Source organism: Solanum lycopersicum, chromosome 11, assembly GCF_036512215.1.
Source record: "Solanum lycopersicum chromosome 11, SLM_r2.1".
Classification (NCBI taxonomy): Eukaryota; Viridiplantae; Streptophyta; class Magnoliopsida; order Solanales; family Solanaceae; genus Solanum; species Solanum lycopersicum.
The window spans coordinates 3,803,091-3,947,269 of NC_090810.1; the positions used below are offsets into that span (position 1 = coordinate 3,803,091).

The following is a 144,179-nucleotide window of genomic DNA, read 5'->3' on the forward strand; positions in this document are numbered from 1 at the left end:
TTTTTATTAGAGTTTTGATTAAATTCGAATCACGTATTGCAGGACCTATTCGAAAATAGTACTCTCAAAAAAAAATTATACCCAAAATTCAAATTCGAACATCTAATCAAGAGTGAAACACTCCCACACATAAATCACCGCGTACCAATGATCCCTAAGTCTTATACTTAATAAATGATAATAATTGTGATCCCTTAGTCTATACTTCAAATGATAATAATTGGAGATTTTTTTGTTCATACAAGTACAAAGTGACAGCAAGAGCTTAGTTTTTATTTTTTAATTTGATATTCAATATATATATTATTAAAGTTCGACGAAATTTAAGTTTATATTAAAAAATAAAATCGCTTATATAAAATGATATGATCTCAATATTTAATTAACTATGAAAAAGTATTTATCGATCCGCGACCAAGTGTGACAGCAAGAGCCTAGTTAAGACACAGCCAACATATTTTCCCCTTTTGCTCTCTCTATTTGCTAGTCTCTGCTTACTTTTCTTCTTCCATTTTCTGCTAATTTTTACACAGAAAATTTTCTTTGAAAAGAAAAAGAAAATGGCAAGTGGGGGTGGGTATGGTGATGCAAGTCAGAAAATAGACTATGTTTTTAAGGTTGTTTTGATAGGTGATTCAGCTGTGGGAAAATCTCAAATACTAGCTCGTTTTGCAAGAAATGAGTTTAGTCTTGATTCTAAAGCTACAATTGGTGTTGAATTCCAGACAAGAACACTTGTTATTCAGCATAAGTCTGTTAAAGCTCAGATCTGGGATACTGCTGGCCAAGAAAGGTAAATGGGGTTTTGTTTTTTTTTGCTAAAGATTGAACCTTTTTTTAGTTTTGATTGTTTTGATGTAAGTGTTGTTAAAGTTTACAACTTTTTGATGTTGGAAATGATTGAGGAAATGGGTGTTTAAAGAAGAAAGTTGGGATGGTTTTTGCTTAAAAAAATTTGATCTTTTTAGTTTTCTTGTTTTGCTGTAAGTATTGTTGAAGTTTACAACTTTTTGATGTTGGAAATGAATTGAGGAGATGGGTGATGAAAGAAAAAAAGTTGTGATGGTTCTTTGCTAAAAAAAGTTGAACCTTTTTAGTTTTGTTGCAAGTGTTGTTAAAGTTTACAACTTTTTGATGATTAGAGATGTATGAGAAGATGGGTGTTAAAGAAAAGAAGTTGTTTTGATCTACAAATATTAGTGTCATATAAAGTGCAAGAAAGGGAATACATTTCTTTTTCACTTGTAATGGTTCTTTTTAGTTCTCTAGTTTTGAAGCATTGTTAAAGTCACAACTTTTGATCTGCAGAAATTAGTGCATTAAATTGAGAAGTAATGAATTGTAGTTGTATAATGCTGTTTTCTTCACTTTGATCTGCCTTTTCTTGTTCTTTTGCTTTGTGTTTGAAGCTGCTGATATCATATAAGATATTTAGTGATGTGTTTTGCATATTAGCAAAACTGTGTAGTGAACTATGTATTTGCTGTGAATTTTCGTTGAATCATCCGAGGAAAAGCTTGATATTGGTGTATTCGTAAGTTTGAAGTCATATACATGTTGCTCAGAGATTCAGAATTGTTTATCTTACTGTAGGACTGCATGAATTTTCCCCTCCATACTAAAGGATTTACACCACTATGAGTTTCGATATTCACCATCGTTGTCGCTTTCAACCAAACAATGAAACAGTCTTGTATTAGAGGAGAAATTAGTGATGTCTATCACTGTTACATTACTTAAGCTGAAATAGAGGTTCCAAGCAGTTCCTGTTAAATATTTTTGTCTTTCGATAAACGAGTGCATTGGAGCACGGTTTTGAACTTGATTTGGCAAGTTTGCACTTAAATACCTAACTTTTTGCTATCGTTGGGTCTGAACCGATGATGTGCTCTAACCAACACGGGCAGCAATTCTTTGCTCCTTGGTTTGCCTAAGACATTCCAAAAATCCCATTTAGATCCGAGTCTTAACAGCTTATATGTCACTCAATCATTGGTTTGGTTTGTTGTCATGAACAGATATAGAGCTGTCACGAGTGCGTACTACAGGGGAGCTGTCGGAGCTCTGTTGGTTTACGACATAACAAAACGTCAGACCTTTGATCACATCCCACGCTGGCTTGAAGAATTACGTGCACATGCTGACAAGAACATCGTTATTATGCTGATCGGAAACAAAACCGATCTTGAAGATCAACGAGCTGTTCCCACCGAGGATGCTAAAGAATTTGCACAAAAAGAAGGATTGTTCTTCTTAGAGACATCTGCAATGGAGGCCACAAACATCGAGGACGCCTTCTTAACTGTTTTGACAGAGATCTTCAACATTGTGAACAAGAAGAATCTCGCCGCTGGTGATGATCAAGCAAATGGTAATCCTGCTTCATTAACTGGGAAGAAAATTCTTGTACCTGGTCCTGCACAAGTTATCCCAGAAAAGAAGGCATGCTGTAGTTCTTAAGATATTGGAATTTTTCTCAGTAGCCAGAAAAAAAAGAAGAGGATTTTGAGATATTGGGATTTGGAGTTTTCTTTTTCATTCTTTGGGTGTTGTTAGATTTCAAAATTCATCTCATAGTGATATTCTTGAAAGTCTTTTTGTTTATATATGTATGATGTTATTTTTGTACTGTTTTAATGAAAGGAAATAGTTATATGGTTTGCACTAAAGAGAGTTGCAGCTGAATTCATGAATCTTTTTACTGATAATATTATATCTACTGATTTTATTTGACTCGAAAATCTATCGGAAACAATCTCTCTATGTCATAAAGTGATAGTGGCAAAGGTTACGTACACACCATTCTCACTGGTATTTTTTATAGCAAAGTGTTTACATACATCTATATAGTAACTTTTTAAATGTAAGGGATTGGTTTCGAACTAGAAAGTTCTCAAATAAAAATACCGCTAGACATTCTGTTTATTTATATAATTTCGTCTTTTAGAAAAAAATAGAGGACAGAATATACAAGATCTCTGGTGTACCTAACAGAGAATCTATATACAGCAATGACAAAAAGGACAGCAAAGACTTTAGATCCATACATGTGAAAGATTGTCCATAAAGGTGTATTTATAAAGAGATGAAAGTTGATTGCATCAGTGGGACCAATATGTTCCCAATATCAAAAGATCAAACAAAATACTCGGTATAATCTCACAAAGTGAGATCTGAGGAAGATCGAGCAAACGCAAACATCAAATAGAAAGGTTGTTTCTGAAACACACTCCGCAAAAAGCGGAAATGAAATTTAGGCTCAATGGTCACAACTATGGTGTACTTGAATAATTCAACATGATAAAAATCTAAATTACACTAAGAATTATCATTGTAGATATATTGAATAAACTTGAGTAATCTACAAAGAAGCAAGTACTAAATTCACTATCATGTTACACCTATAACAACCTCCAAAATTGTTTTAGTGTTATAATAGGAGTGTTTCTCATGGTTGTTTTGTGTTTTTTGTAACTTCATCTTCCACTGCTTCAACTATTTCATCTGCCTTGTTAGTTGATGGCTTGATTTCTGGTGAGGACGCTTTTGTTTCCTCCTCCACACCCATTGACATCCTTTCAAGAAGTTCTTGGCAATCGAGAGCAGTGACCATTACTGAGATATTAGCCCTGCCTCTCCAGCATCCTATGGCGATAGTTGATGGATCCGCTTGAGCCTCTGACAGCGTCTTATTTTCTGCAAGAAACGATCAACCAAAACTAAATAGAAGCAAAGCAACGAGCACTCTTTCTAGGAAATGTGGAGGCGTTTGGCCAGTATTTGGATGAAGTTCAAAAAAGAGAACTTGAAATTGAAGTTCATTGAGAGCATTTGGAAGTTAATGTTTGGACATGAAAAAAGTTCGATATTTTTGCACAAAAACTAAGATTTCACTTGAAATGCTGAAATTTAGTATTTGTGAGATCATGGACAAACACTAGAACTAACCTTTGTTCAGAACTACCACACAACAACCCATCAACAGCTGTGAGGCCTTTTCACCAAATTCAGCATCCACAAAATCACCCAATTTAATGCTCTTGTACTGCAGAAGATGCTTGAAGTCTGTAGGAGATGCGTATAATATTTGTTTTGTTATATGTGGCAGCATCAATGGCAATCCTTCAGACGATATGCGGAATATACATGGTGCAGATGCACCATCTTTTGATGTTTGGCGCTCCTGCAATGTGGATAGAACCAAAGCAAAAAAGTCAGCTAAATGGTGCAATAGGCAGGAGGATACGAGAAAAGAAAGACCCTGCCTCTATCTTTTCGCACCTTATCTTACTTCATCTTTTTAAGAAGAAAATAAAAACACGAGGTGGGTGGGGGTTGCCACTTCTGCTATTTCGCCTATCCCAACTAGTCCTGGACTGAGGCATAGTTACTGTCGGTGCAATTTTTACTATTATGAAACAAGCTATACGAAGAGAAGTTACGTGCCGAATTTGACAAAAAAAATCTAAAGTGTCAAATATGATAAAATACCCATGCAGAGAAGTTATGTGTCAAATTGGAGAAAACTCGCACGAAGAGATATGAAGTGTCAAATTCAGATAGACTTACAAACATCTTGAGCCCAACTGAAGCTATTTTAAGCTGCTGACCAGCTAGAAAATTGAGATGCAAAACTTCCTTCACAGACTTTGACACATAATAAATTCTCTTGACATGGTTCATATCACTATTCCTGGTAATCAAATGTCCTTCGAATAGAAAGGATTCCTTGATACCGTAGAAATCCTTTATCTTACTCACAACGGCCTCCTCCTTGTAAAATATAACCGGATCAACCCCTCTCCACTTGCCTTGCATTTGTAACTTTCTTTTCCCTCTCCCAGTCTCGGGCTCAGCTCTTGTATCAGTTGAAGGTTGAGTTTCCTCTTTCTCGGTTTTCTCCAATATTTCACTGGGCTCAGTATCCAATGCAGTTTCATCTGTTCCATTGCCAGCCCCATCCATAGTCACATCTTCGCTAACAACGGAATCTACTGGCTTAACATCCTCGGTATCTTCATCTTCTTTGACCTTAGTTGTTACACTTTCATCTTGAATATCAGCATCATCCATAGTCACTTCTTGGGTACCAACAGAATCCACTGGCTTAACATCCTCTACATTCACGTCTTCTTTGACCTTAGTAGTTAAACTTTCCGCTTGAATAACATCACTGGATTTTGGCTTCCCTCGCGAAGACACAGGTTTCTTCTGCTGAAAGGCTGCAGCTGCAGAAACAATCAAATGTCAAATGATTCAATTTTCTGAGTAATGTACTAATTAACAGACAGTAAAACTTTAAACTCACCCGGCAAAGGAGAGAGCTTTTGAAATACGGAAACAAAGAAGGCTCCACTATTCTGATCATGCGGCACTATCCTCATACAACGTTCCAGAGGTAGAGTTGAAACTTCTTTATCCGAGATCGTAGCTGCAGTTGCTGGATCTTCCAACACCTCAATGCCATTAGCATTATTTCCATTATCAGACAATTGGTCTCTAGTTGCATCATCATTCTTCTCAGATACATCCAGATAGGTTTTGCCAGAGGGGAACATTCCTGGAACAATTGCATTTCTACGACCCTCAGGAACATCTTTATAAGAAGTCCACCACGCTCCTTTATCTCGAACCTGTGCATACAGATGAGCAAAAAACAATCAAATCATGCAGTATAAATCAACGGATCTTGTCTAGAACAACTGAAATTGAAATGTTTTAAGAACGTAATTTAATCTTTGTTATGCTCCTGGTCACACTATTAAAAGATCGATAGAGCTTATAAATACAGACAAGATCATTGAAAAGTTGTCGAGACAACTAAATGTTGTGATCACCTCCAAGCATTCCTGGAATCAGTACAACATCATAGTGCAGAATTCTCATTGTCTCTATCTGTTTGACACTCTTTCCTTTTTGTCCTTCCAAAAGATTGACATAATTCTATATTCAAAAACTAATTCCGTAATTTTTACACGCACTGTCACATTGACATGGCCTGTTCTAGGGTCCACTGGAAAATAGCTTGGTACTAGGAACACTTCTGGTATTTTATGTATTATAAGACTGTCATCAGTCTTTTGTATTTTTCTTAAACACCATGTTCAGTCAAACACCACCAAGCAAATTGGGATGGCAGGACTATGTAACTTTATATTCCACCCATAGAAGAAAAAAATAACACAGAGCTGTGTGAAACACACACAAAATATTCTTATGTTCTTAAAAATAATTTCACAAGATATCAAAGTTCCTGAGGTCATATTGATTTACTCCCCAAATTTACTCACCAGATATAGACTATTATTTGAGACTGATAGCATCATGAACTATATAAACAACAAAATCCCACAATCACGTGACATAAGAAACTGAAAAAAGAGATCATTTTGTGGATATACATCAAACACCACTATATCTCCTTTCGCACATAATGGATTATAATGGACATGGCCCCCTGGTCCGCGACATAACATGGGGAAAAAAAAAGATGAAGGTTAAGGATGAACTTTTTTACCACACCTTCCATTTTTTAAGACCTGGTCTGCGAATAAGTTGTGGAACCTCACTAGACACGTCAACAAGTTCAACGGACTCCCCACATCTCCGTAAGATCTGCAACATCAAAAGACAATTTGGTTGGAGGCACAACAAGTCTTAAAGTGCTTGCGAAATTAGAAGACAACACACATACATAATTACATATATGAGTGTGTGCATGTATGTAATGTATGTCTAAGTTCTGTTTCTCAGGAAAAATTATACTGATTAATAATCAGCCATGCATAGTGTCACATGAAGCAAGAAAACATGCTGCAATGGTTGCAATACTTGGTACAAAATATTCAATTACCATGTTAAGAAGCTTTGCTGTAGTTTTTTAATCATGTTAGAAATTTGTGTGTCAGTAGAAAATGTGGAGAACTACTAGTAAACCTTAATTATTGAATATTGGATTGAGAAGTGCCTCAATGGAGTGACATCAAACAGGATTATAGAACATACTCTCACTGGCTTGGAATTGCGGCATAGTTGTTGAATAAAAGAGTAATATAAGCAAGGGAATGTTGATTGATATGCCAGCAATTTTATCCTTCAAAAAAAACAAGGGAAGAATAAATATGCCAGCATTTTTTTAAATGAGTTACCTCAGCAACCACGGCCTCATTCTCTATGGGATTCATTGAGCAAGTCGAATAAACCATCCTTCCACCTACTTTAAGCAAAGACAATCCTGCAATATATGTTTTAAAACAATCATGTATCTACAGAAGGCAACTCAGAATGGTAAAAAGATCGCATAGCATTGTATAAGGCTTATATACAGAAATTATAATTATGCCTCAGTCCCAAACAAATTAGGATCAGTCGGTTATACGAAACCTCACTGACCATGTTACTCCATTAAATTCATGTCAGGCCAACATTATACAAAATAAAGGTAAATAGTGGCGAGTATTAGAAGTAATAAAAATAAAAGTGCTAGAAGTAAGACAAAAACGAATAATTGATAAAGTAGTTACTTAGAACTAAGAAAAACAAGAAGAAATTGAAAAATGCAGTGACGTAAAATTGTCTCTGAATGAGAGAGAGAGAGAGAGAGAGAGCAAGGAACCTCGCATTGCTATCTGAATCTGTAGCCCATGGAGACCGTTACCATTTCCAGCATTCCTGTATGATGCAAATACAGGAGGGAGAAGGTAGACATCAGAAACCATCATATGCACTAAAATGAGAGTGATACTGACTACAATAGTATGTAATAACTACCATTTCCTCCATATATCAGGAGCCTTGCGCAGAGTGCCATCGCCACTGCATGGAACATCACACAAGACACGATCAAATTGAAGTTGATTAATATCCAATTCCCTCACTGTTGGCGTCTCAGAACCATTTGCAAAATTTCTATCTAAACGACAGCTCGGGAAGTGCTGCGCTTCATGGTTTGTGACGATCAAGTTGGCAGTAGACATCCTCTTTGTTTGGTGAATAAGAAGGTTACACCTTTGGACATCAACATCATTTGCTATGACCTATATAAAGAGTTATTCCAAAAAGAACCAAGACGATGTCACAAAAGTGCAGACAGTTCACATGAAAACAAAGAAGCTGCATAGACATCCATGACGTGAAGAGAGAGATAAGGAAGGAAGAAAACCATTCCACTAGGTAATGTCCCTGGTTCAGCTAAGTGGTGTATCATCTCAAGCAACTGAAATGTTTTCGAACCGGGAGCGGCGCACACTGCATGATTATAGTCAAGATACAGAAAGCTTTCAGAATAAGTATGTGAAAATAGCCTAATTATAAGATATATGCAATTGTAATTTAGAATCCATAGAAAATAACTTACTGTCAAGAGCAAAATGATCAGGACGTACATCCAGGAACAGGGGAGGAACCTAAATCAAGCAGACACGGGATGAAGTCAATAAAAGGAGAACCATCAAACAAACCAGTGATGGTAAAGTCCAACAGGGAACATAGAGAGACGAAGGTCAACTTGACAAACCATGCTAACAGCCTCCTGTCTCGTAATGTTTCCAATTTCATTTTGTAGCTTCAAGAACTCATGGAACCTGAAAATTTATAAAAATAATCTCAAATTATTTAAGAAACAACCAGAAGTTGTCTTCAATTATAGGTCCAGTCGTTTTTTTATCAGAAACAATAAGGTCAGTATGCACTATGCAGTTCAAACATAAAAGCAAAATGTGCAAGCTTTATTAATTTCAATGTGGTTCTTCTTCAACTATATCTATGAAATAATAAGCAAAATTAATCTTGATGGCAACCTAAGATGCCATAGGTGCTGTGAACAATGAGTTATGAAAATTCCGTACTCCATCCATCCTAATTTCTTTGAGCTACTTTCTGTTTAAGTCCATCCCAAAATATTGACCTCTTCATTTTATTTTATTTTATAACCGAAAAATCTCAGAGGGCCAACGGAGCCCCATACGTAAATCAGTGGATGATGAGAACACCCCTCTTTCTGAAACAGGGTTCAAACCTGTGAGCTCATGAAAAACTACATGGCAGAACAGCAGTAAATAAGTAACTTGGTTGAAGAATAAACAGTACAGAAACTTCGATGACTAAGCGGAACAATGAGTATTTTCAGATCCATTTAGCAAGACAACGAAGTGTATGGAAGTAGAGAGCTAAGCACCAATTTTAGCAGTTAGCACTTCACAATAATCATTTTGAGAAAGCCATGAGCTACTCTGTCACATACCTATAAATGATCTTTCACTACACAATAGTTAATCGAGTCTACAGAAAGTTAAAACACAGTTACAGAAAGTGCATTACTAACCTCTCAAGTATTTGGTTTTTCCTCAACTGATTACGTGAAAAATTAGATTGCCAAGCAAGATTCTCTGGATACCAAGGTAATGGTTTTATTCCCTCGATCTCACTCCCATCTACACCCTGAATCATACTTGAAATATAGAAACAGTAAGGCATTGAATGATAATACTCTAAATACTGCATATGTAAAGCAGAAAGCCATAAATGAAAGGAAAACATAATTCAGTTGATCAACCTCTGCCTGAAGAGATTTCATAAAATCATTCTCCAACTTGGTCCGAATATCCACATAGCATTGGGCACTGCAATATTAACAAAATGGGAAGTTCAATATAATTTAATTCTATCAGAAATAGCTTTCTTCTTAGAGTTATAATATCTTCTGATAGAGTTAGGCTACAACAAACAAGTTTACTTAGTCTTTACATACTACTTGGAACTTGAAGCAGGAGGATTTGCTACATCTAACCCTTTATTTTAAATCAATGTGTTATATTTTTAGATTCAAAAGAAGAACCTCACAACGTATTCAGAAAAGATGACATTAGATTATTACGGGTACATGCTAATAGCAGCACATAACCCTTCTGAACAAGGTGCACTTGTCATGCAAGCGTGATAAGAGGAACAATTACACCCACTGCCAAATTTATATTATATTGCTAAAAGCCACTGTACCATCAGAAGCACAGGAATTGAAGCTTCACAGATTGTGCAATTGGAGATTGCAAAAACTTTGCATATGAAAGAGAAATGCTCAAAGTTCAAAACTTTATCAACATTTTTCTCACAATTTTTGTAACATTTAGCATACTTAGCTTCTCTTCGAACAAAAAACACAACAATCCAATCGTGTTCAAATCCAGTCAATTATAAAGCCATAAAGACAAACAAAAGGAAATAACAAACATTCATTAAGCTATACTTCAACTATAGTCAATCATGCTCAAATCCAATCAATTCTAAAGCCATAAAGACAAACAAAAGGAAATAATATTCATTGAGCTATACTTCAACTATAGTCCTTACATTACCATCTAGATAGCAAAAGCAAATTAAGCTAGTGTTTTGCTCTAGACTCCGGAAATATTAAAAATTTATTCTTCATATATTTCAAGTTCCCAAAGACTTCCACTCACAAATCTTCACGTAAATTACATGTTCAAACACAACTTCAAATTCCAAAAACCACAACTTCAACAAATCAAATATTCAAGTTTCAACTTCAAAATATACGACCAGACGGGAGCTACGATTCAAATGGGGCAAATTAAAACTCAAAACAGGATAAACATAAACCTGGAGTTGATCCTGAAAGCAGCCGGCAATGGAGTTCTAAGAAACCCAATAAAAGTATCCCATTCTTCAGTTGGCAATATTCCTTGCTCCTACAAACAAAAAATTACTCAAACCTCATCACTCAACTAAACATATAAGCAAACAACCACATCCCAAAGAGCTCAAAAGACATTCTTTTTTCAAAATCACTCAAACCCCATCATTCAACTAAACGCATATATACACATCCAAAATAGCCCAAAAGACATCCTTTTTTCAAAATTACTCAAACCCCATCACTCAACTAAACATATAAGCAAATACACACACCTCAAATAGCCCAAAAGAAAAATTCTTTTTTGCAAAATTACTCAAACCCCATTACTTAACTAAACATATAAGCAAACAACCACATCCCAAAGAGCTCAAAAGACATTCTTTTTTCAAAATCACTCAAACCCCATCATTCAACTAAACGCATATATACACATCCAAAATAGCCCAAAAGACATCCTTTTTTCAAAATTACTCAAACCCCATCACTCAACTAAACATATAAGCAAATACACACACCTCAAATAGCCCAAAAGAAAAATTCTTTTTTGCAAAATTACTCAAACCCCATTACTTAACTAAACATATAAGCAAATACCCACATCCCAAATACCAAAAAAGACAACTTTTTTTATTTTTACCTTATAATAATCATCAAATGCAAGATTTTGGGTGGCAAAAGGTTCCCAATGGCGATGTTCTTTGTTGCCATCATTAGTAGTAGTAACACTGTCTTGTTTCTCCCCTGAATCATCATGTTTGCTACGTTTCCATACATTTTCTCTGCTCTGTCGAAAGTGTTTTCTTTGAGTTCGAGATCTTCCTCTGCCACCCATTTTTCTTCTTTCTTCCTCTTCTTCTTCAGGCTGCTGCAAATTCGAAGAGAAAGAGGGAAACTGGAGATGTTTTTGGCAGAACTGAAGAAAACTTGGGCTGCTAAAATTACTGGGCTTTTAGCCCACTTGTTTTGGACTCTCAGTCCAATGTGTATTTGGGCCCAAAAAAAAGTCTTAAGCCGCTTAGGCAAACATGTGATATGTATTGTTAAGTAAAAATTTCACAAATTTCATAGTGTTAACAAGAGTTTAACATATCTTTACTTTTTCTCAAATTATAAACATTTTGAATACATCACTCGACGTACTGATACATTGTGTTTCGATATATTATCTTTGTTAATACAAGACTTATCCAGATATATTGTATCCCGGTATATTATCTTTATTGATACAGAACTTACTTGTCCCAATGCACGACTCAAATTTCCAATACATTATCGGTGTTGATATAAGACACACATGTCTTGATACATTGCGTTCTGATACATCGCATTAGAGTGATGTATCTGGGAATGGGAGAGAGAAAGGGGGGAAATAGAGATTTTTGAAATTTTTTTAAATGGTGAGAATTTTTAGAGAATATGGTAGAACAAGTCGTGTATTTACGTGACTATTTTTAATACTACATTATAGTTTGAAAGAATTACAATTTGTCCTTGCACTTAGAGTATTGCATCTGTTTTCTCTATCCTCTCTATATATCTATATCTCCGCTTCTCTCTCTCCATGTCCCTTCTCTTTCTCGTCTCCGCTTCTCTCTCTGCCTGCCCCTTCTCTTTCTCGTCTCCGCTTCTCTCTCTGCCTACCCCTTCTCTTTCTCGTCTCCTCTCTCTCAATACAAATGTTAACAATCAATTATACAAATACAAATTAATAGTGTCAACGATTCAGATCCTTTTCAATGATACAAAATACAAGTGCATATGTATTCGCTAATACAAATGATAACAATCAATTATACAAATACAAATGTTAAACTAGATACAACATTGATACAAATTGTATTTGTTAATACAATTGTATTTATTGATATGTATACATATACGAATTATATATATATATATAATTATTCAGCAAATAATAAATACAATTCGTCTCTCTACTCTCTTTGTTGTCTCTCTCGCTCGACTCCCTCCTCGGCCTTTCATTTTCTTTCCTTTTAACGTGTAATTACAGGTCATAATTAGGCAAATTATAGCTATTTTATCTAAATATATTTCTAGCATTTACTAAAAAAAAATTCAAAAAAAAAACTCTTTTATAATACATATACATTAAAACTAGTCTTTTAGAACATTACACTTTTGCTTCTAATTATTGGTCCAAATGACTCTAAATTTAGTATTCAAATCTTGTAAAATTCAATAGCAATAATTTTTGATTAGATTCAACTTAAATATTCATAAATCAATAGATCCATTTTGTCTTCTACAAACAAGCTCATTTAACCTAATTATATTGTTCTTTCAATCAAAATCATCACAATTAAACTATAAATCTTCACTATCTTTTTAATTGTGCATAATGAGAAGAATGAGAAGGGAAAATGAGAAGAAAGAGAAATTTTGTCTATTTCTATATATTTGATCAACTATATAAATGAGATTTAAAAAATACGGTCAATTTTTAAGAGATAAAATTCACAAATTGTCATTTTTCAATCATGTAGTTGAAATATAGTTACTGTCACAAAGTTTGAAACTCTACGATTGAAATTTCGAAACTTTAAAAAATAATTCTTACCTTAAAGTTTCACGTCTCAAATTGAAAATTCCATAACAATAACTATTTTCAATCCCATACCTAAAAATAACAATTTCTATTTACCTTAATTTATCGATTAATCATAATAAATCATTATATTTCATAAAAATATCACATGCAAATAAAATTCTAATCCATACATTGGACCATTTTTTGGTGGGGGCAATAATCTCTTTTGACATTCTAAATAGGAAAAAAAGTATATCATCCTTTCCAAAGACAAATTTTTTAGATCCAATTATATAGAGTTGTTTGTTCCCCATTTTCCTTACAATATGGTCCAATTGTATATAGAGTCCCCTACATAGGGTGAATTATCAATCCTTACATAAACTTATTTTTTGGGAAATGTGTCACTCAATAGGTGGTTATATTTCCACAAAATTCCACAAAGACCATAAAGTACTAGTGATGGACATGTGTGATCCAATTTGTGTCAAGTATATGGTTATATATTGAGTATAATTTATACTTGTGTAGATTTCTTATGTTTTCATTATTTTAAGTATAATGGTGGGGGCTCCTATGAAAGAAAATGATAGGATGACAAGTTTAAAATCTTTAAATATGACATTTGTTTAATTGGCGGGATTGTTTGATCATTAATTAAAGATTCAGATTCGAATTTTGAATATGGAAAAAAAATTTAAAAGCATCACTCCCGAATGAGTACTGTAGTGCATGATTCAAATTTAATAAGATTCTAATGTAGATTTTGAATACGGAATGAAAAATTAGAAAAAGAAAAACATATTTTAGTCGAACACATGAATCGTGGTAAAGTATTTCAACACTTCCAATACAAATTTTGGAGAAGAGTTTACATAATCTCAAAGTGTTCCTTACATAAATAAGATAACTATATAATATATGTCATCTTCTTAAATTATACATGTCAGACTCAACTAGAATAAAGTTGCAGTTTTATGGCTTATTGAGAGACAATTGCGGGTAATTAAAAGAGATGATATATTTTAAGTAATAATCATCTACGTATATAATAGATGTTTGAGAACACGTGGAGAAGCTTTTTTCAAATTCTGAGTCGAAAATATCTAAAAATAAACATTTCGTCGTATGTTGAAATAATTAACTACTAAAATATGTCATAATTCAAACGTCTAAATATATAAAGACAAATTTTAAAAGTTTGATGTACTTTGATTTATGATTTAGAAATAGCATTTTTTTTTATAATTATTTTGCCAATGTTGTGTTAAACGAATTTTGTACGTAAAGGGGTAATGTTTGGTCAATTATTTATTTCTTTTATACAACACAAAGATGTGTCACAATTCACAAAATGGTGTAAAATGACAGAGAGGGGGACCTCTTGTTGTTTGGCTATTTTCTTCTTATGTACATTAATTTTATATTTGACATATTTAGGGCAACAAATACCCTTTAATTTGGATCATTATATATATTTAATCAGTAATTTCAATTTAAATCGTGAGATTAAAAAATTTCTAATATCTATAAAGTGTTTCTATTTTAATATATTAAATAATATTTTATAAATATCAAACACTGAACGACCAAAAAAAGACTAAAAAAATAACACTTATTCAAAGTTGATGTTTATTTGGGCTGTGGTGGAAGAACTTTATTTTTTTTTTGTTTTGTAGGAGTGAGAAAGACATATGGATAAAAGCTTAATAGTAAATTGATAGTTATTTATTCACGATATTGATAATATTGTATTATCAAATTATTTGAAAAATATTTAATATGAAACTACCTATATAATAATATATAAGTAGAATTGGTTATGAGAAAATTAAAGTAATGGTACCATTTATACTAAAGTATAAAGTTTGAATTATCATTTTCTTTTATATTAAATTAAAATATATTTAAAATTTGTAATTAGCATATTATGATTTAATATTGAAAGTGAAAAATGTTAAGTCAAAAGAAAAAAAAATTAAGATATCCAAAAATTTTACCCTTTTAAAAATTAATTAATTACATTTTTTTGATTTATTTATTATTATTTGACTTTTTTTAAATTTAAATTCATATTATGACTGATATTTAGTTGTTATCTTTACGTATATGATTTTATTCTTTTCATACTTACAACTTTTGATTATTAAGATATGCTATTTGAATTTTAATTGATTGTGGAAAAACAGTGGTCGTTAAAAACTTGAAAAAATATATAATTTTTTCATAATGATATTGTTATGATTAAAGTCTTAAGAAGAATGTATATGCTGTGTTTTTCTCTTTTATGTTTTTATTTGTTTTTCCTCTATTACATTAAAATATCATATTCATTTGATGTTTTTTTTTTTCACTCTTTTAAGAATTTATTTATAACTATTATATTTTATCATTCATTAAATGCATTTTTTTAATAAAGATTTTTATCTATACAAGCGAAAAAATATATATATTTAAAGCTAAGCATTAAGAAATACTTACTTTTTTTTGTCACATTCGATTTGTGTTCAATTTTTTCGTGTCATAATATGCCCAACTATAAATATTAAGTCACATCTAATTTGTCTTACCATTTAGTTAATTACACTTATATCAAATGATTCTAATTCAAACATTGCAAAATTTTGTTAATTATGTGTGCACAAAGTTTTAATTGTTTTTCTCCTAGACTACAAGAATTGTTTGGTTTGAAGACAAGTTATACTGAAAATTAAAATTATTCATGCTGAAATTTATTATAGTGGTATTATATTTTATTAGTTGTTCGATTCATTGTATTAATAATAATACAAGCAATGAAAACTGATGTATTTTTCTATCAAATGATGACTCACATCATTTGTAAGTCTTGTTTTGGGAGTGTCACCGCTGCCTCCACAAGGTACATCTCGCATCTATGAGCCTATATGAAATTTTTCCCTAGTAGCGAGAATATCAATTGGCGGTTGGGTGGGCGGTGGAGGGTTACAAGTTCGATAAAAATATTTTTTTGTAAAGATTTTAGTAGGTGTTTGGTTACGATTTGGTTGAGATTAGAAATAACAATTATTTGGAAGGGTATTTTTGAAATTAAAACTTTTAATTTTAGAAGTTTATTTTGAGTGAAAACTTGAAAATACTCCAATAATATATTTTTCATACTTAAAATTATGTATTACACTTGACAAAGAAATACTTATTCGAAATACTCTCAAAATATGAAATATTTCAAATATTCAATATATTAACAAATAACTCTATTAGATAAACGATAAGAAATTACTTTGTATTTTTCCGCCGCCCCTTAAATATAAGGAAAACAAATAATACTTGATAAGTACCCGTTTGTCCAAAAATATACATAGATTTGTATGTTTTTAAGCGTGTCGCATCATTTTACGGATCTATAAAAAGTTACATGAAACACACGTGCAAACACGTGTTCGTAAACTAGTTACCATCTATACAAGCGAAGAAAAAATGATATATTTTTCCTATCAATATAATGACTCACATCATTTGTAAGTCTTGCTTTGGGAGTGCCGCTGCTACCTCCACAAAATTTATCTTGCATCTATGAGCCGCTATAACTATATGAGTTTTTGCCCTTGTAGCGAGAATACCAATTGGAGGTTGGGTGGGTAGCGGTGAGTTATAAATTCGAAAAAAATATTTTAGTGTTAAAATTTTAACAGGTGTTTGGCTACGATTTGGTGGAGATTCGAAAAATAAAAATTATTTTGAAGGGTATTTTTGAGATTAAAAGTTTTAAGTAAGAAGTTGTTTTTGAGTGAAAACTTAAAAATACTCATAAAATATATTTTTCATTCTTAAAATTATGTATTTCAAACTTGACAAACAAATAATTATTTGAAATACTCTCGAAATACTAAATATTTCAAATATTCGATATATTAACAAACAACTAGACGACAAGAAATTATGTTGTGTTTGTTTCGCCGCCCCTTAAATATAAGGAAAACAAATAGTACTTGATTAGTACCCCAATGTCCAAAAATAAGTATACATAGATTTGTATGTTTTGACGTGTGTCGCATCAATTTACGGATATATAAAAAGTTACATGGGACATCGTGCAAAATCTGTGTCCGTAAACTAGTTACCATCTATACAAGCGAAGAATAAATGATGTATTTTTCCTATCAAAATGATGACTCTAATCATTTGAAAGTCTTGCTTTGGGAGTGCTGCCGCTGTCTCCACAAGGTACATTTCGCATCTATGAGCTGCTATAACTATATGAGTTTTTTCTCTAGTAGCGGAAATATCGATTGAAGGTTGGGTGGGCGACTGAGGGTTATAAATTCGAAAAAAATATTTTCTTGTCAAAATTTTAGTAGGTGTTTGGTTACAATTTGGTGGAGATTCGAAGAAAAAAAATTTGTTTAGAAGGGTATTTTTGAGATGAAAAGTTTTATAGTAAGAACTTTTTTTGAGTGAAAACTTGAAAATAATCCTAAAATATATTTTTCATACCTAAAGGCTAAAATTATGTATTTCAAACTTGATAAATAAATACTTATTTGAAATACTTCCAAAATATTAAGTATTTCAAATATTCAATTTATTAACAAACAACTCTTTTGATAAACGACAAGAAGTTTTTGCTTTTTTGCGTCGCCCCTTAAATCTAAGGTACATCTTGTATCTATGAGCCATTATAACTATATAAGTTTTTGCCTTAGTAGTTAGAATATCAATTGAGGTTTGGTGAGCGACGAAGGGTTATAAGTTTGATAAAAATATTTTCTGTTTAAAATTTTAGTAGGTATTTGGTTATAATTTGGTTGAGATTTGAAAAATAAAAATTATTTTGAAGGGTATTTTTGAGATTAAACGTTTTAAAGTAAGAAGTTTTATTTGAGGGAAAACTTGAAAATATCCCTAAAATTTATTTTCATACATAAAATTATGTATTTCAAACTTGATAAACAAATAATTATTTGAAATACTCCCATAGTATTAAGTATTTAAAATATTCAATTTATTAACAAACAACTCCATTAGATAGACGACAAGAAATTAATTTGTGTTTTTTTTTCGCCGCCCCTTAAATATAAGGAAAACAAATAGTACTTGATTAGTACCCCTATGTCCAAAAATAAGTAATACATAGATTTGTATGTTTTGCACGTGTGTCGCATCAATTTACGGATACATAAAAAGTTACATGGGACACACGTGCAAAACACGTGTCCGTTAACTAGTTACCATCTATACAAACGAATAAAAAATGATGTATAAATGATGACTCACATCATTTGCAAGTCTTGCTTTAGGAGTGCCACCGCTGGCTCCACAAGGTACATCTCAAATCTATAAGCCACTATAACTATATGAGCTTTTCCCCTAGTAGCGAGAATATCGATTGGGGATTTGGTGGGCGGTGGAGGGTTATAAGTTTGATAAAAATACTTTTCTATTAAAATTTTAGTAGGTGTTTGATCACGATTTGATTGAGATTCGAAAAATAAAAATTATTTGAAAGGTTATATTTTGGATTAAAAGAGTTAATTTTAGAAGTTTTTTTTGAGTGAAAACTTGAAAATACTCCTAAAATATATTTTTCATACTTAAAATTATGTATTACAAACAGGACAAACAAATACTTATTTGAAATACTCTCAAAATTTTAAGTATGTCAAATATTCGATTTATTAACAAACAACTCTATAGATAAACGATAAGAAATTACTTTGTATTTTTTTTTGCCGCTCCTTAAGTATAAGGAAAACAAATAGTACTTGATTAGTAACCCTTTATCCAAAAATAAGTATACATAGATATGCATATTCTGTACGTGTGTCACATCATTTTACAAATCTATAAAAAGTTACATGGAACACACGTGTAGAAAATGTGTCCGTAAACTAGTTACCATTTATACAAGTGAAGAAAAAATGATGTATTTTCTCTATCAAAATGATGGCTCACATCACTTGTAAGTCTTGCTTTGGGAGTGCCGCAGCTGCCTCCACAAGGTACATCTCGCATCTATGAGCCGCTATAACTATATGACTTTTTGCCCTAGCAGCAAGAATATCGATTGATAAAATTTTAATAGGTATTTGGTTATGATTTTGTAGAGATTTGAAAAATAAAAATTATTTTGAAGGGTATTTTAGAAATTAAAATTTTTAAAGTAAGCATTTTTTGTGTGTGTGAAAACTTGAAAATAATCATAAAGTATATTTTTTCATACTTAAAATTATGTATTTCAAACTTGATAAACAAATACTTATTTGAAATACTCTCAAAATATTAAGTATTTCAAATATTCGATTTATTAACAAACAACTCTATTAGATAAATGACAAGAAATCACTTTGTATTTTTCGCCTCCCCCTCGATTATAAGGAAAACAAATAGTACTTGATTAGTATCCATTTGTCCCAAAATAAGTATACATAGATTTGTATGTTTTACATGTGTATCGCATCATTTTACGGCTTTATGAAAAATTTCATAGGACACGCGAGACACACGTGCAAAACACGTGTCCGTAAACTAGTTACGATCTATACAAGCTAGAAAAAAAGGATGTATTTTTCCTATCAAAATGATGGCTCAAATCATTTGTAAGTCTTGCTTTAGGAGTGGCGATGTTACCTCCACAAGCCACTATAATTATATGAATTCTTGACCTAGTAGCGAGAATATCAATCGGAGGTTAGGTGGGTGACAGAGGATTATAAGTTCAATAAAAATATTTTCTGATTAAAATTTTAGTAGGTGTTTGGTTACGATTTGGTTGAGATTCAAAAATAAAAATTATTTTGAAGGGTATTTTTGAGATTAAAAGTTGTAAAGTTAGAAGTTTTCTTTTTACTGAAAACTTGAAATACTTCTAGAATATAATTTTCATACTTAAAATTATGTATCTCAAACTTGATAAACAAATACTTCTTTGATATACTCCCAAAATATTAAATATTTCAAATATTCGATTTATTAACAAACAACTCTATTAGATAAATGATAAGAAATCACTTTGTATTTTTCGCCTCGCCCACGATTATAAGGAAAACAAATAGTACTTGATTAGTACCCATTTGTCCCAAAATAAGTATACATAGATTTGTATATATAAAGGTATCCTTAAGAAATGACTGGTGTGAAATCTTTTCTCGCGATGATCGATATCTACTATGCATTTTTGTTGAGTCACATTCAATTTACATTTAATTGTCAATGTTGAGTCACGTTTAATTTGTAATTATTTTTCATCTATCATCCCACAATACGTCCAAATATCAATATTAAATTCAAAAAGTGTTAATTGTTTTTCTCCCTAGACTAGGGTTTGTTTGGTCTGATGACAAATTACGGTGAAAACCACAAATTACTAATGTTGAAATTCATTTATATTATATTTTATTGATCGCTTGATTTATTAAATTAAAAATAACATGTATTGCACAATTTTTAAGAAGAATTTGTTTGTTTTACAAAAAAAAAATCCCATTCCATCTTATTTAGTAGAAAAACGATTTGAGGACCTCATGGATATTTTCGTCATTTTATCTCAAAATAATTAATCTCTATACTATTATTATCACTTTCTCGCAAAGTAATATATTCAGATACTAATCACTACCTTGGTATAACTATTCCCAAAATCAATAAATAAACATGAAATAAAAGGATGTTGAATTTTTGTTTAAGAACAATCTAGATTCAATCCTCGAAAATGAAAAATTCTTCACAAGGAGCGTATCCAATTTGAGTCAATAAATTTAATCTCGATTCTATTATTTTCACCTTCTCATAAAGTATATGTTCAGATACTTGTTACTAATCTTAACATAACTTTTTGCAAAATCAATAAATAAACAGAAAATAAATAAAAAAATTAAATTTTACTCCAGAATCGTCTAGATTTAGTCCTCAAAAATAATGAAATCTTGACCAAAAACATATTCAATTATAGTCAATAAATTTAAATTAATCAATCAATAAACTTCCATTCGAGCAATTCAAATAAAAAGAAAAATACATCACCTATTCTACTACCAATGCAACAAGTAGGTCCAATTGATTGAAATTATCAGAAAATAAATGACAAAAATGATTATGAAAATTATACATAAGACCATGACCCTACCCCACCCCCTAACCCCACCCAACCCAAAACAAACTCTTCACAATTGGCCACTTTGTCTCAACCAAAAAATCCCCTATATAATGCTGACAACACATCCAAATTAGGATTTTCTCTCTTTAAGAACCCACCCATCTCTCTCAAAAGCAAAAAAAAAAAAAAAACACTAGTTTTTTCTAGAGAACAAAAAAAAAAAAAACAAGAATCAAGAATGGGTTACACCCTTTTGTTCTTCTTCATTCTTCTCCAAAGTTTGAATCTTTTTGCTATTTCTACAACATTAAAACCCTATTTTTACTCCAGAACTTGCCCAAAAGCTGAATTTATAGTCAAAGAAGTTATGAAAAAAGCTATGAAAAGAGAAACAAGAAGCATAGCTTCTGTCATGAGATTGCAATTTCATGATTGTTTTGTTAATGTAAGAATTTCAAGAACCCCATTTACCCCCCCACCCTCACCCCACCCCTTTCCCCCCATAAAGATTGGTTCTTTTTGGTTGATGTTTTGTGTTCTTGAATTTATGCCATAAAAATTGGTTCTTTTTTGGTTAATGTTTTGAGTTCTTGATTTTTTTCGCCATAAAGATTGGTTCTTTTTGGTTAATGTTTTGTGTTCTGATTTTTTTGCCATAAAGATTGGTTCTTTTTGGTTAATGTTTGTGTTCTTGATTTTTTCCCCATAAAGATTGATTCTTTTTGGCTAATGTTTTGTGTTGTTTGATTTTTTTTAGGGATGTGATGCTTCTTTGTTGTTGGATGATACACCAAACATGCTTGGTGAAAAGTTAGCTTTATCTAATATAAATTCATTGAGGTCTTATGAAGTTGTTGATGAAATTAAAGAGGCTTTGGAGCAAGCTTGTCCTGGCGTTGTTTCTTGTGCTGATCTTTTAATCATTGCTGCTAGAGATGCTGTTGTTCTGGTAATTTTTTTTTTAGTCTTTTATCTTTTTACTTTCATTTCTTAAAAAGGAAAAAGATCATTGTTTTTTTTATTACTTTTTTGTGTGGGGTAGTGTGGTAGTGGGGTAGGGGAGGCAGGGACAAATGGAGGAGGGGGGGTTCATCACTTTGGGAGTGTTGCCGTCGCCTTCACAAGGTACATTTGGCGTCTATAAGCGGCGAAAGTATGAGTTTGCCCTAGTAGTGATATCGAGTGGGGGTGGGGGTGGGGCGGAGTGGGAGCGGCGAAGCGTTACAAATTTGATATAAACATTTTCCCATTAAATTTTAGTAGGTTTTTGGTATTGATTCGGTTGAGATATGAAAAGTTAAAATTATTTTGAAGGGTATTTTTGAAATAAAAAAATTTTAAATTAGAAAGTTTCTTTTTCGAGTGAAAACTTGTAAATACTCCCAAAATATATTTTCCATACTTAAAATTATGTATATTCAAGCTTGATAAAGAAATAATTATTTGAAATCATCTTTAAAAATCAAGTATTTCAAGTATTCAATTTATTCATGAAGAAACAACTCTGTTTAGATTATCGATAAAAATCACTTCGTATTTTTCGTCGCCCCTCATGTATAAAGAAAACAAATGGTATTTGATTAGTCCCTCGTCCCAAAATAAGTTGTTAATTTATTCATAAACATACAACTTTGTTTAGATTATCGATAAGAAATCACTTTGTATTTTCTGCCGCCCCTCGAACGTAAAGAAACCAAATGGTATTTGATTAGTCTCCCATCCCAAAATAAGTTGTTAATTTATTCATGAAAAAACAACTCTGTTTAGATTATCGATAAGAAATCACTTCGTATTATCAGCCGCTCCTCGAAGGTAAAGAAAACAAATGGTATTTGATTAGCCCCCTCCCCCCTCCCAAAATAAGTTGTTTTTATAATAATAATTCAAGACTGAAATAAGCAATAGTTTCCAATTATACCCTTGCATCAATTCTTAAGAAATATCTACTAATAAATATTGCACAACTTAGTCAAACTATCTATTATATTTACTTGTTTTTCGTGATGAGTGTGAAATAAGCTAAAACAACTACTGTTATTTGTTTTCTATCTTTTTACTCTATTAGAGTGGAGGTCCATATTGGGAAGTAAAGTTGGGAAGACTAGACAGTTTAACAGCAAGCCAAGAAGACTCAAACCAAATCATGCCAAGTCCAAGATCAAATGCAACCTATCTCATTGATCTTTTTAGTAGATTCAATCTTTCAGTCCAAGATCTTGTATCCCTCTCTGGCTCTCATTCCATTGGCAAAGGAAGATGTTTCTCCATTGTGTTTAGGCTATACAATCAGTCCGGCTCGGGGCGTCCTGACCCCTCCATTGAACCACCATTTAGAGAAAAGCTAGACAAACTTTGTCCACTTGGTGGCGATGGGAATGTGACCGGAGATTTAGATGCAACGCCTGAGCTGTTTGACAATCAGTATTTCAAAGATTTGATGAACGGGAGAGGGTTTCTGAATTCTGATGAAACGCTTTTTACTAACTCTATAACGAGGGAGTATGTTGAGGAGTATAGTGTTGATCAAGAAAGGTTTTTTAATGATTTCGCCGAAGGAATGGTTAAGATGGGTGATCTACAGTCGGGGCGTCCTGGTGAGATAAGACGCGATTGTAGGGTGGTTAATAGCTATAGACCTGGTGTTGCAGTCTTGTTTGAGACTTCAAACAAAAAAGGGTAAAAAATTAGGACTTTGCTTTTGTTATTAATGGTAATGATAGTATAGCAAGTTGACTTGTTTCTATGTATGTTTGATGGTTTGGCTAGTGGGATGCCTTAAAAAGATATATTGTAACATTATTAGAAATGAGAAAAATAGCCCAATCACTTATTAATGTGTTACTTTTTTTTTTTTTGGGCCATGTTAACAATATTCTAATTGAAAAAAAATATAGAATTTAAATGAAACGAACATGAAAAGTGAAAATTTATATTTTTCACTTTAGACTTAAGCTTGGAATTGAGACGTAGAGTTATTATAAATTATCATCGATATGAAAGAACATAGCAATATATAATATCTAAACGCGTAATTATTTATTTATAATATCAGTTTCAATGCTTAAAAGTTCTTGGTACCATCGGAATCATGGAAAACCTGTTTACCTAAAGAGCTTTAGATCAACATAAGCTATACAAAATCCAAATTCAGTGCAAATACTATATGTGGACCAAGTTATTTTTATTTATCGGAATCTAGTTTGTTCGGCATAAATTTAGAGAATTTTTGTTGCGCTTAATATAAATTTACAGACATTTATGTGAATGATTTGTGCTAAAAAAGGCTTAGAACTGTATTGGGCCTTTTGGGCCAATTGATCATAATGGGCCTTCTAATAGGATGGACCTCAATAAAAAGCCTTTTTTTTGTGTGTGTGGGGTGCGGTGAATACTAACATGGTTATACAAAGGTACTGATTAATTAGTCATTATAATTATTTTTTTTACTTAATTGATGATTACGTTGAGTGGAGTTTTGAAATTGTATAACTTATATGTATAATGTAATTTAGTACCATAAAATTTGTATATATGTTTTTAAAGTTTGAGATATTTGTATAACTTACTATCATTATTTTAATTTTTTTTTCAAAAAGTACAAAAACAATATGATTATGTCATCAACTCTACTATTATATAATTAGTTTATTAATATTAATTTAAGTCCCTATCACTAAGCGTTGAGGATGTTGTTATAAAGGTCAACACACATTCATAATGTTGTTTAATGTTTAATTATCTTATGTGTTGCATGATTGATGTGAAAATTTCCCATTTTCTAATGTCTTCCATGACTAGAGTGGCAAAAAGGGGTCGGGTCGAATATAAATGGATTAAAAATAAGATGAAATAAAAAGGAATGTAATATTTTGTCTGTCTATATTTAATATTTATTAAAAAAAATAAGTTAATTGATGGGAATAACATGATCATAAATAAACACAAATATAAAACTGAAAAATTAAAAAATAACAAGTGAACAAATGAGTATTGTTATATGAATGACTTACGCATTCTTCTGAATTATATGTAAGAAATTAATTTTTGAAAAATAGTAAAAATACATCAGAACAATCATTTTTTTTTTATCAAAAACATACCTCCAATGAATTTCATGAAAAAAAAATCATATTAATCATCTAAATATTTATTCTTTAGCGAATTTATAAATAATATCTATCTTTGATCAATTATCATTACAATAAAAATAACTTTTGACGGTAATAAATATGCACATTAACAAAAAGCGCTAAAATCTTTATCAACATTAGTTAATTGTCATTAGATCCAATGTTACTATAGATTTTAAAGATATTTATAAAAAGAAGTGCTAAATACATCTAAAAGAATATATTTCGTAATAATTAATCTATTATATGATTAAATATCCAATCTTACATTTAATAGGTCAGATTAGATGGTTACTTGTTCTATTTAGTTAGCCCTATCCATTAACATTATTATGGGAAACTTCAAGATCTAGCAAGCCAAAGATTCAATAATTAAAGACAACTATTATAGCACAAAATTGTTACTAACTTATATACAAGTGGGACACACATATCAATTATTGGGAGGATACATAAGAATTAATATAAGCAGCACAAAAACATTATCCTGTTTTTTTTCCCCCCCAAAAATATATACCATGGAAACCTTGTAACCAATTTAAAAAAAAAGAAAGTTAGGATTAGATATATAAATCTTTGGATATTAACAAAACAAATCATCTATGCAATTTTATTGGCATAATATACTTGTGGTTTAAAACACAAGTACAACTTGTAGTGTTTATATACAGTTATAAGAATGTTATATACATTATAATAAAAATGATCATCAGCGAGAATTAATTTTTAATTGTCGTTAAATATATATTTTTAGCGGTAATTGACAGTCTTTGTATGTGTCTCTAAAGTCTTTAACGATATTGGTTCTAATGGCACTTAATTATTGCCGGTAAAAACTTTAACACTTTTTATTAATGCTAATATTTAATGCCGCTAAAATTAATGAGAAGGTTCATATATGATGAATATTTCTATATTGTATAATCTTATAAAGACCTTCAGCTTCTTGTCAAAATTAGATAATTTCTTAACCATTATATATAAGAGATTAAGTAAAAGGAAAAATATCATTTAATCATGGTTTAACTTTGACTTTGACCTTCATGACACAATATAAAGTAACACTCATCATAAATAACCTTTAATGCACATACTAAAGCTTCCATTATACACCATAAAATTCAAAAAACAATCAAACCACATCAAATCTACACATGTAACACTCATAATACAAAGATTAAAAAAAAAAAAAAAACCCCTTCGCTCATCTCTATCTCATAATCTACATTAATCTCTTGCCATATGTAAAACCTGATAAAAGATCTGATCACATCGAGTCTATTGTACACATGCAACACTCATAATGCACAAACGAATTCCCCACTGGTCTCTATCTCATCATCAGTATCATCATCAATATCTGAATCATCATCTTCAAAATCAATGCTACTACTTCCATTGACAAATAAATCACAACCTTTGGGCCCTTCTCCTGGCTTTTTTGCCTCTTGAATTATAGCCAACACTTCATCAATACTTTGAGTTGGTTCATTTTCTTCTTTCATTTGTAAACTTGCATCCTCTCCTTCCATATATTCTATAGGCAAATCCTTTAGAAACCAAGGTTGTTTTTTAATCTCTTCAATAGTTATTCTCTACATATACACAAAAAATATACAATAATTACTTAATCATCAATAAAAACAACAAAAAATATACAAATTTGAAGTGAAAAATACCTTGCTAGGGTCAGCTACAAATATTTGAGATAAAAGAAGCTTACACTCCTTTGAAACTCGAACGTAATAAGGGATTGAATACTGAACGCTTAATATCCTCTGTCATGAATCAAAATTTTACGTATGTTATACTGAGTAACATTCAATGACCATACATGAAATTCACGCGTTTTTTTTTATTTATAAAAATGAATCATAACTTACTGTTAAAGTTTTCCTGAAATTTCTTGGATCTTCAGGATCTTCAAAAGGATAAGCACCAACAAGCATCACATACAATGTTACCCCACAAGACCAAACATCTGCTAGCTTTTACATCCAAAATAATGACATTTAAACCATGAAGTTCAAGTCAAACAAATAGTTAGATGCAAATGAACGAATTTAAGTTATACATACTGACAATATACGATCAAAATTATTACTCAGATCGTTATAATTGTACCTTCCCATCATACTCTTTTCTCGATAGGACTTCTGGGGCGATATAGGCCGGTGTTCCAACAGTAGATTTAGGTTGAGAATGCAAGAGCGATGACTAAACAATGAATTATACGTACAACAATGAGAAACTATTTTGATGAAAAAAACAATCAAATTTCAACATAGAGTAGAGTTTCAAGATCATTGCCTTTGAGTAGCCAAAATCGCATATTTTAAGACGCGGTTTTGAGCTACCATCTAAGAGCGTGTTTTCGAGCTTGAGATCTCTATGACAAATTTGCTGCATTCAAAAAAAAATAAATATTTGGACATCACAATGCATGTCATAGAACATGAGTATCATATAAGAGTTTGAGAAGCATCCCGCGTTAGTAGAGCTCAGAAAAGAACCGCAAATAAATTAATTTAAATGAAGTAATAGGTTTCAATTTTACCATTGAGTGACAGTAACTGACTCCTGATATTAGTTGTTGAAAGAAAAATCTTGCCTGAAAAATATAACAAAAAAAAGAGGACAGATAACATGAAAAAAGAGCTCAAAATAGTAAAATTGAATTATATATTTGATAAAACAATTTGGGACTTTTAAGCAAAAAAATTATGATTTAATAAACGAAATTATGCTTAGTTTCGGTAAAAGGAAGGATGTAACACGAGAACTTAATTCCTAAGGAGTCTCCCATTTTAGTACTACTCTCGTCCAAACATGATTAGTTTCAGAGTTCTGATGAGATTCGATGTGATAGTGTTTGATATAATCACATATTTATTCGAAATTCTAAAAGATGGATCAAAATTTAAAAATAGATGTGCGTATCTCAAACTTCCAAGAAGAAGAAGAACTAATTTGAGTGTTTATCTATGTTACACTCAGACTCCTCAAAAATGCTATAGGGTGCGTGTCAAACCCTCAAAAATGGGGCAACATTTTTGGATAATCCGACCAACGTATTTTTTTTTTTGTGTGTGTTACCTCATCTTCACTGAATCTACCAGCATTGCATATTCTTTCAAAAAGCTCTCCACCAGCAGCATATTCCATCACTATAGCTAGATGAGTTGGGGTAAGAAATACCTACACAATAATGAACAACATGCTTTAAAACTTGGTCCATCGAACGTGTTGAAAACATAATTAAGTAAATAAATGTGTGGTGCGCTCTTTTTTTTAGTTTAAGCTTTTAAACGAGACGTTGACAAAGATAATTAATACATCATTAGTTACCTCTTTGAATCTAATGATATTGGGATGCCTCAAGGACCTATGATTCATGATTTCTCTCTGAACATGTTCATCAATCTGCACTCATACAACACCAAAATAAATCAAAGGAAAAATAGCAAAAATTAATCTTGTCAATTAACTTACTCAAAAAATTTCGAGTTCTAGATATGAAAAAAAATCCTGGTAGGGAACGCTTTCCCTTTTAACAGGCCTTACACAACGCGAATCAGGCTTAGTTAGACCCCCAAAGTGGATACCAAACTCCAACAACAATAACAAAATATCCAGTCTAATTCACCAAGTGAGGTCCGTGGAAGGTAGAATACACCCAGACCTTTACCCTACCTTTTATGGAGTGGAGCTAGTTCTGACAGACCGTCAGCTCAAAATAAAAGTATTCTACGCGAGATTGTAAGAAAATAAGACGGTAATATAAAAACACAAAACAACCAAAGCAACAAATAGTAATACACGTTAAAAGATAAAGAAACTACACGATAACTAAATAATACTCTACTAGAAGGAGAAGATGAGGCAAGCACTCTACTTCTACCACACAACGAGCAATAACATTCAGCTACTTACTAATCTTCTACCCTAATTCTCGACCTCAGATGCGGAGCGCCGAAAAGGAAAAAAAAAAAAAATAAAGCAACACAAACCTTTTTTCCTCTCTCAATATACTTGACAGCATAAAGCTCATTTGTCAACTTATCTTTGACTAACTTAGCTACACCAAAATTGCCAGAACCAATATCTTTCAAAACTTCATACCTTTCCATTATATTAATAAAAAAAATGTATAAATTTGAGTATTTTGAAAACAAAAAAATTAATACATGTATGGCACTATTTATAATAATAACTAAAGTGAATTGTTGATCAATAGTCCTACTTGACAAGAACAAACACTAGAGAATGGTAGACACGTGGCACTGTTCCAATGGATTGAATTTTTAGTGTAATTTTAAGATATATTGAACCTACCAACGTGGTATATTTAAATGCCTAAAACTAAAAAGAGAAGACTAACATAAAAAAGATGACAAAAGATCAATGATGGCTCAGGATTTTTTTAGTAAAAAGAATGTAATTTTCTGACGAAGAAAGGTTTTGGACGTGTGATTGTCCGAGTCTTATAAAGAGATTGTAATTTCAATGTAGGATGACATCCATTCATAGTTCGATCTTATTGAGCATGACTTTGATACCATGTTGAATTAGATTTGAAGCTTAATTCAGGTTCGAAAAATTAGCTCAAGGGGAAGAGATGTCTGAACCGTTATAATGATCTCAAAATTCTTTTCATTCACATATGTGAGACATTTTATTCATCAAGATGAACCTCTTCTGCCTTTTAACTCCGTCCATATAAAAAAAATGATGAGATTCTTCTTTCATTTTCTCTGTCGACTTTAATATTAATGGTTTAGTGGAAAAATCAATATATAATCATTAATATTACAATAAAGAGTTAGTCTGAACCCATAATTTTAAAATATGAATTCAAAAAAATCTTAAAAGTAAAATCTATAAATTTTAAATTCTGAATTCCGTTTTCGTGTGACCGGGGAGCTACGTTAGTGATACAAATATTGTGAATTCTTTGCAAAATTGTGAACGAAAATCTTTAAATTCTAAAGCCAACGTGATATTTCTAAACTTATATTATATGTTTCTACTTTTTACTTTAATCAATGAAACTAAAAAATCATAACTTTATATGTGACGTAAATCTGAATTATTCAAATCCGAAATTTGAGACCCTTACTAGCCTTGCAACTTCACAACCCCCCCCCCCCCCCCCTAAACCCCCTTTATAAAGTTTAGACAAATCATGAGCAAGTTATCAGCCATATAAAGTGCAAGAAAGTTGGTGAGATAAGAGAAACCATATCCTTACAATTTTATTCCCTCCTTTGTCACCATTGGAGTATTCCCTACTTATCAAATTTAATTCAGAAAATATTTTCAAATTTTTTTTTATGTTTATTTGATTAGAATATACTTTTTTTTAAAAAAAAATTAGTTGATTAAAAATGAAAAGAAAGTTATATTTTTTAATACAAATTTCATAAGCGACATTTCAAATTTATTATCTCTTTCTCGTCTATTCAACATTCTCACCCCTTGACCATTCCAATATATCCCACCCCCATAATGTGTTTGCTTTTCCTGCTTTCTTTTCAAATACAAAAAAATATTATCTTTTCACATATATATATATATATGTTATTTAAATTTTATGATATAATATTACCGAATCAATTGATATATAATCATTTTATTTGATATAATTGCATTATTTCCTTATATTTATTCCCAATTTGTCCTTATTTATATAATAATTCTATATTGCCACTTGATAATTTGCCTCATATACTACTTTTTCTTTATAAATTATATTATTCTTCAAAATTCTAGTGCATCACATTATAAAGCTACAAAATATAATTTTTTTTTATTAAAATTAACAAATATATATATGTTTGAATGTGGAGCATAATATAATATAAAATACCTAAACAAGCTGTAAAGGTAGTAAAGATTAGACGTTAACTGATAAAGCCAAATATGCATTAATAATCATAAACAACTGGCAAATCATTAGATTGACAAAAACTTTCATTAAATTAGGAACCAAATGTCAAAAGGACAAAGACAATACATACACCATTAATAATGTATTTATTGAAGCATTTTCTCACACGCATATATGTCTATTTTGAGATTATAAAAGGTGTATTTTTTTTTTGGAAGAGGAAAATGTTTTTCGTTAAAGATATTTAAAAATTTGGTTACTTTTTTTATATTTAATAAGTAAGCAAAGAAATATTATTTGAGACGAAACAAGTGGGGTTTTGGAGATCGTGATTTGGGATGCCAAGTGATGATCAACTAAAATTACTTTGTTGGGTTTTAAAAAGTGTGAATGTACTTTATGAGAAATTGTGATTTTTATGCTTAGTTGTGACCTTTTCGAAAGATTGTGATCATTCCGTTAGAGCAGAAATAAGAACGTTTTCACACAATCCTTTTTAAAACTAGTATGCTAAGTGTAGTTGTCCGCCGACACCGTGGTTATAGATATTGATACACCAATGAGTAAAATCGAGAATATGTTCCATGAACCTCAGATATTTGAGAGAAATAATCACCGAACATACGATAAGCTCGATTTTCTTGTTAGAGAAGAACTATTTTATACGTATATTGTTTCTAATTTGTTTCTTACTACTACTAAAACTACTACGCTAAGTGTACTCGTTCGCTGACACCGTGGTTATAGATAGCAATACACCAGTGAATAATATCCTAAGAGAATATGTTTCATAAACCTCAAATACTTGAGAAAAATAATCACCGAACATTCGATAGGCTCGATTTTCTTGTTAAAGAAGAACTATTTGTACGTAATATTGTTTCTAATTTATTTCTTATTCTAAATTGTCTACTGCTTTTAATTTTTTAGTTTTACAAAATACTCTTTAAACTTTATTATTTTCTACCAAATCCTTCAATATTTTTATTCTAAGTATCTTAAAAATACAGAATGAATAACGTATTTATCGGATGAACGTACTAGGCTTCATGTATCTCCGCCGTATTCAATTATCTCATTCATACTAGCTCAGATTTAATAAAAGAAGCATATAATATACATTCTGATTGCAAATATTCAAGTTGATCTAACCATGTTTGTATACAGCCTGTAGTCAAATGAATCAATTGTCAAATTTACCAGCCACGTTGGGCTCAAAGTCAGCTTAATATTATAGCACAAATGAATAAAAAAAATAGTAACTTGGCATAAAATACTTCTTAACTTTGCAAATTGCAATAATCTAAACACAAATTTCAAAGTTTAACTGCATATATAAATTGATCACCAAAGTCCATTAATCATACCATAATCTTGCATAAATTTGTTAAAGAAACTAGCGATAGTGTTATACTTAGCGCGAAAAAGATGGCAGAGAGTGCTGTTGCCTTCCTGTTACATAAACTTTCAGCTTTACTTCATTCTGGACAAAAGTTTCTTCAAAATTTTCAAGATGAAATAGTGTATATCAGAGATGCATTTGAGAAAATGAAGGCTTTTTCAAGAGTAGCCGATGCAAACGAAGACGAAGAAGATGATGAGTTACAGTTATGGATCAAGCAAGTACAAGATCTTGCACATGATGTTCAAGACATTCTTGAGAAACATGTTGTCACATGCAGTAATTTTCAAGAAAAGGGAACATGGACATGGAAGAAACCTCATCATTCTTCTTTAATGTCTGAGAAGAAGTTTGAAGCTCAAAATGATAACCTTTCGATGTCGTTGGAAGGTATCAAGGCCCGAGTCATCATCGTTTCTGCAGGACACAAAGCATTTCTTCAGAAATATGGTGTTATAACAAGTGATATATTGTGTAGTAGCAGTCATGAAGACGTACCTCTTGACGATGATGTTGATCTTGTTGGCATTGAAGGTTGCAAATCAGTGCTTCTCGATTGGCTACTTTCGGATGATCCAGAATGGAAACTGTATTGTGTAATTGGAACTAGAGGTATAGGGAAAACTACCCTGGTCAAGAAAGTCTATGATGATGCTTCAGTGAAGAAGCATTTCAATTGTGTAATGTGGATTGAGGTTTCAAGGTTTTCTACTGTTAAGGAGCTATTAAGGAGTATGATTACCCCAGAAAATGACCAATCTCGTCGAGCAATTGACGCCATGGATTCCGACATGTTGGCAGAGTTCATTCAAGATGTCCTTGAGTCATCAAGGTACTTTGTTGTCCTTGATGATGTCCCTGGTGTTCGCTCGTGGAGGGCTCTCAAAGGCTTGTTTCCTATTGAAAACTGTGGCAGTAGGGTCATCATCACGTCGCGTAATACTGATATACATACCATCTGTTTAGAACCTGGTTATCATAATCATTTCTATAAAATGAACCCTTTGTCTGAAGAAAAATCTTGGATTCTTTTCTGCAGAAAGGCATTCTCAGGCAGCCTACTCTGTCCTCCATCTTTGGTGCAAGTCTCCAAAGATATCATAGAAAAATGCAACGGTTTGCCAATGGCGATCTTGGTGATTGCTGGTGTACTCGCTACTAAACGGAACAGAACAGAGGCGTGGGAGATGTTTTATAACAGCCTTGCCGACAAGCTACAAGGTAGTTATAGCAAAGACGAGCATATAGAAAGGCTACTCAATCTATGTTATCAAGATCTGCCTTTCTATCTCAAGTCTTGTTTCACTTATCTGAGCATAATTCCAAAATATTATGTCATCGATAAGATGAGACTGATTCGGCTGTTGGCAGCACAAGGATTTATCCTTGAAAGAGAAGAGAAAGCAGTAGCACAAGTTGCTGATAGCTATCTCAACGAACTCGCAAACAGAAGCTTGATCCAAGTTGCTGAAAGGTACTCAGATGGAAGATTAGACTCCTTCACCATCCATAACTTGTGGTATGAAATCATTCTTTCTAAATCACCAGAAAGGGTCACAACAACTATAGCTAATGGCGAGGAAACTACAACGAAGCCTCCCAAAATAAGACATCTTGTAATCCATGATCAGTTGGCTAGTGATATACAAGACATTGATCAGTTTAAGCATCTTCACTCTCTAATAACCCTCGGGTCAACGGATTCCGTCTCTAATTCATTCTTGCAGAAGCTGTTATCAGGAAGTTTTAAGCTACTCAAGGTGTTAGACTTGACAGAAGCCCGGCTGACGAAAATCCCTGAAGAAGTCTTTGAATTGTTTCATCTCAAGTTTCTGAACTTGAGGAGTACTAAGATAAAACACCTGCCAGGATCAATAGGGAAGCTGGAGAGCCTTGAGTTTTTGGACCTAAGGGATACATTGGTAGAAAAATTACCTGTTGAGATACTAAACCTTCAACACCTTTGCCATATCTTCATTTATCGACGTGGTGCTGGGTTTTTTCATGGTTTCAAAGCTCCTAAGAAGATAGGGACCCTGGTGTCCTTAGAAGCGGTGAATCTTATCAATGCCACTACAACCACAGTGATCGAATTGGGAAAGTTAACAAGACTAAGAATGTTATTCATCGCGAGGCTGAGAAGAAAACATGGGAGGGATTTTTGTTCTTCCCTTGACAAGTTGATAGATCTTCAGCAATTAACTATCTCATCTTATGGGGTAAGTGATATTATTGATTTGCACTATCCCCTTTCTTCTACACACTCATCCCTTCGAACATTAACCTTCGAAGGTCGTTTAGAGAGGTTTCCACAATGGATGACCACTCTTCAAGCCTTATCCACTGTTACTCTAAAATGGAGCAATTTTATGGACAATGCACTAGACATTCTTCAAGATTTGCCCAGCCTTATGAACCTCATGCTAGACCGAGCCTACGAAGGCGAAGAATTGAGGTTTAGGGCGGGTGGATTCAAGAAACTGAAGAAACTATGTATTTGGCACTCTACAAAACTGAGACAAATGAAAGTGGAAGAGGGTGCAATGCCTTTTCTTGAAGAGCTTCAACTGCGCAACTGCCGATTAATGGAGGAGTTGCCCTTTGGGATTGAGCATTTGAGGAAGCTTCAGTATCTTTCACTTGAAAAAATTTCTGAAAAGTTGTTGGTAACAGTGCAACTTAAGAGCAGTCAAAGTGGGGATTACTGGAAAATTGCTCATGTTCCCAGAGTATATGTAGAAGACGAGTAGAAAAGATGAAAGGCAGATAGGAATAAGATGTGCAACAGAAGATAAACAGTGTCCTATTGATCAAGTACCATATTTTCTAAGCTTATTTGTAGTTCAACATATGTATTTACCATGTAATAATCCGAGTAATTTTACTCTTGCTATTTAGAAGAACACAAAATATGTAGCAGAATGCATGGGAGCAGGCAAAAGGGGCCGTTAACAGATCGTAAAGAAGTGGTACATAAACATCAAATATATACAAGATTCGTGTTTGCACAGCGTACTAGTATTTTGTCACACCAGGAATCAAGGGAGTATTCCACTGTCCACCCTTCTGATTGACCTTATATAAACTTGCACTATTGAAACTACTGCTTTGCCTTCTTTTTTCCCCTTACGTTAGCCAAACTCTCTAAACTCAAAACAAGATCAGTTCAAAGTTCAAAGCCAGGGAACCTGGAATTCTTCGGTGCAAGTAAGTCGAACAAGAAACAAGCAACACCACCTAATCCTTGGAAAAGGGAGTAGGAATGATCTGCTTCATTGTGTTCCCTTTCGTTCATGATCGTTCTTGCATTTTGATACAAGCAGCTTGCAAAAGCTTTTGCTCTTTCTTCGTATATACTCTCCCCAGTTAGCCGATACAGGGAGAGGAAGGCATAGGCATTTCCAGATGCTCCATCTGCAAGTCCCACTTTCTCGACCAACCCACTTTTCCACACTACCTCTCCACCTTCTATTGCAGCATCACGAAACTCCCTATCATCTGACAGTACCTGCAGCAGAAGAGAAAAAAAAAGTCATTGTCCATCCCTCATTCCTCACTAATTTGATCACCAAGTTGTAACTATGATACTCTTTCTTGTTGCCCGTTTCCCGGCCTTCAGTGTGGTCATAGTAGTAGAATCAGAAATTCTAGCAAAATGATTCAGAAAAATGCAAGAGTACCACGCTTCACATTCAAATTTGCAACCTAAAACATTTTTAATCGCCTTTATATGGATGACTCTGCCCTTTATGCTAGGAATTCAATAGTTATAGGTACACATATCGTCCACAGAATAATTTTCTGACAAGGAAATTTAATTAAGACCCCTTTGCTTCCATCCAGCTCTGTCCCTGGCTCTAGAAGCCCAACAGATGGGGATGCGTCTCCGGCTTTTCAAATAAGAACCTTAATAGAAACCCAATATTGGTTCGCAGAAGTCCGGAAAATCCCAGATTGAACACACGAACAGGGAATAAGAATATGCTTAACATTTTTGTAGTTGATTTCTTATTTTTTTTGAATGTCACTGATTATAAGTACGGGGTATACCTAGAAAGCTCATTGCCTCAATCTAACAGGTACTAACCTTAGATACTTTGCACATGGTAATGGTAATGCCTGTGGCACCATGGGACCATTGAACCAGCTTGTCTCTTGGATTCCCTTCACTGACAGGATAATTACCACTGTGGGGAAACCTGTTGCTCATCATGTACCTTAAGGTTTCCTTAACATCTTCAATATCTTCTTGAGAGAGCGGAAAATGAAGTAACACGTGCAGAATACCAGCAAGGCCGTGAGCTGCACCCCAATACCTTGTCCCGTGCCATCTATACATCAGAGGGCAGGCGGAGTTATCAGATGCGCCTGCTCTCCCTCCTGCTAGTATTGCTTCAACCACAGGCATAAGACTATCATCTGGTACTGACTCCACTCCCAAGTACTTCCTGATAAACAAAGCTGCCCATAAGAAGCCAGCTCGTCCATAAAGGAGGTCATATGACATTCCAAAACCTCCATCTTCAGGTCCAACAGGAAGGGCTCTCTCTTGTGCTACCTGAAAGTAATAAATAATACAGATTTAAATGTAGCTTGGAGTGGGGGCTGAACCAAGCAACTTCTACAATAGCAGAGAAGCATCTGGACGTAGATGATGTAGAGGGCTAAAGCAATGATAACAACATAATGAGATACATTTTTGCATTAGATGCTGAAGCAATCACCATTACATTATGTGGTTCCACATGGAAGAACAAACCAGTGCTAATGCTGTGGATTCTCCAGTGCATTTGATTTGCAAGCTTATAACTAATCACACAAGTATATCTCTAGAAAATATTTTCTTCCTCACCAGGTCAAATGTTTACCCTAAGCAATTAGGAAGAACAAGTATTATCCATTTTATGCCATCCTTAGAATTTGTGAAATCCTCTACAAGTACGACTTGGTCATGTTGGCCGTTATCTAGTACAAGTCATTTGTACGAAACGATCTTCTAAGCTAACAGTTTCTAACCCCCGCTCAAAATAAAATGAATGGCTGAAGAGAACAACCAGTTATGACCAGACAATGTTAGTTCCAATCATCTCCAATCGGAAATTACCAATCCAATAAACATAAAAAAAAAAAAGTGTCTCCTACCATTCAGGTTTACTTGACAAATTATTCATCACAACTAGGATAAAGTTTCAGTGCAACAGAGTTATAACTCTTCATATTGTCATTTTCAGTTCATCCCTCTATGGCAAGGGAAACCTTCAGGAGTGTCCCAAATATCCCACCTACATGGTCCACCTATCTAAAGGACGTAGAGTATTCTCTGATGAACATGACATCCCGAAGTTGACCAAAAATGATCTATTGCTGATACTAAGTAATAATCTAAAGTTCAGAAAAATAAAGAAACACAGATAAAGTTTATTTGGATGTTAGGCCTCTAATTATGTTGATCCGCCTTCGAACAGTAGCTTCCCAAAATTTCCAGTAAAATGCTAGTGAAGCAACTCATATGAAGTCAATTAATACAATAATAGGATTGTGTTTGGTACCTCAAGGAAATGGTTCAAATACAAGTCACGTTTGTGTTGGTCCCCACAATAGCTGGCAGCAACAGCACCAAGTGCATAGACCCCTCCTCTTCCACACAGAAAAGTCACATGTCTGGTCCCCAAAAAGTACAAAGATAAGAAACATTTGAACGATTCGATATATGATTACCCAAAAATAAAGACTTAGTAAAAGAATTCTACACACTAAAATCATACCTTCAATCAAACTCACAACTAGATTTGATTCCAAGATGATTTTATAGTCACATAAATATCAGATTAATTTTAGACCACAAGTTTAAAACGTTTTTCTTTCTTCTTTCAGCGACCAATAGCATGAATTGAGACGGGGACAGGGGAGAGTTCCACAAAGGTGTAGACCTGATTGCTCCACGTTACACATCTCATTTAGTAGTCGCACAAATATCCAGATTTATATTAGACCATAAGCTAAAAATGCTTTTCTTTCTTCTTAAACTTCGCGACCAGTAGGGGGACGGAGGGAGAGGTCCACAATAGTGTAGACTTGATTGCCCCACGTTACACATCCCACACTTCAATATTTTAGCATGTGTCTTTTGGAGATGTCTTAAGGTATATGGCATCTGATTCAAGTTCTGGGGAGCGACGGCGACAGCTCTTGCAAAGACCAAAATCTAGCATGATATTATCCAAGATGTGATTCTTTTGTCTGTACAAGATTATAACTTAACCCAGTTGTTCCCTTTACAATTGTCCTCCGTGACCACAAAAATAAACTTTACTAATCAAAGAACAAGTCAGAATTCAATTTTTGACAAAGAAAGCAGAAGCACTTTCTCATTTCATTAATACTTTCTCATTTCATTAATACATGCTTGGACCAGCACAGAGAAACACACTAAAATACAAAACTAAAAAAACAAGGAATGGAAGTACTTTTTTTCCTAGCATGCTTTGTCACTATCCCGTCACCATTAATAAGTCTGAAAAATCAGAAGAAACTTTGTATCCCACCTTCCCAAATATTTCATAGTACTATTCCCTTAAATCATATTTGTTGGAATTTTTGCTAGAAATGCATGAATTTCAGCCAGACTCACTTTAGACACTGCATACCTAAAGCTATTACAGAGTAATTAAACGTGCATTTTTTTAATATAAAACATAAGGTATAACTTTAATGGGTATATGTTTATCTCCCTATTATATTCTCCAATTAGTTGGCCCTACACCAACTCTTGACGTAGTCTTATAGTTTAAAAGATATTTCTTTATTCCATAGCACCAAACAAACGTTCTTAAGTAGTTAATTACTCATTCAATTGAGTATTAGGAATAAGTTGATTTAAAAAAATTAGAAGAGGAAAAAGTAAGAACCTCGTGAATGTGCGTGCAAGGTCGGCACACGAGTCAACTATCTCCGAGCACAATTCCAAGTCCTTCCGATCACCGGTGGACTCGTACGACCTCAAACAGGTAAACGCCGTCCCTAGCAAACCTGTATACATCGTTGGATCTGTGACACTGCTGGCACTCCTTCCGTTCTCTTTCCATGTCATTTCTACTACCTGAATTCATCACAGAATCACACAAAATTCAAGCATTCAGTTGCCAAGATCTCTGCGCACTACGCAAATTTACACCACAAAATAACCGTTTCCCGGCGTTTTTCGACAGGAAAATGGATATATACAGTAGTTCTCACGAACTTTTCCGTACTACAACAATATCCGGCGGATTTTCCGGCAAAAAAATGAGAAAATCTCCGATCTCCTTTATTTTAGTTCAGTTTCCACGAAATTACAATTTCTCAATTTTCATAGCTGAGAAAAAAAATCCGCTACACGAATTTAGCAAAATACAGCCGATCTCAATTCTCAAACTCAAACACATTAGCTCAAATGATTTAAAAAAACACAGTTACCAGTAAATTATAAATCCTTCAATTAGCAACAAATTATCATCTATTAATTACTCTTCTAGCAACACATTAGGAACAAAATTCGGAATATATTTTTTTTCCTGTACGAAAATATTGCAAAAACTTGAATAATTAGCAACAAATCATCAACAAAAAAAAAATCGTACAAATTACTCTAGTTAGCTATAACATTTTAAACTAAATCTAGTTTTTTCTTCTAGTGATACTACAAAAACTTGATCAACGAGCAACAGATAATCAAAACATTCAATCAATACGAAGCAACCACAATTTTCAACTGACCTGATCTTTGAGAGAGATTGCAGCTTGCAGAAAAGTTTCAGAAGTGTGAGGGACACTGTGAACCGCCGGATGAAGATGCTGATCAGAATCAAGCCGTTCATTTCCATCATCACTGTTGTTTTGCTGTGAAGCAGTAAATTGCACTACTGATGAAGACATATTCCTGAAAATGGAACTGAAATTTGTTAATTATTATTACTGTTCTTCAAATTATATTCTGTTACGTGGATACCTTTTTTTATAGTGGTGAATAGCGTGATATATGCGATTGTAGGCGAGAAAAGGGGGTACACGGTGATGCGGTGGACACGTGCCACGTAATCAGAGGGATAATAATGAGTAATCAAATTATGAGATTGTGGGTCCCATCCATAATGACGAAACGATACACGCGTTCTTAACTTGACCTCAATTAACACTTATACACTTATACTTTGATTATGTATAAATCGATATTTAAATTTATATAAAAATTAAAAAAATAGACATATTTATCCTACGTAGCATTCATTTATATATACTATACTTATATAGTATGTGTATTTATCTGTAATTTATATAAAATTTAAAAGATATATATTTATCAAATTAAAAAAAGATATTTATATTTTATCAATTTTTATAATAATGATAATAATATATATTTTATACGAACGTAATTTTTCATTAAAAGAATGGGAATAATTTTATTTGTATGTCTCCACTCCTGCACTGTCTGTGTGAGTGACAGATAGAAGGTAAGGATGACACTATGCTACCTGTGTGACATGAAATGAGAAACCTCATGGATAAGAAACAAACTTTGAATGTCACCGTTTATTTGTTTCAATTTATGTGATAAATTATAAACTGTTTCAATTTATGTGATAAATTATAAACGTAAAATAAAGCATTAAAGCATTAATTGTACTTGTGTTATTGGATAATCAAATGCAGAGTGAATTATTATTGAAAATATTTAAATAATAAACCTGTTATGCCCTTCTATTCCGATTTTTCTAGACCTTCTATTCCGATTTTTCTAGAGTTTTCCATAATATAGCAAAAATAATGATGAGCGATATATTAATGTATTGGATATGATAAAGTTGTGGGGGCTATTTTCGTAAATGAGAATTTGAGGGTACAATTCTGAAATTAGGCATGTGAGAAAAGTAAGGGTAGGTGGGATATTTTATTTTGTGTCTATTAATGCAACGATTCTGTTTGGATTATGTTTTTATAGATCATGAATTTCACGTGATTAAATTGGAAAGCTATAATATGATATTTTATATATTTGTATTTGTATGATAAAAATAATTTTGCATAATGGTTAAAGGTGAAAATAACACACTGCAAAACTCATTCAAGAGCAACACCTTCAACATAATTTTTTCATATTAAAATTTAAATCTGAAACTTTAAAACGAAAAATGAAATAATCTATTACTGAATCATAATCCATATTAATATGATTATGTACCTACCATATTGTTACTCATTATTTCTTTCATAAAAAAATATAAAGAAGGATGAATACCAAATCATGTGTTGAAATCTCTTAACCTCGAATCAAACATGATTTTTTTTACCTAATTATATATGGATTAATTTATACAAAAAGGTTCTCTATGTGTGAACCGTACAATGTTACAAAATCGAACGTGATGAGATTACTGCAATTTATTATAATTATTTATTCTAACTATGGTTAAGCTTTATCAATATTTTCAACGTGTTACTTGTTATCTTAATATATTGTTATAATTTGAAAATTTTATATTAGGTTAACAAATGAATCAAGTTGGTAATTCACACATATGGGCATAAGGTTTCTCCTTTTATTTTCGTTTGTTATTCACATTAAATCCGATTAATTCTAAATCTATATCGACATGCACATAATTTAATTTTAAATTTTTTAATTAAATATGAAAAAGAATTTATTATTCTATCACAATCTTGTTGGTATCGACATAAAGATTGTTCTTATATCTTTACCTTGAAATATATCTATATTATATTGTTAAAAGCTGCGTCTATTCTTATAGAACCTACTACTCTCTTCATTCACATTTATTTTTCACATTTAGCTTATCGAAAATCAAAGTGCATGGACTTTGACCAATGGTTTAAAATATTTGTTCATATTGACTCTCGTAAGTCAAAATGTGGCAAGTAAAAGTGAGCTGACGACAAAACATATCGAAATTCCGTTAACCAAGAGCTCAATCATGTTCAAAATAGTAACAGGAACTTGAGGAAATCAAGAGTAAAAAACTGCAGCTAAATTCTAAATATTGCATTGTGTCACAACAGACCAACTTATAGTCCCAGGTGAAAATAGTCTCCAGAACATACACCACTTGTGGCAGAAACTTCAGTTCTTGGCCCTAACAGAGTTGTTTTCCTTGATCCGAGCTCGGGTATCCAGCTTGACAAAACGTTTGAGGTCATCGTAAGGGAGAGACTCGAGATTTTTCCTTCTCAGTTCACTAAGTGCCGGGCGTTTATCCAGGAGGTGCCAAAGCCAATCAGGGTATTCTGAGTCGGGCAACACTTTTGGATCGGCTCCATCTTTGAGAATATTCGCCCCGACTACTGTACTGGCCTTGACTTCCTTGCTAATTGTTGATGCCTTTGGACCATCTCCAGCTGCACCACCTTTTCCTCCCTTCTTTTTACCACCAACAGCAAATGTTCTGCAGCCTCCTATTTGAATAGCCTCGTGAAAGTTAACGTTTCTCAATGATCTGATGTAAGTTAATGCCATAATCCTTGCCCCTGCAGCATCAACCAGTATAAATCGTGTGAAATAATTTCTTGTGCAGCGTTACTAACTCAACATTTGTCAAATTCAACAAAACACCCTAATGAATAGGGAAGGACCAAAACAAACTCAATAATAGCTCAAGAGAACGCTTGCATTTATAAAAGGGGCCAAAACACTGACAAGATTGACCACTTAACAGTTTAATGCAACCAAAAACACAGCCAGAGGAATGTATTGATATTTAAATATATCTGAGTCAGTACAGAGAAAGAATATACGATAATAAGCACAGTAGAACTTTCAAGACGCTTCTAATCCTTGCTTGCTCCAACAAAATCCTCAGTGTCTTCCATGGAAAAATTTACCTAATCTAATACTCAACAATGTCCAGATTTAGTCCATAGCGCTAAGCAATTTCTTGACCATAAAGACTATATACACTGTTGCACTAAATGCACTAGTTATAGCCTGACGTGTTATAACTTATAAGGCCTTCATGAGGACCTTGATTGAAAGAGTTGTTAGGAGTAAATTGCTCATGTATCAAAGACCATGTAAATCACTAGTGATTTTCTTCACAGAAAACCTTAGGTTCTGTTTGGTTGCGAAGATCTTTCGGTTCTCATATTTATGTTTTTACCACAAAAAGAGAGGGAAAAGTAAAAGCCCTACTTGGAATCCCTCTTGAGAATACAACTATGCCTTAATTCTAATCTCGGTGAGCTAGACTATATGAGTTCTCACTTTTCATGTCGCTCCATTTAAGTACTGTAGCATGAGAAATTCTACACATGTTCTGACATATAAATTTCTAACAACCTAAAAGACTCTTGATTGTTAGAAATTTATATGTCAGAACAGCAACAAACATCTCAAGAGTACAATGATGACGATGACAACAGCAACAAACATCTCAAGTAACCTTAGGTTCTATTTGCTTGCAAAGATCTTCTGTTCTCGTGTTTATATCTTCACCTACATAAAGAAGAGAGGGAAAAGTAAAAGCTGAAGTAAACACCCCACTTGGATTCTCGTGAGAATAGAATAACTACGCCTCAATCCCCGTCTAGTTAGGCTCGATTATGGAATTCTCACATTTACGCTCCATTTAAACCCGTCTCAATCCAATATTTGAAGGTTTAGGTTTCCTACTATTAGAAGTTTCCAATGACACAAATATCTAAAAGGACCAAAACACTTGTATTGGACAACCAGTAAACATGTACCAACTTAACTAAAACTTAATCCTTCCAAATAATAGTGATGGAAAGTTATCAGTTAAAATACTCCACAACAATATACAAACCAGGGGCTGCATTTTCAAGAAAATATTAGGCATACCCAGACCACCTTTTCTGTTACCCAGTGTTAACAAACAGTAAGATTCTCCTGCTGGAACTCGATCTTCAAAAAAAATTATCAGTTAAATTTGATCTTCAACTTGAGAAGCTTCTATCATCACAAACTTATGCGTAATAAGATATTACACCATAAAAGTTGTTGCAAACTGAACACCAAATAATAGTAGCAACTCCATCTCTCTTGCTGAACTACAGCATAAACATACAAAGACCAAGCATCTGAGAGATTTAGTACTGCATTGATGACAAGAGCTTGATATTTGTTTGTATAGAAGAACAAAGAAAAGCAAAAAGGGAGGCATATTTTGAACAGAGAAGAATATAGTTGTCAACAAGACCTTAATCTTAGACTTCATGAAGCAAGATAATTAGAAAATAAGGACAATCTTTTCTTATGTTGAAGTAAGTTAATTAGATAATAACAAATGCATATATAAGAAAGATATATGCTATAGGTTTCTAGGAGGAACATCGTTTGCAAGATCCAGTCTTAATGAGAGTCACTGCAACACCGACTTCCTTTCTGTGTCTCCACTATCTTCTCATTAGTATGTATATGTTTTTGTATGCTACCGAGTCATTTCCAAAATAATAGGGAAAAAACAAAGACAAATAATCATACAGAATTCACTTTAGCGGCATCTAGCCTTGGATGAATTCATACACATTCCTTTTTCTTAAAGTTTCCAGAACTGAAAAGTTGTGTTTCTATAGTTCTTGGCATTGACACCATATCCAATGAGCTCTTCACAGAGAAACCATATGTGAATATAAAGTTATCATGTAGCAAATATAGGTTCAAAATTCAGGAAATAAATTCACATGCACAAAATATTCCCTTGATTGAGAAGCAATTGATAGATGAACCAGGTTTTTAATTGACATTGGTACATATAAGGATTACTTAATCTTCAAAATATGATCCAAAAATTTCTGGTTCTCCAAAAACAAGTCTATGAAGAGCAAACAAGAGGCATTCTCCAGTAAAATATTAGATTCAGATGCAATACGCCATTTGACTTAATTGAGTAATGGAAATAGGATGATATCATAAAGTCACATTTATCCCTGAAAGAACTGGAGATACTGTCCAATTACACTCCAGTAACTACCTATATTCAAGGACATTGACCGTGTCAAAAGACATGTATAGGTACTTAATTTAGATTCTTCGAAGCACCCCATCGATAAAATATCGTACAAATAAATCTTTGTAGCTGAATAATTACTCAATACAAGGAGAGCTTGGACCTCGGTGTCATTGAGTTTTGAAGCTAGTTACATATATCTTCATAAATACCCATTAACCACCCCACTACATAGAAACATGTTAAGCCCCACTTTCAAAGGATAACCTAAACTAAATTTGCACACAAAAGATGCATTACACCCACGGTATCTAGGTGTTAAATATAACACTAACTATCAAGTTCTCTAAACACTAAACATGAGAGAAGGTCCCCTGTTTGGATGGATTGATATAAGTTAATGGGTACCTTAAATTATTGCTAAATGCCTGGATATTTAGATGTTTGCCAATCGGGAGTTAAAGGCCGATGCAGGATTTGAAGTTTATGAATTCCTAACAACATATTAGAGGATAATCCAAGCTTTGAAGTTTATGTATTCCTAGGGCCAGGTTAATATACAACAACATTTAGGTTTACGTTCACATATTTATAGATATTTTAATAAATATACAAAGTCTTGGTAAAAGCAGTTGGGCTCCCATGAACCTTTAGTTACACTGTGGATCCGTCAGTGACTCGGAACCATTAATTGTTAGGATAACCAGAACGACTCACTAACTGACTTAGAACCTATGGTGGTTCAAACAGGAGTGCTGTAAACTCACAATACTATTATAAAAAAATCATATCTTATCAGTACCTATTCTTGTTGGAGGTAACAGGAACCATCGGCCATCACAATAGTCAAGGTGGCTGGATATGATCGTTTTAAAAATAACATGTTTTATGGTCTTCTTTCAACACTCTATTTGGATAATTCTAGTATTATTTCATTATGTATCGTAGTGTGTTGTTATAATGAATATAACATTTGCATAGATTGCATCATTTTCCTTCATTAAATAATGTTACGTATCAACAATTTGAATGTAAAATCAAAACAAACATTGTGTTTAAACTATAAAACACAATACAATATAATAGGTAATAACCATCCAAACACGCTGTAAGAGAAAATATATGGAGAAAAGATTGCTACTTTGCAGCCATTATCACATGGAGAAAACAACCACAGCACATTATATGTAAAATTCATGAAGTAGTGTCGAATCCGGAGCTCAAGGTTCATTTATACAGTGAGAGGAAGCAAACAGAACAGTACAACCCAATTCATAATTTGTATTATTAACCGTTAAATCTAAAAAATTAAATTGAATTTTTGATTACTTTTAAAAAGATGAACAGAAAACTTACCACCGGAATTTTGTTTCGCCGCCGGAAGAAATGAGAAAGAGAAAATTTTTGGCACTTCAGACGAAGGAGAGTAGAAAATTATTTGGAATTGGGCTAAACAAAAACGACCCGACTGCAGTAGGTTTGGGCCCCTATATATTTAAGTTTTTTTTTTACTTATCCCGAGTATCGGTGAGTGTTTTCTACCAAGTAAAAATGATTTTCGTTTGACATTCATAATTTCGTTTGACATTCATAATATTTTTCACAAAAATAGGACAACATTCCTAACGAATCAGGCTAAATCAAGCATAAAGTTAAGGTATATAACAATACTAATATATCTAGTCTAATATTATAAGTAGCGTTTGAAAATGATGGTATATTATATGTAGTCTCGCTCGTCCAGTAGGCTCTCGACTCAAGTAGAGTATACTAAAAACAAGTACAAGAAGCACACATAGTACTAAAGATGTCATGCGAAAATAAAAAAAAGGAGATATTGTAATCGAATCAATACGTGACAGTAAAATAAAAGAATAAGATTGTGAGAGAGTAACAATTACAATTTTGATTTGAAAAATGAATGACTTTCGACAATGTACATTATCTTTAACCTCGTTATCTCATCTATCTAAGGTCATATACTTTATAAGTTTGCGGGGTTTTATCGTGTCAACTCTACATCCTCTGACCCATTTGTTCCGGGTCATACTCGTTTTATTAGTTAGGGTTTTAGGGCTTCTCATCAAAAACCCTCTACATCATTCCTCCATTTTCCAAAAACCCAAACTTTCTGTGAGCCCAAAAAAAAAAATGGGTAGCAACCAAGCAGCAGTATCATTCCTCACAAACATTGCACGCGCCGCCTTCGGTCTCGGCATCAGCGCCACCGTTCTCAACTCCTCCCTCTACACCGTCGACGGTGGTCAACGCGCCGTCCTCTTCGACCGATTCCGAGGAGTCATCGATGATACCGTCGGTGAAGGTACTCATTTCCTCGTCCCATGGCTTCAAAAGCCTTTCATCTTTGATATCCGTACTAGGCCCCACACATTCTCCTCCGTCTCCGGCACGAAGGATCTCCAGATGGTCCACCTTACCCTCCGTGTCCTCTCGCGCCCGGAAGTTTCACGTCTTCCCTTTATTTTCCAAAACCTAGGTCTCGAGTATGACGAGAAGGTTCTACCGTCGATCGGTAACGAGGTAATGAAGTCCGTCGTAGCTCAATTCAACGCTGATCAGTTGCTCACTGAGCGTCCACAAGTCTCAGCTTTAGTTCGTGAGAGTTTGGTCCGTCGTGCTAAGGATTTCAATATTGTGCTTGATGATGTGGCGATTACGCACTTGTCGTATGGTGCAGAGTTCTCTAAGGCTGTGGAGCAGAAGCAGGTAGCTCAGCAGGAAGCAGAGCGGTCTAAGTTCGTGGTGATGAAGGCTGAGCAAGAGAGGAGAGCAGCTATTATTAGAGCTGAAGGAGAAAGTGAGTCAGCTAAGTTGATTTCGGATGCTACTGCAGCTGCTGGAATGGGGTTGATTGAGCTCAGGAGAATCGAGGCTTCGAGGGAGGTTGCTTCAACCTTGGCTAAGACTCCCAATGTGTCTTACTTGCCTAAGCAGGGCAACATGCTTCTTGGTCTCAGCGCCCCACGTTGAGTAGGTAATTAGGTTTACTATGTTGAGTGTTATTCGAAAATGATCATGTACTATTTAATTTGCCTCAATAGTTACTATGAAAATGTGATGAATGGGATCAAGAAACAGTGGAATAGTAAGTTAGAGAAAGAATCAGGAGGAATAAATTAAGGACATTTCTCTTTCGGAAAACTACCAAATTGTGCCTTTTTGTTTCATTAATTGTATGGTAATGTTTGGATAATCTTCGTTGAGTTCAGATTCTGAGGTTGTATCTTTTGATAAGTTCGGAAAAGCTGCCAGATTGTGCCTTTTGTTTCATCAATCGTATGGTAATGTTTTGATAATCTTCGTTCGAGTACAGATTCTGAAGTTGTATCTTTTGATAAGTTTGAAAAGCTGCCAAATTTTTCCTTTTGTTTGATCAATTGGATGGTTACGCTTGGATGATTTTAGTTTGAGTTCTGATTCTGAGGTTGTATTTGATAAATTCTGTTTTGGGAAAGCTTAAAGTTTTATGTCTTTGTTTCTTTTGACGTGACCCTTAGCTCTACTACTTCTGTCGAGTAAGTAACTTGGTGGTTCAGTCCTTTTACATATTGATAGATAAAGCTTGTATGGATTTTTAAGCTTGAATGCTAGTGTTGGATAAAGCCAAGTTTCCGATCAAGTAGAACTGCAGTGCTCAGTAATGGACTTCCTTTACTTCGTAACCTTAGCCTTAGATGTCCTTTCATAGATTCTAGAACCTCCGACAGACAGAATCTCCGTTTATAGACTAGACAGTCAGAAAATGGCAAGCTTGATGATTCATCTTGTTTTAAGATTGGAGCTAGGGCACTGTCAAGGAAGTAATTTTAATGCTGATGTAACTAATAGTTCATAGTCAAATCTTTAAGCCTTTTGGGAAGAATTGTCATTGTATTTCTGCGTAGAATGAGAGTGAATGGAACGATCTATAACAATGCGAGAGAATCCTGAAATATGAAGGTATGAATGAATAATTGTTTATTAATCGTTGTCATGTTGATCAACTTTGGTTTAGTACGCTATATCATGTGTTACTAAGACCAACGTAATGGCTAGCATGGATATTAGGATGCACCAAACCATGGTACAGTCTGGGGGAAGGTACTCATTTGTTTTGCGATAGACTGACAGCTTTTTTATGTTTTACTTACTATAACTACTAGCTCATTTAGCTTTGCAATGATTTGGATCTTTGAATAGGAGATTTAACCTTCCTTTGCTCTACTGACCATGAATGTAATGGCTTTGGGATGATGTGGCTTCGGCTAGGTCATATTCCGTGTTGATGCCTTTCTACATCAGTAGCTTTAAGCTCTTTTACAGAAACAAGGTAAGTTATGCCCTTTTCTTTTGTTTATTAATCAAAAGGGATCGGGGCGGTGTTCTTGCACTATGCTATGCACTTGTCTGAGGTGCATTCTGGGATCACTGCACTGTGGCATAAGATTCAGTTCAAAGATTAGCTTTCTACTTTCTCTTACTACTAATGCAACTACAGTGATACTGTGGTTGTTAGATACCTTTGTTATCTTCTACTTCTTCTATTTGGAGCAACTGCTTGTTTAATCTTATAAGTATAATCACTACATTGCTTTCATTGAGAGTACTTCAATGGTAGCAGTGATATTAACTCGATCTCGGCGTTCACATACCGGAGACCTGGGTTCTCGGCAGAGAGTTTTTGCAAGAATGACCTGCAAAAGGGTCAGGGATCCTTTTGGATTTTTGGCCTACTTGATAAATAGTTTAGAAAATGACATTTGTTGTCCATCAAATATAAATTAAGCTTTGCTTATGAAACAATATTTGGAATACTTTAACACAGTTTGTTTCGTATCCGCTAAAATTTGACCTCATGATTTCATTGAACTCATTACAATCGGCACTTTGCCTGATAGACGATAAATAGTCTGTTTCTATTTACTTGTCCATATTTCATTTTATATATATTCCTATTTACTTGTCCATTTTAACAAATTAAGAAAAGATAATAATTTTTTTCCTAATATGCCTTTATTTAATTCAAAAATATTGCTAATACTATTAAATTGTAATGCATGCTTTTTGAAATTAGAATATACATTTATTATATTTGGGAAGTTGAATAATCTTTTAAGTTAAGATAAAATTGTAACTAACTTATGATAATAATTGGTGCCTTAATATGTGTGTCAATTTTATAGTGGACAACTAAATAGGGGCAGAAGGAGTATTTATTAATACCATAACGCGACTCTCTTAATCTTTGTATTCAACAAATCAACATTAGTATCGTAGTCTTACCCTATCTTAGGGAGAAGGGTGTAGAGATGGTGTTTTGGAAAAAAATCAAAATTGTTTTATACTGATCTGCAAAGTAACATTTCATATTTTCATTTTAAAAAGCATTGTTTATATCATTGATATTATTGTATTATCATATAAAAGAAGAGATTTTAAGTAGACCAAAGAAATAGAAGGCGATTTGTTTTTTTCATCTTTCAATTTTTGTTTCGCTCAGAAGATAATTTATTTATATGTGGTATATTAATTTGATTATAGTATTTTTTTTAATTGATCATTTAAATTTATTATTTTGTATATTCTAATTTTATGAAATTATATTTCAATAAATGATAAACATTTTAATTTAACTTTTAGGACACAAGGAGAGGAGAGTATGCCAAAGAGGTTGCAACATGCTTTATAAATTATATTTTGATTTTAGCTAAGTTGAGTTGATAATTTTAATACTAGGTTATAGATTGATTTATGAACTTAAAATTTAATTAATTAGCAAATATATATCAATTCAACACATACCACATATGTTATTAATCTTCATCATATTAGAAGAAGGAAAAGTTGTTGGAATAATGTTTAGTCTTTTATGAACATATCGTTATTACACATAAATTATGGTAAATTTTGTTAGCATTATTTGTATGTGAAAAATTAAATTAGGGCAACTTTCATACATAGCAAACAAAAAATTTATATTTGTATGCTATAACAAACTTTGCACAATTACACTCCATAGCAAACATAAAACTGTATAATTTGCTATACATATACAATTGTATAATTCGCTGGCCTAAATTGTATAATTCGCTAGCCTAAATTGTATAATTCGCTGGCCTATTTCGCTGAAATTGTATGATTTGTTTTGCATATAGTTGAATCGAATTAAAATGTATGTATATTGCATAATTATAAGTGTATAACAAGAAGATATATGTTTTTCTCGCTTTATACAATAACAGAAACACAATATATACACTTTTGTTGTATAAAGCTAGAGAAAATTGTATTTCACTGCAATTATATAATTCACAATTGTATAATTCGTTGGCCTTTTTCTCTGTAATATTTGAAGTAAAATGTTTGTAAATTGTATAATTAAGTGTATAACATGAAGATATATATTTTTGCATGTGTGTATACAATTTTCTCTCGCTTTATACAAAACAGAAACAGAATTATACACTTCTGTGTATAAAGAGAGAGAGGCGAGCGAGAATGGAGAGTGGCGAGCGAGATTCTTGGGAGAGAAAATTTTAGCTAATGTTTGCTATGGAGCACAATTAAATTAAATCCTAGCTATTCCATTTAATTTAGGTTATTAGTTTGCTATTATATATAATTTTCCCATTAAAATATTATATATAATTATACTCAATAATAATTCATATTCAGCTATTCATAAATTTAAAAATATTATATTTTAAAATATTCGGGCAACGTGTTGGTACATATATTTAAAAAAATTGAAAAGTGCAAGAAATTGCTGTGTTATTGGACCACTACTAGGCCCACCTAAATAACCAGTCTATAAAGGAAACGGCCCACTACCCATTTCGCACTCACAAAAAATCAAATTGTAGGAGAAAGGAAGCTAAAAACCGCTCTCACTTTCTCTCTCTAGAAAAACAAAAAACTCTCTCCCTCTTTCTCTCTCTAACATCAATGGCGTCGCCACGCGAGGAAAACGTGTACATGGCGAAGCTTGCCGAGCAAGCTGAGCGTTACGAGGAGATGGTAGAGTTCATGGAAAAAGTTGTCGCTGCCGCCGATGGTGCAGAGGAGTTAACCGTTGAAGAACGAAATCTCCTCTCCGTTGCGTATAAGAATGTGATCGGAGCACGGAGAGCTTCATGGAGGATCATTTCCTCCATTGAGCAGAAAGAGGAGAGCCGTGGTAACGAAGATCATGTTGCTTCTATTAAGGAATACAGATCTAAGATCGAGTCTGAACTTACCTCGATCTGTAATGGAATTCTTAAGCTGCTTGATTCTAAGCTCATTGGCTCTGCTGCTACCGGTGACTCTAAGGTGTTTTACTTGAAAATGAAGGGAGATTATCATCGTTACTTGGCTGAGTTTAAGACCGGTGCTGAGCGAAAAGAAGCTGCTGAGAATACTCTCTCCGCTTACAAAGCTGCTCAGGTTAGAGTTCTCATTTTTGCTTATTGATAAATAAATTATTCGAATTCTGCAAAAAAATATTTGCTTAATTGTCATGTTTGATCTCGTGCTTTCAGGATATTGCAAATGCTGAGCTTGCTCCTACACATCCAATCCGATTGGGACTTGCTCTCAATTTCTCTGTGTTTTACTACGAGATTTTGAATTCTCCTGATCGTGCCTGTAATCTCGCCAAACAGGTATGTGTTTGATTAACTTTTTATCACAATGCCGTAGATTATAGTAGGAATAGCTGCTAATTACGTGAATGTGCCGAGTTATGTTAATGAATGTTACCATAATTAGTTGTAATTAGTACTATTAGATACAGTTCTGATGAAATTGAATCAGTTGCATTTGATATAATGATAGTTGATCTTATTAAATAATGATTTATATGGTTGATTTGATCATATGAAAGGCCTTTGATGAGGCAATTGCCGAGTTGGACACATTGGGCGAAGAGTCCTACAAGGATAGCACTCTGATCATGCAGCTTCTTCGTGATAACCTCACTTTATGGACCTCTGATATGCAGGTACATATATATTTCTTTCTATTGTTAATACACTTTTTTCGTGTTTCATTTGTAAAAGATTTTTATTGATCTTGCTTTATTCTTGTTCAGGATGATGGAACTGATGAGATCAAAGAAGCTACACCTAAACCAGATGATAATGAATGAGCAGCAGTAAAAACTGGTGAAATTTCTTTAGGATTGAAATATGCTATGTTGTAACTTCTTTTTCATTTGTCTGGATTCAACTCTTTGTTAGTTCTAGATCTTGTGATTTGTAATACCTAAAATCAACCGTTTCTTGTTAATTGTTGTTCTTGTTTGTTTCTATGTTGATTTGCTGTTGTATTTGGATTATTTCCTTTTTCTCAAAGGAATGACTTACTGGGAAGATGGATGTACCTTTTAATCCACAAATTTGTTAGCTTCTCCATTTCATATTACATGGTCATAGATTCAAAAACTTTGTGCCAAACTAGGCATTGTCTCTAGATTGAAGTTTCTGAGCTTCTCCATTTTATATTTACATGGATATATATATATGTCCAAATACTTTGTGCTGGCATTGGGTCAAGATTGAAGTTTATTAACTTCTCCATTTCATATTTACATGGATATATGTTCAAAGACTTTGTGTCAAACTAGGCACTTGGTCAAGCTTGAAGTTTCTTAGAAACTCATTTGTAGTCTTGCATCTGAACGTTGACCTCAAACTTTCATCTTTCTTTTATTTTTAGGTAGGTATGATATCTAAGCTAAGCATTATACTGCTCTGTTTCTGGATTGTTAAATGTTTGTTTGTTGTATCTCCATTCCGAAATACTTGTCATGTTTTTTTTTCGCTAGTTAAACTGGATTAGGTTAATATCTTAAAATAGGGATATTATAAAACTATCGGTTAGTACTATAAGTTGCTATGTTTATATTGGTTGTGAAGTATATTGTTTGAGTTTTGAAAAGGGAAAAATGACTAGTATTTTGAGACAGGAGGAGTAATAAACAAGAGTCCTCCCTGCTTTTGTTTGTCCATCTGAAAATGACTTGCATATGGCTATTGACTTGGTCATAAAGTGTTTGTTCTACTAAATATTAGTACTCACTTTTAATTATGCCAGCAAGGTGCCACTCACTTTGTTCATTTTTCTCACAAGGAGGGACCTACTCTTTTCTTTTAATTATATTAAATTTTTAGAAGGGGTGGGGTAACTCATTCATATCATTAACTAGCTGTCTACTTTCTTGTCGATTCTCTTATGATGTCTTGGTTTGAAATTTGAAACCTATCTAGTGCTTTATCCTTTAGATATTGCTCCTTGGTGAAGAAGCTATTGTATAAATTACTCAGATTTGGATAAGGCCCTTTCTTTAGTCATCATAATCATTAGTTTTGTCTGTTCCTCTTTTCAATATCACTTGTTCAAACCTTGACTGTAAAAAGGCAATAATATTGCCTGTTACCCATTCATTGCCTCAACTGCTGTGCTTTAAAGCATTCTTCTTAATTAGTATAGTTGGCACTAGACACTTTTTGCTCTGCTTTTTTCAAACTTTACAGTTAGATTTATGGAGCCACTTTACCCTATTGCTGCTTTTGAATTCTTGGTCATTTTGAGGTGCATGATCTAAATCAAATTTGTTGCATATTGGTGAAATCAATTGGAGTCATTTTCCAATTTTATATTATAGTATATTGTAGTATTGAGCTGAGAGTCTATCGAAAACCCCCTTATCTCACAAAGATAGAGGTAACGTTACATGACTTCTTACCCTTCCCAGGTTACATATGGGTCGAATGGATGTGATCTAATGTTAATGTAATAGCATGTTGTAGTTTGTGCCTAACTGATTACAACTTTTCAATTTTGTCGTGTATTATGTGGAGGTTTTTTCCACGATGTATCCACGTAGGACATAAAGTATTTGAAATATCAGACTTGTAAAAATTAGTAGACTAATTGGAAATCAATATGTCATTTGGTGGTTCAAAAGGTCATTAATTGAATGGTTTGGTTGGCTGCATGTTCCTGTGAAATTGTATAAGTGGGGTAGGTCTGAGTAGATTTTCATTCTTATCATGCACAATTTTTATTTGCTGTCAAAGATTCACCAAATTATTGAAAGTAGAAAAGAAACAGAAATGAAAACTAAAAAAAGGGACGGTGCGGCTTAATATAGTTTATAGGAAAAATTATCTAACTTCACATCATTTTTATTCTTATTATCTATTATTCCCTACCATTTTATAAAAAATTACAAAGTTTCAATTTTTTTTTCAAATTCTCTCCTTTTTTGATACAGAACTTTCAATCTTCCGATTTCACGATTTTCTCCCTTTTGTCATGCCTATAATCTCTCCATTATATCACCAGTTACCTTCATTACTTTCTTTTTTACATTTTAAATGTTTCCTCTGCCCAATTAACGATTTAAAGTTAATGAATAGTTTTAATTTTTTTCCAGTTCTTTTTTTTTTTACGGGATAACACGAACAAAGTTAATATTTATTGACTATGTATCAGTTTGTTCTGCATATGCAGTACTATTTTATAACCAAATTATGTTTATTATATTCATATTATTATTTTTTGTATATGACACAGAGATACGTCAAATTACATGCGCATAATTCATAAATACTAATTTATACTATATGTATCGATCTTAAAGCAAACAACAATGTATTTGATAATAAAAAAAATACTTATCAATTTAAATAAGATACATAAATAGTAATGTATTAAGCATGCACTAATTTTTTTAGACATGATATGTAAATTTAAATATATACTAAATGTATCAACTACATAGCAATTACCACATGGTAATGTATTGATCACAAATCTAACATCTTATAAGCAACAATTACTTATATAATGTATCTAGTATAAATACAATACTTATCAATTTAAACGATATTCATAAATTGTAATGTATCATGCATTAATTTTTTCAGATATAATATGTAAATTCGAATTTATACTAAATATATCAAATTTTAACATCTTATGAACAACAATTGCGTATATAATGTATCTAGTATAAATACAATACTTATCAATTTAAACGACATTCATAAATAGTAATGCATCATGAATTAAACTTTTAAATATGATACGAAAATTCGAATTTATACTAAATGTATCAATTACATAGCAACTACCACATGATAATGTATCGATCTTAAATATAACATCTTATGGAAAACAATTACTTATTTATGTATCTAGTCTAAATACAATACTTATCAATTTTAACAACATACATAAATAGTAAAATGCTAAGTAGCAAAAAGTTGAAAAGATCTTCAATGAATTAGGAGAAGAATTTTGCATCTCAAAATTTTCAACAATTGAGTCAAAATTGAAAAGATCATCAATGAATTGGGAGAAGAATCTTGAATCTCAAATTTTTTGACAATCTTGAATCAAAATTGAAAGGATCTTCGATGAACTTGAAGATTCAAAAGAAAATCGTTTGTCCAACAACAATTCCATCACTTTTTTATCCTTCATAACTCACCCCGTTTACCTAAAGTTTTGTCAATTTTTTTAAAAGATCATAACATGGTTTCATGAAGAGTTTAGTCTTTCCACTTGCAACAATGGAAAGTTATGGTGCACTTGGATCTTGACAACAATTAAATCAGTCTAACGGAAATCACTAGCAGCCTTTGTCATGTCCATCAGGTATATCAAACAAATTTTTTAATGTATCTGCAACGAAGCCATCATCTCGTCCATCTGCATACAAGTTTTGTCGCAGTCATGGCTGAAGGGGATAATAACAAGGTGTTCCTTTTCAGCGAGAATGGCTTGATTGACGGTACATCCTCTCGACAAAATTTTTTGAATTAAAAATGAAAGGTTTCTTCTGTGAACATGGGAAGTATTTTGAAATTTTGAATTTCTTTGTTTGGTTTAGGGTTTGCCTCTTTATGATTGAGAGTAAAAAGAAACGTAAGTGTGATTTATGGGATTTAATTGAATTTTCAAATTTTATTTCTTTTTTAGCGCAACAGAATGATTCTTTCTTGTATTAGAATTAATGTATCCGGATGGTGACATATGTATCTAAAAGGTATAAATTTTAAGGGATTATTGTAATTAGAAAAAGAATAGGGATAGAAGGGATTTAAGTAAGTTATACAAACCAGACAATGTAGGGCTCGAACAGACCTTGGTCAAGAATAAAGGGTTTGCAACCACAAAACTTCAAATATTCAATTGTCAAAACACAAGTTCAAAAACTCAAATTTTCAAGTTTCTAACTTAGAAAATGTATGGCTAAAGTGGACCTAATAATATAGGTTAAACAAATAGGAGAATGAAATTTTACACATTTGTACAGCATAGTAAGATTGTTCAGTAACTGTACTATTCAAGCTGTATTTATATGTATTATGTGTATTACAAAAGGCTTTCCTATCCAGAAATTGGTTCTCTCTTAAACATGGAAACTTTTCCTCATTATGAGATCACCAACTTTTCGAAACAAAGCTTTTCTTCTACTACTACCATTTCTATCACTATCTGAATCCTCGAAAAGATTTGCATTTGGTTTTCCTTCCTCATCTGCTAAGGCAGGTGAAGACGCTCTTCTACAATGAGATAAGGAATGTGGTGTACGAGGCTCTGACTTTGGTGTCACTGAAGTTGGATCAAATATCGATCCTTTAAGTGTCTCGTCCTTCTCATCATCCTCGTTTCTTTCAAGTTTCAGCTCTGTAAGATCAGCCCTGAAAGATTTCCTTCCTTTATGATCCTCATCTTCACGTTCCTCGACCATTTCACTAGGCACATTGACATTGTCAGGAGAAGCTGCATGCCCGTTGATCTTAAGGCGTTCATTTTCTTTAGTGATGAAATGCAGGGCTTCTTCTTTCTCCGACAGACGATCTTTGAGTTGAGAATTTTCATCTCTAGCTAAACCAGCTGCAGCTTTTGCTGCATTGGCTTCATTTATAGCCTGTTTCAATATGTCCCTCAATTTAAACTTCTCATCCTTGGCTGCTTTACTCGTATCCTCCGCTGCTTTAAGCGACTCTGCAAGCCTTTCTGTCTCGCGTTGAGCCAAACTTCTTTCCTCGTCAGCTCTTTTTATACAAGTGATGAACCCCATTTCTTTATCGTTCCACGCCAAAAGTGACTCCTCGTTCTCTAATCTCAATCTCTCTGCTGTATTTCTGTATAGGTCTGCTTCCTTCTTCGCCTCATCCAAGAGCTTTTGATACTTAGCCTCGGTGTTTCTGATCATCTCTTTCAATTTCCCCTCCTCGTCTTTCACTTGTTCTAACTCTAATTGAGTAGCACCAAGTTTCTCCTTAGCCTCCGAGGCTTCGGTAGCAACTTCCTTCAACGCTAATGCCAAGTCATCCATCGCTTTTCTGCTTTTCTCCTCTGCTTCGCTAGCAAACTTAACTTCATTTTTAAGCAAATTTATGTCATCGTTTAAATTCTTAAGCTTCGACAATGCAATTTTCTCCCTCTCTTGTGCATTAGCCACATCCTCCTTTCCCAGTGCAAGTTCAGAGTTGAGGCTTTCAAGTTCCTTCTTCACTGAATTCGCAATCTCCCCATTACTATTATAACCATTCAAACGCCCACTATTACTTCTCTTCGATACAGAGGCAGAAGCAGAAGCAGACTCTAACGACTCAACCTTCTTGCGAAGTGAAGCCATCTCAACCTTAGATTCTTCAAGTTCAATCTTAGCACGTTCAAACTGCCTCGTCTGTAACTCAAACGAATCATACATTTTCGACTCAGACAACTTCCTGTTCTCCAATTCAACTTCTAATTCTTCAACTTTTTTCTTAAACACAAACAATTGTTCCGTTGCTTTAACTTCAGACGCTTTAACACGACCAATCTCCTCTCTCAATCCTCCTAACACAACATCTTTTTCAGCTAACTTAATCTCATATTTCTTCACCCTTTCGAGCTCCACCTTCAACGACTCGATATTCTTATCTTTAATCTTCAAATCTTCTTGTGTTTTAGAATGAAACTCCCTCAAAACTTTAAGTTCTGCAATTAGTTCCCCTGCCTTTTTAGGTGATAATCCTTCATTAGCCAATTTTTTCATTTCTCTAATTTCAAGAATTGCTCTATTTTTTTCACCTTCAACAAAATCTAATTGCTCTTTTGTTTCCCTTAACTCCTCTTCAACAAGTCCCATTTGCTCCTTCATAACCGAAACTCTATTATTCACTTGATTCTACAAACACCAAAAACAAAAATTAAAAACAAAAATTTAATCTTTTTCTTTTTTTTTTTATGATTGGGTAACTCGTAACCTCTGCTCCTATGCAATGACTTGCAAACCACATAGGAGAGGTAACCAACACTAGGCAATAGCTGGCAAAACACACCGAAGAGCTAACCTGCACTAGGCAAGCCAGGTGCAACAAGTTCAACCCAGAAGGCAACTGACAAGGAATTTCGAACTTGAAACCTCCAATGCAAACACAAAAGGTTTCAAGCCCAAACTACTTGGCCACCCTTTGGATCAAAATTTTAATCTTTTTACACAAAACCCAATTCAAAAAATAAAATAAAAACACAAAAAGATAAATAATTACCTCAATTAAATTGTCAATCTTGGAGGGCTTTTTTCTATCAATAGAAACGACAGCGTTTGAATCAATTTGACAACCCAAAGCATCACCTCTACAAAGCTTTGATGCAGAAAATGTTCTTGAAAATCTTGAAGAATGACTTTTTTGTCCAAAATCAATGGACCCAGATCTACAAATTCCTCAAAAACATAAAAAAGTTACAATCTTTAATTAAAAAAAAATTCAAATTTTTTTTTCAAGAAAAAAAAAAATCCTAGAATTTTAAAACCTTGACAAACAAATCCGAGAAAATCTCTCAACTTCAAATGAATTATATACACACAATATACATACATCAATTTAGAAAATATCGACACCCCAAATAAAAATTAAAACATTTATATAATGATAATAACAAGGAATTTTATTTTTTTTTTAAAAAAATATTCAAAATGGGGTTACCTTGATTTTGAACGTAACATTTTTTTTTTCTCGGTTACGTGTTTGAATCTCCTTTTTTTTTCTCTTGGAAAAATCAGCACAAAAATTAGAAAAACTCTAACTTTTTATTATTTTTTTGTGTATTTTTTCAGAAAAAAGTAAGTGTTGTGTTTTGAAGGTTTTTGATGACAAAGTCCGAAGTTGGCGGGGGTTTTGTTTTTGGTAAAAATAATGTAACGGAAAAAGGTTTTGTAAGAATGAGACAAAGTGAAAGGGATCTATAAAAGGTTGAAGAAGAAAGAATTAGAAGATTTATGAATTGACTAAATTGCCCTTGATTAAGGTCAACTTTTGAGAATTTAATGAGTTAATTAATTAGAGATAATAGTTAATTACATGAAGATTTCAAATGTTTAATACTTAGTCCATTAGAGTAAAAAGTATTAATTATTTCTCCCCTTTGTTTTCTCTTTAGCAATTAGCATTAATTACATATTCTTTAAATTATTTTTCAAACACCCGATATTAGATATGAATTATATATGGGTATGATAGTATCAACTTTTTAAGTCAATCGTTATTTGTTAAAAGTAGGCAAAGTTTAAAGTGGATAAGTAAAACTGAATGGAAGAAGTATTTCATTTGCAAAATATTGATGATATTGTTTTTGTTATGATTGTGATTTTCACACGTGTATCTCAATTTATTTTATGAGATATTAATTACTTCACATCAATATAAATATCGAATATATCTATTCTCTAAGTCGTTGACACCAAATCTCTAAAGAAGAATTGTATGTCTCAAGCGACTAACATATTTCATTTCTTATCTTAATAAAACAGTAAAAAACGAAAAAAGTGAATTATATGAAAATTTTACTCGGAATTAGTATAAAAATTCGTAGAATAATAAGTTTCCTGAAAATCCGTGTGAATGACTAAATTGTCCTTTGTTAATGTCAACCTACGAAATTTATGAGTTAATTAATTAACACAACCACCACCAAAAATTTGTTTATAATTAATCACATGAAGTTTCAAATGTTTATACTTAGTCCATTAGAGTAAAAAGTATTAATTATTTCTCCCCTTTGTTTTCTCTTTAGCGATTAGCATTAATTACTTATTCTTTAAATTATTTTTCAAACACCTGATACTAGATATGAATTATATATGGGTATGATAGTAAATTTTTTTAAGTCAATCGTTACTTGTTAAAAGTGGGCAAAGTTTAAAGTGTATAAGTAAACATGAACGGAAGAAATATTTAACTTGCAAAATATTGATGTGATTTTTTTTGTTATGATTGCAATTTTCACACGTGTATCTCAATTAATTTTATGAGATATCGATTACTTCACATCAACATAAATATCGGATATGTCTATTCACTAAGTCGTTGACAGCGAATCTCTAAAGAAGAATTAGAAGAAGTCTTATAATGTATGTTGTGTATGTCTCAAGCAACAACATATTTCATTTCTTATCTAAATAAAACAGTAGAAAAATGAAAAAGTGAATTACATGAAAATTTTACTCGGAATTAGTATAAAAATTTATAGGATAATAAGTTTTCTGGAATTCGTGTGAATGACTAAATTGTCCTTAATTAATGTCAACCTATGAAATTTATGAGTTAATTAATTAACACAACCACCACCAAAAATTTGTTTATAATTAATTACATGAAGTTTCAAAGGAGTTTACGTTTCATTTGCAAATACTGAGGTCATTAATTTTGCAAGTTGAAGTGTGGACATAAATTTTGGTTATTACAAATTATTTCGTAGTATATCATATTGATATTGTGTTATATAATATTATACTATGGTAAATATGATATTTTAATAAATTACATTATTTTTTATCGTTTACGTATATATAAAATATCAGTAATTTGAAAGATAAAAGTAGAGTTACTATATTGATAAGAAATTTAATTTCTCACTTTATGATATTATTCTTAAATATCTACTATATATAAAAAAAAAAAAAAAGGACAAAGTTCCAAGTTTGTTACATAATAGAAATGATGTATGGAAAGGGTAATTCAATCAGTATAAAATTGTTTCATATGACGTATAGAGTAAATAATCGATATTTGATATTTCAAAATAAAATTTCAAACGTAGAAAATATATATAAAAAGTTACAAATTTTCTTACTTTGTATCGTTGAAAAATATATGAGATGGACATATTCAATGAGGGTAATAGAGAATTGATTATATGCAAAAGCCAAATATTTAATTATAAGCTTTCATTAACCCGTAAAGCCATATATAGTATTATTTCGTATCAAATATTTTTATTAATAGTAATTAATTAAATTATGGTTATTTTAGAAATTAAAGATAAACTTACTTATTTTTCTCACTTTACCCTTTGTTAGTAATTATACTTAAAAAATACAAATACCTTAATACGATAAATATTTAGTTAAAATATATTTCATATCTAAAAGACAAAAAATAAAAATAGAAATAATCAATAAACCCTTCGTTTTAATTTTTAAAAGAGACATGAAAAAAATATTACACTATAAATAATTTGAGATAAAATGTACCTTATAAGATTACAATTTGCGTGATTAATTATAAGTTATAGATTTTTGAGTTCATAATTTTATTTTATTTTTATTAATTTTAATAAAATAAAAGGAGACATGGAGAATGCTTAGAGTTGAGAGAAGTCTGACTTTGTCTAGGAGCCGGCAAACATGACGTTGAAATTTGTTTTAATTAATATTTAGTTTAATAATGGATTAATTTAAAATTAATTATTATAATCTCTAATAAGTATTGGGTTATGTTACCTACTTAACAGGAAATTCTATTTTTTAGAAAGTCAGAAAAATATCAATTTGGAAGAAATTTATTGTGGCGGTAATATTAGAGTTCCGGTTAAATTTAAATTTGCATTCATGAAATACCTATTTTTTATATGATCATTTAACTAATAGTTAATATCTCATAAAGTTCAATTTTTTTTGTAAAAGAAAAATATTTTTCTGAAGTAATAATAACTGATAATTAAGTGATCATATGAAAAAATCAACTCTACTAATTACATCTTTGTTACACATTATTTCATAATGTATCGTACTGTCTTGTTTTAATAGATACAGTTATATCGTTTTTCGTTTGTAAAAGGATAATACTAGAAGAAGAAAAAATTAGGGTATGGTATAGTAACTCGTAGGATAAATGATGAAAGTATGATTATTAACTAATAAGTCAATAAAAATGAGAAGAGAAAATAATTCATAGGATAAATGATGAAAGTATGATTATTAACTAATAATGAGAAGAAAAAAAGAAGATATAACTATACCAAATCAGTTGTTATATGAAACAAGACATAACGATGTGACACGATAAAAACTAAATATATATATATATATATATATATATATATAATATATATATATATATTCAAACTAAATGTACTTGGACAAATTTGGGAGAAACCAAAGATTCTGTATAAATAGTATGTGTAAACACATAAGAAGCTTTTTATAATACCACATTCGATTTCATCAATTTTCTTCCAAATTATAAAGGATATCTACTCAGCTAAATAAATTATTTTCTTAATAAAAATCAAAGCAAGTATATTTATCATTTTCTTTTCTCCTTTTTTTTCATAATTCTATAACTTTTCATGAGTTTAGGGTCCATAAAAAACAACTACTAAATTGCTGACTTCTTTTCTTTGCCTAATGTTTGGATTATTGTTGGTGTGACATTTTGATGTTACTAAAATTATATTATCTGTTCGTTATATATCATGTTATGTTCATTTGTTGATATTATATTTGTGCCTCTTTACTCGAAGAATGTGGTTATTAGTGATAGTAACTTTTGTAACGATCAACTCTTCATTTCACCCATTAATATTATTCTACCTCGCTCTTTATTCATGCAACCTATATAATATTGGGTTTTAAAATGTGTAAATGAAAAATGAAAAATTGTGATTTTTTTGAAGAGTTGCGAGTTTTATGAAAACATTGTAACTTCTATGAAAAAGTTGCGATTTTTATGAAAAATTGTGATTGTTATGAAAGGTTGAGACTTTTCCAAATGATTGAGACTTTTCCAAAGGATTGAGACAATTCCGATAAGGACAATAAGAACTTTTTCCACACCAGCCTTTGTTTTCTATAAATTGAGGGATATCTTCTCATTTTAATAAAATAAATTTTCTTGACTTCTTCTACTACTACTAAATCTAGTATTTTAAGTGTATTTTACTGCCGTTGAGTTATTCGCTGACACTGTGATTTTAGATATCGATTCATCAGTGGATAAGATCGTTTTATCATGGGAGAATATATTCCATAAACCTAGAATACTTGAGGGGAATAATTTCCGTAAGATTTTCGAACCCAGTACTAATACTAGAGTCATCATCTCCTACACTTAGATGTGACCTTCACAAGTATCAATACAAGGAATATGAACTACCTTCTATATCTTACTGGAAATACAAGAAAATTGGTAGCATTCATCTAGTAGCATACAAAAAAGTTATTTTATAAACTGAAGTTTCAGTCTTGGTGAAAAAAAATTTCTAATAATTTGAATTTTATCACAACCCTAAAAAAGATTGAACTTTTAAAATTACTTTGACCCTCCCACTGACACTAGATCTCCATCTAGGTTAATGATTCTTAAGTACAATATCCTCATGTTTAAGTTAGAAAATTATTTAATTGATTTATATCGTAAACTTGACTTCAAGAGAATATTAAGAATTACAACGAAAATTGTGGGGTGTGATCAATGACTAATTAATTTTAAGACGCAATGGAAAATTAAAGAGTATTCGAGTCCCTAGCAATAAGCCAGAGTAATTAGAGGCGAAAGCTAGAATTTTCAATAAGGAGATTCGTAGAAATAGATAGTCGAAGGGGATTCAACATGTATTATATATATACATATAAACTTATTTTAACCATATATAAATAATATAATTTTCCTCCGAAAGGGTTCATTAATGCAATGTACCTCCCCCCGGAGTAATTATAACTATCCTCCAAGATGTCATAATTCTCATAATCTATGTTTCTTGAAATCAATAAAAACAAACTAGATTAATCCACTATTTCGATTAATTTAAATTCGTATTGAGCATGATGCCTCACTTATAAATACATTGGGTCGGAATTGCAATCACAAAACATCAGATAACTCATCTATGAAGTATAAAAGTCAGTGAAATCCAAAACTTTTTTCATCTGCAAGTTCATCTGCTTGAGTATCATACGTATTTCGCGAATTTTTGGATGAGAGATATCCCCTCCGAGAAAATAATGCACCTTATTTTCAATCTCTGTCCAACTATACGCCGGTTGCTTTCTGATTCCATGTTCTTTCATCAACCCTCTCACTCTCGTGACCTCGCCCCACATACCTGCTTCAGCGTATAGGTTAGATAACATGATGTAAGGCCCTGAACTCTCACCGCCTAATTCCATGACTCTCGTTCCAGCAAGCTGTCCAAGTTCTACATTGGAATGAGCGCGACAGCCAGCAAGAAGGGCACCCCATGCTGCTAAATCAGCTTGAAAAGGTGATTCTTGGATAACGTTGTAAGCCTTGTCTAGCTGACCTGCTCGTCCAAGTATATCAATTAAACAAGCGTAATGCTCAGGTCTTGGAGTAATGTTGTAGTTTCTCGTCATTGAGTCAAACCATGAAACGCTCTGACTAACCAACCCTGCATGAGCACAAGCAGATAATAAGCTGAGGAATGTTATACCATCTGGTTCACATCCTCTGAGAACCATTCGCTCCAAAAATGCTACTGCTTTCTTGTATAACCCGTGCTGTGCAAAGGCAGCGATTATAGTGTTCCAAGAGATGAGGTCTGGGCTTGTGATTAGTTCAAAAGCTAACTCACACTCAAAAATGCTGCCACATTTGCTATACATAGTAATCAGAGCATTGCACGCAGAGACATTGGAGTCGGCCCCATGTTTAATAACAACTGCGTGAGTTTGTCTACCAGCTACAGGAGATGCGAGAGCAGCACATGCAGAAAGAACTGAAGCAAATAGAGATTCATCTGGTCGAAGAGACATCCTAAGCATCTCGACCAGTAACTTGAGTGCCTCTTCGCTGTGTCCATTTTGTGCATAACCTGTGAGATATCAATTTAATCACTACAGGGAGTATACAATATGCTGATATACAGATACTCAAACTTGGTTCGGCTAGCAAGTAAGCGTTCCAACTTTGAGAGTCAATATCTAGACACCTTAACTTGCAACTAAATACTTCAACTCGTTCCCACTGTGTCTCAAAGACATGACTCTAACGTACACATAATTTTGGGAGGTTCCTAGATGATCATTTTGCAAGTTTAGTGTTCAACTGACACAATGGAGACAAGCTAAAGTGTCTAGATGTGCATACCTGAAATCATGGCATTGTATGCAACGTTATCTTTAAATAGTATTCCGTCAAACAGAATCCTTCCTTCCTCCACCCGCCCCTCCTTGCAGTACCCAACAACCATTGCTGTCATTGCAACCACATTCTCATTCTTATCTGGCATCTTTTGAAACAGTTTGTTTGCCTCATCGAAACATTCGTTCTCTACATACCCACTAATCATCACTGTCCATGAAACCTCATTTTTATGTGGCATACGTTCAAAAAGTAACCTTGCCTTGTCAATCTCACCTTTCCTCATGTATCCATCAATCATTGCGGTATAAGAAATGACATTCTTTTTTGGCATCTCATCAAACAACCTCGCTGCTTCCTCCATCATACCATACTTAACATAACCTGAAATCATCGCGTTCCAAGACCCAATATTCCGTTCAGGCATAGTTCTAAAATACATAGTAGCATCATCAATGCAATCGTTTTCCACACAACCCGCAATCATTGAATTCCAAGTCACTACATTCATCTCCGGCATTGATACAAAGAGTTCCTTTGACTCACGGAGATACCCATTTTGCCAATAGGCCGTAATCATTGAATTCCAAGAAATTACATCTCTCTCCAACATTTCATCAAACACCTTCCGGGCACGTTGAAGTTTGCCTTGTCGTGCCAATTCATTGATCCTCACATTGCTTGCGTATACAAATTCAGGTGATTTATGGGGTTTTCTTGTGCAGCGGGAAGAATAACGTTCAAAGTAAGGGAGGAAAGTTTTGAGCTTGAAGCTTGGAAAATGGCTGAGAAACATTAGAGATATGAATAGAAGGTTGAAATGAAACAAACAACTAAGTAATCAAAATAGTAGGTCCATTCGAGTTAGTGGTAATGTCCGCGCACAATGTACTACAGCAGTACACATGAATCATGACGAGTTTGTGTGTTTTCATTTTGCTCAACATAATGTGAGCTATACTCCACGAGGAGTCAAAGAAAGCAACTAATAGGGAGTCAAGTTGATGACTCTTTCCAAGAATTGCAAATGTAGGTTTGATGTATCACACAGCCCACAAAGAACACATTGTTCAATGCTACCAAGTATTCACAATAACAAGCACAAAGGTATCACCCTGCGGGAATTCATCATCATACAATGATACCAAAACTCAAATTTGAACCAAAAAAGAGAGCTAATAGCAAGTCTGAAGTCGCGGACATACAAGATGAAGAGAGACGATATTACCAAACAGTAGTTGAACTAAACCATAAGATGCAAGTTTTGAAATATTGTTCAACACCAGAAGTGTGACAACAAAAACATCAAGAGAGATTCAAACAGATACTATTAAGACTTTCCGCCCCCAAACAGAACAACAATTACAGCACACCTCCAACCCACCTTACAAAAATAAGCATCAACATACGACATTATCCCTACTATTAGATTTCATTACCAACTTTTTAAGTCTTCACAAAAAGAAAAATCTAAAAAGAGCAACAATAGAACTGCCATGGTTGATCAACTTAAGCACGCTCGCCCCTAATACGCCTAGCAAGCTGAATGTCCTTGGGCATAATGGTCACACGCTTGGCATGAATGGCACAAAGATTGGTGTCCTCAAACAGACCAACCAAGTAGGCCTCAGCAGCCTCTTGAAGAGCCAACACAGCATGACTCTGGAAACGCAGATCAGTCTGAAACCAAACGAGACACACAGGGAACCAATTAATCAAACACCTAAACCATAAAGCAGACCATAGACCCAATGACACAATATAGCACAAAATTTACCTTGAAGTCCTGGGCAATTTCACGAACAAGCCTCTGGAAGGGAAGCTTCCTGATCAAGAGCTCAGTACTCTTCTGGTACTTACGGATTTCACTGCATAATATCAGAAACTGTAATAGGTAAGCACACATTCGACGATCAAGAAATAAGTAACTTACTACATTCAATTAATGATCAAGAGAACACGATAATTATAGAATCAACATCTTCATCCAGAAAGTATATCAATCAATACTTACCGAAGAGCAACAGTACCAGGGCGGTATCTGTGAGGCTTCTTCACTCCACCTGTAGTAGGAGCAGACTTACGAGCAGCCTAATTCAAATAAAAACACACATTGTTAGATATCAAACAGCAACATACAATTTCATAAAAAGGACAGCCAAGTAAAAATGAGAAACCTTGGTAGCAAGTTGCTTCCTAGGGGCCTTTCCTCCAGTAGACTTACGAGCAGTTTGCTTGGTACGAGCCATCTGAAAACAACACAGCCAATACTTCCACGATTACAACAAAAACAAAGAAAAGAATCAATTTTTGCAGTAATAACCTGCAACACAAGAGAGCTTACAGAAGAAACATACAAAATTAACATCAAACACTAAACAAAGATCCAATTTTGCTCTACAAACTTGGAGATTGTACCAAAAACTTTCTGACTCAAATATATCACTACTAAACAAAACATTCTGTTCTTCCATATACAAATCTTAAAACATCTATAACCCAAAAATCCCCAATCATATACATTCACACATTAGTCTAGAGAACTAACAACAAAAACCCAATTATAGAAAACAAAACTTATACTGCTGTGGTTTGCTTGAGCCAAGTGTCTTTCTGTTTCTGCTTACAATCTACCCTCCCCAAACCCCACTTTACAGAACTCCACTAGGTTTATTGTTGTTGTTGAAAGCGCTCTAAAATATAATTCCATACAAATTCCTAAATTTAAAAGCAAATTCAAGAACAATTAACAACAGAACCCCAATTACAAATCAAAGAAACACCCATTACTCTACAATAAATTCCAAAATTACAAACGAGAGATAATCAAACAATCAAAAGATCCAACATTTATTCAAAAACCCAATCTTTAAACACACAAAAAAAAAGAGGAAAACCCAAAAACAAAAAAAACCCAACTCATATAATCACAAACCCTAATCATAGAAATGCAAACAGATCAAAATTGACTTGAAATACAAACAACAATTCAAAAAAACCAACCGCGCGGCGAAGCAAAATTCAAAATAAATAATAAAAATATTATTAAAAAATCACCTTTTTCTTCTCTTCTTCTTCTTCTTCTTCTTAATCTGCTTGGTGAGCGAAAGTTTTCAAAGGTTTAGAGGTTAATACCTATATATATTGTTTGTGTGTGGAAGACGACGAAGGAGAAAAATGGACGGTTGAGATTTGTTGATCTCTGTGTTTTCTTATTAGGTATCGACGGTTGATAAAGGTGTTAATTGTGTTTTCTCCAAACTAATTGGACGGCTAAGATTTATGGAAGAGGAAATGATTTGACGGTTCAGATTGGAAGTTAGTAGTTTGTAGTGGATTGAGAGGGCATAATACTCGATTCTTATTGGTTGAAGTTAACTACACTAAACTAGAAAATAGGAAGCTATATATTATTCATATTTGGAATATGACATGGTAAGTGAGTGAATATTGTATGTTAAAATCTCGGTATAAATAGTTGTATATGTGAAATTGTTTTGAGCGAATACGTTAAAATGAGTCTAGTTAATCATATCTGAATAATTGGGTATTTATAGATACTCCATGAGCTGTCAGGAATTTATTGTATCTCATACGTTCATTTAAAAACCTTGTTATGAATTGATGTTTTATGTGAATATAACGTACTGAAATTTTGTTTTAACTTGTACATATGGAATTGTTTTGAGCGATTATGTCAAAATTATCCTAATCCATCGTAGTTTTTGTTTTGAGCGAATACGTTAAAATTATTCTAATCTATCGTAGTTTCTGTTTCGAGCGAATACGTTAAAATCATTCTAATCTATCGTAGTTTCTGTTTTGAGCGAATACGTTAAAATCATTCTAATCTATTGTAGTTTCTGTTTTGAGCGAATACGTTAAAATAATTCTAATCTATCGTAATTTATGTTTTAAGCAAATACATTAAAATCATTCTAATCTATCCTAGTTTCTATTTTGAGCAAATACGTTAAAATCATTCTAATCTATCGTAATTGTTGTTTTGAACGAATACATTAAAATCATTCTAATCTGTCATAGTTGTTGTTTTGAGCGAATTCGTTAAAATCATTCTACTCTATCATAATTTTTGTTTTGAGCGAATACTTTTAAAACATTCTAATCTGTCATAATCTTTTATTTTGAGCGAAATATTAAAACCATTTAATCTGTCATAATTTCGTGAACTCAGATATTTCTACAACCTCCCTGAATAGTAATCAATTCATTGTATCATTTACGTGCATTTTAAGTTAGGTTTTCATCACTCGCTCACCTCTATACAAGTTATTTTAAATATTTTACAATAAAGGGCTTTAGTGCATGTCGAATTACACTATGGTGAAAAACATGTATAATATAGTTATCGATGTATACAACTTAAATGAGCTCTTTTGGTCATTATCAAAGTAGGAGGAGAACTGAATTAGGAGAACTGAATTGGAGTAAATTTAGAACACAAATTGGAAGAGAAATTGCTCAGCCTCTAATTAAAGAATTCAACCGACAGCTTCTATAATACAGCATACATATGAACAAATTAGCACTAATTCCTGTAGGAACAAAAAGAACTGAACACAAAAACTCGACTGACCCCTTCTATTAGAAATGCACAGTATCACCAACCAAATGCTTGCTATAGAAAGCCTAAATAATGAAGAAAACCCCGAAAATTCTGCACATGAAATAAGAAGATATTTTGATGTAAACTAAGTAAACCGATCACCTAAAAAGAATGCATTCGTACTTCCAGCCAGCACTTTGGTAACCAGGGTGGCGTCTGACTGGTAAGTTTCTGGATCTCTTTACATCATAAAGGGAGCACCATATATCACGATTCACGTCTCATGAATGTCAAAATCGAAAACAATCTCCAACTTTTAGAAGTCTTGCAAGTCGTCTGATAGCTGGTTGAACAGTTTCAGAATCTGGTGAGAATGTATCAGGAAGCTTTGGGAGACAAACAGGCAAATACTCATTGCCACGTTCATGCAAGCAGAATAGACCAAGCACAGCACGACAGAATATGAATCTACACAGAAGAAACAAAAAAGCATGTTGTTAGTATCTACGTAGGCTCCTGTGGTAACTTGTAACAGAGAAATTACTAGAGATTGGTTGAAACAGAAAATGCTTACCTGAGAATAAGCCGTCTCAGAAAAGGGTCAGATAGAACTTGAGCCCAAACCAAATCTAGGTTAGTCGATGTACAGAGGATTACCTCCCATTCTGCAAATGCAGTTGAGATGATGCCATCAGCCGCATCTGAACAATCCTGAAGAGCAGTAGTTGAAAGTTAGACCAGCTTACAACTGCTCGGTAAAGCAACTAGCTTCGCTATCTACTTACCATATCCTCATCAGATGAGACAAGGCCAACCAACTGGCGGAAAGCCTGTAAGGGAGCAGCCAAGAACAACGTGAACTGACTTCCAGTTTGTGTTACCTCAGTGCCTGGGTTCTTGAATGATGGCCTCAGAGGAGAGAGAAACAAAGCACTTTTTTCTCCTCTTTCTGCCCCATGTAGAACCTAAAGAGAAACAAGTGATATGTATCAGCAAAGAAATAGTCCTCCTCAAAGATTATTTTTTAAATTGAACTTGCAATAAAATAAGTCATATGTGAAGTAGAACATTGACAACAGTAATTTTCCGACCACCCAAAAGACGAGAAAAAAACAGCCAATCCATTCGTATTGATGATTGGTAGGAGAAGCAATTGAGTTTGAGTAGCTTTAAAAATATAAGGTGGGAATAGCAGCAACAAAATATTTGGAAAAATCCAACTGTCCCTTCTTCAACAACTCACTTCAATATGAACCGCCTCACATAATTCAACAAACATGATCAAGAACAATGAACAAGACATTCAGAAGTCCAACATGTTATCAGGCATAGCAAGGACTCAAAGATAACAATGATGGCAGTACAATCATCTAAGGGTCTCAAGATAGGAAGACATTTGGAAATCTTAGATGTTTGTAGCTCAGGTAGGAATTCTCTTTTAGGATTCTCTGGGTAAGCAGACAGGTTTGAGGTTACTGAATGGAAACTGAATCCTGCAGAAAAACTTACTGAATGGAAACTTAATCCTGCAGAAAAACAACAGGATTCTCTTTGGCTATTCATCCCTATGTTCCACCGTATAATTTTATCAATTGAATGTAATTTATGAGAGCCAAATCAATACTTGTAAACAACTAAAGCACAGAAAAATGATCATCTATAACAGATGTTACCACCGAACCAACCTAGTTTTGTATTCCACTTATACTCTTGAGAGCAAATGAGAGTAAGCTAGATTTTTACTTCTCTACAGTTTCAATAAAATACTGAGCTTTAGAAGGCCAGAAAATGGAATGATGGAACCTCTAATTTGACAATATCTCATTATACGCTTACTGTGTTTTGTTTTGAACAATATCCAGATTAATATCCATAAGAAGCTGTGATAATCGATGTTTTTTGCATCTCATTACTCACTAGAAGTCACCAAAATTTCTCGTCATTCTCTCTCAAAAGCATCACTACACACTTTCTAGACAACAAGTAGAATCCCAGACACACTTTGGAATGTGTGTCTTACTCAGGGATAGATCATCATCATTCAATGAGTTAGACACAGTTTTGACAAACCTGCCTTGAATGCATCGCTGTTGTCACTATCGATTATTAGGAAGAGAGGTCTTCGTGTGAAAGGAATAAGATCGCCTGGATAGAGGTTATTTGAACCTGCAAAAATCCAAATAGTAAAAATCATGCAGTTAGATTTAGAAAAATGAGATAATCATGAACCATTTTATTTACACATAAATCAACATCTACTGGTATACCTCCACTTCTGCTAGGACCTAAGCACAAACAACTCTCGAAATATTGACCTGTATCTCCATTGGTGTTGGTATAATTTTCATGTAAAGCACTCTTTTGTTCATGGGAAGTACGAGAAAAGACACTGTTCTTCGAAGATTTTCTAGAACTAGAAGAGCTTTCTGTGTGCGAGGTGGTATTCTGAATTGTGTTTCCTGGAAGTATATCACAGAATTAAGATTTCAGCCACAACTAGCATATCTGGAACTGAATTTCATCAATTAAGTAGCTAATCAGATGCTTTGGTTAGGAAAAAACATTTTTTAGAAGTCACAAACCTGATGCGGAAATATATATTAATACCACACTCTCTGGAGGGAGCTCCTCACACATCGTAGCGACAACCTGCAGGTGCCAGAACAAACAACTAAGGATACACACTAGGAACATCAAAAATTGTAAAGGAGGAGCGCGAGAAGCAATCACTCAGATAAGGTATTATTCCATAGTCGAAGTAGATATGAGCACTTGAACAGGATTCAAAGTTTAAATAGATTATTTTAAATGGCTATTGTGGGTTCAGGTGCAAACAAGTCATTATTAACATCGACCCTTCAGGCAACATACAGTGGGCAACATAAGCAACAATAGTCAAATTTCTAGTTTTACTTCCCATGTTTTGTATAGTATCAAGTGCTTCAGCAATTATTTGTTCGATCAGTTCCCAAGACACGGAATTATATAACTTAAACCATCATATATCCAGCATGATTAATTTTACATTCTTTCCCTTTATATGAAGCAGTTTTTCAGTAAAGGACTCCTTAAATATAGAGTAATCCAAATGGGAACACAATAAACACAACAGAACTCACAGATATCAACAGTGGAACATTAGGACGGTAAAGAACGGCCTTCTTTGGATTTGGAGGCAAAGCTGGATCCATCATCTCAGCAGCCAAGTTAATGTCAATCAGTCCAGAAGTTATAGATTGGTCAGTCACTGCACCATTTGCTCGTGGTTCAACTGGACTTCTTTGATAGAAAGATCCGCTGGGTTCCCATTCCAAGCATTGCAGCATTCTGTAAGTGTCCAGAGTTAATTCTGCAAATTTGGCCTGAAATAAAAATGAGGGTAGGTTAATTGTGCAACAAAATGAGCACAACTTAACACTGAGGTAAGTGGATGTTTTCAATACCTCATTTTTGTGATAACTTGTCAACAGTGCATCTCGAAACTTTAGCACCTTCTTAGCATGGAAGCGAGCCACGTATGGACGAGATGATGGATGTGAATCAAAGAGAGCACAATATCGCAAAGGCCTGGCATCAGGAGATGGAGAATGAACTCTTGCAAATCTAACTATTTCTTGCACCACTAGTCTCCACTCTTTGAAGTTAGTACCCTGTGAAATTATTACAATGGTTCATCTTACGGAAAGAAGTACAGAATGTCTGTTGAAACATCGATAGTAAGTACAGGGCTAAAGTAGCTTGAAGCAAAACTAAATTGTTTAATGCAATTGGAAGATGCAAGGGTGCTCCAATCATAATCAAAGTAAATTCAACTACAAACCAACTAATCACCAGTTTCTCATTGGATGTGAAAAAGAAGAGAAATGATGGGTAGTTTGTTCAGTTCTCAACTTTGTACTGGCTCAGCTAGTTCCCAAAAATTTAAGTATGAGAATCATCTCCTATGCACTAAGTAACCATTGCAAAACATAGTGCTCGGATGTTCATAGAGTAAACGGGCGTAACAAAAACTGCATTCACACTCAGAGCCTTTTGAAGATAATATGAAGATAATCTTGACCATTGTTTCATTAGGAGCATGTTGAACACACTTCCTTTTTAATTTTTGAGTGACAACCACTACCATCACCAATATAGCAACAACTCAACCAAACTTCTTAATGTCTCTCTCTTCAAATGTATATTATAACAGATGTGTTTCATATATACACATAAGATGTGCACAGATCTGTATTTAAAAGACAAAAGAAAGCGAGGGAACAAAACAACAATAGTATTTCTTGACACTACAGAAAATGCAAAAGAAAGAGACGGAAGAAAGTCATGGAATGCTTGCGCGGGGTTCACCATCACCAATGCACCACCCCAAAGTTCATAATGCTAACCTTATTCACATGCATAGGTAAGAATGCAAGTTAAACATTCAAAACGGTTAGAAGTGTGTATGTATTGTGTTCCTTCTAGAGTACAAAGTAAAGAGGCAGTTAGCACTTTTGGCAATTAAGGTGAATATAAAACCATTTTTCAGGCTACACCAACATAATATTGTGTGGAATGGTCAAAACTTTAGGTCTGAACAACTTGAAGTAAGACAACAAAGGCACCAACAACTTAATTTCCTCTTTCTCTTCTTTTTTTTCCATTTCTTATTTAATGGAGGTCTTATCCCAGCACAACTCTAGAATTAGTCATGTAGCCAGTAAAAAGGTTATCTCAACTGAAACTTTTCTCCATTTTTAAGAGAATGACCATTCTTTACTACAACAACAACCCAGTGGAACCCCACAAGTGAGTTTGGGGAGGGTGGGCTGTACACAGAGACTGGGTAGAGAGGTTGTTTCCTATTGGCCCTCAGCCCAATAAAAACAATGACCACTCTTTACTATGAACTAAAAAGACAAATCTCCATCACTACAACCAAAAGTGTACTACATGACAAAGCTGAATCCATACAAGTCATACTATACGACTCAATTGTCACAAGTTCTCAATCACTTCAACCAATAAAATGCATGACAGCTTATCCTGGAGAAGCTACAGTACGTACCTCACAGCTCTTTAAATGCCAGACATTTGACATGTTCTAAAAAGCACTACTTGTATGCTAATGATATTACAACCTACCTAATCAATTTAACCCGGGGGCAATTTTTTACCATACTAAGGAGCTGGAAGAGGCACCTAATTTGCTAGAGGTAAATATGGATTCTTGTTTCCAAACACTCCGAGCGAAAGCGAACTTAAGTGATCTACTGAAAAGTGCTAAAGGAATCATGTCAATTCCTCAATCTAACAGCTAAATTTGTGGATTTTACCCTACATCTTGACAAATTCCTTTTAATTGATGGACTTCTGGCTTTCTAAATAGACTGACCAAAGCTAACTTAAAAATCCACTAAAATATGTTCAAATTTCATGTTAATTCCTCAATTTGACAGCTAAACTACTGTATGTCTATCATACAAATGAAAATCCTTTCTAAATTTAAGCTTCAATTCCATAAGATAAGAGAAATAGCAGTGACTGAAACCTACCAATTTAAATATTTACTCAAAGTTCATCCATCCGAGAACGAAAAATAGCAAGTTGTTGAAAATGAGCTTCAAAGCCATAAAAATGGAAACATAATTAACTAAGAAAAGGAACTATACCGGAAAAGCAGTTTTACTGTCATCAACAATAGCTTTAAACTGCTCAACCAGCAGGTTCACCATTTCCGTCCGGTTCAAAATCAACGAAACCATCAAAAACCTGGCATAGAACCTCAGCTCCTTAAACCTCACCATCCGATCTTTTCCAGAACCTTCAAAATACTTCCTGTTCAAAATCGCTTCATAGAAAATACACGACTCGAGTAAAAACCTCGCTTCACTAGTCCTCATATACTGACTAAAGTAAAGCTGACCGATCCGTGAAGCGATCTCTCCGATCTCCCAACGCTGTAATCCACACTCCAAAAGCCTCATCCTGTTCTCCTGCTGATACTTCCATAACCTCATGTACGCCTTAAACACCTTGTGAAAGTAGTGGTTACTCGTTCCCCACCGTCCGTACGCCGGTAAATCCCGTACTCTTGCATATTTCTTCTCCGCACTTTCTACCAACGCACGGAACGTCTTCGGAACGACGTCGTCCGCCATCACCTCACCGGATTTCCGCACCTCAGCTAAGACGACGACTAAGAAGGAGCATAACTCGCCGGAAAATTTGTATATACTGACCTATAGATACATAATATAATGGGTTATGGTGGGGTAGGGGGGTGGACTTTTATAGGGGGTGGGGGGGACAGGTAAGCTGGTGAATTTGAGAGAATTTTGTGAACTGTGATGATCAAAATATTCTATTATTTTGTTTTTCTTTGTTAATATTATTTTTGGATTTTTCTTTCGCTTTACTATTTATTATTTTTTTCTATTCGATAGTAATGCTGTATACAGAATTTTCACTAATGAAAATTTAGTACATATATATAATTTTCACTCACGTTCTAAAGTATCGAGTCAACTTTCAAGTCTTATGTTTAGTGAATTCAATTGCATTATCTATGTATATATATTAAAATATATATATGCTTTTTTATTAAAAAATTGAAATAAATATTTTCAAATTAAGGTAAATCGATCGCGGCGTGAAATGCTTTTATGGGTGTTGGATTTGTTTGGAAGTTACATAAATGTGAGTTGTGTAAAGTGGATGGCAATGAAAAAGTAGGATTCTAAGAACTTGGGGGGTTTGTTTATTAGTTGTTGAAGTGTAAGATGTGGTTTGGTTAATTATAATATTGACATTAATATATGTAATTATTTGATCTTGTTATATCGAATTTAGTTAGTATGATTCATATTTTTTATATAATTTATGGGCAATTATCATGTATGAGTGAATTATTCAATGTATGCTTAAAAAAAAATAACTGTGAATTTTTCTGGAATTTTAAACGAAATTAAAATGTATGTTTGTAGGATATATATGTAGTATTCACAAGGGAGATTGAAGATTGATTTTCTTAGCCAAAATCTTTTTCGGTTGAACTTATCATATCTCACTTGTCTAATGTGATTTGCGAGATATGAAACTTAAGTAATTCTTTTCAATAAAATAACAATAACTCATAACTTTTGAATTGTTAAGTGTATATACACTTTTATAATTGATTTATTGAAAATTAAATTATGTATATAATGAATAATGAAATACATGAAGTTGATTTTAGGTTCAATAATACTTCTTTCTTTCACTTTATTTCCTTTTAATAGCTTTACTTGAGTTGGTGTAAAAAAATTAATATATTATATATTTCTTATCAAAGATTACTAGATAATGCTACAATCAATAGTCAAACATCTACTAAAACAATTTATTGATGTAAAAAGTCTTATTTATATTCTAGATAAGTCGAAATTAAATTGTATTTCATCATTAATTAACAAGTTTGAATATAACATTTCTTTCACGTTAATTATAAAGAGAGGTAATCCCATACTTTGTTTATATGGTTAAATAGTATCAGCATTATTTACAAGTCACGTCTGTATAACACAGCGTAATAATAATATTAGCTCTATAAAACTCAAAATAATATAATTTTACTAGCAAGCCTTTTTTGACATACCTCATACCTTATTTTCAGCTCGAAACAATATAAATTAGATTGTTGAAAGTAGGTGTAAAAGTCCACCTAGAAGGATAAAGAGTCAAAATTAAATATAACTTTAAAATTAGGGAAAATGTAGAAAGGAGTAGCGTTGATCTTGGCACGAAATAAAACAAATTATTAATTAAATCTATCGTTGAATTTATAACGTGCATAAAGCCAAAAATTTGACTAGCTGTTTAAATGGAATCTAATAATAATATGCTTTCGATTAATGAAATAATCAAAGATGTACTTGTATTTTACTTTTAAATATTTTATTTTCCTTTGTTTAATTCTTGTCATGAGAATGTCTTTAAAACCAACTTACATTGGCAGTGGAATATTCAGATAAATAAAAGAAAAATAATCGAAGAAATTTTGAATTAAAAATAAAATTATTTTTGTGTCATTTAAATCATAAATATAAATATTAATATATGAATCAGAATACTTTTTTCAGATTATTCTAATGTAAGATGTTTATGGGTCATATCTGTCTTTATTTATTTAAAGACTTCTTTATGAAAAGTGCAAAACAACTATTTGGTGGCATTTGATATTGAATTTTTCCTTTGGATATGAAAAATCATGAAAAAATAATTTCGTATTTATAAATGCTTTCATATAATTAAAAACGGATAAATATTTTCTCCTTTTCATTTCTAACGTTCAAATTTTTGACTTCTGTTTGTTTTTTCTTCAATTCAATCGGTTAATTAAAAATTATTTTGAGAAATTTCATTTTAATATACGATCTTTTCTCTCTTGAATATATTTATTTTCGATCAATATTCTTTTAATTTTTTTCGTTATTATTTTAAGTATTTATAAGATTCGTTAAGCAAACTTTTCTATCCAATATTCCTATCCCCTTTATTATAAAAATAAAAATACACATAATCATATATTATACATAGGATATGTGCATATCTATACAACTTACTATGAATATACCTAGGGGAGGTGAGGGTGGGTCATTAATTTTATAAAAATAAATAAATATGAAAAGTACACCTAAAAATCATATGAATATTATTTTCACATTTTCCATAATAAGTGGTCCCTTTGAAAGAATAAATTGTATACTTAATCATTCATACGAAATTATTTTCACATTATTATGTATTATTATTTTTTAATTTCTTCAACTCCATCATAGCACACGAATTATTTTTATAAGAATATTTTTTCCACATTGGCAAATATAATAAAATAAAAGAACTATTTCAAAGTGGCCAAAGTAAATTCATATATTAATAAGAATGTTAAATGAGTGGATAAACAATATTTCTTCGGGAAAAAAAAATCAAAACTTAAGATTTTAAATATTCTTTTAAGTTTTTATTATGTTTTGATTAACATTTTTTAAAAACAATTTATATGTATATTGAACTGAAACGTGAAAGAGTTTGAAACTCTTAATCATAAGTGATCATGTTCAAATGCAATATTATACAGTCGGATCCACTCATAAAGGGTTCAGGTTCGATCTCCTAATTAAATCCTAGACAAAATCAATATAAATATTGTTATGAGCATATAGAGACGTTTAGAACTTCACATAGATTTATCTCTACATTAAAAAAAGATATATCTGTATTGTGAGCTATCGTATATAAATAAAAATTTATAACAATCACGACTAGTATTATCTGTCACTAAAACTTCTCACAAAACAGATAGAACTACTCTTTTTATTCAAAATTTAGCAAGATATTCATTTAGAATTCAAATATTGTTAACTATTGTAAACCCAAGTCTTCAACTAATGTGGAAAATTATGTAATTTTTCTACCCTCATGATTGTAGACTTGCATATAATTGGATAAATTATAAAAAAAAATGCACACATTTTATTTCACTTATTTTCACTATCCCCAATCACTTTACAAAAATCGCTAAAATCTCTTATTTCTTTAATGTGTCCAAGCTGTATATTAATGTATTTGAGCCAGTATTTAATGTATCTGAGTCAGTATTTAATATATCTGAGCTACATATTAATATATTCAAATTTTAGTTAGTGTATCCAATTTTTTAAATATTTAAAAAATTAATATAACTTAAAACTTATTAGAGATAAATTGAAATTGCAAATTAATATTACGAGATTTATATAATATAACCTAAATAATTAACCTCCCTTGTGGGTGGCCCAACTCAACATTATTTCATGAACAAGGGAAATTGACCTATTTCATGATAATTCTGAACAATCAATGACACTTCGTTCTCCACTAAGGAAAAACTCATATGTCTCTTACCTAGTATTTATCGAACGCCTGATATTCATATTGAAGTTTACGCTAAATTCAAATTCACGTAAATTAATTCTACATAAAAAAATAAAACGTTTTCTAATAAAAACAAACTTGTTTAGTCTTGGCAATTGTAATCCTTGTTTTTGTTACCTAGAAAAGGGTATACAATGGTTGTTTTCCATAAATTTTGGTAGCAATATCTATATGGGGTCCAATGGTCATTGTCTAGTAGCTTTGGATTCCTAGATTTTACTTGTCATAATTTTACTGTTTCCCAATTGATTGGTTGGTGAAAGAAAGAAAGAACAAAAGTAGTATTAGGCAACCAAACACTTTGTGTGATAATATTTGATTAGTTGTTGATGAATAAAAGATGGTTCATACAAGTGGAAAGATTTGGGGCTATTTTACTTAATCACTAAGATTCTAAAGTAATTAAGTCTCTATGAGCTTATTCGCGTTATCGAGTCTTAGTTCGAAAAATGAAAAAGGATTACAAGTATCTCTAACAAATTGATACATGATTAGGTTTTGGGTGTTTTGCTTTGTCACTAAAGGATTTTAAAGTAATTAGTTTTGTATGACCTTATTTACATATTCATTTCTTGATTCAAGGTCAATTTTCAATTCGAGTAAAGAAGGATGATTGCAAGTATTTTTTAACAAATTAAAATCAAAATTCACAATAAATTCTGTAAATATAGTTATACCACTTCAAGAAAAAAAAAAGGGAGAAGTTTGTGTGAGTGATTCAACAACTTGAATGTTACTCGAATTGATATGAGGTGGACAAGTCATAACCTAACTCTTATCAAATTTTAATTAATCTATTTTAATTTTTTAAAAATTATAATTCATTTTATTTTAAAAAATACGAGATAATGAACAAGTATCCCCTCAATGTATGGCCGAAATTTCAGAGACACACTTATACTATACTAAGGTCCTATTACCCCTGAACTTATTTTATAAGTAATTTTCTACCCCTTTTTAGCATACGTGGCACTAGTTTGAAAAAAAAAAGTCAATCATCGTTGGGCCCACAAGATAGTGCCACGTAGATCGAAAAGGGGTAATAAATTATTAATAAAATAAGTTTAGGGGGGTAATAGGACCTTAGTATAGTATAAGTGTGTCTCTGAGATTTCGGACATAGGTTGAGGAGATACTTGGACATTATCCCAAAAAAATACTAATAAAACTTCTTTTTGTTGTGGCGATATATATAATCTGGCTAAAAGGATATTAAATTTCTCATCAACCAATTTGAATAATATGTTCATCCCAAATCTACTCAATTATTAGTTATGCTAAATTGAGAGAAACTAAATAAATATAAAGTTAATAAATATGAATTATCAACCTACTCAAACTTTAACGAATTAAATAATTATATTTTTATAAATTAATTTTACGGTTCGATCGATTAGATTCATGAGGGGTTGGGGGGGTCCATAAATATACACCAAAATAAAGACCTTTGGTCCCTAGCTCCGTGCATTTGTCATTTTCACATTTATGGATAGGGGGACCTTTCATAAATTATGAACCATTCATGTGTATTTTCAGTACTATATGTTATAAAAACATCAAATTAAAAAAAAAAAAATAATTCTCCTGCAATTATTATTGTACTATGTATATTTTCCATTAGGATCAATATAAATAAATGTACTTCAAGAACAAACAATTCAACCATGTGATAATAAATGACCAACTAATTTAGGTTAAAAAATATTTCATAATTTATAAAATGCAGTGCTTAAAAAAAAAAAACCTAAATCATATAGTAGTGAAATTAAATAAATTAATATTATCTCGTATGACTCTCCTAAACAATCTTACTTTCTCTGTGATATGCATGAACGGAAGGAGATAAATATTAGATTTTTAAATTGATACGATCTTTTTAAAAAAAAGAGATTGTAAATGATAATTTCTGAGATACGATATAAATTCGTATAGTATATATATTTTTAAGTTCGATGATGATATAATCGTTGAGGTCTCTTGACCAATAGACATGATATGTCCCATCAGAATCTCAACTACCTTGTGTTTTGTTATTATCATAATTTACTCTTCAATAATTATTGTTCCTCATACATCATTGATTTGCATTATTAGAAAATTTCATTCAATTATTTTACTGTATATAAATGAGTGTACTAAATAATTTGAAATAAGGGTTGTTGTACATGGAGGATGGGGTCAAACATTTGAAAAACTTTTATGACAGTATAATTTCATTTATTGACTAAATTATTAAGGCAAATGTTGTACATAAGGTATTAAATTTGTTTGAATAATCAAATATCATAAAGTTTTGAACATTTTGAATATAACTTTTGCTCCAAATTATTATTATTATTATTGATCAACTTGTCCCCACATAGATTAATTTCACGTAATACCTCATGATTATATTATTTTTATAATCTTTACTGGAAATTAAACCTAAAATTATTGATCATTGTGTTACAAACTCAAATACTCAATACAATAGATGTATTTAGCATAATTAAAAGATTCATATTGATATTTTATATTGGAAATTAAGAGAGGAGAATTGACCCTACATGAAACGATTAACCAATAAGTTGTGGAGTAGTTGAATGTTGAATGTCTTATTAGTAATATAAGTGATATTGTACCGTAATTGTTCTGGAGTGATAAATAGTCGTTTATTTTTAATCAAATATTTTGAATTTGAGCCTTGTTGAATTGGACATAAAGTTACTTTTGTTAGATAATGTTTTACCTTTTGATGCGAAATATTTTTTATGTCAATTACAAAATTAACGAAGTTCAAATATAAATATCAGACACCAAGCTGAAAGTTGACATTGTATTCTTCAATATTTCACTTGTTACCACACATATATATTATATATTATTTATAAAGTATATATTATTGACATGAAGTAAGATATAATGTTTGTGTCTTTACTCATAAACCTTTCTTTTTGGCATTTGTTATTTTCTTGTCCAATTTTCAATGGAAGTTATTTTATTTTGCTTTATTAGGTGAAAATCTTGTCTATTCTTTTTCCACAAGTACATGTGTGTGTGTTTTGGTGGAAATTTTCTTATCTACTATCATTTCTATGTCTTTTCATTTAGGCAATTTACTTATGCTAAGACAAGAATATCTAATAATAGCAAATACTTTTAATTTAATTGGTGTATCAAGTGTAAATAGTACAAAATTATATTCAAAATTTCAATTTAACGTTTATGAATTTAAGTTTTACGATATGACAACTTACTGTGTTTGAAATAAAATATATTAAATATAGAAACATATACTAAATAAAAAATTATTAAGTTTGGTCGAACGGTATCATTTGTTAAAGTCATCTACAAGTGATTTCTGTTAATAAGTCAACATTCAATAGTCATGACCTTTTAGCAGAAAATTTGAGTCCTAACACAAAAAAATAAACTTTAAATGGGAGTGGACTTAGTAAAACCAAAACAAATACATGCTATGACTATTTTTATCTTTCATTAAACAACTCACTTAAAAAATGATTGTTAAATAAAATTGTCAAAAATTAATTGATGAAAAATACATAAAATTTGCTCAAAATTTGGGTGGATTAATGGCTCGACCTTTTGACCAGGTCAATTCAACCTTCTAAAAAATTGTAGTGATTTAGAGTAAATAAATAATCCAAATTGATACATATTTCATTTGCTTGATATGTTCTATATATAGTTATAATGAAAAAAAAAAACTTTTAAGTTATTAAACAAATTATTAGAAAATAGAACAATAAAATCTAAACTTTGTGAGAGTGGAGTTGTTTTTAATTCAATTTAACTTATCACATCTCACCTCGATTCAAATAACCTTAATTATTTAGCCCATATTAATTCAACTTATTTAATCTGTTTAAATCTAGCCTAATTTACTCCCCCCACCCAATAATGTTGAGTGTACAATTTCGTTAGTCCATAAACAAGATTAATATATCTCGATCGGAAAAGGATCAAAAAAAATTCACTCTTTTAGAATTTGAGACAAAATTTACTTTTCAAAATATTGAACAAGTAAAAATTAACGTAGAAATAAACATATTGCAACGACTTAGCCAAAAAGTCATCCAACAAATTTAACGCAAAAGAAATGAAGAAATGTGTGGGTTCATTATTTCATCATCACCACTAAGAAAAAAGTGAGTTAATGCTATTTGAAGTTTGGCTTTGGAAAAGAGACTTAATTAAAGTTAAGTGGAGACACAATCTTTATCATCATAAAAGAAATAGCACATTAGAGTTCAAAACTCTATTGAGAATCTTCCAAAGCATTGTACTACACCATTTAAAGTCAAAAGATTAAGAAGTAGAAGGAAAAAAAAAGAGTTAAAAAGAGGTATCTAATGATGATACTAAAAGAAAACAAAATATGATATTTTGACCTTTTGTTTTTGTGGAGGATAATGTTTTAAAGTCCCATAAATAATGATGGCCCATCAAAAGAACTTATCCCCTTTTAAGTTATGAAGGATTGAGTGACCCAATTGTGGTGTTTGAGCTAGTATTCAAACACTAATTATAGTTATATGAGATAAAATAATATCGAGTTGAATGAAATAAGATAAGATATTCAGAATCGAACTTAGGATATATTGAGAATTACACCTACAAATAGCAGAAAGCAGAGTTAGTCAATATTTCTTGTTATTTGTTGTTCATATTCATATTGCTCATATTGTTAGTTAGTTGTTAGTTGGCTGTCACATTGTTAGTTAGTGGTCACATGGTTAGTTAGTTAGTTGGTTGATCACATGTTTTTTCTTCTTCTTTAACTAGTCTAGAATCTTCCAAATCACATGTATATAATGAAGGAGTAATGGATGAAATGAAGTACAATTTTGGAATGAAATAGATTGAAATTCCTCTCTACAATGGCTGTTTCTTCACTGCATTAGTGAAGCCATTGTGATGGTTAACTCACTGCATCAGTGAGTTCTTATTATGGTATCAGAGCAGGGTTAGATTCTCTCGTTTTTGTATCTGCAAGATTTGTGTTTGATCCTAAATCTTCATCCAAGTTTATTGGCTTGCCATGGCGGAAGTCACAGCTCAAGCAACTAGCACTAGAATTGATATGAACAGTGTATTCTATGTGCATCCTTCAGATAATCCAGGAACACCACTCGTTCCAGCTCAATTTGATGGAGTTGGATACAGATCATGGAGAAGAGGCATCTTACGAGCTTTGTCTGTGAAGAACAAGTCACTGTTTATCGATGGAAGCTGTGTGAAGCCAGCTGAAAATTCACCACAGGCTCGTCAATGGCAGAGATGTGATGATATGGTAACTTCATGGATATTGAATTCTCTCACCAAGGAGATTGCAGACAGTGTTGAATATGTCAACAACTCGTGTGAACTTTGGAAGGAGCTGGAAGACAGATATGACCAGACAAATGGTGCAAAACTATATCAAATCCAAAAGGAAATTGATGATTTAACACAGGGAACATTAGACATCACTGTCTATTACACAAAATTGAAAAAGCTGTGGGAAGAATTAAACACTCTGAACACTAAGAGTGTATGCACATGTACATGTATCTGTGGTGCCAAGGATAGTATGCACAAGTCAGAACAAGATAGATGATTGATACAATTTCTCATGGGATTGAATGAAGTTTACACTGTGATCAGAGGTAACATACTCATGATGAGTCCTCTTCCTTCTACTGCACAGGCTTTCTCACTGTTAATTCAAGAGGAAAAGCAAAGAGAATATAGACCTACCAGTCGCACACCTATGGAGTCGATATCACTAAATGCAAATGCTGGCAGAGGATCACAAGGTAGTAGAGGATATAGAACAAATTTTTCAAGTAGTAGTGAGTTGAATAACAATGGTAATAGAAGTGTTTTGATCTGTGAATTTTTGTAAGAGGCAAGGCCATATCAAGGAGAAGTGTTATAAGCTACATGGATATCCTCCAAAGAGTAATGTTCCCAATAATAGAACAAACAACACACCACAGTTCAATTCACAACAATTCAGGCAGAACAATAATCAAAATTTCAGAGGAAGAAGGATTGTGGCAAATGCACATGGAGAAGAATGTTCACAAGAAAGCAGCAACTCAAATGCTGTTATTACACAAGAACAATATGGCCATATTATGAACTTGTTACAGCAATTCCAAATTGATAGTTCAGGAGAGGATTCTAAGAACAATGCTGAATCTAATAAGTCTGCAGGTACAATACTTTGCACTTCTTCTATTGAATTTGGTAATACTTCATGCAAGTGTTCTAGATCAAGCATTGACTTGTGGATCATTGACTCAGGAGCTTCAAACCATATGACATATAATAAATCTTCATTAACAAACATTCAAACATTACCTTATCCTATACTTGTTTCACTTCCAAATGGATACAAAGTCAAAGTGACAGAGTTTGGTGATGTACATATTGCACCCAAAATGATTTTAAACAAAGTATTACATGTTCCTTCTTTCAAACATAATCTCATTTCAGTCCAGTCCTTAGTCTCTTCAATGCAGTGTAAGATTTCTTTTACTGATACAACCTGTCTATTACAGGCCCCTTCAGTGAAGAGGCCTCAGGCAATTGGTAGTAGTAGGGATGGCATTTACTACATGTGTGGAAGATGCTTGAAAAATGCTACTCAAACCACTGATCTTGCTTGTAGTTGTCTACCTCATGTATGTAGGAGTATTCCTTTTCTAAGTACAGCTTGTAATAAATCATTTGTGGAAGAATCTAGAAAACTTCCTGTGATGTCTGTTTGCTCATCTACTGATAATACAAGTGTGTTGAATAATTGTGCATCTCTTGAATCTCTTAAGGATGATGTGGATTTGTTGTGGCATAACAGACTTGGCCATGTACCCTTTGTGAAAATGAAAACCATACCTACCATTCCAATTAAGTTCTCCAATAGACAGCCCTTCACTTGCACTATATGTCCTATGGCAAGGCAAACCAGACTACCATTCACACACAGTACAACTCATTCCAAGAGTATATTTGACCTTCTTCACATTGATCTATGGGGTCCTTACCATGTTCCTACATATGACAACTGTAGATACTTCATCACCCTTGTAGATGACTATAGTAGAGCTACATGGACATATTTGTTGAGCACCAAAAGTAATGCCATACATATTCTTCAAACCTTTATCAATATGATAGAAAATCAGTTCCAAACGACCGTAAAGTGTATCAGATCAGACAATGGGTTAGAGTTCAACAACAATGAAACTCTTAAGTTTTTCCAAGCCAAAGGCATTACACATCAGAGAAGCTGCCCTTACACTCCACAGCAGAATAGCATAGTGGAGAGAAAACACAGATACTTGCTTGAAACTGCTAGAGCACTTCTTTTCCAATCCAAGTTACAAACTAAGTACTGGGGTGATTGCATTCTTACATCTACATACCTCATTAACAGACTTCCATCCACTTTTCTTCAAAATAAATGTCCTTATGAGATGTTATATAAGGAAAAACCAAAGTATAGTCAATTAAGATCCTTTGGATGTCTATGTTATCCTACATTACCTAAAGTTCACAGAGACAAGCTGGAACCAAGAACCACCCCCATATCTTTATAGGGTATCCATCTGGAATCAAAGGGTACAAGGTAATGAGTCTTGTCACAAAGAAAATACAAATCTCTAGAGATGTAATTTTTCATGAAGGCATATTCCCTTTTTCTTTCTCTTCAGAAAATAGTAATTTCCCTTCTATTGCAAAAACTTATTCCACTGATTTCTCTGAAACTTGTGATACATTGCTAAATAATCATTTAGATGTAATTGATGATCATCCAACTCTGTCTCTTAATCCTCAGCCTATAAATTCACCACCTACACAAACTACACCAATCCCACATATACCACAGAGAAAATCCAATATAGAAACTAAGATACCTTGTCATTTAAAGGACTATGTCTTGTCACTTCCCAACCTAAGGAACAACTCTGTTGCCAATACCATTCCCAATACCAACCAAAGTAGCCTGATATCTAATGCATTGCTCAGTAAACACACTAGTCTTGATGTCATTGCTTCTCAAAGTCAACTCTTGGTTGAAAACATTTACTGTGATAGTGAACCATATTCATATGAAGAGGCAGCATTAATCCCTGCATGGCAAAAGGCAATGGAACAAGAATTTGATGCTTTACATGCAAAAAGAACTTGGGATTTGGTTAAACTGCCTATGAATAAACAAGCTATTGGTTGTAAATGGGTATACAAAGTGAAACATAAAGCTGATGGCAGTATTGAGAGATTCAAAGCTAGATTGGTGGTTAAGGGATACACACAAAAGGCTGGAATAGACTACACAGAAACATATTCACCTGTTGTCAAGATGACCACTGTGAGAACATTGATGGCATGTGCTGTGAAGAAAGGCTGGAAAATGTTTCAACTTGATGTCAATAATGCATTTCTACATGGTGATTTAAATGAAGAGGTGTATATGACAATACCTCAAGGTCTTGATGTGGGTGAGCCAGGCTTAGTTTGCAAGCTTAGGAAGTCCTTATATGGGCTTAAACAAGCCAGCAGACAGTGGTATGCTAAGTTGACTGAGGCACTATCTCTTAGGGGATTTACACATTCACACTATGATTACTCCTTGTTTTACAAGAAGTCCAATTCAATGGTAGTGTTTGTGGCAGTCTATGTTGATGATATAGTCTTAACAGGCACAGATTACACTGAGATCACTCAGCTAAAGTTATACCTTGATGAGACATTCAAGGTTAAAGACCTTGGTAGGCTTCATTATTTTTTAGGTATGGAGATACTTGATACTGCAGGAGGGGTTATTATCTCACAAAGGAAGTTTACACTAGATTTGCTAAAGGAGTATGACTGTTTCAGATACACAGCTCTATCATCACCCCTTGATCCAAATGTTAAGCTCAAAGCCAAGGAAGGAAGTCCACTACCTGATCCTACCTATTACAGAAAGCTTGTGGGAAAGCTAAACTTTCTTACTAATACCAGAATGGATATTTCTTTCAGTGTTCAACAACTAAGCCGGTTCATGCAAGATCCCAGAATTCCTCATTTACAAGCAGCCTTCCACTTGCTCAGGTATATAAAACAAGATCCTACCCTGGGAATCTACTTATCAAAGGATCCTGATTGTGTTATGAAGGCATATTGTGATTCAAATTGGGCTACATGTCCAGATTCCAGGAAGTCAGTAAGTGGATTCTTGGTATTACTTGGAGATAGTCCTATCAGCTGGAAATCCAAGAAGCAGGAAACTATATCACTATCATCTGCAGAGGCTGAGTATAGGTCACTCAGGAAGGTGGTAGGTGAGTTGGTGTGGCTACACAGGCTGATCAATGAGTTAACAATACCTCTCACTTCTCACATAGTTGTATATTGCGACAGTCAAGCTGCCATACATATAGCACATAACCCTGTGTTCCATGAAAGAACTAAACATATTGAAGTTGATTGCCATTTCGTACGCAACAAGCTGCAAGAAGGACTCATTTCAATTCAACATGTAACCACAAATGAACAATTGGCAGATATTTTTACTAAGTCCCTCACTGGGATCAAACATGCTACAATTCTGAACAAGTTGGCTGTTAAGTCCTTACCTCCAACTTGAGGAGGGGTATTGAGAATTACACCTACAAATAGCAGAAAGCAGAGTTAGTTAATATTTCTTGTTATTTGTTGTTCATATTCATATTGCTCATATTGTTAGTTAGTTGTTAGTTGGCTGTCACATTGTTAGTTAGTGGTCACATGGTTAGTTAGTTAGTTGGTTGATCACATGTTTTTTCTTCTTCTTTAACTAGTCTAGAATCTTCCAAATCACATGTATATAATGAAGGAGTAATGGATGAAATGAAGTACAATTTTGGAATGAAATAGATTGAAATTCCTCTCTACAATGGCTGCTTCTTCACTGCATTAGTGAAGCCATTGTGATGGTTAACTCACTGCATCAGTGAGTTCTTATTAGGATAGAATACATATTGTGTTTGGTTGACAACATAAATTTATACAATCAATCAAACACAATATAAATATATTTCTGAAATATCCCACTTTATCTCGCGTATCAAATGTTTCTTACAGTATTCACACAATGGATGCTAGAGCACTCAACATCTTAAATGTTGATCCCCCATTGACTCTGCTCAGCAAGGTTTAGATATACGTGAAAAAACACCAACATGTTTTATCTGCACCAGAATTCGAGCTTTGATTTATTGTGATTTTTATCCATTTCATTAACTATTAGTCCACATCGTTCATTGTTATTCATATACATAACTTTTTATTTTCTAAAAAGCTTTTATAGAATATAGAAAAAAGGGAAACTTACATAAATATACTATATTAAAAGACTACTTACCATTTATAGCAATAACAATTTTTTTTTTCTATTTGATTACTTTTAATACATTTATAATACAATACATATTACAAAAAATAATTTATATTCATATATAATAGTTTTATCGATGATTAATACATTTACTACACATTTATTACACTTGTAATACAATGTGTCAATTTTTTACAAAAACAAGCACAAATATATTTTAAAAACAGTTCTAATACATTATTTCTTCCGTCCGGTATTGTTTGTCATGGTTTCTATTTTTAGAGTCAAACTATAAAAACTTTGACTAACATTTTAAGATGATTTTTTTAATCATATTAATATGCAAAAAATTGTAATTTATAGTACTTTTCATATAGTTTTAGAATATCTAATTTTTTGGTTTAAAATATCGAATTAATGTGATCTAATTTAGCTTTGAAAATTAGTCAAATTGACTTTCGATAAGCGCAACATGACAAACAATTTCGGACGGAGGGAGTATTGCATACATAATTCACTCTTAATACATATTGTAAATTTAACATAGTATTGCTATAAATAATAATATATAAAAAGTATCGCTGAAATCAATAATTATTTATTAAAAGGTATCAATCCAAGTAATTTTTCCTAGAAAAAATGTAGAAAATAAACCAATAGATTTCTAAGAGAAAAACCTAAAGTTTTGGGCCTAAATGCGATGAAGAACCATGGGCCTTAGGGGTTATGCTGGTCCAATAAAAGACATATTGAGAATTTAGCATAATATACATATTAATAAAATTTGATATACGAAATGGTCGGTCTTTAATTTTTTTATTTCTCATCAAATGAAAATTTGTGGGTCAAAATATCCCTATTCATTCTACATAACTTAATTTAGGAAAAATTACATAAATTAATACATTTTAAAAATAATTACTGATTATAGCGATATTTTTTATTTATTATCACTTATAACAATGCTTTGTTAAATATATAATATGTATTAAGAGTGAATTATGTATGTAATATATATGAATTATAATTGTTTTTTGAAATATATTATGTTTATTTGGATAAAAAATTATCACATTGTATGATAAATGTATTAAAATATGTGATAAATGTAGTATTCATCATTAAATTTTGTATTATATGTGAATAATAAATTGTTCATTGTAATATATGTTAAACTTGTATTATAAATGAAATTAAAAGTGATCAAGTGAAATAAAAATATTATTGCTATAAATGATAAATATTTTTTTATTATAGTGTATTTATGTAAGTCCCATTAATTTACAAGGTACTCCCTCCGTCCGGAATTGTTGTCATAGTTTTCATTTTTAGAGTCAAACTATAAAAACTTTGACTAAAATTTTAAAATGTAATTTTTCATCTCAATAATATGTAAAAAATTGATATATATATATATGTTGTGGAGGATATTTTTCGATCGTTTTATGTTATTTAATATATTTATGGACAAAAATTAAATATCATTTTAAAAATATATAGGGTCCCACAGTTTTTAGGGTGTCATATTAAAAAAGTCAAAGATTAATTGGAGAAATAATAATTTATTATATACTTTAGGTAGTTGAGCCAGCAAATACACTCATTCATGTGTTGTCTTTTCCTAATTAGATAAGACAAGATTTCTAAATTAAAATTTTGATCATTTATTTGATTAAATAAAACTTAAAAGTATAAATGAATTCAGAATAAATTTATTTTCTTAAATTTGATATTAGTTTATTTTATTTTGAAAAGTGAGTTAAATTGATATTAAATTTATAATCTCGAGATAATTACGTCTACTAATCAAAACAACTTTAATTAGTTGTGTTGTAATCTAACAAACATATATTAGTAGATAGCTTTCTTTGACCAAATATTGGAAAATTAGGACAACTAGTAAGACAATCCATACCTAAATATTTTATTTTCATCCATAATTTCCAAATACAACAAATCGAATAATACAGCAAATCTTTTTCCTACTCTTATTTAATAATAATAATAATAATAATAATAATAATAATAATAATAATAAGGATAATAATAATACGTTGTCAATGAAAAAACATAAACGGAGGAAGGGAAAGGGTAATTGATGTTAAATCAAAATAAGTTTTCGTCATAAAAAATTATGATCGAATGAAGTTTTAGCTTAACTGAATCTCTCTAGATAAAATAGATAAAGTATGAAAAAGCCTTATGTGAGACGGATTTAATTCAATCCGACCCAACCAATAATAACAATGAAAAATGAAATTAAAAGAAAAAAGAACTTATTATTCACTTTATATTATGTCCAATTAAGCTAAGTTTGGAGTGAGATGTTTTACAATATTTTGTGTACTGAAATGACGTTCTGTAATTAGTTTTATAATATTATCTTTAAAAGTAGTTATTGTATACATGTATCTTATAAAATTATAAAAAGATATATTTGTTAAATGATGATATATATATAAAAAAAGACTTTAAACTCTAATTAATTGTATGTTAAAACTTAAAAAGTGCCATAATCTTATCTTATTTATATTACCTTCAATCAAGCAAATTGCAAAATTTAGAAAAAGTCTTGGTTTAATTTTACCATAAAATATTTATTAAGAAAATTATATTTTCAAACAGGACGATGTATATCAAAATACGATATATATTTTTTAATCGCTAAATTTTATTTTCAAATGCAAGCGTTTATCAAAATCATAAATAAACTTTTTAACGTTATCATCATCATCCCATTTTCAATTTTTTTAAGTTTGATCACCTTTCAGAGTAAATTAAAAGTTAAAAAAAAATACCCAAGAAAAAAAACAACAAAACAAAAGACAAAAAGAGAACATATCAACCATTCACATTTTCTTTATAAAAAAATAAAAAAAATTATATTCACAAATTAAATATGAACATGGCATACAAAAAAAAAGACATCAAATCAAATGATTCTTCTTATCTTTTTTTTTTTGTACTATTACACGTGCAAATAATACCAAACCCTAAAAATTACAAATAATTCACTAAATTACAAAATATTCACCTAACTCATTGCCTAATTAACAATTTTTTTAATATCCTTGAATTATTGCCACCTAATAAAATTATTGAAATTCCACCTCATCAATGCACAACAACCCGATTGGTCCGTTTCCCCGTTGACCGGATCAACTTTGACCAAAACCCTTCTTTCTTCTTTTTTCCATTAATTCCAACTCTACCCCCTCTAGCAACAAAAGCTATTGACCTACTCTTCTTCAACCCCCCTCCTCCTCCTCCAGCGTTGGCGGCCGCTAGCGCTACGAACGAATAGTGGCCGCCAGCAACATCGGACGTGATTCGACGATGTCCAATTGCAGCTCGTGGAGAGTTGCAGTTGGACGAGGAAACGGAGGAGGATATAGAAGAAGGAATAGATGAAATTTTAGCTATTGTAGTTGTACCATTGATCTTTGATAACTTTTCTCTTAAACAACATGAACATACTCCGGGTTGTTGTTTGTGTTGTGGATGCTTCTTGCATATAACTATTGGCTCCGAAAATGCCATTTGATGATACGATGATATAACGATGATGATCGATAAGAGAAATGAACTTTAATTTCTCTATATATATATAACTTTTTTGTTTTGGTTACGTAGATGAGTAACTAATGTAAGAAAAATATGAAGAAAAGGTTTTATATATATAGTGAGAAAGATGTGGGGGGTAGGGGGGTGGTAGGTAGGGTGGTTTTAAGGGGTGGGTGGGTGTTTATAGAAGGAAAGTGTGTGGAGGATGCATGGGTAAATTTTGGCCTCGTGTGAAATTGGAATTTGTGTATAAATTTTTGTGAATTAATTAAGAAACGTATAGCGACCGTGTGGGACACGAACCGACTTTATTATTTTTCTGTTTTGTATGGTTCGTTTCATTTTACTTGATTTTATATATTAATATATATAAATATCTTATTTTATTTATCGATTTTAACAAATAAAAAATTTGGTAAGGTTAGTTTAGTAAAATAATCTATATTATGTAATACTGTTTTTGTCCGACAATAGTTGTTTCACTATTAATTTTATACACTTCTTAATAAAATTATAAATAAAAAGGTAATTTTACTATATCATCCTCTGAATATAATAAATATAATATCTTGAAAAATGTAATAGAGAATAATTATAAATTAGAAACTAAGTGTAAAACTATGCACTAATTTCATAAAGTGAACAAACATTATTGAACTCGGACATCGCATAATAGTATAGTAATTAACTATTATTGGGTTAAAGGAATAGTAGTTAAATAGTTTTGAGTTTTAACACATCAATAGTAAGGTTAGTTTGGTAAAATAACCGTCAATTAAATTTTTTTAAAGAAAGTACGTCAGGTTAATATCAAGTAATATGAAATGGAGGGAGTAAATATTTATGTTAATTAATTTAATGTCTAATCAAAGTTTAATGATGTTTTAAACGCATAATAATTCGTAATTACTCATTTTTTATGCAATATATATTTTTCCTTTTTCTAGTTATACACTCATACTATCATTTACTAAATTATACTAATCACACGTGGAATTTGTATTTAACCTATAGTTATTAAGCAATCCATATATTCAAATTAAATTTAAGTTGTTGAGTTAATGAATTATATAAGCAATTTGACTAAAAGTTTTATGTTAAATAATTTTATTTATTTAATTATACTTCTAATATGTCACCTATATGTGAGCCTGCTTTTCTTTTTATGGATCGGATAAATACCTAAATGATATTGATTTAAACTTTAATTCAAGACGATCATATAACCGTTTCATCTAAATTTATTTTATAAGAAGATTTTTTTTTATTTCCTCAATTTTATTAAATCTTTTAACAACAAATGGCTTTAGTGTATTATCTAGGACCTCATGTAGTGTTAGTCCAAAATAAGGTAACAACTTGTATAAGAATAATGTAATAATTACTATATTTCCATATGAAATACGTGTGATTTTTACTTTTTAAGTGATTTTTTTCCTCAGACACAATTATTAAAAAAGAAAAAGATACTGATAGGCTATCTTTTTTGAAATTATTGTATCTAATTATTTTGTCCACAAATTACTCAGATGAATTATAATATTTTGTAATGACGTATAATTTTTCTCTAAGTAGTCAAATTATATGTAATTAAATACCTACATAGAACATGACCTTTTCATACTAATTATTATTTATTTTTCTTTAAGTCAAAAAAGATTGCCATATTGTTCGTGAATGTGATGTAATACACACGGAAAATAATAATAATTTAAAGTTAAAAAAATAAAAAAGAGAGTTACGTGTAATTAATTATGTAGGCCATTTTATTTTTTTAAATATTTGGGTCAAAGTATAGTCTTTAACGTTACTTTTGCGGCACAGATTATTAAGTCAAAAATTTCACGTTAAGAAAATATCAATCTTGATATAGCATGCACACGAGGGGTTTAGCTCGATTTTATATATTATCAGTCTAAATAATTTTTTAAATTGGTAAATTATTTTAAATATATATATAATTATTTTTATTTAAAATTATGAGATTTAAAATCTACAGAGTTTATAAATGGCTATAATTTTTTTCTTTAGATAAAAACACGAAACGTGACATTTTGAAGTTGAAAATAAAGTTTTAACGAGTTGTTGTAATGAAGCTTTTAAAACTGTAGGTAGTTAGCTGATGAAAAATTAATGAATTCTTCCAATTCAATATAAACGTCATTTTAGTCCTATTAATTTGTTAAATATCCATAAAAAAGTGTTGCTTAGGAAATTTTAGAAAATTAAATACACTATTTATTATTTATTTTATTTTGTTATCATATTATTTGTTATTGTTAGTGTTCATTCCATCATTATCCTTAATTATTCTACCATCTTTTTTTCATATATATATATATAAAAGATTGTGTATACATCATATTTTTCAGATTTCACATATAGAATTATATTGAGTATGTTATTTTTGCTCTCGTTATCCTGTAATGCCTAAATTTTTATATTATAATACATTATATTATAAAATTTTTGATTTCGTTTATGAGCTCGACGTTCGAAAATAATTTTATTACGTGGAGGTTGTTGTATGTTGTCAATAGAGTACGTGACATCCTACTCATTACATAGTTTACTTGTGATTTTTTCGATTTTCTAAATTCTTTATAATATAATGATGCACGTGAAATTGTCTAATGAACAAACGACCAAAGATTTATAAGATCTCAAATGATTCCTTTGCTATGTTATGAGTTTATATTTACAATATTGTAATTATTCGATATAATTTTAAATTTTAAATTCGTCTCTAGCTTAAATTATAATCATGATTGAATACAGTATTTATTTGATATAATTGATTAAGAAATAAAATTTTTGATTTTTGTTAGGTTGATGATAATAAACGCATAATAAATATATAAAGCTAAAATCAATCATAAAATTGATTATTAGAGAAGGGGATTGTTGGGTAACACCAAGATTCCATATATATATATATATATATATATATATATATATATATATATATATATATATATATATATATATATGATGAATTGGGAATGACTTGTATTCGAGTCATGATCAAATGTAAAATCTTTTGATAGAGTTATTATTTAAGAAATAAAATTACACTAATATTATCAGTTAATATATATCACGATATACTTGATCTTAATTATTTCTCTATTAGCATTTTATACGTTACACTGATATTATCAATTATAGTTTTTGACACGATGAACTTTATCTTAATTTTATTTTTATTAGCATTTTGTTTAAGGAAATATTAATATATAGTTCCCATGCGCATTTGCTCTTTCTTTGTTTCTTGTGTGGTAGACAATATATAGACCACATACTTCCCAAGAACTAAATAAATTATTATCATTTCTAGAAATTAATTTATTGCTCTTATTATTACATAATTTTATGTGTGTTTTCATTTATTTATTTTTTGTATATTATCTTCAACAAATGTACCAAATATTTACCATGGTCAAAGGAGAACATGGTGTAATTACAATATGCATGAATGTGTTGTTTTTTATTGTACATTCATGCATGTAATATAAATTGATTAGATCCATCAAATATTAAATTAAGTACTAATTAGGTTCACAATAATATATATGACGCCCATACCCTTTAATTCTTTAACTATTATACTGCTAATAATAATATAATCAATATAATTTTATGAGTGAATCTGAAAAGAATAGCATGTACGCAGTTTTATATTTATCTTATTTAAGTTAAAAAATTATTTCAACAGACTCCTATCTCAAATAAAAGTAATTATCTATATATGATGATATGTATGTGGAGAATATTGATATTTTATAGTAAGTGTATATATTATTTATTTATTAATTTTTTCCCACCATCAATGGCGAAAATATAATAATCCTGATTGAAATAATTTGATTCGAGGATCAATTTTTTTAAAAAAAGATAACACGTGTTCATTTTATATGGAAGTTTTATTCCATTTACAAAAATGACTTTTGCAAAAATATGTGCATGTAAATAATTGGAAAAATAAAAAAAAAGTTAAGATACTTGTAATAAGTTATATACATATTATAAAGTTAATAGTATAACATAAATTAAAGAAAGCTGCATCGTCATAATGAAATATTGTTATAGAGTAATTGAAGTAGATAAAATTCAATTTTAGTCTTAATTTTGATGAATAAAATTATACGATACTTATTTTTGATAAAAAATGACAAAAATAATTTTTTAACGTAAAATATATAACATGACCAAGACACTACGTGAAATCTTCTTAAATAGTCAAATGTATTGTTGAAGGCATGTTCTATAAACTAATTGTAATTAAGGGGAACAATATGTCTCATACGTTGAATATAACAAGGAAATACGAAGAAATAAAATTTGTTGTGATTCCATGTATCATATCATAAAATATATATGTACACATATTGTGGATCGCATTTTTTATAATATAATATAATATAAATAGTACCAATTTAAATTTGGGAATTCATAAATATATTGTAATAACAAAATATTTATCATTTATGGCAACAATATTTTTTTTTCACTTGATCAATATTAATTCATTTATAATACAAGTTTAATACATATTATAAAGAACAATTTATTATTCACATATATACAAATTTTAATGATGTCTGATATATTTATCACACATTTTAATACGTTTTTATAATACAATGTATTAAATTTACCAAACAAACATGACATATTTTAAAAAAACAATTATAATTCATATATACTGCAGACATAATTCACTTTTAATTCATATTGCAGATCTAACATAATATTGCTATAAATGATAATAAATAAAAAAATATCACTAAAATCAGTAATTATTTATTAAAATGTACCAATTTATGTAATTTTTCCTTTAAATTTTGTCTTTATAAAAAGTTATAACTTTGAGTTTTCCCCAATATATGCAGCTTTTGTGTTGGATATATTAGGATAATTTAATAAGTAAATAACTAATTTTACGTTCATTTGGTTTATATTTGGTTTGTCAAGTTCTTTTTGAAAAATATATTCGAAAAAATTGATTGTTTGCCTATCAATTGACTTTTTAAGAGATTTTATTTTTACGTATAACATATCTCAGAAAAATATCACATTTTTCTATTTAATTTCTAAATGGTTAGGATATTATCTCATATAAGTATTACATGAGTGATATTTTACGTTGATTATATCCTCCTACCCAATCCCCAACAGACCTCATCTTCACCTCTATCCGTCCATTCCACCGTCCACACCTTCACCTATCATAATATTTGTCTAGACGATACATAATTTTTCAAAGATTATATATGTTTTAAACCAAAAATCATATGATGAATATACATGGGCCAAATATAATTATAGTTTATGGGCTTATTATTAATTTTGTCCAAGTTGGATAGCCTATGGTCCAATTCTGCAAAGCAGTCCAATTGCCATTTCGATTCCAACTTAAACTACAAATGACATAATATATTGGTTTCCGAAAAATTTCAAATTTGACGAGTTTTAATTCACGTTCAATATTCTTAACTTCTAGTTTTAAACGTTCACTCGTTGGATAAGCGATATCAAAAATTCAAAATTATTCATATTTTTTAAGTATATTATTTTTAATTTCCTACTATACCGCAAACCCATTTCTCTAATAAGAAAGACAAGCAAATTTATTCGAAAGAAATAGAAGTATAAATGCAAAACACATAAACAAACATTCAAAATTTGATCTTAACTCATAAATTACAATCTAGTTTTGAAGGTATACGTTCTAAAACTTTAGTTCAGTATCACATAATAACTAAATAATCCAATCCGTTCTCTCTATATTTTGTGTAGATACAATTATAAAATTTTTATGAATTAAAATATTTAGCGAATATTGTAAGGAATTAATGTGTTTACATGTGCGTACTCAAAAACGTCACGGTACGAAACAAATACAAAAGTTTGGCGCCTCTTTCTTCTTCATCCGTTGCCTTCAAACCCAAGCTGCCATGTCCATGTAGCAACACAGAGTTCTTAGCTTTTCAAAGCGAAAATCGAAAAATGAAGAATGTCCAAATACCCAAATTCAAATCATTGATCTCGTTAAAAGAAACTGAAGCAAATCCCCTTTTATGGCCGCCCAAATTATCTTCACTGTCATCATCTTTACAACAATATATCAATTCAGACACTCCTATTTTCGGCCAAAAGATTCATTCATACATTTTGAAAACTGGGTATCAACCCAATACTAACATATGTATCAAATTGTTAATACTTAACTTGAAAAGTTCTTGTCTTTTTTATGCCCGCCAAGTGTTTGATGAAATGCGTCAACCAACTCTCTCTGCTTATAATTACATGATTTCTGGGTATGTGAAACATGGGTTTGTTTTAGAATGTTTTAATATGGTTAGAAAGTTGTGTCTTTGTGGTGAAACTCCTGATAAGTTTACGCTATCAATGATTTTGAAGGGGTCTACTGTTAGCTATGCAGAGTCGTATTCTCTAGATATTGGAAAACAGGTTCATGCCCAGGTGATTAAATGTGATGTTGAGGGTGATGATGTGCTTTATACTGGGTTAGTTGATTCATATGTGAAGAGTGGGAGGGTGGATTATGCGAGGAGAGTGTTTGATTTGATGTTGGATAGGAGTGTTGTTTGCTCGACGTCGTTGATAACAGGGTATATGAATCAGGGTTATTTTGAGGATGCCGAAGATGTGTTCAGTAAAACAATGGAGAAAGATGTTGTGGTGTTCAATGCGATGATTGAAGGTTATAGTAAACAGATTGAAAATGCTAAGAAGGCGATTGAGGTTTATATTGACATGCAACGTTTCGGTTTTAGGCCTAATATTTCTACTTTTGCAAGTATTATTGGGGCTTGTTCTGCTCTAGCAGCATCTGAAATTGGTCAACAAGTTCAAGGACAGCTGATGAAGACTGAGTTAATTGAGCACGTTAAAATTGCAAGTGCTTTAATTGACATGTATTCTAAGTGTGGATTGGTTGAGGATGCAAGAAGAGTCTTTGACCACATGCATGAGAAGAATGTCTTCTCATGGACTTCCATGATTGACGGTTACGGGAAAAATGGGTATCCCGATGGGGCACTTGAACTATTTAGTATAATGCAAGAAGATCATCACATTGTTCCAAATTATGTTACATTTCTAAGTGCTCTCTCAGCTTGTGCGCATTCCGGACTAGTTGTAAAAGGAAGAGAGATTTTTGAAAGTATGGAGAGAGATTACTATATGAAGCCAAGGATGGAGCATTATGCTTGCATGGTTGATCTCTTTGGACGCTCAGGGAGCTTAAATCAGGCATTAGAGTTTGTAATTAATATGACTGAAAGGCCAGATTCTGATGTTTGGGCAGCTTTACTCAGTTCCTGTAGAGTGCATGGAGATGTGGAATTGGCTAATTTAGCTGCCAATGAGCTTTTCAAGCTAAGTAGTGGTAGTCGTCCAGGAGCATATGTTGCACTATCTAATGCTCTTGCGGATGCTGGTAGATGGGATGGTGTGAGTGAACTTAGGGAGATAATGAAGATTAGAGGAATATCAAAGGGCACAGGTTTCAGTTGGGTTGGCAGTGATGGTAGTTTGAACGCTTTTTTTGCTGGACAACAGACATAACTAAAGGTAAAAGTAGCAAGTTTTCACTCTTTTTTTTTTTGTGAGAAGAGTTTTCACTCAGTCAATCTGATAACTTGTTTTTTTTTAATATACAGTTAAAGATCTCCAGAGACTGGTAGTAAAGAAAGGCATCGTTGCCAATCTGAAGCGACTTAACCATGCCTGAACAAGAAGATAGAAAATTGACATGTGACTTGTTGAAGTTACACAAATGGAAATTATACCTCCTCAGCTGCATGGTTTGGCTTTCTTCACCCTTGTACAAGGATTCAAGTTCATATACTTGAGTTTGTTTCTATCTCCTTCAAGGATTTAATTCTTTTATTGTTCCTATCTTTCAAATCAAGTCTCCCGCTATCCACACTTGTGTCAGGGGTGAAGAGAAATAATTTATTCATAGTCAAATCATACTAGCAGAGTCTGCTAGTGAGAGAGGAGTCCACTTTCCCGCATTTATCGATCAGGATCCTCAAGGCACCAAGAAGGTATGTTTCTTTGCATGGTTGGCAGCTAGGGACGAGATATTGACAATGGATGAGCTAATGTAGCATGTTTGCTGCGGATGGTCCTTATTTTGTTTTGGTGTGCAATGTGTAATGCTGTGCACAATGGAGAAGTGTTGCATTACTAGTCCTTCAAAATGAGGAAGAGAAGAAATAGGGCATGGATGTTGATCTGCTAGCTTTATTGTGGGTAACATGGAGGGAGAATAATACGAGAGCATTTAAAGGGGGTTGAAATAGATATCTGTTTCTATTTTTCTTTTGGTGCAGCTACCAGCGTCCCCTGTGTGTATAGATGATTGATGTCCTTTGTAGAGAATCATATTTTTGTGTAGGTTCTCTACGCTTAACTATACAACTTCTATACGGGGTTTCTCCCCACACATTAATAAATTTGTTTACCTTATTGAAAGTAAAGTTGTATTTGAGATACTATTTGGTACAGGTTGGATAATCAGTATTGCCATGTGCGAGAAGTGATTGTTAGATGAAACTGGGCAATAGTGAGAATACTGGAAACACAATCAGTCAATTATACCAAAATGTGTTGGCAGACACTCAACTGTTGGAGTGCCTGACCAAGTCAAATGTCTTTTATTTGTCTAGTTTTTTTCCATCCTCTTGAGCTTTACAGTCAATACCAGGTTGACATTTCTGTACAGTGCATGTAACAAAGCTGACCTTGTGGCTCCATAACATTCCAAGCATGTAGTTCTTCGCATTGCATGGAGCTCAGGTCCGTCCCTATAGACCGTCTAATTCATTATTGACTAAGGCCTAACAAGCAGACAGTCTATCTATTGATTTCCAAAGTGAAGCTTTTAAAAGTGACTTGATTTCTTGGAAATCACAAGTTTTATCATCAGTCTTAAGCATAACCTAGAAAAAAAAGGGGATTAAATGTGTTGTCCTCGGCCCGTTTACACAGCATCAAGGGAATGCTTAAGTCTATCTATCAATTGATGTGATAAATTCAATCTTTTTTGGGGAACTTGACTTCTTGGATAATCTTTACCATTATACTTTGTTTTTTGGATAATCTGATGAAAAGTAGGTCTTATAATATTTATGCATTGTTTGGCTATTAGGCATGTTAAATTTGATTTTGCATATGCCTTCCGTCGGTTATGGAGGTTTATCATCCCCATATCTGGTCTGGTTCTTAAAAGAATTCTTTAATCTGGTCCAGGCATTGACAGGGACATAATGCGATGCTTCTGTTAATGATTTGTGGAACTAAATATTCTATGCTTGGATGTTGGAATTTGCTATTTCATAATTGTGAAATTATCAAGAGGATGAAACTTATCAGTGCACATTGTGAAATTGCTGTCTCATGATTGTGAAGTTGGAAGTTACACGCTTAAGGTCTCTTAGTTCATGAATTGGGGCCATCAGAAGTTATTCCCGCATGTTGTTGGATAAAAAAACAGTTTACGTTTCTTCTCACATATGATATTTATCCTGAGCTAGTAACAAGTTCTAGTTTTAACTGCATGTTGTTTACTAACCATTGTTCTTATGCATAAATAGGATTCATAGAGGGTAGTCCAATGATGCTGTCATTAACATACTGGTGTATGGCCTTAAAGGTATTTATTTCCACTTGTGAACTTCGTACAAAGTTGTGCTATGAGTTTTTTCTGCAGTTCATTGCGTCTCCTGTTCTTATACCTTAATAGAAGAAGTATTTGAAGATAGTTCATCTTACTTGTTCAATGAAGAAGCTGGCGTCAATAGTGACTAGCCTCAAGGCTGTCTATACACTAAAAAGTGCTGGAGGAAACAATGGTGTTGATTTAAGATGGAGACACAGGTTTTAATTAGCTTTCTCTATATAGAAGAAAAGTTGATCTTTAGAAATACTGGCAAATTCCATGATTTGTTTGAAAAAGAAAAGCCAAAAGTAACGAATCAATAAACAATGAGAAAAACTTGTTGATTGCACTACGTTCATTTTATTGAAACTGAGTCTCTGGCATTTAATTCTTTTTTGCCTTTCTATGTAGTGATCAATGAAACGCCAAAGCTTGTTTTAGGGCTTAAAAATTACACCAGTTTAAGGGATTTATTCCTGATTCTTTGATTGATGACTCCTTCCATCCCAACTCCTGTTATTAAGCTTCATAGGGGATATTTTGGGTATGCTGCATCTTTGAATAAAGCAGCTTAAGCTGATTGAGCATTTACAATTGATTTAGAAAGAGTCTATTCTTGTTTTCAAATTAGCCTATACAAGTCGATAAAGGTGGCGTTTAGGTAGCCAGTATACGTCAGAAAATGGTGGTCTGTAATCCTATCCTACAGCTTCCTGCTGCTGAAATTTACAACTTTTTGGACTTTCATGTAGTCCCATGATTGAATGCTAGAGGGTCATGCAATTCTTTTTTGGATTTTCTAGTAATGTGCTCTTTTCAATTGCACTTATTAATGTAGTCCTCAAGGAGGGGCTGCAAGGTGGGTGCTAATTTTGTGTGTGTAGATAACTTTTTCATTATCTTTTGGCTCCATCTTGGTCTGTTGGGGTAAAGAGTGAGGAGGTCCATGGGATGATTGTGTTGTGAGGAACATTGGCACATTAACTCATTAACTGTATATTCAAGTTTGTTTTCTGGTTAACCTTATAATTTGGGCAATTATATTAAAGACTTATTTAGCCTTACACTTCCATGAGTTAAAAATACTTTTTCTTTCTCTTAAGTACATTTAATATTACAAATTTATCTTAAGTGGTTGTTGAAGGGTGGGAATTAGTTACGGTGACACTAAAGTTGTGATTTTTCAAAAGAAAATTTCAGCATTTTCCTTGGCTAATAGTTGGTGAATTCGTTCTTTGAGCTTTTTTAAGAGATTCAGCTTGATCGTTGTTAAAAAGGGCTCCGACTTCAAGAGCACTTTTTTTTCGATTAAAACAAGAAATACTATTACATATCAAGCAATGTTAGTGTGGTATAAAGGTGTTAGGTGGTGAAGGTGTATTCTCAAGATCTGCTTTATACACAAGTAGATATGTCAGTAGTTAAAATATCTAAGAATATCGAATTTCATTTCTATTTTGTCAGTGCAATTACATTTTTCTACTGAAATTGTTTGATTAAATTGAAATATAGTCCAGTGTGATTTTAGGGTGAACATTGTACCTGGAGCTGTTGTTCACTAGAATTCTCAGTAATGGGAAGCACTGATGCAAGGGTTGGACTAACAGTTTAAAATGCACGTTTGGCTTTATTTGCAGAATATATATTTGGCCATTAAATATCAGGAAAATAACAATCATGACTACTAAGAGTATGAAGGTGCTAAGCGTCAAGTGTCTGAATCACAAATTTCTTGTTTATAGATAGAAATGATGAGAGATTGGAGGTGCTCATGCATCAATCTACATCAAAATTTAAGGCTATTGTGCGGATGAAGCTTTTACAGTTGCATTTAAGCATGAATTGTTTGTTTAGGTTGATATTGGTCCTGTTATTGTTTTATGTCTGAATGTTATACTAGGAGTGGTTCACCAGTTGAATATAGTCATCTCCTATTGCCATCTTGAGGATTGGTGGGACACAGACAAAAAAGCTATCTTGCATGTAACCGAATAGAAAGAAAAATAAAAGTTACTCAAGAGGATCAGTGTGCTTTCCTTTGGAAAAGAACAAAGTTATGTGGTCATCTGTGCTCTTCACTTTTGTTTGTTCTGTGCTTATGATGAACTTGCTTTCCTTTACCTTTACCGTTACCACTCCTTGATAAAGACAATCCTTGGTAATCTTATAAACTGATTATTTGTTTTGCTTTCTCCTAGTTTTGTCATTGGAGTTGTAATTTGTTTACAGTTAGGGGCTAAACCCCCTCGGCATAAATTTACGTTGTATATACAATTTTTTATTTTTCTTTTGTACTTTTAGTGTATATATTTAGATTTGGTATCCCATGAATACAAGATTAGTGGTTGGTTCAGTGGTTTAGGAGTTCAAAATTCACCTTGAGGTTCCAAGTTCAAATCCAAGACTTCACCATGGGAATTGTTATCGAAGAATTGGTAAAAGACTAATTGTAGTTAATATTGTTGAGAGACACTGAGAAATTTTGATCGAAAAATAAGAGAAAAGGGCGTTAAATGCATGCCCTAACACCATTTTCAGCTGCAAATCTAACAAAGCACATGCATGTGGCAGCTATCGTGGTGACTAAGATTTTTTTCTTTTCATTTTACACTCGTGTTTTTGGTAGTTAGAAGTCTGATTTTAAATTTTCCGAGAAGTTGATGCAGATAGTCAGTGTCACTTAACGTCTGAGCTTCAAGCATCTTGCACGGATTAATCCTCTTCACAAGATATTATACACATGAAACATTGTCATAAATGAGGTAGCTGGGAAGTCCTATCAAGAAAATCCATCAATCCATGTTCTGCTGCCCCACCGATCACCAGGTCTAGCATATCAGGTCTCTAGCAATGGAGCTTTCGTCTTCAATCCCAATTGACAAGTCCTAATGCCATCTGTTTATGGAAAAAAACTTCTCATTAGCCTCAAGGAGCAGGTAACCATCGCCACACCTATGATGTTAACCTTAACCTTAGCTTTAGATAATATGAAGATGTGCTGGTCCCTTTCTTCTTTGTCATAGTCTATAATAAGGACTACTATATCCAACTCTGGTAAACAACTGGTACATGTAAACAACAATGACATACCCAGTGTATTCCCACAGAGTGGGGTCTGGGGGTGGATACAGTGTACGCAGACTTCACCTCTACCTCAGAGGTGAGCTAGAAAGACTGTTTCCGATAGATCCTCGGCTAACCAGTATATGTAAAGTACCTTTTAAAACCCATATTCATTGTTGATAGGAGTAGGACCATTATATTTATGCCCAGCCTAGGAGAGAGGGAGAGAGGGTTAAACAATATGCTGCAAGTTGTCATTGAATTGAATATACAGGAATTGGCTCTTCATTTTTCTTTTTCGTGTATAGACATCACGTCTACATCGATCTGATCTAACGGTCATGAGTGAGTTCTTTTACAGATACCTTGTGTCTGGTGTAAGAATGAGCAAACTCTTTTGTAGTCCCTTTAGAGTAAGTTTTATTAAAACTAGTTGGGTCCATGAAAGTTGACACGTTAGTTGTTTTTTTTTGTTTTGTCAACTTTTAGCCAAATTATAACAAAGACTGATGTCTTTTGGTAAAGTCTTCTATACTTGAATATATTTGCATCAACAACCTAATGTTTTACTATGTTGCATCAAGTCCCTTGATGTTCATGAAAATCCATAAAACTAGTAGTAATATTATCATGTAGCTACATAAGGAGACGAGCTGTTTGAAGATAGAACTATGGGGGTTGTGATCTAGTACGAGAGGTGGTACGTTTTGAGACAGGCGAGTGATTCTAAGTAGTCTTAACTGTGTTTAGTGATCATGTAGGCACTGGAGGTACAAAGTTCACACTTGTTTCCTTTGGTCTGAATCGTATTTGTATATATCGTTGAAAATACCTAAAAATACATAAATAGGTTAAGTTTTGGACCCATTTCTGCAAAGAAGTTATGGATGTGCTGACATTAACGTAGAATTTTGAAACCGCCTCTACATATAGGAGTACTTGATTATTCATGTCATTTGAGAAAGTTAGTTTGTTTAGTTCCGTGCAAGTAAGCACTGATATTTGGTAAGTTGTCGCTTTTACAAAAAGCCTATACATGTTTAGAACAGTGACTAGTGGCGGAACCAAGATTTTCATCTTGGAGATAAAAGCTAGTAAATTCTTGGCCGTGAATATTTGAACTGGTTGTTTACTGTTCAAACAAACTGATTAAGATATTTAATTGGAATGTTTTGTGATTCCAACAACAACCAAAGAATATCTACTAGGAAGAAACCAGACAAGTTCAGTTTTTGAGTGCTTAGATAAGTTCAAATGGTCCAATAAAAGTGGCCATATGGGAAAGGGGATTTCAACTTTTAGCCATAAGTGTTGTATCTTGTTGGTGGATAGGTCAAATAGGTGGTAGCTACTGTCAGTTTACTAATGAAAGCATTTACACAGGCCTCCTCCTTTTGTAAATGGTCCCCTAGAACCTTATAGTTTCTGAAAATGATATGTAACTAAAAATTTATAGACATTTATACTGGGAAACTGTTGTGCTAAGATTTGGTTTTCTGAGACCATAGGTTACTAATTTTACTCATAGGCTATTCATAATTTCATATTTGATATAACGACATAATCAATGTAGTCTCACAAGTGGGGTACGTATGGTGAGGATAGGATGTACGCACATCTTACCCCTGCCTTGGTTGGATAAAGAAGTTGTTTCCGGTAGACCTTCAACTCAAAAGAGAAGACATCGATGTTGTTGTGAGTCGTTCGTTTGAAAAGCTTTGTAGTTCATATAACAGTAGTTTGCAGTTCTTTTACCTTCCTAACAATGGAGGATTTAAATCTGTGTAGTCAGTAGAGTTGGTTAAGTTGTTTGTAGCTAACTTGTACTAGCAACACCTAGGTGTGACGTAGTAATCAATAAAGTATAATCACGAAGTCTTATGTTCAAATTTCAATCGAGACAAAAGAATACTAGTAGGTGACTTGGTCATTACCTAAATCTCGATGAATAGAGTTTCTGATACCTCTATTGATGAGAAGCAACAAATGTCCGATGAAATAATCAAGGTGCCTAAATAAGAAGTAGACTACACTTGTAAACCTCATCTCATGGGTTAACTCGGCATTTTTCATTCAAATAATCTTTCCAAAGTTAACCTAACCTCGTTACCTTTTGAAAAGGTGTTAAATAGTCTGTTGCCCTTTACGCCTTTATTCTTCATGGAAATAATCGTTTAAGTGCACGTAAACTAATCCGAACATAACCACATCTTAGAAAGAGATTGAATACCCTTTATCATATAAGCAAGAGTAGTTATCAGCTCATAAAAAATGGCTTGTGAAGCCAGCCAGCCAGCTTGAGATGAACCACTATACAGTACCCTCAAATTGCAGAGGGGTTGGGTGGGGTACAAATAGATTAGATGAATTTTATAATACATTGGGATCTGAGCCCCTATTAAAAGACAAAGATGTATGTAGGGTCTAAGCCAATGGCTAGAGAGTCAAAAATGGCTGACGACTCTACAGAACTTAGGCAGGACCCACCTATTCATCACATCAATAAAAGTAGACAGAAAGAGAGAGAAATGTTTATTCTCCTATGTGATGCGTGTGGGGCCCTATTTTTTAAAATTCTGCAATCAACTAAATTACATCACATAAATTGAGATCGACCTCGACCGCATTAATCTTCAATTCCTTTATATGATCACACATGCGCGGAGTGTGCTTACAAAAATAGGGTTCGGAGAAGATGATGATATATGCAGATCTTATTTTTATCTTTATAGGGGTAAAAAGGTAATTTATTCAGGGTCGGCTAATTTAGATGTCTATTTGAAAAGTTTTATTTTGAGGTTCCTACAAAAAGACAATTTCATATGTAGAAGTAAGATTCGAGATCTCTGTGTTTAAGACAGGAGAAATTCTATCCATCTCACTACGATTTTCGACGGGTGGTGTTCTCCACTTGCTAAGGAGTAGAGTGAGAAGATTTTTTTGGGTGACGTGGCTCTGTGAGAAGTTTGTTTCATGGGGCCCATTTTTTGTCGGATTTAAAAGACATTTGGACGTGTGAATTGGGCCCTACAAAAGAAAGTGGCGTTTCTTAATGGGCCCAATACTTTACAAGTGGATGGCCCAACTCAAAGGGGTCCCTTCTTTCAAAAATAGCAATCACTACATGGAGCCAAAGTTGTCAGCTTTAGCCTCTTTTTTCCTTCTCATGCCACACTTCAAAGGAATTTACTACACTCCCTACGTTTCACGAAGAATGACCTAATTTGACTTGATACGGAGTTTAAAAATATAAAAAAGACTTTGTATCTTGTGGTTCAAAATTAAAATTATATTAAATATATAAAATTGCCCTTTGATCTTATGGTCTTAAACATACCACGTGAAAAATTGAAATTAAAATACCAAAAAAAGAAAGAGGTCATTCTTTCTTAAACAGGCTAAAACGAAAAGGAGATCGTTCTTTTTTAAACGAAGGGAGTATTATTCTTTTCTCCATTACGTTTATTATGATTGTTTCACTCCTGTATTTTCTAATCGTGATTTTATTAGGGTTAACTTAAGCCGAGGGTCTATGGAAAAATAATATCGTTATCTTTCGATATAAAAGAAAAGTAGTATAGAGATAATCCTCTCAATATCCCATATATATATATATATATATATATATATATATATATTGAATTTGTTTTTTTGTTTTTGGGAGTTCTTGAGAAAGCCACAACCTTCTTTTACAGTTTCTTCCAATTGGGTGAGCACTACACTTTTTGGTAACCTAAGACCTAAATCACATTAGGTAAACCCTTAGAGTCTATATTAAATATTTTTATTTGCTTTAGAAATCGTGAGAAACCACCAACTTTGTTATAATCTCTGCCTTTTGAAGGAAAATTTTGTTGTAATCCTGGTTACTTTGAAATAGTTCTCAAGATGTAAACTGCACTAGGCAAGACTTATGTACGAGCTTATAACTGTGTGACAGACGGAGGCTGAATTTGATCTGATGAAAGACTTGCCTCCCAACGACCCAATCATGACCTTGCGGGCTATATTGAATATGTTATTATCGTTGTTAGCAACTAAATTAATTAAGAAACAAATATAAAGTTGCAAGACTCAATGTGGGATGATGTAATTCAATTGTCTCTTCTTCTCAACATGGTTCATAGAAAAGAAAAAAGTCAGGCAAGGAATCCATAAGAAACAAATGGATTAGTTAAAATTCATCAGAAACATTTTATTATTATATAATTATTACAAATTGTACTAAAGTTTATATTTCTATATTTGGACTTTACATTGGACTCTGTCCTATGCTAAATTCTAAGTAACAATCCTAGGATCAGTTGTTAATAAAAGATGTTGAATTTTGTGCTGTCTGAGAATATCAAAACAAATAACTATGTCTAAAATTTAAATGCAAGTGGGGAGTCCATTATCAACTTGTGTATATATATAATTTTTTCCTTTTCTAAAAAGATTTATCATAATGCTTTGTCTCAAAATAAATCATATCCAATATTAGAATTGTTTATTACTACTAGTAATTATCAACATTCAGAAATAATTAACAAACAATATTTGCTTTGAGGCTTGGTACCAAAAAAAGTATCTTAACACTCTGTCTTTTTCCTTTAATAAGTCTAACACCTTGCAAAATTATGACGACTTATAGTTCGATATATATTTTGAACATTGAATATAAAAAAATTATTATTAGAGTTATTAAAAATAAAATTTTAATTTTATGAATTCAGAATTCAGAATGAGTCTTCAAAGTATTTATATTGAGTTTATACATATTTTAATGACCTTTTTACATAATTTTTTCTTGTTTAAGTAAAAGCTATTGAAATTACTCGAACCTACATCTAAGTTTATACTTCCATCCCTAATTATTATGTCTGATTTTCAAATAAGTTAAAATCGACTATATAAATACTTATTATTAAATAGCTTAACATTCTCTATATGATAGCATATGTCATCCTTAATTATATGCCTTAACATCATGAAAAAGAAGGCAAAAAACTTGATTAAGAATTTTGAGTGGAGTTTTATAAATTGTAAAAATAAAATATTAGCAAGTTGTTGATTAATTACTAAATTGGATGATCTAAGATTAGGTCCCTAGCTAGACCCACTTAATATTATTTTTTTTGTTTTTGTATCACTTTATTAGGATAAATTGCTTTATATTGGATCTACTCATATATATGTAAAAAACAATAAAACACAATAGAAAGTGATAAAAATGAAGAATAAAGTGTAAGCAATTATGCTAAATTGCCAATTAATGACTTCATAAAGCAAATTTAGTTAGCATAGACAAATTGAAAAGGGTATTTATAAAGCAAAAACTTTAGCAAATTATAATTCGTTCAAAATTTACTTCGATTAATTAGTCAATTAATAAAAAAGAAAAAATCATTTACCAAATTTTAAGTATATGAATTTTATTTTATTAATATATAACAAAATATTATAATTACACTATAAACTAACTTAATTATAACGATCTACTGAAATTCAATCCGTCCGTCGTATTAATATAAATTATATCAATCTACTAAAATTTAACCCGTCTGTCTGTCGTATCAATATAAATTATATTATTTCTTTGATTTTTTTTCTTCATCGTTGTCTCTTTCCTTAATAATTGCATATTAAAATACAAACAAATAAATAAATAAATTTACTAATTAATACAAAATGCATAAGAAAGCACTCGAATTTTCTATTATGTGTCAACAAAAGAACCAATCAATGCATGTGAAAATTATGCAATATTTCAACAAAAGAATCAATTTGCAATAAAAAAATTATCATATCTAAATAATTATTATAAAGTTTTCAAACTTTTTCCAACTCATAGTGTACTAATTCTTCAAAACATTTTAAATAATATAAAATACCATACTTTAAAAGGAAATAATTAGATAGAATACTAACAACATAAATTTTAAAAAATAATTTACTTATTTTTCACTCGTCAATAATGGAAGAACTTTATGATATTTATAATCCTCTTTTAACAATATTAAACTATTTTAAATGGTTGTGATATTGTATTATATCTCTTCTAATGTTAAAATTTCTTTGATTTCATTATTTAATTTGTGTTTGCCTTTTTTTTTGAACTTCTAAAAATCGTATCGAAAATATTTTATATAACTAAAATTCGGATATATATAACTAAAGTTTAATTGTTAGTATTTAAGTTATTTTGCTTGAATTTTAATCATATATGTATAATACATGTACTTCGGCTTAAAATGATGAATGAAGTCATGCTAAAATCTTCAATTTTATTTGCTTAAATTTCAAATACCACATATATAAAGTGGATATTCGTGCCAAAAGATAAATATAAATTAAATAGCGATATTAAAATAGTTTGCTTCGTAAAATTTTCACCTTATAAAAAAATTATTTTGATGTATATATTTGTATGGGTCAAATCCAAATTAACATTTTATTTAAAAATAATCAATTTGGTAAATGTTATTAACTCGGCGAGGTATAATCAAGTTTAAAATTCCTCGCGGCTGGCTTAAACAGCTAATTAGTCGATAATTAAGCCGATTGATTACAATATAGATAGTGACTTAAGTGTTAAATACTATTATCTTTATTAATAATTTAATCCCATATTGACTAATAAATATAATATTATCTTTGATGGGTAATATTTATTCTCTTTTTTTCCCCAATGGTTATATCCCGGATAGGAGGTTAGCAGATAGTAATATTGTCTTGTCATGTGTTTATCTTAGTATTTGTATTTCGTAATACCGCTTCCATAAATTTTTTGTCATTTAATTTCATATATTAATTATTGTTTCTTATATTTCAACTATCATATTATTTTGCTCGGAAGGCTTTGTTATGCTTTCACTTTCATTTATTTCTTTTATGTACAATATTTTTTAGTCGATGATCTGTCAGAAATAATCTCTTTATTTTTGCATACATTCTACCGTTTTCGGTACTCTATTTTATGGGACTAGAGTATAGTGTAATTTCTTTTATCCATTTTTGGGTAATTTTTGGTCACCTAATTAAACCCAAATTTGGTTATCAATCTAATTCCAATTTACTCCATAGATATATTACAAGTTGATATATTCATTCTTCCTCTCTATTTTTTTTTCTATTTTTATACTAATAATTAAATTAAGCTAGTGGTATGCTAATGATGGTTTAATTAATGTGATAATGACGTTGTTCCCTAGCTATATGGTACTGACTAAATGCATTTAATTTAACTTTTCTAATATTGGTGATTTCATCACTTAATCCCTCATTTCATACTTTAAATTTTGATAATTCTTCTCTTGCTAATTTAAATAGGAAAAAATTGACCATTTAATTAAATACTTATGTATTTGATGTAGATTATACAAAAGACTCAGACATAGTATTGGTATAGTATCACTTCTTCCGTCCAAAATATTTATCACGTCCTGCTTCTCAAAGCTTAATTCGATTAATATTTAAAGTCAAATTAAATTGAATTAATTAATATTTTAAAATTAAAAATATAGATATTCAATAACGGAAAAAAATTGTAAGTTACAATTCTTAGAATATTGATCAAACTTCATAAAAGTTAAGCCTCGAGAAGCAAAATGTAAGAGATATTTTTAAGATAATGCCCCTTCAGGTGCTACCTGACAGAACTATCTAGTATTTAATAAAATGTGAAAAGTTAACGAACAATATATAGATGATATTATGAACCTAAACAATTCAAGAAATTCATACTAATTAAAAAGTGATTAAAGTAGGTGATTAATTATTAATTAATTACTCCTTTTAACTAAGTGGAAGACATAGATTACCAATATTATAATAAGCACTTGAGCCAAGAAGTTGGAAGAAGCAATTGGTCATGGATTTCTTTTCTTTCCAATAATTATAACTAAGCCTTTGATGTTGAGACATGTATCATCCAATGCATGCATTTTGTATATTTTTCACTCAGTTATCGATACTAATATTAGGGTTCGATCTTTAAAAAATTACGCCATGTAATACTTATAAAGGAAAAAAGTGTTACCTACTAGAAATCTTTCTTATTCTTAATACTCAAATCTAAAATTTCGATCAAAATATAAATTTTTTATTCATCTCAACACAGTCCTTAGCGATCAATACGTAGTACTATTTAATTAAGGCATAAAGGAACCACTAATGTCCACATCAATATCAGTCCATTGGATACGAGAAAAGAAAAAGGCACATATCTTTCTTCTTTTTTTTTTTAGTTATACTTAAAAAGTAATTGCATTACAATATAAGGCACAACAACAAAAATAAAATAAAATAAAAATTGAGCCTCAAAAAAGAATTTTTTAATACAAAGTGTTTCCCCTTTACGTAATTCGATCGGTCCGATCCTATTCAGATTAATTAATAAACTTTGAAAATCAAATAACTATATTTAAAATACTATTAATAATTTTTCTTACTATTGATATAAGTTATATGATAAAATAATTGAAATCTTCGATTCATATTTTTTATCAGACGTTTCAGATTTAGGCCTCTCAAACGGATGGAAAAATGGAAATGTGTCCCATTAGATACATAGGACCATTATATTTTGTTTTTGAAACCTTAGCACCATCGAAATGCAATTGTTGGAATTTCCGAAAATAATGCATTCCACCAACATAAATGGCTAATGTATTCTCATAAAATAAGGTCACATACATTAGGACTATATATATAGGTCTTATCATCCTACTTCAATAATAAAATCAATATAGAGTTTAGGGTTGGTTTGTTGTCATGTCTTCATCAGTGACGTATACAAAATTTTTAATATGTAATGTAAAAAATATACAGATCGCAAAAAAATGATAGTTTCATTTTCTTTTGAAAATTCATTATATATGCACAAATAATTTTTTTACGATGTTTAAATAGTTTAGTATTACTTACGAGGCGTGGAAGAAGTCTTTACAATTAATTATTAAGGTTCAATTAAGATTATAATGCATAAATAACTTAAACCGTAATCTTTTCATATATCTTGAGTTATCAATTATTGTAACTTATAACAATTTTTACACACATAATTTTCAAATTATTTCAAAAAACTCAACTCTCGAAATCTAAAACGTGCCTATATAAATACAAACAGTTAAATCGAATATATTACTAATTTACCATACTTTTGAGTTTGATGATGACATAATTCGAAAAACAAGTCTTTATAGCTTGTTGGATCAAAACGAACAATACATGTCGTGAGCTTAGAAGAATGAAAAGTTACCTTTATATCTAGCTTGTGACAGTGAGTAAATGAAGTCACAATGTCAAGGTAAATTTGGTTCATGTTTACAGAAAAAAAAGCACACACACTAGGTGTCATAGTCTATGGCATGTGCATTTGTGCAGAAAAATAGAAAAGAGAGAAAAGGGTGGGCGATATTTTCCACTTGTAGCCAAAAAAAAAAAATTGTAGTGCCAACAAAGGAGGTTAAGAAAATGACCATTTGCTTTTAAAGATAGTGGGTAGTAGTAGTGTCACGACCCAAAAATGGACGTGATGGCATTCGTCTTATCCCACCAAGATAAGTAAGCCTAAAACTCAACTATTACAATAAAAATGCGGAAAATTTACTATCAACTTACATTATACCCCAAAACCTGATTGTCACGTGTACAAGCCTCTAAAGTATTACAATGGGATCAAAAGAAAATATAAGTCTCATATGATATTATTTCTAGAGTAGAACAAAATCATAAACAAGGGTAAGGAGGGATGCTGAGATGACCAACAACTACCTCACAAAATCTCCAGGAAACCTCGGAAAAAAAGAGAATATATCATAAAAGTCCGGGCTAGTAACCTACAAAAATTTGTAGAAGCAAGGGGTGAGTACCAAACCACACGGTACTCAGCAAGTAAACCTCTAGACACAAGCTAAGGGGATGAAATACGGGTACTCCTACCACCCCCAACCGAACCTCCGCAACTACAACCTGCATAAACATCAGCCCAGCCTAACAACTCACAGTTTACATAGAACGTAACTCAACAAAAACATTTAGACAAATTACATATCCTCCACAACAACACTTTAACAAATTACATATCCTCCACAACAACACTTTAACAAATTATATATCCTCAACATCAACACTTCAACAAATTAGATATCCTCAATAGCAACACTTCCACAAATTTACATATCCTCAATAACACACTTTAACAAATTACATATCCTCAACAACAACACTTCAACAAATTATATATCCTCAATAACAAGCTCAGTATTCAACAATCACAAGTTCCGCAAAAAGGCAATCACTAGATCAGCAAAACACAATATCAAGTTCACTAATGATAAGTATGTGCAATGTAATGGAATGCAATGTCAAGTATAATGATGCATGTCTGACCTAGTGATACACACCCGCTGTCTCTCAGTCCGGGACCCATGGGGGACATATCTGTCCATGCATCTGTCGCGGCGCATGACACGACCCTCGATAACAGTAACCATCGCGGCGCGCGATACGTCCCTCGAAATATAGTATCCATCGCGGCGCGCGATACGTCCCTCGAAATATAGTAACCATCGCGGCGCGCGATACGTCCCTCGAAATGGTACATCCTCTTTAAGTTATCATTCTTTCTCAATGCACATAACACTTCCACAACCATGCCTCAGAATAATGCAATGACATGTTCACACAAATAATGAGAAGATGACCATTTTCATAACATTGCACAGTTCACAACCACACAAACATGAAATCATATCAACAATGATTCAACAAGCCATCAAACTTTTCTCAACACATCACACATAAATAATTAATCACATCGCCTTTTGTTATCCCTTTTATTTCATCATTAGAATTAATCAATGTGGACAAATCAACCCATCACCAATCCCGTTACTCCCAAACATATATCACAAGGAAATACACGCATTCCATACACTTAACAAGAGTTTAGAAATCCACTTGCCTCAAATAGTCGAACAATGACTCCAAAACTTGAGTCTTCCTCTTTTTGTTGACTTCCAAACCAATAAAATCTATTCAAATAAATAACCACGATATGATTTCGAAACTAACAACATTAATATTGCTATATCTCTAGCTTAGACCCAAAACTCATCCAAATTTATAATAAAATTTCTAAATCTTTATTCCAACCAATTGATCAAATCTCATATTTTCTGAATTTCAAGTTTAGGGTTAAATCTTAATTCTCCGAATAACATAATTATAATGATTTTTATATATCATAATGCACCCACTATTTAACACATATCTCAATATATCAAAACTTGAATCCTAATATGATAATCAAATGAAATTAATTAAAGCCGAAACTAACTGCCCAGCACATCAATGGCGGACTACAAAACTATCTGCTGAAACCACTTATTTTCAATGTTCCAATTCATATTTATCGTTCCACTATTAATAATCCTAATCTTGGAGTAATCATTGTCCAATGATTAGGACTAATCATTGTCCAATGATTGAACCATAATACTTATACATATTTATAATCTCAAGTTCACAAGTTCACATATTAGTATAAATTATACACGTTTTAACCTAAAAATCTATTCCTAGTTACACAAAAATTTAATAGAAAGGATAAGAATAATTACTTTGACGCCTTGAGATAAAAATATTGATTTTTCTCCTCCTTCTCCCTTTTCTTTTCTCCCTTTCTTTTCTTTTCTTCTCTGTGTTTTTTTTTTTTCCAGATCGTCGTTTTTTTTTCTTTCTCATGCCCCTTGCGGGTTTTCACATATTAGGGCACTTTGCCCCCCCTTTTTTTTTATTATTTTATTCATTTATATTATTTGATTTTTTTATTTTTTTTTCCTTTTTCATTATTCTTAGCAATAAAATAATTCTTTATTAAATCTAAAAATTATGTCACTCATTCTTATAAGTCATATAAATTATTTACAAAATCTACTAAAAAGGTTAATATAAAAATAATAGTTGAAATTTCTAAAACGACTAAGAGGGTCGTTACATTAGTACACATTTTTGACTATGTCCAATTAAAATATTTGAAAGACATTGTACCTTCATTTCAAAGGGTGGTGTGGGGGGGGGGGAGGGTGGAAGGGTGGAGTAGGGGGTGTGGCAGTGACGGAACCAAGATTTTAAATAAGGGATTCAAAATTCGTAGAAATAGACACACGGAGTAGTTAAAGGAGGTTTGACATCTATTATATATATACAAAATATAATTTTAACAATGTATAAATAGTATAATTTTCCGTTGAAAGGGGTTCACAAGGTGGCTTCGCCCCCGGGGTGTAGAGGGGAGGAGGGGGTTGTAATAGATAATTCTAAGGGATTGTATTTATTTCCGATTGATAGAAGTATTAATCTTAATAATTTCGATATGTCAATAGTTAAATTGCTTGTCAAGTCAAGTAGTTAAATTTGCTTGTTAGGTCTAGTGGCAGAATCAGAAATTCAATTGACGTCCTTTAACTTTGCTTTTGAAATCATTTACTTTTTAATAAATTTAAAGGATCAAAATTATTTAGGAGTATGTGAGTGTATAACTTTTAGATCTAATCCTAGTCTATATTAATACTAAGATCTTTTATCGATATTTCGTTCAATGTCTAGTATTTGTATGCGAGTTTGACTAATTTGAATCCACGCATTGTTGCTTCTGAAAATGGTGTTCCAAACCATTTTTACCATTTTCTTATATTTAAACCCCATAAAATAATATCAAAAATTCCTTCTTTCGATCCACTTTACTTATCATCTTTACTAAAAATAAATGGTCTCATATAATTGTTAATTTAGAAAACTCAAGATATAACTAACTATTGGTTTTCATCTTAATTATCCTTACTCAAGAAACGTGTAGAGAGAGATTAAGGTGGTGAAAAGGGGATAATACTAAAAATAAGATTGAACAAAAGATAAATTAATAAGTTAAATTACATTTTGAGCTAATATTTTTTAAAAAAAACGTGAGAAATAAACATGACAAGTAAAATGGATCAGACAGAGCAAACAAAGTACCTTCAAAAGCTCCTATTTATTCTTTGGTAGGACCAAACATATATACATCCATTTATGCTTGATTAGGAGACAAGATTGATGAATAATCACACTTAATTAATTAAAGATTTACAACTTGTCTTTGTAATATTAGGATATTGGATTTGGCTTTTCATTGTTTTGTATATATGATGGCCATGGCTCATGAGTGTTAAGAGTAAGCAAATGCCTTTTTTCCTAAGTCCCTTTTAGAGTAAGTTTAATTAAGACTAATCCATTCAATCAAAGTTTCCAATTTAATCATCCTTTTGTTTAATTGCCAACTTTTTTTGCCTAATTATCTCTAGGATTTGACATCTTTTTATAAATATCATATTTATATTTAATCAATCTATATTTTCATTGATCATGACTTTTTTTTGGTCCCGTCAAAACTCTTGAAAATCATAATGAATTGTACTAAGAGCGTGCCAAATAAGTGGATTGTGCTACGTTTCGTAAAGAAATTTATGAGGAAATGATTTCTTTAATGAAAGCAGAGAAAACAAATTTCATATAAATGATATTTCTAGTTCATTGTCTCCGCATAATGCCCCAATTTTTACTCGTTAACCATCCCACCCCCATACCCCACTCTCTGTCCCATCCCGCCCCATAATATTCTGCTAAATTATATATAAATATATATATTTTTAAATATTTTTATAAAAGAAAATATTCAGTACTTTTGTCATGTGTTAATATTCATGTTATATTTGAGCACAATTTTTAGATGGACTAAATTGAACGGTTCAAAATTAATTTGAGTGATTCATAACTTTATAGGCTAATTTTTTCACCATGATCAAATTACTAAATAGAATGGATCATTAATATTTGTTTCACGTTTAATTAAGGTCTAAAAAAATTTCTAATTTTAAATTATTAGTTCGAATATTTAATTTTTCATATAAAATTTATATATTATATAAATATACTGAATTCAAATGAATCCGCCACCAAAAGAGTCAATTAGTTCAATAATGGTCATAGTTAGATGAATGAATTAAGTGCATATGTATATAGGAAGGGTGTTTAAACTTTTAGATATAAGTTTTTGTCAAATATTGGTAACTATATTAAATCTATACATATATATTGTCAATTTTCTCATAATAAACACTCCAATTCCCAATTTCTCAACTCTAGAATGGTCCCCTAAATTATGAAAAAGAAATGTAACAAAAAAACAAATAGATATTACATGACATGTACATGCATATTAGTGATCAAATAGGTAGGATATAGATAAGAATAATATTTTAAAAAAATATAACTCGTGTTCCTTGTCTTTTCAGATTTATAATTATTACACATAAATTTTGAATTTGTTATATAAAATTTGAGCAAAACTCTTGAATTTTCATAATTCATATGTAACATGTTGAATCTCTTCGACCAAATACACCTACTTATTTATAATTTAATTTATAAATTAAAACAACTCCTAAAATTCACCCCCTCTCTTTTTAAATATTGTAATTTCATTCTTTTTTTCTTTTTTTAAAATATGTAATTTAATTCTTTTTAAAAACTTCAAGATTTAATCGTAGTTATGTCAAGGTTGACTTGGTCTCTACATACTTTATCATACATAAATAAATACAAAGACTAGTCAAATATTGTATTAAGTGTGTAATAAATAAATTGTACGTATTTCGTAATATATATATATATATATATATATATATATATATATATATATATATATATATATATATATATATATATATATATATATATATATATATATATATATATATATATATATATATTTGGAAATTTTATAATTTTAAAACCTAAAAAATATTTGATTTATATTTTACTTTGATAAACAATTGCTCTACTTCACAAACATACGTATAAAACATTTGCATGTAACCTACATTATTTTTATTATAATTATACAATGTGTTTCTATAAACTTCACTAAAATAGTAAATCTTTAATTTTGAGTGTAGTACATATTATTAAATAAGATATGATAGAATTGTGAATCCAATTTCATAAAGTTTATTTAACGTATGTGTGATTCCTTATGATTGTGAAATTTTGGACATGACATATATTGGTGCTTGTGTGCTCAATTTCCCACCAACCATGTGACTCACCACTTTCCAACCAAGTGTCACTTAAAATTTGCAAACTCCCTCCGTTTCAATTTAATTTATTCATCTGATTTTAACTCATTACGTAAGGTATCTTATAAATTATCTATATTTTGTTTAATTGCAATTTATTTTAATTGTACATCTGAACACATGATATTCAGTTCATATGAAAAACTTTCAACTCAAGTTTTAAGAAAAAGATACGCGTATTTTCAAAATGTCTATAACATAGATAAGTTAACTACATAAAATATTTCACATTCTTTAGTTATACACACCAGTCTCAATTGAAACAAGTTTAGGGTTTTTACCACTTATTTTGACTGATGCGTATAATTAACATATTTTAAATTATTAACTTATCTATGTAATAGACGCTTGAGAATAAACGTAAACACTTTTAACACCTAAAAGGAAAGTGGAGTACACTTGCAAGGGAGGCAAGTGAGGACAACTTTTCCTTTGGGTACAAATAGGGCCTAATATTTGTCATTTTCATAGGCCCACTTTTGTCTGGGCCTAAGAGTGATCTGGCCCACATAAGAAAGAGGCTTTAGTTGGTGGGCCCAGGTAACATTTCTTGTAGGCCCAGCCCATGGAATCCAACCAATGGACAAAAATAGTCAGCTTTTTAACTTTTTCTTCTTCTTTATAATCTCTCTTGATTTCCCTTCGAGGGCGAACAGTTCGGTGCATGAAATATTATGTATTCACATTATATTTGTAAATGGACTGTATTTCAAACAATGTTATACATACAATCCGTTATAATAGTAGTATTAGTGATTGTTTTCACAGTTCAAACTCGTGACTGACTTTATTGTTGCTTCAAGATTCCTCTTTATTATTGATTTTCTTGGGAGGGCGGACAGTTCGATGCACAAAATATTGTGTATTCACATTTTATTTGTGAATGGACTACATTTCAAAGAGTGTTATACATACAATCTGTTCTAATACTAGTATTAGTGATTGTTTTCACAGTTCAAACTCGTGACTGACTTTATTGTTGCTTCGAGACTCCCCTTGAAAAAATTTACTTGATTTTCACTTTCCCCGGCAAAAAGAGTTTTTTAATTACTTTCATCCGGTATTTAATGTTCGCTTATTATACTATAAATTTGGATTCATTTCGAAAGTCTCACTTTCTGAGGAGAAAGTAAAGCTCATCCCGTGAAAAACAACTTTGTAATTATATACAGAACCTAAAACTTAAACACAATATATATGATTAAAGAAGAAAAAATAAGCACTTGCTACTTTACAATAAGCTATAATGCTTTTTCAAAAGTTATTACTTGGATTCATGACCAAGGGGGATCCACAAAAATAAAATACTTATTTTTCTTCATTAGACAAAAAAAAAACTTCAAACAATTACAAATTGTACTAACTTATGTTTTCATATTTTGGATTTCACATGGGGTTGTGCTTATTAAATTCAAAGGAATAAACCTAGGATCAGCTGCTAATTATCAGACACTAAGATAAGTATTGTCAGATAATATGAAATAAAAATATGTACTAAAATTATTAATTCAACTAGGTCACCATTATCAAATTATATTTCTTTTTTAAAAAAGTTATCACAACTTCTCCTCAACATAAAAATATATAATAAATTTAATATTAAATTTATAAAATTTAAATTTTGAATTTCACCTATAAATAGTAGGATTTTTCCCTCTAGCGTAATTGTGATCATACTCAGTGACATGGAATAGAACGATGAGATCAATCCTTCATTTTTAATCAAATATTTTCGTATTCAGATTTTGTGAATAAAAAAGTCCCTATGGACTATAGTGGAGGAGTTTTTTCTCCGGTAGAGAATCATATTATAGATAGAACCAACTAATATGATAAATTTGATTACAATTCATAATAAGAGCACTATTTTTTATCAGGGTGAAAAAATCTTATCCATGCCAGGCGATTTGTCTCCTATCTTGCGGCACCATAGTCTCAAATATTACTAATACTACTACAATGTGTTATAACATAATAATGTGATATAATTAATATAAATTATTTCAAGAGAGAATCTAGTCACATTTTTAGCTATATAGATCTATATATATACTTGGTATAATCGTCAAAATAACCATTTAAATTTAGTATAAATTTTCTAATAAAATTTGCCAACTCATAGTGTACCAAGTCTTTGAGACATAAATATTATACTTTAGTATCAAATTAACACCCAAATGTCAGCTTAAAAACACCAAGAATAATTGTTAATATTTGGGGAAAATTAGTTGAGTGGTCCTTTAAAATTGTGGTTGCATAATTTTTAGACTTATAATTAATGCAAATATTACAAATGATCAACTTAAATTTTGGTGATTTAGGCAAATAATTTTATTAGGTTACCATTTAAATTTTGTCCTTATTTTCAAAAGTTATCTAACGTTTATAAAATTTTATATAGATCATACTTCAACACTAATTCATAACCAAAAAAATAAATAAAAATTGGATCATAATCTAAAAAATTCATAAATCACAAAGTATATAAGAAAAAAAAATTTTATTAAGTAATTATCGACGAATTTTTTTGTGTAAGCTTGTCGCATTAAACAAAAAACTAAAAAGGTTTTTTTTGTAGGAATTTATTATTCAAAATTGTTGTTATTTTCTTCGCAATTCTACTTCGATTTCTTTTTTTCTTAAGTTAATGGTATATCAAAAATATTCTTTTATTTCATAAATTTAAAGATAAAATTTATGTATCTCCTGTTCTCTTCGAATCACGCTTATGGAATTGTACTGAATAATATTATTATTATTTAATTACTATATAGGTTGATGGAAGCCACCTATTATTTTTAATTAAATATTTTGATAATTGGTGACATGTTATTTTCTATGGGCAAATCTTTTCTTATGTGGATGGTTATGTCCCCATCTTCTTTTATATAAAAACAAGTAACAAATAAAAAAAATTCATATAAATTTAAAGTTGAAAATGAAAGCCTTAATTTCTTTTCCAATAAAATCAAATCAAATCAAAAGTATGACTAATTATTTCTTGGGATTATTTTATTTAATTAGGATAAGTATTTCCCCCCTAATTGGGAAATTTTCTATTCACCTACATAATCCCAAATTTGGTTACCGGTCTTTGTTCTCATTGTTTTTTAATTAGAGTAATTAATTACTTAAATTCAAGTGATTAGCTAATTTTTTTAAAAAAAATTATACACTTTTATGAAAATGCTTTGCACTTTCTTTCGGAAAACAAAATTCAAATATGATAAGAAAATTCGAAGAAATCCAAAGGAACTTCTTTTTTTGCATAATTTTTTTGCGCAAAAGTTTTCTCAAACAATAATACATAAAAATGCAAAAAAAAAAAGGGTATGGTTTTAGATAATTTTCATTTTCATTATTTGATTTGTTCTAAAAATAATAATTGGAAAAGTATTATAATCTGGAATTGTTTATAACTAATCGTTGCTAAAAGAAAGAACTTGAAAATGACAATGAGGGAAATAAATAATTAAAAGTCAATGTCAAATACTAAGAAGAAATTTAAACTAATTATAAAAAAATATATAGCAATAGAAAAAAAATTGCCGTCTTGTATATTAATGTTTTTAGTTTCTGTTTTTATTAGTTTATTACGTACGGCATATTAACTCATAAAATATACACATATTCTTAAAAGAAAACTATTAAAGTTTATTCGTATATAAATAACGAAATTCATATAAAGATATGAATCTAAAATTCAGTATTTCTTCCATATCAATTAATGTAACATTTTTTGTTTTAGTCTGTATAAAAAAATATAAATATAAATATATATCTAAATATTTTTAAATTATTTGATTAAATAATATTACGTAAATTGACTCGAGCATTATTTACGTATATAAATCTTGGTATTGCCGACAATCGACATGCACTATCATCGTACAGATTAAAAGAGTTCATGCAATAATATAATATAATATAATGTTCATAAAGTGAAGCCAAAAGGCAAATTAAAGCACTATATAACTTACATTTTCCTATGTATAATAATGAATTTTTGAACTTTTTTTTTATATTGAGTGAGAAAGTGGAGCATGCTACCTTGGGTGTTATGCATGTATCTGCCTGGAATTATTATGAACCTAAATATATCAAAATATTCATACAAAAAAAAGTGATTAATAATTAAAGTGAGTGATTTATTAGCTATAATTGGTTATATATCCTTTTAATTAAGTGGAGGGAAAGACCACCATTTATTAAACTAAGCTTAAATGAGATACCATGGAGCAATACGATCTAGTAAATTTAGAATTTGAACTTTATTATTCTGAATTCTAATATTGCAATCTCAAACACAATTGATTAAGTTTTAAATTTTATATATATATATATATATAATGTTCAGGCCAAAATTACTGTTAGATTCTACTGAATTTATATCTTGAAGCTTATACATTCGCCCTTGATAGTATTGAGTAATGAGATGATTTTCCTCTAGTTACCAAGGAATTTGATGGGATAAACGAGATATCTCTATCCTTAACGAGAGTTTTTTTTATTTGAGCTCTGGAAAATATGAATAAAATCTAATATAGGAAGCCTTTTCCCTTGAAATAAGCTCTACATAGCATAAACATAAAAGTAGTTGAACTAGTAAATTATAGATACAATATTATTTTAAAAAATAAAATAAAAACTCCTTTCATACAAAAACTTTTCGAAAACAACCTACTTAGCTTAATAAATAGGAATAAGGTCTACATGTGCATTATCCTTCCAGACATGAGTGTAACCACTTTAGATAAAAGGTAGTTCGGTATACAATTTTCGCTCCAAATTTTATAGCGTATAGAGATTAATTTTTCAGCAATTATGAATGTCTATTTAATTTTGCACACTTTTAATATAATTGAGAATAAAATTTATATATTTTTTTAATAAACTTTTGATCCTATCACTTCTTTAAAATCTAAATTTATAAAATTATACTGAATATATCGATTCAATTGTTGGTATATATAGTTTAGAAATTGAGTCTCTTTTAATTGAGGGGACATTTCTATAACTTTAACAAGTATACACTAATTAGTACAGGGGATGAAAACAAATGGAGGAATCTACTTTAATTTTATTTTATTTTGTGACAATGTCTTCCACCAAACACCTTTACGCTTATTTGGTTAGAAAATAAGTTATTTTAGAATTAATTATATTGAAATTATTATTTTATTTTAATATAAAATAAAAAAATATTATAATTTTGAGATACATTATTCAAATTAAATATAAGATATCTTATACTAACTTTGAAATTAGTTATTTTTTATTCTCCGTATCAAATCGATCCTGAGATTTGAACATAACCACAACTTCTATGAGTTTTTTTTTTCTTGTTTTATATAATTAAGAAAGTTGCGTTTCCGCTCTTCTTTATTTTTTGCCTTCATATGCTTGCAATCTCTCCCTAATTAACAAGTTCCAAATTCTGTCTCGGTAGGACATGTATTTTTTTTACTATGAAATTCATAAATGAAGTAGTTAATGGTAGGGTTAAGAAAAACAATTTTTTTGCATTTGAAATATTTTTTATCGAAATAATCATATTATATATTCATTTAGTGAAAATTCTATCTTTCGATTCACTTATTAACCTATTATATGGTCGTGGAGAATTCTATCTTTCGATCCACTTATTAACCTATTATATGGACGTGTGATATGTAGGGAATAATTTAGACCTCTGTATTAATATAAATTCACTCTCATCCAATATTTGTATCGAATTAATAAATGTGTAACATGTGTCATACGTTTTATTTCATCAATATGATAATATAGATGAGAGAATTTAGTGTCAATTCAAAGTTGATCAATCAGTTAATAATAGAGAAAAGTATTGATTAAATTTCATAATTTGATTCAAATTATTGGATTTCTCCCTTTTGACGGTTTCAACAACGTTGATCTAAACTAATTAAATTTAAATACAATAGATAATTTGAGACAAACGAATCAAAAGAGAACAATTTCCAAGAAAATGTTCTTATCCAATTGATCACAAACAAAAATGTATGGAACAAGGAATATATATATATATATATATATATATATATATATCTATGTAGGTAGGTCTAGCTTGTTAATTTCAGTGTTTCAGTAAAAGTCACAAGGCTAGATTTGGTTTTACCTAACTCCTAGGCACATTGTTTATTAATTAAAAAAAGTCATATACTTACAAGAAAAACACACAAAGTCACAAGTGTGTATTGTGCAGGTGTTCACAGTTGATGGGCATGTGAGTTTTTGCAGGGAAAAATATGAGTAAGAAAAAGACTATTTGCTTTTATGGTGTAGTACATATTATTGGACTATGTGCAACACACACGCAATGCCTTTTTTTTAAAAAAAAAAAAATATAATATTTGTTTTGAAGTCTTGACTAATCTGATATCGTCTAAGGGAAAGTATTTTAGATACTTGATGTAAAATGGAATGAGTTTTATTGGTATATAATGAAATTTTGTTGAGAAGAAATGTACCACATCGATTGAGATAGAATTTTTAAATTTTCTTATTGAGGCGTGGATAATGATATTTTTTTGGACTAAATTCTGAGGTGTAAATAAGATTAATGACTTTGGTGATCTTGTGTGATAAGAAGGTATCACGTAAATAGACTGTTGGTAAGATAACTATTGTTGTATGAGGCGGAATGTTGGTCAGTAAAAAATTTTCATGTCTAAAAGATACAAGTTCTGAAATTGAGGATATTGAAATGGACGTGTAATCACACTAGGACCTAAGTGTAGACAAGACGAGGGTAGATAGATTGATATAGTTTGGACATGTGAAAAAAAGATGTACAAATGTCTACGTGAGAAAGAGCGTAGAGATAAGCTTAAAAAGCAATGTGGAGTGGTGGTTAAACAATACATGACACAAATTGAGATTACTGAAAACATGATATTAGATTAAAAAAAAATATGAAGATGGTGTATTACGATAAAAAAAAATTAATAGATATAAAATGGTGTTTCGCTTTTTGAAGTGTCTATTGTATTCTTATAGTATCTCACTTTTAATTTTATCATTATATATTATTTGTTGTGTTAAAATTATTTTACTATTCTATATTATTTTTATTTTTGTAAAATTTAAATTAGTCGGACATCAAAATAGCCCGTAAATCGGAAAAAAAGTGCTAACTTTAATAAAAACACATAAAAGTTACCAATGAAATGAAAATGCAAAAAGCTACGGCTCTAAAAAAAGGAACTCATATTTATAAAAATTTCAATCATGTGGCACTTCTTTCCATATTGCTTTTTTTTTTTTTTTAACATAATGTTTTGTCTTTTCCTTTTGTTCTTCTTTTTGAAATATTAAAAATAAAAAGGCTGGAAAAAAAATCTTTTTAGGCAGCCTTAGCCTAACAAATTCAATTAGTTTTTTTTATGGTATTTGAAAAAACAAAAAAGTTAAACCTTTTTTTTACGATTAAATGATTGAACGTTTTTTTTTTACAATCAAATATTTAAATATTTAAAAGAAAAACATGATATAATATAAACAAATAAATTTTTAATAACAAATTATTTAACTCGATAAATAAAGGAAGAGCCTTCTAACTCAAAATATAAGATAAAGTGGGTAAAAACTTACCCTCACCAATAATTTTGATAATTTATTAAACGGCAACTTTCATATATAGCAAATAAAAAATTTATATTTGTATGTTATAGTAAAGTTTGTATAATTGTGCTCCATAGCAAATATAAAACTGTATAATTTGCTATACAAATATAATTGTATAATTCGTTGGCCTAAATTGTATAATGCTGACCTATTTCGCTGCAATTGTATAATTCGGTATCCTATTTCACTGCAATTGTATAATGCGCAATTGTATAATTCGCTGCCTATTTCGATGCAATATCTGCATAAAATTTGCTTTGTATATAATTGAATCGAAGTAAAATGTATGTATATTACAGAATTATAAGTGTATAGGAAGAAGATATATGTTTTTCTCTCGCTTTATACAAAAACAGAAACACAATATATACACTTATGTTGTATAAAGCGAGAGAAAATTGTATTTCACTGCAATTGTATAATTCGCAATTATATAATTTGTTGGCCTTTTTCGCTGCAGTATTTGTATAAAATTTGTATTTGTCTACAATTGAATTAAAGTAAAATGTTTATGAATTGTATAATTAAGTGTATAGCACGAAGATATATGTTTTTGCATGTGTATATACAATTTTCTCTCGCTTTATACAAAACAGAAACACAATTTAAACACTTCTGTGTATAAAACGAGAGAGGCAAACAGAGGGAGAGTGGCAAGCGAAAATGGGAGAGTGGCGAGTGAGATTTTTGTGAGAGAGGAGATTGGCAAACTTTGGCTAACGTTTGCTGTGGAGCACAATTAAATCAAACCATAACTACTCTATTTATTTTAGGTCATTAGTTTGCTATTATATACAATTATCTCTTTATTGAACATGTTTAATTTTTAACAATATCAATTTAGTTGTACACATTAACTAAGTATATATTTTTATTCTAACATATTATATTATTTTCAAGATTTGTTAAATATGGATATATTAAAGAAGTACACCTAAACTCAAAAGAAAATATTTAAAAAAATTGTCTTTTTCAATGAAAGACACAATACATAAGTTTATATAAATGTTCACACACAAGCATAGTGGCAGGTCAGATCTGAAAATAAAAGGCTTTTATCTAGCCAGGTTTTATTTAGCTAAGCAAATAAATTTTTATTATATATTTTTTTTATAAAAAGCCGAGAATGTAGTGAAATAGATAAGATTAATTTATTATTAAATTAAATTAGAGATTTTGAATGAAATAGAAAATAAAAAAAGATTATTTTTCATTTAAATAGATTTTATACGATGTAAATTTAAATTAAATAATGAACTATAATACAATTAGAAAGAATCTACGAAAATAGGTTCGTTCTGAATTTAAGTCACAGGCATCGCTAATGTAGTAAGTTCGCATACTATTTAGTGAAGAGTATCACATCGATCTTTTAAGAGATGAATGAACTTCTTAGTATGACTTGAACGATTCTCAATTCTCGAGTTATTTTTGATATTGTTAAAATAATATAAGTTATTTTTTTTATAGAAAAATACAAATAGCTTAGTAGTATCAAAAAAGTTTATCTTATAACAAGGTGTAATACAATTTAAAATTATTTATTTCAATGTGGTTTGAATTATTGAAAATTAAATATGTTCACCTAATTTTGTAAGGTGGCGTGTCGATTCATTTTTTTGTTTCAAATCTTTGAAGATATTTTAATTGCTATTATAGTCTTTTATAAATTATGTACAACCTCAAAATATACCATAAATATTAAATAAATTGTGAAAATTCATTAGTATTTGTAATCAAAATTCTGATAATTACTAAATATATGCAAAAATAAGATTAATTTAACCACTGTTAATGCTAAATTAAAGTATATTATTTATCTATCGGGGATAAAATTAAATACTTAAAAGATAACACAAAATTTTTTTAAATAAATTATTAAATCATAAAACTTTTGAAACTCGTCTTTTAAAATAAAATTTCCATTTGTGGCTTTTAAAATGAGAAGCAACACATTCTCTTTAAGACTATAAGAACGGAGAAAAATTTCTTTCTCAAATTATGTGATACATTTTATTTTTAAAAAATCAAAATTGTATAAATTTAATAAAAAGTTAATCATAGTATTTTCATAATTTTTAAAATAAAATTTTATATATTTATAACTTACGTAAAAAATATTATTAATCGTAATAAATGATAATTTGAAATTTCTGAAAGATGTATAAAAGATTAACAGTCAAAAATAGATTTGTTTAAAACTTGAAATGATCACATAAATCTGAATGTGTGGATTATAATTTTTCATATCAAATAATTTTAAAAGCATAATTATTAATAATGAATTACCATTTTCATTTTCCCTTCATCATGGAAAAAAGGATTATAAAATCATTCAAAATATAGAAGGCATGGTTATTTATACTTTTAGCCACTTTTATTTGCCATTACAAAGGAAGCTCCTTTTCTCTCCATAACCATTTTCTTGAATTCTTCTTCATCTCCCCCTACCACCCCCTTCAACCACCCCCCCTTCACCCCACCCCCACCCCCACCACCCCCACCAAACCCCACCCCCTTGAGAAAAATCCAAAAACATCATCTTTTCACTTTGTTCCCATTAGGCCATTTCTTAAACCACTATACAAAATTTGGTTCCCATGAGACAATAACCTCCTTTATTCATGATCAAAAAAAGATGATTTTGAGTCTTTAAAGTTCCAATCTTCAGAACAGTACCATTGAAGTGTAGGAGCTTGTTCATCTGAGAAAAGAGTGCTGCAAGATTCTTCGCCATTGAAGAAATTATGTTCCTCCATCTTCACATACTGTGTTGTTGTTGTTGTTGACGGAGGTTGATAAGTAAAACAATTAGCCTTTTGGGAATCTCCAAGAATTGATTTTGGACTTGATTCTGTGAACTTGAAGGTGAAATTCAACGAATTCGGAGATGAACAACCAACCCCACCATCATTAGAGATCAAGAATGCACCAGATGATGAAATTGCAGCAGCATTTGGACTGTTATCTTCATTCAAGATTGCACTTGAATTGTCACTATCTGAGGAACCATCTTTGTTAAAATCAGCAAAAATGGTGGATGCTATAGTGGCGTTGATCTCGACATCATCATCTTGATCTTCATCATCTTCTTCAAGAAGATCATTTGGGTTGTTTTGTTCAATCATTTTGTCATCATTGTCAGATTCCATAGCTTCTTCTTTCACTGAAACAACAACAGCTCCTCTGCTTTCTCCATTCTCACCACCATATACCTTAAATTTCAGCTCACGAATCTATCAAATGACATAATATCAGTAAAGATTCAAACTTTAAACAACAACGTACTCAATATAATCCCATAAGTGGAGTTTTGGACAGAGAGGTTGTTTTCTATACAAAAGATTCAAACTTTAAACACTCATAAGTGGAGTTTGAAGACAGAGAGGTTGTTTTCGACACAAACTTTAAATGTTATTACAAATATCTAAATGTGAAGGTTCTTTACACTAATCATAGTTTAATCTCCGACCGTAGATTCGTTTACACCTTGACACAGAGTTATCTGTACCAAGGGGCTGATTAGAGGGTTACTAAGCAAGCATCAATTGATTTTGGACTCAATAAACTAAATGAGTTGTGGTAGAACCTCGAACTAGAACCCATAAAGTTCAAACTTTGGACCATTCTCTAATCTGCAGTTGTATCATAGGTCAGAGTTATAGTAGAATCTCAAACTAGAACCCAAAAAGTTCAAATTTTGGACTCTCCTCTAATCTGTAGTCATATCAAAAGTCACTTGATAGTGTAAATCAAATGAGTTATGGTTAGTACCTAGAACTAGACACATAAAGCTTAAATGATGGACCCTCCTTTAAACCGTAGTCGTATCATAGGTCACTCGATGGTGTAAATCAAATGACTTATGGTAGAATTTCGAATACAAATAACAACTACAACCACCTCAATAAAATCCCACACGTGAGGTTTGGGAAGGCTAGTGTATACATCTAAAAGACTGTTTCTGATAGATCCTCGAACTGGGAACCTATAAAGTTCAAAACTTTAGACCCTTCCTTCCCCTAATCCATAGTCGCAACTCAAATGCTATAACAGGACTAACAACCACACAAGCCTTCATTAAATTAGTACCTCTTTGGCAAGAGCTTCATTGTCATGTTTGAGAGATTCATAGTTGTGTTTGAGTGAATCAAAATTGGCTTTAAGAACATTGTAATCTCTCTCAAGTTGCTTTGTTTTCCATCGAGCACGTCGGTTTTGGAACCAAACAGCTACTTGTCTAGGCTGCAGCCCAAGTTCTTGAGCCAATTTCACTTTCCTTTCAGGTTCAAGTTTGTTCTCAACTTCAAAATTCTTCTCCAAAGCTTTCACTTGTTCAACACTTAGTCTCCTTTTCTTCTGGCCAGATTCTTCCACACATCCTTCTTCATCTAAGCCTAACTCTAACATAGACTGAAAGTCTCTTGTTGAATACACATGGCTGTTCCCATGGTTCTGGTCATCTAAACAAACATCAAAATTCAAGAACATGAGAATACACAGGACGAAAATTTATCTTCAAATATCTGTTTGACTCAAAACTAGCTCATACTAAGATATATAAACATGATTAGTTAGCATATATGACCATAGATTTTAAAAATTTATCTTCGAGTATATGTTTGACAGTGAAATTCGATTCCAAACATCATAAGTGGCCTAAGTTTGGGGCTCTTGAGACCAGCACAACTTTAAAAAAAAAAGATCAAATTTTCAAATTTCAACTTTGAAACTTATAACCAAACATAATGAAATAAATAGACCACATAATTGCCTTGAAGAAAGCTAAATATGTAAATAGAAGAACAAACAATGGTATAAAGAGTCAAGCACAAAAACTTACTAAAACAGGAAAAAAAAATACACTCTTCTTGATTCAATTAAAAAAACCATTTTTTCAATATTCCCCATTAGTTTTTTCATTATACCTAAAAACTAGGGATTGGAGCATGGGAAAAGGTTATAACGACAGAGAACATGAAATGGGAATATAAATAAATTTTAAGAGAAAAAAAGTGATCAAAACTATAATCATAGTATAGTTTCACTTAGGCATATTAACAAGTACCTGTAGTACTTGGACACATGGACATCAAAGCACCCAAAGAATCAGAGCTACCAAGTCTTTTCATAATTATGATTTTGATGATCCAAATTTTCCAATCTATAATAAAGTTCAATGTTTGTTTTGGGATCAAAGTTCACTTTTTTAAGTTTATATTTACTGAGAAACAGAGCTGCAAATAAAAAAGGAGTTAAATTTAGTGTTCTTGTCCTTTTTTTTTTTTTGGTCACTTATAAGAAGAAGACATGAAAAGAGATACTTTCACTACTAAAACCAACCAAAATGGCAAAGTTTTGAGTGAAAGATTTGATTTTGTGCAACCCCTTTTCTTCTCTACTAACCAAACATCCATTTTTCTCCTTTTTAGATATTTCCTCCACCTCACAACAACCCATCAAGAATTGCAAGGCAAAAATCAAGAAAATCTTATAGAATGAAGAAACTGATAGCTTAAAGAAAGGGTAAATTTGATACTATTTTTTTTCTATTTTTTACATCATTAACCTAAAAATCAAATCTTGGAACACCCCATTCAATTTTTTTTTTTTTTTTTTTGGAGAAGAATAAATTTTTGGGAGAGAAATGAAAATAGAGATGAGAAAAAACCAGTTGGGCCTTTGCTTAACACTTTCTCTTCAGTTTAAATAAAACCAAAGGTGAGTCAGATGTAGGGTTAGAATCTGACTGGGGTTAGGTGCACTTTGCAAATTTCTTGGGGGGCAAATGAAATGAACTCTAAATTCAAGTCAAATTCAATCTAAATGCAATGTTTTATAGTTTAAGGGGGATATTCTTTTGGATTTAGCTTATATATATATATATATATATATTATATAGTATATTTTTTTCTATTTTTAATTTAAGTGACACTTTTTCTTGTTTCAAACGGTTATAAAAAGTGATATTTATTCATATTTATATTTAATAAGGATTTTATTTTAGAACGTTCATTTTACTCTTACTAAAACGATTTATAATCGTGATTTTTTAAAAATAAAAATACTTTATATAAATTGAGATAGAAAAATTGTATGTTATCTTCTTGAATTTAAGTTTTATGCACTATTGACATTTTAAAAAAATTATATGTTAATTTATGTGACACATTTTTTATCGAACTAAAAGGACATATTTTTCATATTTTCAATCTTTAGACTTTTTATATTATCTTTATTGAGACAAATCCTAGCTATATGAATATATATAACTTATTTTGGACTATGAATTTGAAAAACATTTGTTTCATTATCAATCAAATACATTCATATAAATTGAGACAAATAAATTATTACTTATGAACTTTAATCTAATGTCAAGAATTTATCTTGGTGTTCACTTAACTAATAATTATTATTTTTGAAAATTATTTTTTTACTTAATTGCCACTGTTTCAACAAACAAAGTAATATTTTGAAATAATAACATTTAATTGAGTGGCCGTTTAAAAATTTTATTTTTTTAAAGACACCTAACATCATATACAACTTAAATTCATTTTGAAAATAATGAATTAGTTAAATCATATTGAAAATTTTTATTCTTAATAATATGTCTTAAAACTCAAACTCCTCTCACATTATTTTTATACTAAATAGAAGAAAATATTAAGGGTAATTTTTGTCTTTTTAATAAAATGTTGGATAAGAATAAAGTGAATATTGACATGGCAACATATAAGCTATGTAGTAGTGATAAGCAGAGGAACACGGCTCGGCTCGGCTCGGCTCCAGCTGAGCTGACTAAAGATATTTGACACGTCAGCATAACCCCATTTAATTTCCTCGGCGTTGTTGGTTCGTGTATCGCCGATTAATTGAAAGGTAAATATTGACCATACGACTCTTTTTAGTCGCAGTTGGGTTAACATATTTTTTTCCTATTTATTGATTTATATAAATATCGAATATTAGATATTAATATATTTTTAATAAAAATATAATAATAAATTCACTGCATCAATTATTATTTTTTAGTAGGTATGTTATTTCAAAAACGAACAAGTAATTACAGATAAAAAGAGTATCTAATTAAAAATGAAGAAATCATAATTACGATACACGTTTTCCTTTTAATAAATTCTTTATCTTCTTTAGTGATATGTAATCCAATCCACAGACAGTTTCAAGAGTTTGTGACCAATCTCTTCTTGCCTTGATATGTAAAGAAAAAAGAGTGAGAATAATATAATTTGTCTACTTTATCATATCTAAGCATGTGGTTTTAACCTACTAGTAATTATAACATCATTGAAAAATCTATCCAAAAAAAAAAGTTCGATAGTTATATCATAGTTCAATTAAATATAAATTTATATTTTACATGATTCATTATATAAACAAAAGAAAACTGATGTTCGAATCTGAAATCTCCGAAACTTAAAAATTTCAAACTATCATGCTACTGCAAAGTGATTAAAAACAAAACAAAGAACAAACTAATTTGGTTGCACAGACAACCATAAAGATGTGAAAAAATGATTATTGTTATCCAATTAAATTAAATGTTTGCCCCAACATTTAGACACTAGAAAATAAGTTAAATCCTATTGGGTCCATGTCCTGAATTTTAATAAAAACAAATTTATGTTTTGTTTGACTCTTGTCCTTTTATATAATTTTTTTTAAAAATTATTTATAATAATTTCACATCAGTTTGTTTTCAATCAAGAAATAAATGTTTCTCTACAGTCTATATATAGTTTCTACTGTTTAATTAGGACTTAATAGGATTGTAATTAAGTGGGCTCTCCACAATATTTGTCAATGTTACTCTTTATAACAAAATATATTAATCAATTACACATAATTTCTGAATTTTTATATATCTATCTCCCAAAAGATTTGGACATAATAATTTATCATCATCTAGCTCCAGCAAGAAATCGAAAAACAACAAATCATCTTTTCGTAATAGTGCATTCATTATTTTCAAATTTTAAATACGTCTCTCCGTAACTCAACACATATTTTATTCATATAAACATATTTGATATAAGAATGGTTTCAATTATTAAAAATGATTGTGCTATTTATAAGTTGTCCTAATGTTACTCTGTTCCATGTTTAATATTTTTCATGTATCGAAAACTATATAATTACATGATATTATTTATTATCAGAGACGAGTGTAATATTCTGATTATGAGTTCAACTAATCATAATACTTTTGATACATATGTACGTACTATATGTGTATCTACATGAAAAACTACTAACTTTTTTTTTTAATTCTAAACTGATATAATTCAAAAGGTGCAATTATAAAAAATCTCAAGATAAATCGAACATATTAAATTTAAATTCTAAATCTATCAGAATCAATATCATATCTTAAAAAACCTTCGATCGATGGCAATTAAAGATTTCATTTTCAAAACTCCCATTCGAAAAAGTCTTATTGATTAGTATATGGAAGAAAAATTGGCATTTCTTTTGAGTTGTGACATCTAGGGGACATGCAAGTGGGAATTTAGCTGTAATATTCTACTAGCTTCTCATCATATTATAAAATAAAAATAATAAAAATAGGAGCCCACCATAGGCAACAAAACGTAAGTCCTATTGAAAAAAAATTGAAATTGATTAGTTTTACTATATAATCTTTCTAAGTATCGTCTGATATTCAATATTCATATTAAAATTCTGTGAAATCAGAATTAACATTGAGAAGTCTGATCACACTAGGAGTAAAGTGTAGATAATTTTATACTTAAGACTCGAATCTAATATATTTTCAAATACGATAAAAAAAGGAATTTTTCACTTTTTTTTTTTTAATGTGGACAACACGTGTTAGTGTGAGTTAAGTTTTCTCCCATTGTCTCAAAGAGAAACCCCACAAGAAAAAAAGGGGAATTGATGAGTTGTGTGCATGTGAGTTTACTTAGCATTTGTTCAAAAAAGAAGAAAAATAAAACATATAAAAGTTTCAAGGAAAAAACAAAATATTTGAATTAAGTTCATTTGCTTGTTTTCAAGGTAGACATAAAATTGCAAAGCAAAAGCTGTCCATATGGCCACACTATTTTAAAAATATATATATTCTTTCCGTCTTAATTTATAAATATTACATTTTTTAAAAATTTTGAAATTTGAATAAAAATAATTATCATAATTTTTACATTTCGTAAATATTTTAAGTTATTTATTGTTATGACTTGTAGTAGTATTTTTTTTTATAGTTTTCAATTATATAAATTTCATTCGAATTTTTAAAAAGATTTCATGTCTGAAATATTCACGATCAAATTAAATTGCTTGAATACTCTCAATATTTAAACTATACTACATAAATATAAGGAGTGTATGAAACTTCTTTAGGGTATAGAATTATTATCATTTGATGTTGGGTCATTTGTTAACGAATTTCTAATTTAAGTCATTGTGTGTCAATAATTCCTGTTATCATAAATATTTAAATAAGCTTGTTACGAAGAAGATATATATATGTATATAGTTAAAATGTATGATATCTTATCGTCAAGTTATTAGTAATTTGTATTTTCATAAGGAATTCAAATTTGCTGAATTTTCATATTAGAAATAATAGAATAACTATTACACTATTTAAGTAGATCGCTATTTATGTTATAAGAAATTTCGCTACTTGAAGGCAATTTAGAGAGATATACACAATCTTGAATCGTGATATTTAAAATAAATTCTCAATAAATACACCAAAAAATGAAAAAAAAAATATATATTTTGAGTTCAATGGAAAAGGGGTATGGGAATAGGAGGATCTTCTTGTAGTTGATAAGAGATCAAAAAGTATGGGACATATTAATTAGTGTTTCTGACTCTGCACAAAAGTATATGTTTAAATCTCCCCCATAACATTTTTTTTTCTTGGATATTGTTTTAATTTATTTATATAATAATAATAATAATAATAATAATAATAATAATAATAATAATAAAATACTACTTTCTATGATTTAATCATTATGTGTCCATCAACAAAAACTTTGAAAAAGCACCTTAGCTTCTTGGTTTTGGAGATATATAGTAACATCTTTTCTTTACTTTAACAAATCCATGCAAAGATAACAGGAAAATGATTGGTTCTCATTAAAATACTAAGCAATATTAATTTAATCAAAAGAAAATTACGTGATTAAATAAATTTATATTATTTAATTACTTATTATAGCTATCGTTTGCTATAATAACTACTCGCGACTAACATTATATATTTATTATGTGGATTGACTTCGAGTTTGTATAATTAGTCACGTTTGTATATGTATAATTCGTCAGAATATACAAATACATATGTATTATATACGATTATTTAACCTATATACATATACAATTCATCACTCGCCCACTCTCTTCCCTCTCTCGCTCGCCTCTTCCTCCCTCTCCCAATCTCGCTCGCTTCTCTCCTCCCTCTCCCAATCTCGCTTACCATATATACAAATGCATATGTATAAATATACAATTTTAATATATATATATATATATATATATATATTTATAATTCACCTCTCTCCCCCTATCTCGCTCTTCTGTCTCCTCCCTCTCCCAATCTCTCTTGCCATATATACAAATACATATGTATAGTATACAATTATCTAACCAATATACATATACAATTCACCTTTCTCCCACTCTTTGACCCCTCTCTCTCCCAGTCTCGCTCGCCTCTCTCCTCCATATAACTTGTAGCTATGAATTATAATTATCAAATTATAGCTATGTAGAATAATTAGTCTGTTTTTAAGTGACTATATATGAAAGTTCCCTTTTAATCAAATACTAGTTTATCATATTTATTTCGTAAAGAAGACAATTCGATGCATTAAACATTTTATATGTATACAAGCATTAGATATTGACTTTATTGATTGAATATATTTGTGATTGATGTGTTAAATTTATTGTTGTTTGAAAGCATCCCTTCAACTTTAATTTATCGTTACAATATCTTGGTATACAATAATAATAATATATTAAATATAGTGAGATCATAAAAAATAATGTATATACAATTAATAATATTTTTACTTAGTGAAAGTATAAAGATTATTTTTGACGAATACTCAATTCAGATAACATATGTAAACACTATATGTAAAGGAAATACTATAATGAAAAATTCATACTAAAAGTAATGGAAAGAAAACATCAGCAACAATAACAAATAGTACGATAATTGAAGCAAAAGGCAATAAAAATACAGATAATAAAATTGTAGACTAACTATATCATAGGAGAGTAAGAAAAATAATATTATGAAAATAATAAACACCACTTAACTGCCTATTAACTTTCTATTTTAATTAAACGCCTTTTAATCACATTCATATTTTCCTAATTAGAACAGTTCTAGAAGGCCTCCAAGAGAATAACAATAGTCAAATTACACAATCAGACAAAATTTTAAACTTGTTGATCATACTTCTCAACAAGTACCAAAAGTGACAAAAATATAATACTTTTTTTGAAAAAAATTAAAAAATACTTTATCTTTAATCCCCCACATCCATTTTATTATTTTATTTATATATATAACATAATAATAATAATGAATGCTACAGTACAATATTCTTGCTTCCCCATGTGAATTTGCTAATCTTGAAATTAATTAAGACCACATAATTTATTAATAACCAATCCCACTAAAACAAAAATATGCCATATTTAGTTATTTATTAGGAAGATATAGATAATTAAATATGGAGTTTAATGCTTAAATTTTAAATATTGTACCTCAAATGATGGTAGAAATATTGTGTTCATTTGCTTCTTGATAATAATTATATTAAGACATGAGAAAGTACTAGATCAATTGATTTAAATGAAATAATAATAATTTATTAGTTTGATTTGAGACAGTCTAAATTAATTAATCCTAGTTAACACAATTTATATCAAGACAAATCTCATAATTAATTTAATTGGCCACCAAAAACCTCATGTAATTGTATCTCTAAACTTTGTTAATACTAACTAAAATTGGTCCCCATTAATTTGGGATTTCTATTAATACCATATATACCTTGTGATTTTATAGATGTAATTGTCATTATAAGTGTAGATAGAATCTTGAGCAAGTAAATAATTATATTGTCCTTTCACACAAAGTATCGTAAAATTATAAGTCTATTAAAGATATTCACTTTGATCAATTAGTCCAGATTTTTAATGAAATATAAAATTATTAATGCTCGATCTATGCCTATAATCGACATGTTTGACGAAAGAAAAAGAATTTCTTTGTGAACACTCCAAGGCCGCAAGGCCCATATAACTTAATTTTCTCTCATAAACTATTTTTTGGTCAATGGATTAGTTGGATCCAAAATTTAAAGCATTTTAAAACATGATTTAAAATGGATCAAATATTTAACCTAGATATATCTTAATACATGTTGCATGATTCACATGGATGGTATTGGAATATTTATACATACAACATATTTCCAGAAGAAAGTGATAGATAGCTAAGTTTTGAGTTTAATTTTCAAAAGTGAAAGTGATTGTCACAAAAAAAGAAAATTGAAAGTAGAAATAAAATTAAAAAATATATATTTTTTCCATCTACTTTAGAAAGTAGGAAAAGAGAGTTATCTTTTTGTTTTTGGAGTAGCTGATATGACCTATGATTAATTGTAATTCCTATCGTCAATTTTACTTGTTATATTTTTTCGTATTTTTTAAGAAAAATATTAGTTAAAATAATTTTTTTTGTTTAAAAAAAAATTGACTTTATTTTCTTTTTAGTTTGTTAAAAAAAAAATGACTTCTTTCCTTTTTTGACAACACTTTAACTTTACCTTTCCACGTGGCATGTTTAAAACCACAAGATTAAAGGACATTTTGATACATTTGACATAACTTTAATTTAGAACTACAATATTAAAAAGTCTTCTTTCTTTTCTTAAACTCCTTTCCGAATCAAACTAGGTCATCCATTTTTAAATGGAGAGAGTAACTTGTAATGACTTTTTACTATCGTATAACTGTTATTGAGAATTTTGCTTTTGTTCAATACATAATAACCGAAGCCAACTGTAGTTATTTAATCTGATTCGTTCATCGATGATTAACAAAAATGATGATATCACATGTAATTCGTAAATATCTCACACGTAAATTCAGA

The 144,179-nt window shown here is 31.2% G+C and overlaps 16 protein-coding genes and 2 long non-coding RNA genes across 22 annotated transcripts; 7 read left to right on the top strand and 11 right to left on the bottom strand.

Moving 5' to 3' along the window:
* The first annotated feature begins 384 nt into the window (after positions 1–384).
* On the top strand, positions 385–2,665 carry LOC101260785 (ras-related protein RABA4a-like). The gene is made up of 2 exons (NM_001366512.1): positions 385–793; positions 2,019–2,665. The coding sequence occupies exons 1-2, from the start codon at positions 561–563 to the stop codon at positions 2,458–2,460; spliced, it is 675 nt and encodes a 224-aa protein (NP_001353441.1). The 5' UTR covers positions 385–560; the 3' UTR covers positions 2,461–2,665.
* A 548-nt stretch (positions 2,666–3,213) lies between these two features.
* Positions 3,214–11,548, bottom strand: LOC101259902 (uncharacterized). Of its 3 annotated transcripts, none has more exons than XR_011212283.1 (15): positions 11,292–11,548; positions 10,618–10,706; positions 9,554–9,620; positions 9,323–9,438; positions 8,516–8,582; positions 8,357–8,405; positions 8,162–8,247; positions 7,771–8,036; positions 7,616–7,671; positions 7,149–7,234; positions 6,523–6,615; positions 5,309–5,633; positions 4,282–5,228; positions 3,949–4,183; positions 3,214–3,696 (listed from the first exon to the last, which is right to left on the bottom strand). XR_011212283.1 is itself a non-coding variant. In XM_019211033.3 (15 exons), exons 1-15 carry the CDS (start codon positions 11,484–11,486, stop codon positions 3,449–3,451), a joined length of 2,631 nt encoding a protein of 876 aa, XP_019066578.1. In that variant the 5' UTR covers positions 11,487–11,548; the 3' UTR covers positions 3,214–3,448. The 3 variants fall into 3 exon arrangements, 2 of the variants coding, with proteins under 2 accessions (XP_019066578.1, XP_004250107.1); XM_019211033.3 differs by having other exon boundaries at positions 4,570–5,222; XM_004250059.5 differs by having other exon boundaries at positions 4,570–5,228.
* Positions 11,549–21,393: 9,845 nt separating this feature from the next.
* Positions 21,394–24,110, top strand: LOC101260194 (peroxidase 17). Its single transcript, XM_004250060.5, has 3 exons — positions 21,394–21,721; positions 22,034–22,225; positions 23,342–24,110. The coding sequence occupies exons 1-3, from the start codon at positions 21,515–21,517 to the stop codon at positions 23,954–23,956; spliced, it is 1,014 nt and encodes a 337-aa protein (XP_004250108.1). The 5' UTR covers positions 21,394–21,514; the 3' UTR covers positions 23,957–24,110.
* A 2,367-nt stretch (positions 24,111–26,477) lies between these two features.
* On the bottom strand, positions 26,478–29,728 carry LOC101261086 (serine/threonine-protein kinase SAPK2). Its single transcript, XM_010314333.4, has 9 exons — positions 29,417–29,728; positions 28,755–28,829; positions 28,503–28,604; positions 27,964–28,017; positions 27,717–27,809; positions 27,531–27,623; positions 27,290–27,394; positions 27,086–27,184; positions 26,478–27,001 (listed from the first exon to the last, which is right to left on the bottom strand). Exons 1-9 carry the CDS (start codon positions 29,534–29,536, stop codon positions 26,705–26,707), a joined length of 1,038 nt encoding a protein of 345 aa, XP_010312635.1. The 5' UTR covers positions 29,537–29,728; the 3' UTR covers positions 26,478–26,704.
* A 2,996-nt stretch (positions 29,729–32,724) lies between these two features.
* LOC101259700 (disease resistance protein RPM1-like) lies at positions 32,725–35,448 on the top strand. The gene has a single exon (XM_004250464.3). The coding sequence runs from the start codon at positions 32,725–32,727 to the stop codon at positions 35,446–35,448; it is 2,724 nt and encodes a 907-aa protein (XP_004250512.1).
* A 178-nt stretch (positions 35,449–35,626) lies between these two features.
* Positions 35,627–40,686, bottom strand: LOC101261383 (lanC-like protein GCL1). The gene is made up of 5 exons (XM_004250064.5): positions 40,454–40,686; positions 39,607–39,797; positions 38,248–38,359; positions 36,786–37,256; positions 35,627–36,206 (listed from the first exon to the last, which is right to left on the bottom strand). The coding sequence occupies exons 1-5, from the start codon at positions 40,610–40,612 to the stop codon at positions 35,865–35,867; spliced, it is 1,275 nt and encodes a 424-aa protein (XP_004250112.1). The 5' UTR covers positions 40,613–40,686; the 3' UTR covers positions 35,627–35,864.
* A 1,939-nt stretch (positions 40,687–42,625) lies between these two features.
* LOC101261680 (large ribosomal subunit protein mL54-like) lies at positions 42,626–44,592 on the bottom strand. The gene is made up of 2 exons (XM_026028237.2): positions 44,550–44,592; positions 42,626–43,219 (listed from the first exon to the last, which is right to left on the bottom strand). The coding sequence occupies exon 2, from the start codon at positions 43,206–43,208 to the stop codon at positions 42,816–42,818; it is 393 nt and encodes a 130-aa protein (XP_025884022.1). The 5' UTR covers positions 43,209–43,219; positions 44,550–44,592; the 3' UTR covers positions 42,626–42,815.
* A 3,106-nt stretch (positions 44,593–47,698) lies between these two features.
* Positions 47,699–48,974, top strand: LOC101261982 (prohibitin-3, mitochondrial). Its single transcript, XM_004250066.4, has one exon. It carries the CDS (start codon positions 47,809–47,811, stop codon positions 48,646–48,648), a length of 840 nt encoding a protein of 279 aa, XP_004250114.1. The 5' UTR covers positions 47,699–47,808; the 3' UTR covers positions 48,649–48,974.
* A 3,528-nt stretch (positions 48,975–52,502) lies between these two features.
* On the top strand, positions 52,503–54,030 carry TFT6 (14-3-3 protein 6). Its single transcript, NM_001247168.2, has 4 exons — positions 52,503–53,082; positions 53,178–53,300; positions 53,522–53,638; positions 53,729–54,030. The coding sequence occupies exons 1-4, from the start codon at positions 52,603–52,605 to the stop codon at positions 53,783–53,785; spliced, it is 777 nt and encodes a 258-aa protein (NP_001234097.1). The 5' UTR covers positions 52,503–52,602; the 3' UTR covers positions 53,786–54,030.
* A 3,763-nt stretch (positions 54,031–57,793) lies between these two features.
* LOC101260004 (putative WEB family protein At1g65010, chloroplastic) lies at positions 57,794–60,883 on the bottom strand. 2 transcript variants are annotated; one of them, XM_004250465.5, is made up of 3 exons: positions 60,636–60,883; positions 60,198–60,363; positions 57,794–59,833 (listed from the first exon to the last, which is right to left on the bottom strand). In XM_004250465.5, the coding sequence occupies exons 1-3, from the start codon at positions 60,653–60,655 to the stop codon at positions 58,061–58,063; spliced, it is 1,959 nt and encodes a 652-aa protein (XP_004250513.1). In that variant the 5' UTR covers positions 60,656–60,883; the 3' UTR covers positions 57,794–58,060. The 2 variants fall into 2 exon arrangements, with proteins under 2 accessions (XP_004250513.1, XP_025884061.1); XM_026028276.2 differs by lacking the exon at positions 60,636–60,883 and adding an exon at positions 60,463–60,567.
* A 4,801-nt stretch (positions 60,884–65,684) lies between these two features.
* LOC101260295 (pentatricopeptide repeat-containing protein At4g02750-like) lies at positions 65,685–68,042 on the bottom strand. Its single transcript, XM_004250466.5, has 2 exons — positions 67,038–68,042; positions 65,685–66,762 (listed from the first exon to the last, which is right to left on the bottom strand). The coding sequence occupies exons 1-2, from the start codon at positions 67,825–67,827 to the stop codon at positions 65,816–65,818; spliced, it is 1,737 nt and encodes a 578-aa protein (XP_004250514.1). The 5' UTR covers positions 67,828–68,042; the 3' UTR covers positions 65,685–65,815.
* A 213-nt stretch (positions 68,043–68,255) lies between these two features.
* On the bottom strand, positions 68,256–70,554 carry LOC101262275 (histone H3.3). The gene is made up of 5 exons (XM_004250067.5): positions 70,089–70,554; positions 69,209–69,280; positions 69,046–69,122; positions 68,809–68,899; positions 68,256–68,711 (listed from the first exon to the last, which is right to left on the bottom strand). Exons 2-5 carry the CDS (start codon positions 69,278–69,280, stop codon positions 68,541–68,543), a joined length of 411 nt encoding a protein of 136 aa, XP_004250115.1. The 5' UTR covers positions 70,089–70,554; the 3' UTR covers positions 68,256–68,540.
* Positions 70,555–71,497: 943 nt separating this feature from the next.
* On the bottom strand, positions 71,498–77,964 carry LOC101262582 (uncharacterized). Of its 2 annotated transcripts, none has more exons than XR_002026158.3 (9): positions 77,250–77,937; positions 75,042–75,248; positions 74,718–74,960; positions 74,181–74,247; positions 73,866–74,057; positions 73,669–73,764; positions 72,384–72,563; positions 72,173–72,309; positions 71,498–72,066 (listed from the first exon to the last, which is right to left on the bottom strand). XR_002026158.3 is itself a non-coding variant. In XM_010314335.4 (9 exons), exons 1-9 carry the CDS (start codon positions 77,736–77,738, stop codon positions 71,889–71,891), a joined length of 1,785 nt encoding a protein of 594 aa, XP_010312637.1. In that variant the 5' UTR covers positions 77,739–77,964; the 3' UTR covers positions 71,498–71,888. The 2 variants fall into 2 exon arrangements, 1 of the variants encoding a protein (XP_010312637.1); XM_010314335.4 differs by having other exon boundaries at positions 73,673–73,764; positions 77,250–77,964.
* Positions 77,965–94,993: 17,029 nt separating this feature from the next.
* LOC101262884 (uncharacterized) lies at positions 94,994–95,419 on the bottom strand. Its single transcript, XM_004250069.5, has one exon. It carries the CDS (start codon positions 95,417–95,419, stop codon positions 94,994–94,996), a length of 426 nt encoding a protein of 141 aa, XP_004250117.1.
* A 5,620-nt stretch (positions 95,420–101,039) lies between these two features.
* Positions 101,040–103,956, top strand: LOC101260597 (pentatricopeptide repeat-containing protein At1g28690, mitochondrial). The gene is made up of 2 exons (XM_010314336.3): positions 101,040–103,042; positions 103,132–103,956. The coding sequence occupies exon 1, from the start codon at positions 101,309–101,311 to the stop codon at positions 103,034–103,036; it is 1,728 nt and encodes a 575-aa protein (XP_010312638.1). The 5' UTR covers positions 101,040–101,308; the 3' UTR covers positions 103,037–103,042; positions 103,132–103,956.
* A 3,515-nt stretch (positions 103,957–107,471) lies between these two features.
* LOC138339566 (uncharacterized) lies at positions 107,472–107,965 on the top strand. Its single transcript, XR_011212402.1, has 2 exons — positions 107,472–107,716; positions 107,795–107,965. It is a non-coding gene; the product is annotated as an uncharacterized lncRNA (long non-coding RNA).
* A 9,683-nt stretch (positions 107,966–117,648) lies between these two features.
* Positions 117,649–119,972, bottom strand: LOC138339597 (uncharacterized). The gene is made up of 3 exons (XR_011212446.1): positions 119,807–119,972; positions 119,149–119,218; positions 117,649–118,021 (listed from the first exon to the last, which is right to left on the bottom strand). It is a non-coding gene; the product is annotated as an uncharacterized lncRNA (long non-coding RNA).
* A 13,307-nt stretch (positions 119,973–133,279) lies between these two features.
* LOC101263368 (homeobox-leucine zipper protein ATHB-6) lies at positions 133,280–136,816 on the bottom strand. Its single transcript, XM_004250071.5, has 3 exons — positions 136,077–136,816; positions 135,101–135,471; positions 133,280–134,244 (listed from the first exon to the last, which is right to left on the bottom strand). Exons 1-3 carry the CDS (start codon positions 136,138–136,140, stop codon positions 133,627–133,629), a joined length of 1,053 nt encoding a protein of 350 aa, XP_004250119.1. The 5' UTR covers positions 136,141–136,816; the 3' UTR covers positions 133,280–133,626.
* Between the last annotated feature and the right edge of the window lie 7,363 nt (positions 136,817–144,179).

Bases quoted from the DNA above. Each gene is read 5' to 3' on its own strand.
- LOC101260785 (NM_001366512.1), top strand. From the start codon at position 561: ATGGCAAGTGGGGGTGGGTATGGTGATGCAAGTCAGAAAATAGACTAT. The intron at 794-2,018 runs GTAAATGGGGTT...TGTCATGAACAG, and splicing joins GATACTGCTGGCCAAGAAAG to ATATAGAGCTGTCACGAGTG.
- LOC101259902 (XM_004250059.5), bottom strand. From the start codon at position 11,486: ATGGGTGGCAGAGGAAGATCTCGAACTCAAAGAAAACACTTTCGACAG. The intron at 8,248-8,356 runs GTAAGTTATTTT...ATAATCATGCAG, and splicing joins TGATCATTTTGCTCTTGACA to TGTGCGCCGCTCCCGGTTCG. The intron at 4,184-4,569 runs GTAAGTCTATCT...TCCACATTGCAG, and splicing joins CAGTTGGGCTCAAGATGTTT to GAGCGCCAAACATCAAAAGA.
- LOC101260194 (XM_004250060.5), top strand. From the start codon at position 21,515: ATGGGTTACACCCTTTTGTTCTTCTTCATTCTTCTCCAAAGTTTGAAT. The intron at 21,722-22,033 runs GTAAGAATTTCA...GATTTTTTTTAG, and splicing joins TTCATGATTGTTTTGTTAAT to GGATGTGATGCTTCTTTGTT. The intron at 22,226-23,341 runs GTAATTTTTTTT...TTACTCTATTAG, and splicing joins CTAGAGATGCTGTTGTTCTG to AGTGGAGGTCCATATTGGGA.
- LOC101261086 (XM_010314333.4), bottom strand. From the start codon at position 29,536: ATGGAAAGGTATGAAGTTTTGAAAGATATTGGTTCTGGCAATTTTGGT. The intron at 27,395-27,530 runs GTACAATTATAA...TGGATGTAAAAG, and splicing joins GAAAAGAGTATGATGGGAAG to CTAGCAGATGTTTGGTCTTG. The intron at 27,002-27,085 runs GTATTTTTCACT...GTGTATATGTAG, and splicing joins TTGTAGCTGACCCTAGCAAG to AGAATAACTATTGAAGAGAT.
- LOC101259700 (XM_004250464.3), top strand. From the start codon at position 32,725: ATGGCAGAGAGTGCTGTTGCCTTCCTGTTACATAAACTTTCAGCTTTA.
- LOC101261383 (XM_004250064.5), bottom strand. From the start codon at position 40,612: ATGTCTTCATCAGTAGTGCAATTTACTGCTTCACAGCAAAACAACAGT. The intron at 37,257-38,247 runs GTACCAAACACA...TATTACTTTCAG, and splicing joins ATTTGAACCATTTCCTTGAG to GTAGCACAAGAGAGAGCCCT. The intron at 36,207-36,785 runs GTTAGTACCTGT...CTTCTGCTGCAG, and splicing joins CCATGTGCAAAGTATCTAAG to GTACTGTCAGATGATAGGGA.
- LOC101261680 (XM_026028237.2), bottom strand. From the start codon at position 43,208: ATGGCATTAACTTACATCAGATCATTGAGAAACGTTAACTTTCACGAG.
- LOC101261982 (XM_004250066.4), top strand. From the start codon at position 47,809: ATGGGTAGCAACCAAGCAGCAGTATCATTCCTCACAAACATTGCACGC.
- TFT6 (NM_001247168.2), top strand. From the start codon at position 52,603: ATGGCGTCGCCACGCGAGGAAAACGTGTACATGGCGAAGCTTGCCGAG. The intron at 53,083-53,177 runs GTTAGAGTTCTC...TCGTGCTTTCAG, and splicing joins CCGCTTACAAAGCTGCTCAG to GATATTGCAAATGCTGAGCT. The intron at 53,301-53,521 runs GTATGTGTTTGA...ATCATATGAAAG, and splicing joins CCTGTAATCTCGCCAAACAG to GCCTTTGATGAGGCAATTGC.
- LOC101260004 (XM_004250465.5), bottom strand. From the start codon at position 60,655: ATGTTACGTTCAAAATCAAG. The intron at 60,364-60,635 runs GTAACCCCATTT...AGGAATTTGTAG, and splicing joins ATGTTACGTTCAAAATCAAG to ATCTGGGTCCATTGATTTTG. The intron at 59,834-60,197 runs GTAATTATTTAT...TGGTGTTTGTAG, and splicing joins AGATTGACAATTTAATTGAG to AATCAAGTGAATAATAGAGT.
- LOC101260295 (XM_004250466.5), bottom strand. From the start codon at position 67,827: ATGTTTCTCAGCCATTTTCCAAGCTTCAAGCTCAAAACTTTCCTCCCT. The intron at 66,763-67,037 runs GTATGCACATCT...GATATCTCACAG, and splicing joins ATACAATGCCATGATTTCAG to GTTATGCACAAAATGGACAC.
- LOC101262275 (XM_004250067.5), bottom strand. From the start codon at position 69,280: ATGGCTCGTACCAAGCAAACTGCTCGTAAGTCTACTGGAGGAAAGGCC. The intron at 69,123-69,208 runs GTTTCTCATTTT...TATTTGAATTAG, and splicing joins GGAAGCAACTTGCTACCAAG to GCTGCTCGTAAGTCTGCTCC. The intron at 68,712-68,808 runs GTAAATTTTGTG...GTTTGGTTTCAG, and splicing joins AAATTGCCCAGGACTTCAAG to ACTGATCTGCGTTTCCAGAG.
- LOC101262582 (XM_010314335.4), bottom strand. From the start codon at position 77,738: ATGGCGGACGACGTCGTTCCGAAGACGTTCCGTGCGTTGGTAGAAAGT. The intron at 74,961-75,041 runs GTATTGAAAACA...TTTTTATTTCAG, and splicing joins CAAGTTATCACAAAAATGAG to GCCAAATTTGCAGAATTAAC. The intron at 72,310-72,383 runs GTAAGTAGATAG...ACTGCTCTTCAG, and splicing joins TCTCATCTGATGAGGATATG to GATTGTTCAGATGCGGCTGA.
- LOC101262884 (XM_004250069.5), bottom strand. From the start codon at position 95,419: ATGGCATTTTCGGAGCCAATAGTTATATGCAAGAAGCATCCACAACAC.
- LOC101260597 (XM_010314336.3), top strand. From the start codon at position 101,309: ATGTGCGTACTCAAAAACGTCACGGTACGAAACAAATACAAAAGTTTG.
- LOC101263368 (XM_004250071.5), bottom strand. From the start codon at position 136,140: ATGAAAAGACTTGGTAGCTCTGATTCTTTGGGTGCTTTGATGTCCATG. The intron at 135,472-136,076 runs GTACTTGTTAAT...ATGTTTGTTTAG, and splicing joins CATGTGTCCAAGTACTACAG to ATGACCAGAACCATGGGAAC. The intron at 134,245-135,100 runs GTACTAATTTAA...GTCATTTGATAG, and splicing joins ATGAAGCTCTTGCCAAAGAG to ATTCGTGAGCTGAAATTTAA.